General features: G+C 43.1%; 7 protein-coding genes across 11 annotated transcripts; all 7 read right to left on the bottom strand.

Moving 5' to 3' along the window:
- Positions 1 to 7,684: 7,684 nt before the first annotated feature.
- mmaa (metabolism of cobalamin associated A) lies at positions 7,685 to 16,088 on the bottom strand. Of its 3 annotated transcripts, none has more exons than XM_080838063.1 (7): positions 15,898 to 16,088; positions 14,803 to 15,214; positions 13,260 to 13,382; positions 12,984 to 13,154; positions 11,090 to 11,175; positions 9,982 to 10,131; positions 7,685 to 8,485 (listed from the first exon to the last, which is right to left on the bottom strand). In XM_080838063.1, exons 2-7 carry the CDS (start codon positions 15,185 to 15,187, stop codon positions 8,198 to 8,200), a joined length of 1,203 nt encoding a protein of 400 aa, XP_080694189.1. In that variant the 5' UTR covers positions 15,188 to 15,214; positions 15,898 to 16,088; the 3' UTR covers positions 7,685 to 8,197. The 3 variants fall into 3 exon arrangements, with proteins under 3 accessions (XP_080694189.1, XP_080694190.1, XP_080694191.1); XM_080838064.1 differs by having other exon boundaries at positions 15,912 to 16,088; XM_080838065.1 differs by having other exon boundaries at positions 16,004 to 16,060.
- An 8,372-nt stretch (positions 16,089 to 24,460) lies between these two features.
- abcf2a (ATP-binding cassette, sub-family F (GCN20), member 2a) lies at positions 24,461 to 32,245 on the bottom strand. The gene is made up of 15 exons (XM_080836491.1): positions 32,196 to 32,245; positions 30,902 to 31,063; positions 30,501 to 30,713; positions 29,672 to 29,854; positions 29,212 to 29,383; positions 28,681 to 28,776; positions 28,247 to 28,349; positions 28,044 to 28,139; positions 27,747 to 27,866; positions 27,199 to 27,288; positions 26,742 to 26,852; positions 26,212 to 26,274; positions 25,890 to 26,018; positions 25,145 to 25,348; positions 24,461 to 25,010 (listed from the first exon to the last, which is right to left on the bottom strand). Exons 2-15 carry the CDS (start codon positions 31,032 to 31,034, stop codon positions 24,894 to 24,896), a joined length of 1,830 nt encoding a protein of 609 aa, XP_080692617.1. The 5' UTR covers positions 31,035 to 31,063; positions 32,196 to 32,245; the 3' UTR covers positions 24,461 to 24,893.
- A 7,621-nt stretch (positions 32,246 to 39,866) lies between these two features.
- smarcd3a (SWI/SNF related BAF chromatin remodeling complex subunit D3a) lies at positions 39,867 to 56,625 on the bottom strand. 2 transcript variants are annotated; one of them, XM_080837443.1, is made up of 14 exons: positions 56,341 to 56,625; positions 53,739 to 53,941; positions 52,922 to 53,011; positions 51,644 to 51,686; positions 50,702 to 50,824; positions 50,345 to 50,467; positions 48,262 to 48,357; positions 45,218 to 45,319; positions 44,903 to 45,064; positions 44,551 to 44,648; positions 44,211 to 44,346; positions 43,530 to 43,652; positions 42,920 to 43,021; positions 39,867 to 42,777 (listed from the first exon to the last, which is right to left on the bottom strand). In XM_080837443.1, the coding sequence occupies exons 1-14, from the start codon at positions 56,410 to 56,412 to the stop codon at positions 42,724 to 42,726; spliced, it is 1,527 nt and encodes a 508-aa protein (XP_080693569.1). In that variant the 5' UTR covers positions 56,413 to 56,625; the 3' UTR covers positions 39,867 to 42,723. The 2 variants fall into 2 exon arrangements, with proteins under 2 accessions (XP_080693569.1, XP_080693570.1); XM_080837444.1 differs by lacking the exon at positions 52,922 to 53,011.
- Positions 56,626 to 64,120: 7,495 nt separating this feature from the next.
- Positions 64,121 to 67,670, bottom strand: tmub1 (transmembrane and ubiquitin-like domain containing 1). Its single transcript, XM_080837257.1, has 3 exons — positions 67,593 to 67,670; positions 65,977 to 66,564; positions 64,121 to 65,141 (listed from the first exon to the last, which is right to left on the bottom strand). Exons 2-3 carry the CDS (start codon positions 66,519 to 66,521, stop codon positions 64,790 to 64,792), a joined length of 897 nt encoding a protein of 298 aa, XP_080693383.1. The 5' UTR covers positions 66,522 to 66,564; positions 67,593 to 67,670; the 3' UTR covers positions 64,121 to 64,789.
- A 173-nt stretch (positions 67,671 to 67,843) lies between these two features.
- On the bottom strand, positions 67,844 to 79,928 carry fastk (Fas-activated serine/threonine kinase). Its single transcript, XM_080836631.1, has 10 exons — positions 79,057 to 79,928; positions 77,725 to 78,550; positions 76,914 to 77,390; positions 76,588 to 76,736; positions 76,032 to 76,248; positions 75,596 to 75,755; positions 71,118 to 71,209; positions 70,321 to 70,972; positions 69,908 to 70,022; positions 67,844 to 69,722 (listed from the first exon to the last, which is right to left on the bottom strand). The coding sequence occupies exons 2-10, from the start codon at positions 78,506 to 78,508 to the stop codon at positions 69,636 to 69,638; spliced, it is 2,733 nt and encodes a 910-aa protein (XP_080692757.1). The 5' UTR covers positions 78,509 to 78,550; positions 79,057 to 79,928; the 3' UTR covers positions 67,844 to 69,635.
- A 6,153-nt stretch (positions 79,929 to 86,081) lies between these two features.
- On the bottom strand, positions 86,082 to 108,495 carry LOC308363575 (SUN domain-containing ossification factor). The gene is made up of 24 exons (XM_080836378.1): positions 108,345 to 108,495; positions 105,169 to 105,295; positions 104,682 to 104,807; positions 103,975 to 104,222; positions 103,597 to 103,701; positions 103,346 to 103,472; positions 102,907 to 103,024; positions 102,290 to 102,417; positions 102,105 to 102,172; positions 101,647 to 101,754; positions 101,352 to 101,457; positions 100,770 to 100,790; positions 95,664 to 95,719; positions 94,151 to 94,233; positions 93,954 to 94,019; positions 93,674 to 93,733; positions 93,226 to 93,307; positions 91,552 to 93,009; positions 91,214 to 91,301; positions 90,809 to 90,913; positions 88,266 to 88,423; positions 87,767 to 87,858; positions 87,405 to 87,460; positions 86,082 to 87,263 (listed from the first exon to the last, which is right to left on the bottom strand). Exons 1-24 carry the CDS (start codon positions 108,443 to 108,445, stop codon positions 86,799 to 86,801), a joined length of 4,152 nt encoding a protein of 1,383 aa, XP_080692504.1. The 5' UTR covers positions 108,446 to 108,495; the 3' UTR covers positions 86,082 to 86,798.
- A 3,243-nt stretch (positions 108,496 to 111,738) lies between these two features.
- On the bottom strand, positions 111,739 to 130,993 carry dnm3b (dynamin 3b; the record flags this gene model as incomplete). 2 transcript variants are annotated; one of them, XM_080837076.1, is made up of 20 exons in its annotated part: positions 111,739 to 111,778; positions 112,376 to 112,558; positions 112,786 to 113,018; positions 113,511 to 113,684; positions 114,435 to 114,549; positions 115,048 to 115,157; positions 121,352 to 121,465; positions 123,734 to 123,788; positions 124,105 to 124,175; positions 124,518 to 124,604; positions 124,961 to 125,099; positions 125,507 to 125,574; positions 125,702 to 125,837; positions 126,927 to 127,069; positions 127,329 to 127,489; positions 127,661 to 127,759; positions 128,517 to 128,720; positions 129,008 to 129,157; positions 129,552 to 129,625; positions 130,833 to 130,993. In XM_080837076.1, the coding sequence occupies 20 exons, from the start codon at positions 130,991 to 130,993 to the stop codon at positions 111,739 to 111,741; spliced, it is 2,517 nt and encodes an 838-aa protein (XP_080693202.1). The 2 variants fall into 2 exon arrangements, with proteins under 2 accessions (XP_080693202.1, XP_080693203.1); XM_080837077.1 differs by having other exon boundaries at positions 114,438 to 114,549.
- Positions 130,994 to 144,179: the final 13,186 nt, after the last annotated feature.

Below are 144,179 nucleotides of genomic sequence, written 5' to 3'. Positions count from 1 at the left end.
AAGGTCACAAACGCAAAAGGCATGATGTATACTGTATGTGGCCAAAATCACAGTAATCGTTCCACAAAGGGCGGCGGATGGAATGATAATCTGCAGCATATCTATCTCATATACAGGGCATAAACAAGACAAGTAGGGACATGTATTTCCTGTCAGCCCTGACCCAGCTAACCTCAACCTCGTCAAAGCCCCCTGTGGCGCGATCCTCTACTGTAGATGAGGCTAGGATTATACCACCATGGCACAGCAGGGGGTGTGACAATTTGGAGGTGCAACAGAGGAGAGGGGCATGGGGCAGACGAAGACCGAAAGAAGGTTTGTTTTGATGTTAACAGAACGGCTTAACATCATAAACATATTGTAGCCCATCCAACCCGTGAGTGCATAAGTAATAGTGGATGTGAATGTGGATACGTGTGTGTGGCTACCTACAATCACAATTTAAAGCCTAGCCGTGCCTAAGATGGAAAAAGAAATCAATTGAGACACTGACAGTGAACCTCAGCATACTCGAGGGTTACCATGGCACCAAAGCCCACAAAGCAATCGTGGGGTCACTAGGTCTCCATGGATACGTAATCATCAGCTGAAGCATAATAACATCAATGCCCCATAGCTATGCACTGTAGAGACACTGACAGACAAACAAACCATTTATTTTCCTCTCAATCTTCTGTGCAGATGTTTGGATACGAAGTGTGTATTTAAGAGAATGATACAGGAGGACGAAAGGGAACATATTTAAAATGGAGATGATTTTTATCATGAAAACTACCAGTCAGCCACTCTTCCCCCTTGTCTCTTGATGATCTCAAACAGCAACATATGTTTCTTGTCCATCTGCGATTGGCTAGCCTTTCACTGTCCTCTGTATGGCAAGTGGTGTGAGGGTCAGATGGCATAAAGGGGATGTCTGGGGGGGGGGGGGGGATATCCAACACCTCCAGGTGGCAGCATTGTGCCTCTTTAAAGTTAATCTGCAAGGCTGACTGTGAAGGGGAAACAGTTATCTAGGTCAGGATTCAATGTGCTGAGTTACAAATTCCAAGCAAGTCTTTGCATTACACATCTGAAGATCTAAAAGAAATAATGATATTGTGCGGGCGTTTCATAACAACACATACCTTAAAGGCACCCAGTGCAACTTTCGAGGCTTAAAAATAAACATTCAATTTCTAGTCTTTTTTACACGTAGTAAGTTTCAATAACTCCATACCATTACATACCGACATTCAAGCAGCAAAGATGAGACGTCGTTGTGTGGTGAGAACTGATAGAAAATCGATAACAACAACAATCGCCGCCATTTTCTTTATTTTTTTTAACCTGCAATAAATAAAGCAGGCTTCCAGTCAATGGAAAAATGGCTTCTCCCCACCGGCGATTGTTGTTGTTTACGATTTTCTATCAGTTCTCACCACACAACGACGTCTCATCTTTGCTCCTTGAATGTCGATATGTAATGGTATGGCGTTATTGAAACTTACTACGTCTAAAAAATAGTAGAAATTGAATGTTTATTTTTCATTGAATGTTTACATAAAGTTGCACTGGGTGCCTTTAACCCATAACAGATTCATAACCTTCTCTAGCTAGAGGCGGCTAAATGGCCTTGGAAGAAGAATAAAGTAAACTAAAAATCTAGACTATTTTGAATACACCATGTGATTACAGGAATTGAAAGCCCTTCCAAAATCAATTAAGGCTCTCTTATACTCTTTAGCCTTCCTATTAAGATTCTGGGAATTCAGCCATCAATGCAGATTTTTAAGGGAGAACAGGTCAAACAAATGATCTATCCAGGAGTTCATTTCATCGCCTAGCACTCTCTGACTCTTTAAGTGATGCTGAGAAATCTGCCATGTAGCCAAATGTCATTCCGTGTCAATTTGTCCAAAAGGTTTTACACCTTACCATCTCAGATTTGTGTGATTTTTTTATGCTATAAATATAATTTGGCTATTTAGCACATTCTGAAAATATTAGATCAAAATGTCTGAAGTTTCACTGAAGAAATAGTAATTGAAGGGCATACAAGCGTAGGCTACATGTAAACAAGGACCGTGATAGCATTTGGTCTTAATGCTACTATGCTATGGATGTTGAAGGTTAACACATTTGTTGTAGATTCAGAGTTGTCCAAATAAATCTAACTGTAAGTTTTACCCCAGGTAGGCCCACATATAATTTAATTTCTGATTTCAAGTTTAAAAATGTAATGCTGACATTTCACTGCTGTGTTTACATGATCTTTACCTAGGGAAGAATTACACTTGAAAATTGTTAATGAGGTAAGTCCTGTAGAAACTGTTACTTTAAATTATCTGATGAACTGACACAGAATGACCCTAAAGTGAAATCTGACACCCGAAGTCACTAATAGAAACATGTAGCACAGACCGTAACAACATTTGTTTTGAACTGATACACAAAAAGATACAAGAAAAAGAAGTGCTGAGAATGGACAGACGAGAGCTTCCTGCCCTTTATGTGGTGAATACATCATGGAGGTGGATGAGATGGACCTCCATCTGTCTACTCAGTAGATCCACTCCAGACTGCACACGCTAGATCAATGAATGGATTCATAGAGGGATGAGACACACACTAGCATGTTTATTATACAGATGATTGTCCGTGTATACAGCTGCAGACACGTGAAGCAATCACATTGAGCCTGAATTAATCAGAGGGCAACTAAAAACCAAATAAAGGCATTCGGGATTGTACAAAAAACTTTAAATAAAGCTGTTTATAAAATAAATGTCTTGTGACTTTCCATTCACATATATAAGGGAGTTTTCTTACGTTGGCAAAAAAAGGTAATTTTATTCACTGCACTGGGCCCTGGAGTCATTCTAATAGGACATGCCACTGATCCCCACCTATGGCATATAAAAGGGAAACTCTAAGTGGTTTATTTTAATATTTGCACTCTCTTGCTTACATGCACACACCAAATACAGAATACATTTTTAAAAGCTTGAATGGGAAAATGGAAAACACCTGTCTCTATGGTAACATGCCAGAATCACTGTGGGCTAGGTTGTTGGCGCACATGCCGACCAGTGGTGCCGTGTGGTCAGCACAAGTTTACCCATCTGCCCAGACCAGTAGGAGTGCCCTCTCTCTCCACTTGTCCAGCAACAAACCAATGGGGGCTCCGGCTGAGCCCTGGCACTGCTCCCAGACATGTCAGCCTGGCGTGACAACACTGGCCTCTCCTCAGTGCTTACACTCTCCAGCCCCCGTCTGCAGTCATGACCTACATGCACACACCCACACCTGTCAGAGAGATCAGTCAGGCCATGTGCTTTCAGTCCAGGTACTGCAATCCAGCAGGGTCTGCTTGTTCAAGTCTAGATTCCTGTCTTAAACAGGAAGTGATAGATTGTCAGATGCCCTTCACTTAACATCACTTATTTTTCAAATGGTGGATCTGTGAATGTAATACTTAAATCAGTTATTAGTGTTTAGTTAAGTTATTAACTTCACTGTACAATGGTTACTCACAATATCAGCAAAATCTGAATCGTTATATCATAATAAAGTACTCTTTGCTACTATTTGTTTGTCGAGTGATTCAGGAAAGCTTGACAATTTCATGAACTGAAATGAGTAATTTTGATATTAATAAATCCTCCATTAAAAAAAAACGAGATTGGAACTTCAAATGTGGGCTTTCAAAAGCTCTCATAATAAAAGTCGCAATTAATAAGGCCATAGTGATGAAGCCCCTATCAGCCTGCATGTTCAAACTGCTCTTTCCCCGCAGCATGGGTTACATACAATTGCACATCAAATAATCTTATGCTCAAATTTTATTTTTCTACAAACAAATACAATTAACTGTAACCCAGACTGAGTATGATGAGAATTCCAACCTCCTTATTCACTCACTTACACTCATACAAGTATGCAAAACAAAACAGTTCAATTTTTCAGTGACGCCATCACCTTCTGTCCTCTCCTGATGGAGGGGGTGCCTTGACACCACTGCCATTTAACCAAGCCCCTAAAGCAGTCTGGATGTATGCTCTTTCATTCAACACCTGCTCCATGTATCCATGGATTATTTGTGACGTATTTAAGGTCAAACAGCAGATAACTCCAACCTCTAATAGCTCATGACAAACCTAACCGAAACAGCTTACCTTTGTGTTATTTAATTCACCAAGTTGAATAATGATAATGCTAATTATTTTAGCAATGGAGTAAAGACAACAGACAACTGTTCTGCAAAGTTGTGTAACATCAGTAAGGTACAGTTTATGCCGAGCCTGACCTGTGGTAGGACGACTGTTCTGCTCCTTCTTTTTCTTTGGGGCACAGGACAGCTATATCCAGATACTTGTTACTTTACTTTAAAGCACAGGACAGCTTTATCCAGATACTTGTTACTTTACTTAAAAGCACAGGACAGCTATATCCAGATACTTGTTACTTTACTCTGTTGATGCTCCAGTCATAGGCAGCATCTTCAACTGAAGCCTATGAAAGCCTGAACAGCTGAAATCATTCCTGAGCCTTGAGTACAGCACTGTGCAAGCACACAGTTGGATCATATTATACACCTATTATTACAGATAAATATGGAGAACACTAACCTTAAGCATGGCCAGTGATTTTGAAAGTTAGGGACAGGTTATTAGAAAGATTGCTTCCATCCACTAAGTTGCTCGTGGCGTATTTATCATCCCACAATGACTAAGTCACACCTGCCCCCATGAGACTGTGCTGCAGATAGCCTCAGCAGAGCAACAATGTATGAATGAACCAGAGACTAATACTTAGCATGAACAGCCAAGTAGGACACTAAGGCATTCATGATATTGGGTGCACATTTTTCACCTTGATAAATGTAGACATGACATTGATCACAATGTTTAGCAAATTAATTTTGGTACATACCTTAAGAGCAATATGTAACAATCAAATATATCCACCCTAGGTATCTATGTGTCTGATGGGCCTTTTTTTGGTAAGTTTTGTCAATACATTTTCATTTGAATAAAGCTTTACTTCTGTATCCAATATATCTTCTTTTACATTGTATGATACATAATATAATGCTATACAGGTTTTTTAGGTGTTTTAGAAGTAAGTAATTGTTTTAAAACATCCTCAAACTCACTATGATGGCATACAGGCATATGAGGAACAACAGGATACAACAGGATAACCCCCCCCCCACACACACGCACACACACACACTGGTTCACACTATAGCCACCCAGGCTATTCACACTCTAGTTTTGTGATCTGGGTCGGAAACCTGCTTCAATGCTACATTTTACAACAGCACATCGCCAAATATGACAGTTGGCAAGCTAGCTATCGCTCATCTCTGCCAACTGTGTTACTGGTTATTGCCAACTCTGTTAGTGGTGTTTGCAAGGATGTTTTGGACTCCTTATTGCTGCTATAATCCAGAGGACATGAAGACTGCAGGACCTGGAGCATCCACCTCTCTGACCGACCTGCTTCTCTCTGTGCTCCTTTGTTTTCAAGCTGACATTCTATCTATGTCAGCAAGATGTTGCCACAGACCTCATAGGAAAGAATTCCGGCCCTGAGGACACTGTGCAGCTGAATTCAGTTAGGTGGGCAGAGCCAGGGCAATTAGAGCCAGGATTAGAAGTGGTTGCCTTTTGTTAGCCTTGAGGGGCGCTTACTCGCCATCTTTGGGGGCTTTTTCAAAATAATGGATTTGTGCAGCAGTGGGGTGACATGGCAAGACATCATGTACTGGTCTGCGTCTGTGATTGAGCGAAACAGGCCTCATTATTATTGCACGAGTTGATTGGACAATGGTTATCAAGTGCCCAAAATAGCAACTTGGCCTGATCAAATCCCAATGTGAGACCAGATGGAATTCATTAAGAGCATGCTGTCAGCGCTTTCTCAGATGCCAATGAGTCACTTGGTGGGATTCATACTGCCTATGATATCATCTTCAAACCAGAACTACAAATAATAACTCGCACAAATCCATTACCAGAGGTCACTATAGCTCCCCTGCGCTCTTCTAACCCTCAATTAATACCACCAAGATTATCCTTTTATACTCTTTCAACTCTTAGGCTGGCCCTTTAAAGGAGGAAAATGGCATATCATATATCTGTTTGGATTTTCTATTTTCACATGTAGAATGATTAATTATTACACAATCAAACCTCTGCATATGCCAGAGTTACCTCGACAGCATGTCCATGGCATCTAGAGGTTGACTTCTTCAGCTGCATGAGAATCTTTCCCCACTCTCCTCACATTAACATGTCACTTACAGGAGCACTTCTGCGCTGCCAGTCTTGAAACAGAGCCCTGGAGGAAATGCTTTGCACTCATCTGTCAGCAATAGAGAGAGAGAACTGAGGCGTCACAGGCAAAGTGTGTGTGTGTGTGTATGTGTGTGTGTATGTGTGTGTGTGTGTGTGTGCGCGTGTGTGTGTGTGTAGGAAGACAAGCAGAACAAACACCGCAGGGAGAGGGGGCTTTGTCAGGCCACAGTGCGTGACCGGCCACCTCCTTCTGAACACACAGCTCACTGGCGAAGCGGGAGGGCTACAGTGACATTTCACTCAACACACACATGCAAAAAAAACTCAACACTCCGATCAATACGTTCTTCTGGCATGCTGCTTTTAGGACTAAAGTGAATCTCATGGCCGTGTATGTCTGCATATTACTCTGCCACTGCTCCTCCGCTACACTGCATTATCGCTGTGACTTGCTCTCTGTGTGATTGTTCCATATTGAGGCAAGCTGTGTGTGCGTGTGCATGCCTGTGCGTGCGTGTGTGTGTGTGTGTGTGTGTGAACCATAGCCATTTGTGCAATGTGGTGAAGAGTGTGTGTGAAGCAAAGGCAGTTTGCTGGAGAGGGAACAGAAGGAAATCACTGAAATTGCTCTGCCAAACACAAGAACCTCCCAGCCCCATCTAGAAAGACCTTGCCCTCACGTCGCTTCACTTATAAAACACGGATCACTCTAAATGCTAAACACATGTATATGAGGCCGTGGCCAGCTGAGACAACCAAGATTCGAGCCTAATCTTTTAAAAAGCAACCACAACTTTTCTGCTCGTACTAGGGCAAAAGGAGGATGATATGATTGTGGGGCACATGCTGAGAGCAGGGGTGGGTGGGTGTGTGTGTGTGTGTCTGTGTGTGTGTGTGTGGGTGCGTGTGTGTGTGTGTGCGCTCCCCACAATTGGAGATTGCGGTGAGTGTTTGAGTTTTAGTGTACTGCTTGAAGGGGGGGTGGGGGGGTGGGAGTCAAAAGCTGATGAATTCATCAGTATTCAGACAGCATCTTTGCCACCGGTGGTAGACAGAAGCAAACGACAAGGACTCAGAGCTTAGGGTCTCGGGAGGCAGGGCATAGATTTCCCTACTAACACTTACAGGCAGACAGTATTCAACGCACACCAGGGCAGCAGGACAGCCAGCAGAAGAACATGTGGACACAATAGAGCCGTGGCACAAACAGACAAGAGCCTTGAGACTTATCCTCCCTCGGACTTCACCGACCTGCATACACATCTCTCTCTCTCTAGCAAAACAGATTCTTTCAAGATGACTGTGACCTAAGAGGCGTTTTTTACATAAAGGATCATTCTTTTCTGTGACTTTGCTGCCCCCTAGTGTTTGGTGCACGACTTACAACACAGCGACACATTGAATTACAGTTGATATAACAAATGCTTTTATCCAAAGTGATTCACAGTACAGGAGAGAAATTTTACTTGTGAGTGGGATCCCTGGAAATCTACAGTATAAATGATTAAAAAAAAACTGTTTCAAATCTGTGTAGCAGACTGACAGTGATAGTCATCAGCAAGGATGAGAAATTCACCTCACAGTTCACCCCAAAGTTTGAGCAGCTGTTATCACACATGGCTCCACCTTTTGTTTTGATCAAAGACACACACACACACACACACACACACACACACACACACACACACACACACACACACACACATCACACGGAGAATGCCAGTCCCACTCCAACGACTCCAGCGCTCCCTGTCGTCCCATGGCAGAGCTTACCAACACCCAGCTAAGCTGCACAAGTGGAGCAGGGAGTGCTTCCAGTCAGTCACACATTAGTGCTTCCCAGGATCTCGCTAGACTGACTATACTTTTGAGGCATATCTCCTGGGAAGCGATTGTTTTTTGGCCCCTGCTCCTGTTCACGAGGTGGAGGTGTAAGCCTTGAGGAGGAGGTCTGCTGCCAGCCCAGGTGAGATCTCCCCCCGGGTCACCCTCTGCTCCAGCTGGGGCAGCGCAGAGCGCACGGTAGGGTGCTCCTGGAAGTGTCTCAAGGCGTTCTCCTGGATCAGGCTCCACATCCACACTCTCTGCTGGCTGCGTCTGCGGCTCAGTAGCTCTCCGCTCTGCAGACCTGCCACCTTGAACGCCAGCATGGTGTTCCACAGGTCAACCACGCCCTCTCCTGTTTCAGACGACACGCGGACCACCTGCACAGCGACACAGAGAGAACAGGGAGGGGTGAGGGGGAGAGATGACCTCTAATGGAGGGAAGAGTGCAAAGGAGCGAAGCTTACATCAGCACAACCCTTTAAATATAAACATGATATATAATATAAACTCAAATATACACTTAAAATAACAAATATCTTTTAAATAATAAGCATCCCTTTTGTGTCAACCCAGGTGAGGCCCTAGGCAAAATGGAGTGTGAAATGTGAATAGTCTTAAATGTTCCTTTTTTATATTTAAATATCTTAGACCAGACCTGGACAAAGGCATAGCTAATAAATTACAAACAACTAAAGAATGGAGCTGCGGGTTAAAATAAATCTTCTCCCTCAATCTGCCCAGAACATTCACCCTAAAGCTAAAAGGTAACAGCCACCCAAATAATTCCTCTTCATCTGTTTCCCGACTGGAAGTTTGGGAAGAGAGAAAAGGAGTGAAAATCAATACGGACGACAAACCATCCTTCAGTCAGAGGGAATGGATCGCCCAGCATTCAGCCAAGACGGGGCCAGAGGCTGTGCTCTGTGTGGGTGGCCCTCTAATCAGCTAAACGCATGACACAGCACTCTGCTCTGCCGGACAGCCATGTTGGCTCGCTGCCACAGCAAAACAGATGCAGTCAAGCGAGGAGTGAGCGTGAGGAAGCAAGAGAGAGAGAACCAAAAGAATAAAGACCTACTGATATAGAGATGACTAGTATGAGACTACTATTTGACCTCACAATTTCTCCACATCACATTCCTCCAGTTTGAATGAAATGACATGTTAACCAGTGGATGCTTTTGCTCAACTGTAATCTGTTCTTGCACAATAACAAGTATTTATAGGAAAGTCACCATTCACTAGCCATCTTAGAAACCCCTAAAGAAACCTATTTCAGGCATACAAGAGCAGCCCCTTAGCAACATGAATGGGTAGATGAAACTCCATATTGGATGCTACACGGACCTTAAAAGTACATAGCTGAAATCAGTGTTGAAATCTGACAAATCATGCATTAATGACTTTTCAGTGTTTGCTCAAGTCATGCTTGAAAAGGTATGAAAATCATAGATTTCGTGGATTATTTCACTCATTATCCATGTGCCAAATTTCACCACATGGCTATTTCTATGGTCATGGTGAAAATAAACAGAACATCCCACCAAGTTCAGGTCTGAGGTCAATCTATGAGGTGAAAACACAAATGCAACAGGATCACATTTAGTGAGTGTCTGAAGGATCAGATCTAAAAGAGTGTCAGATCTAAAAGAGTGTCTGTGGGATCCGATCTAAAAGAGTGTCTGAGGGATCTGATCTAAAAGAGTGTCTGTGGGATCTGATCTAAAGAGTGTCTGAGGGATCTGATCTAAAAGAGTGTCTGAGGGATATGATCTAAAGAGTGTCTGTGGGATCTGATCTAAAGAGTGTCTGTGGGATCAGATCTAATAGTGTCTGAGGGATCTGATCTAATGAGTGTCTGAGGGAATCGAACCTTTGGTCTCGAGGACTTGGACTTCTTCCTCAGCAGCTTCAGGGCACTGGTGTACTCTGCTTGTATCCTTCGAGCCGGAGCCACTAGGTCTCCATCAGACTTGGTCACTACCACCAAGTCTGCCATCTCAATAATTCCCCTCTTTATCCCCTGTAGAATGAATGAAGGGTAGGAACTGCATGAGTTTTGGAGGGTTTATCATAGAGAGACAGACAGGACTCTATCTTGGCTGCACAAACAATGGCAATAGAGAGCTAAGGATGGTGATTATTTGCACAATATTACTTTCATGAAAGTCCGAGCATAATGCATCAGTGGCCATTTCAGTGTCCTCTCACTCGCAAAATAATGCTCCTTAGAGAAGCACTTATTGCTGACCTGGCCTTAAAATGTGTCTCGTATCATTTTAACCTGACTACATTTGCATTTTAATGCCAGGTGTAAATAGCCCAAAAGATAATACTGAACATGGAGCTATCCAACTGTACATCTGGTATAACATTACATATCTTACTACTAATGTTGCTTGTGTATACGTTTTAGTAACACTCAAAAATGTGCATTCAACTATCAGAACGGACGTAAAGCAAGAACAATGACCTTATTCAAGGTTTGATAACTTTCAGAAGAAATATTTTAATTTAGAAAGTAAACCAGACATATTTGCCTCACAGCTGCACAATTTCTTCATTTAAGTTTAATATTTTGCCTATGCGGCTAGAGCTTTTGCTGCAAATAACATTTGGACATACATCATCCGTTTTGCCAATAAAAATAAATCATTCACTTGTTAAGTCAATCCCACTAATAACATCAGATAATCTTTCATAGTTTAAAAATTAAAGAATATTTTCCTAGGTCTGGCTTGCTGTCACATTAGCTTCCTGCTCCATGATACACTGCATTTAATGTTTCCGTTTCCTCATCATGCTTCACGAACAAAACGCTTCAAATGAAAGCCTACTAAAATACTACAAACTTTTCTTGACCAAATAAAAAAATGTGAACACCCATTTCACATCAAATAACACATTGTGCACTTTTAACCATAAAATGACACCACTTAACAAACTGCAGTCTACAGTTAGGAGGGAGAGAAGGTATTTACCTGCAGTTCATCGCCCCCTGCTGGTGGTATCAGTAACACAAACATGTCAACCATATCTGCCACTGCAAACTCAGATTGGCCAACACCTTAACAGAAGAAAACAATAACTGATCAGTTAGCATGAAACAAACCAATCTGATAAAAAAAATATAACTGCTATGCAAACATTAACAGGGAATATATTTTGGCAGAGTACCTTGTCAAATTAAATCAACCAAAAACAATTCACCTAACAAGACGTAGGGGATCATAAATTGATTCAGGACACCACTAAGATCTGGGCACGAGTGAAACCAGTTCCTTTGAACCCACTAAGAGCTTAAGGGTTCGAATACACATACGCGAGAAAATGCATTGATTCCTATGGTACGGCGCACTTTGCGTGTGCGCCCTTTCTCCACCACGTGTTGCGTCTTTGTAGCGTTTTTTAGGTGCGCTTAAATGTTGAACTATTCTCAACTTCCCAGCGCAAGGCAGGGAAGCGCACCGCTCATCAATGTCACACTCGGCCCAGGCAGCCAATCAGATCAAGCAACAGGCGGGCTTTACTACTTTATCACTTATTACCTGTTTTGATGCTGGAAGATGTGGTATGATTAAGCAATATAATACGAGTGGGAGAGGGAGTATCCCTTACCTACCCCACTCCCACGAGTAGTCTTTTTATAAAACAATTCTACAGTCAACAAATTTACATTTAAACACGAAAAATAGTTCCATTTCCAACGTCAGAATTTTGAATGAACGGTTTTCATCAATGCGCTTTCATCGCGGAGTGATTATTATTAGCTGTGAAAAGTCTGTTTTGGCCTCCGCACTTTGCCAAGGCGTTACTGAAGCGTCTGCGCCTGTAAAAAGACGCTTATGTGTATTCGAACCCTAAGGTGGTCCAAGACAAAAATGCTCTTTCTCCTGAAATACCTAAATATCACTTAATGATACAAGATTACAACTTAAAATGTCAAATCCCATCCTTTCTATGATCAGATGAAAATGTCTAATCCAAATTGTTTTAGAAGAAGAGGAACAAACGACAGAGCTTGAAGCTCCGTCCTCCCGGGGCATAAAAGAAAAGAGGACCATGTCCACAACACGAGTGAATTCAAATCTTTCTCTCCACATTTTTGGCATTTTCCTCTCCCAAAAACTGACTTTCAAAAACCGTTCTTCCAGATGTGTAAATCTGAAAATGCTGGTTTGGCATTTAAGTGTGAACAGGGAAACCGTAGCTTTAAGAATTGCTGTGTTATTGACCAAACAGACGACAGTAGCTGTTGAGTAGCGTTTCATAGTTTTCTGGAACTCTATAGTATAGTATTGTGTTTGGTATTCATTAGTCTTAAAAACAATTCAACTTCATCATCCATCCAGACAAAAACATCTGACTTGCTTTTCGCCCATTTGTATTTCCCAGCTTTAACTGAAAACTTTCGCTGTTCTCTGCTTGTTATAAACAATGTGTCCATGACAATCCCAATACTACTGTTATATTACTTTGCGCTGTTTTTTTGTGGCTAGCTCACCCCTGTCCTTCATGCATACCCTTAAGGAGGAGAGGCACTTGGCATTTGCAAATGTGATGTGGATGCATGCCTCTACTGTAAAATTCAACTATTGTTACATTTTTAACATTATTTTTGGCCACACTTGCATTGCAAATGAGGACATTATCTGTGACAATTACCTGTGCATTATGCCTAACCAAAAATAGTTAGACAAACAGTAGTTCTTTCGGAAAGAGAGGATGTATCAGGAGAAAGGAAAAGACATGTATTGCGTTAAAAGGATTTTACAAAGGTGCACTAGTACAAATATAGCATCAATATGACAGAGGGCAAGCGAGAGTGTGAGTGAGAAAATGAGGGTGTTCTTAAAATGATGAGGGTGTTCTTACCAACTGTTTCAACTAAAACCACATCATAACCTGATCCTTCACACAGCACAATGGCCTCATTGGTGGTCCTTGTGACCCCTCCAAGGTGTAGGGCTGTAGGGCTTGGGCGGATGAAGGCCTTCATATCTCTGGATAGTTCTGTCATACGCGTTTTGTCCCCCATCAATGACCCTAGTGTGAATAGAAAAAAGATTTAGCTTAAGTGCACATCAAACCTATTTTACATTATTCTGTGCCTCGTCCTTTATGTCTTAGATCCCCAGAGTGGAAGCTCACCTCCTGTTGTGCAAGAGGACGGGTCCACGGCAAGGACAGCCACTCTATGGTCTTGTGCTGTCAGCATCTTACCCAACACCTCGATGAAGGTGGATTTACCTGCACCAGGAGGACCTGACAGCCCTGCAGTACAACAGTGCACACACAATATTCATTTACACCCCCCAGTGATGAGAAAATACTTTTATCTTACTGGCTGGCAGGTGTCCCGATATTTCTGAATAACAGGAAATCTATGAAGTAGATCAGGTAAAAAAGTTGAATCATCATTCTATATGCTCTGCTACACTTTGAGGAATGAAAGATCAGATGAGATGCTGAAGTTACATCCGAGGCAGGAGAGACTGAGGTGTAGGCTCAGGGGGTAGCTGATTTGTTAATCAGTCTTAGAAAAAAAACACACTCTCCAAAAATGAACTGCTGGCTAGCATTAGCTTTTAGATAGAATATAGAGGCTATATCTCCATTTTCATATCCCTATGACCTTCCCAGTATCACTCCATACTCACTCTTTTATCTATCTCCCATTCTCTCCCCATCTCTCAATCTATCCATCTTTACACACCTCTCTCTCCTGTTTCTTTTTGCCTTTCTTCTCCTTTGTCTGCCTCTCTCTCTGTATGCACTCAATTGCATTAAATGTTCTAATCTTTTTCTTTATATATATTTTTTTTGATCGCCAAGCACTAGTATTTTCTTTATGAAATGCAAATCTAGTTTCACAAAAACTCCATATACAACTCATCATCACTATTTCCTAGAGGTGCACGATTCAGAAAATGTCACGATTCGATTTGATACCGATTTTTAGGCTCACCATTCAATTCAAAATCGATTTTGGATTCAAAATCGATTTTCGATTCAAAAATGATTCTCAATTAAAAAAAATTGATTCACAGTATGTAAATGTTAGTGCTGTCAAACGATTAAAATATTTAATCGCGATTAATCGCATTTTTGTCATAGTTAACTCAAAATTAATCGCGATTAATTAATCGCAAATTTTATTTTAATGCTCTTATCATGGAAAAGTGGATTGGCTTGCTTTATGCAATGTTTTATTTTATTGAAAAACAACATTGCCAAACAGGGCGGTACAAAATAAAATTATTAAGTGCACATTTCAGACTCAGCCTATAGTGCAGTTAAACCATGACTTCTGTTCAGCCAGCTGCCTGTTGACATTTTCAGACAACAGTGATGCTCGCTTCTTTTGCACAACACAACTTTTAAAGGTAAACTTTCTATTCAGAAGCTTTTTGTCAACCATTTCGCCGTATCGCGCTCACCATCACTCAAACCGTAACGTTAGCCTACTACACAGTTTGCGAAGTCAAAAAGAACGTTAATCTTAATCTTTTTTTTTTTTTTATATGAATCGATTTTTGGAATTCTATGAATCGATTCTGAATCGGACGCACTTGAATCGTGATACGAATGTGAATCGATTTTTTTGCACACCCCTACTATTTCCAATCTCAAACAACAGCCACTCAGCTACACAGAGTGAATGCTACGACCACAACAAAAGCATGCTACTGACCAATTCTGAAGGCCACAGGTTGGTTTCCATTGGCCATCTCCTGCTCCTGCCTATAGGCCAACACCCTCTGCAGCAGGACCTGAGCAAGCTCCTTCTTTCTTGGGTGCTGCGTCTCCACCAGGGTAATTGACTCTGCTAGTGCTGCCCTATGACTCGTCACAAGGCCATTGAAAAGCTTGTTCACAACTCCCTTCTCCCTTTCAGTCAAGTCTGCCACATGAAGACTGGGGGCTGTGGAAACGGATCTCTTTGAGGTGTAGGTCCTGAGGAAGACATTTGTGGTGAGGATGCCACTGTTCTTCCATCCCCATCTGCTTCCATTTCGTAGTGCTGACAGAAAAGGCAGTCGTTGGCATAGTTCTAAGAACCCACTGGGAACCCCCATAATTTGGCACGGTGTTGGCACAACCTTCTGAGAGAACAGACACAAAAATGTAAAAGACACCCGATGCTCACATTTAAAACGGTAGTTGGATTGCAGACTAGCAGAGCTACAGATGGAAAGATTTGTATTTTTATTATTCTAAATAATTTTGTACTTGTACTTCACAAAACTCACAGCCCACACAACAGGCGGCATACCTGTATATGCAACAACAAATATTTTTGAGGTTGAGAAACTACCCTTTGTACAATAACCAGCATCAAGTAGCACTTTGTAATATTCTACAACAAGGTAGCCAATATCCACACATTCAATGGAAACATTCAACGACTATTAAGATAAAGAAGACACTTGGCTGTTACATGCTTGTAGATGTGACTGCCGGTACATTAACCCTACCACAGGCACAAAGCAGAATAACTTGCGCCGGCAAGCTAACATAGCCGCCTGTGTTAACCAAGGTGAATAGTCTAAAGGGCAGTCCTCAAGTTTAGTTATCCAGAAGACATGCATCTCATTTAGAGGCTACACTCGGTCTGCTTGCTATATTTTGACGCATCTGTCGTGATTGTTGGCCGCCGTTTGTTAGCACAAACCTTACGAAACTGTCAGTTTATTAACTTTAAGGGTAGGCTATATTCCTACAACGTCAGTTGACTATCTAGCTATTTAGCTAACATGGAAAACAAAGTAACAGTCGGAACACATACATTTGCACTCCTACCGCGTGTTGACAGACACAGCTTCCAAATTCATGCAGTCCAAAACAAATATACCGGATAGTCTACATCTGAGATCTGCGTGGTTCATGTATACTTATGGTTGCTTTCCTTGCAGGTCTATAGAGCAGACATCATTCTTCCTACAGCTTTCCAGGTGCAAGCATGAAGCAGCGTGAAGATGGCCCAAATACCGAAATGAAACAGGAACTAGCGCTTTAGGCTAACAGTTAGCATTTTTCAAAATAAAGGTTTTCGGTTTTCAAGAAAGAATTAATAATAATAAAATAATCCGTTAGCTAAATTGTCGAACAATTAACACATATCACGTCTAAAGCACGTATAACAATATGTATCACAAAATCTAACAGAAAAAGTGTCATATCATTAAAACAATTAAAGATTAAGTAACCTAGGAGCCCAACTGAACTCACCTGCTGCCTTGAAGTTGTTTGGCTGAGAAAAATACAAATTGTCTCCCCTAATATGGGGCATAGATCTTTTCAGCAGAACCTCTTCTAACATATTATGAAATAAAAAGTGGGGAATTATTGGCTTTGCACCCTCCAGAACCTATAAATCGAACAGCCTTTTGACCTCCATAGGCCCAACTATAATACAGCTGCTGGATTAAAGTTGTTGGGCTGAGAAAAATACAAATTGTCTCCCCTAATATGGGGCATAGATCTTTTCAGCAGAACCTCTTCTAACATATTATGGAATAAAAAGTGGGGAATTATTGGCTTTGCACCCTCCAGAACCTATAAACCGAACAGCCTTTTGACCTCCATAGGCCCAACTATAATACAGCTGCTGCCTTGAAGTTGTTGGGCTGAGAAAAATACAAATTGTCTCCCCTAATATGGGGCATAGATCTTTTCAGCAGAACCCTTTCTAACATATTATGAAATAAAAAGTGGGGAATTATTGGCTTTGCACCCTCCAGAACCTATAAAACGAACAGCCTTTTGACCTCCATAGGCCCAACTATAATACAGCTGCTGGATTAAAGTTGTTGGGCTGAGAAAAATACAAATTGTCTCCCCTAATATGGGGCATAGATCGTTTCAGCAGAACCTCTTCTAACATATTATGAAATAAAAAGTGGGGAATTATCGGCTTTGCACCCTCCAGAACCTATAAACCTAACAGCCGTTTGACCTCCATAGGCCCAACTATAATACAGCTGCTGCCTTGAAGTTGTTGGGCTGAGAAAAATACAAATTGTCTCCCCTAATATGGGGCATAGATCTTTTCAGCAGAACCTCTTCTAACATATCATGAAATAAAAAGTGGGGAATTATTGGCTTTGCACCCTTGAACAGTCCGCGGTTGATGTTAGCTGAACAGTCCGCGGTTGTCGTGATCATCCAAACGGCACAAAACTAGAGAACTACTAATTTGATACCCTTTCACCCGTTTATCGCGGGAAACCGGAAGTAAACATCAGGTATGCTAAGCAGCGTTCTGTGAGCAACTATAGTCAAATGAGCTTGAGCAACTTCCGGTTACGATTTTTCAAAATAAAAGCGCCTTATTTACCCCCTGTTTCTTTAACTGTCAGAAATATTAATTTCATAGGAACATCAAAATTGGTTAAAAACGATTCACTGATGTTAAAAAATTATGATTTTCTTGTTTAAATATAAGGAACACTGACTAAACAGGACATTTTGCAATTATTATAGCAAGAAACAGTAAAACACACCACAATCTGCTGATAAAAGGATTATACCTCCATTAAAGTTGGTTGAACATGTTCAGTACACTGTAAAGAAAGGGTAAAATATGTTTAACAGTAATTATTCTGGTCATTCACTGTGAAAGAACACTTGACACACAGATCACAAAGGTGAAAAAGGAGTATCTCCAATGCCAGGGTATTGCCATGTGACACATGTCACACTATGCTGAAGAAACTAAAGATTGTGTCTCAATGAAAGGGGGGTGGAATATGTTCAGGACACTCCAAACATTAAATAAAATGTGTGATGAAGATGTGAATTGCGTCATTGAATGCGCCAGAATACTTTAAACATAGGCGATCACACAGGCGAAAATGCAGTATTTTCGATTGCAGGACCATATGACACATATCACACTATGCTGATGAAACTAAAGATTGTGTCTCAATGAAAGGGGGTTGGAATATGTTCAGGACACTCCAAACATTAAATAAAATGTGTGATGAAGATGTGAATTGCGTCATTGAATGCTCCAGAATACTTTAAACATAGGCCTACACACAGGCGAAAATGCAGTATTTTCGATTGCAGGACCATATGACACATATCACACTATGCTGATGAAACTAGAGATTGTGTCTCAATGAAAGTGGGGTGGAATATGTTCAGGATACTCCAAACATTAAATAAAATGTGCGATGAAGATGTGAATTGCGTCATTGAATGCTCCAGAATACTTTAAACATAGGCGATCACACAGGCGAAAATGCATTACTTTCAATTGCAGGACCATATGACACATTTCACACTATGCTGATGAAACTAGAGATTGTGTCTCAATGAAAGTGGGGTGGAATATGTTCAGGACACTCCAAACATTAAATAAAATGTGTGATGAAGATGTGAATTGCGTCCCTGAATGCTCCAGAATACTTTAAACATAGGCGATCAGACAGGCGAAAATGCACTATCTTTAATGGCAGGGCCATATGACACATATCACACTTTGCTGAAGAAACTAAAGATTGTGTCTCAATAAAAGTGGGGTGGAATATGTTTAGGACACTCCAAACATTAAATAAAATGTGTGAAGTAGTTGAGATTTACGTCCCTGAATGCTCCACAAAACTTTAACATAGGCCTACACACAGGCGAAAATGCATTATTTTCAATGGTAGGGCCATACGACACGTTTCATACTTTGCTGATGAAACTAAAGATTGTGTCTCAATAAAAGGGGGGTGGAATATGTTCAGGACATTCCAAACATTAAATAAAATGTGTGAAGTAGTTGAGATTTACGTCCCTGAATGCTCCACAATAATTTGCTGATGAAACTAAAGATTGTGAGGAAAGAGGTGTGTAAAGATGTGGACAAGGGGAAAGGTGCTGTGAGAATCATGTTCTTTGATATATCCAGTGCCTTTAACACCATCCAGCCCCTCCGACTGAGAGTGACAAGCTGGTGCAGACTGGTGTGAACTACCACCTGGTATCCTGGATCACTGACTACCTGACGGAGAGGCCACAGTTTATGAGACTGTGCTGTGCAGCACCGGCGCTCCGCAGGGGACTGTGCTCTCACCGCTCCTGTTCACCCTGTCCACATCGGACTTCACCTACAACACAGAGTCATGCCACATCCAGAAGTTCTCTGATGACTATGCTGTTGTGGGATGTATCAGGGATGGACAGGAGGGTGAGTACAGGAGCCTGGTGGACAACTTTATGCAGTGGTGCAGGCACTAAACACCACTAAGACCAAGGAGATGGTGGTGGACTGTAGGAGGTCTCAGCCTCCTCTGCTACCAGTCTCCATCGAGGGGGTCAGTGTGGAGGTGGCTAACACCTACAAATACTTAGGAGTGTATCTGGACAATAAACTGGACTGGTCAGCCAACGCTGATGCAATCTACAAGAAGGGTCAGAGTCGGCTCTGCTTCCTGTGGAGGTTGAGGTCCTTCAATGTCTGCAACAAACTCCTGCGCATGTTTTACCAGCCTGTTGTTGCCAGCGTCCTTTTTTATGCTGTGGTGTGCTAGGGTGGCAGCATAAAGAAGAGGGATGCAGGGCGACTGAACAGGCTGGTGAGGAAGGCGGTAGCTGTTGTTGGCACTGAACTGGACTGCCTCACAACAGTGTCGGCGAGAAGGACCCTGAGTAGGTTGCTGACCATTTTGGACAATGTCCACCAACCACTACACAGTACTCTCAACAGACAGAGGAGCATATTCAGTGGCAGACTCCTGTCAATGTCATTCTCATCGGACAGGCTGAGGAAGTCCTTTGTCATCAGGGGATAGCACTGCAATGTATTCTCTCTAGTAAAAGAAAGTGTTACATCCAATTTTCCCAGCTATTTATTGGCCCTATGAAAGACCAAAAGGTCACAGACGTAGTGTGAAGCTACTTAGAACAATTTGGAGATGTAATAGGGGTGATATACAACAGTTAGTGAAGAGTATACATATACTCAAAAAGAAAATAACACTAAGATTGATTTAACCACCACACATCAGGTATATAATCTGAGGCTGGTCAAAAGAAGACATGGAACCACTATTAATCCATAATTTCCTCTTGAATTTCAACAGAGACTTCATAATAGGTATAATTAGGCATAATTTGACTACATTGGACCTATACTGAATCCAAAATAGGAGAATATAAAAAATATAAGCCTACACTGTTAATACAAATAGCACCAATACAAATATAGACAGTTTGAGAGGGTGCATGTCTACAGAAGATATGATTTAAAGTGAAGTAAAACCTGTGCTTTCATGATGTAGTCCTGGTTATTAAAGGTTAGTTTTTTTTTCAATCTTAGGCCTGCCTAGTCAATGGTATCTTATAACCATTTTAAAGTAACTTCTAAACAGTACCAAATATGTATACTATATGCATTGTAATCCTGTTTTGCTCTTATAATGCAAGTGCATCAAATACATTATTTTTAATATAGTTTTCAGCTACAAGTATCCTGTACGTTTAAAAGTAATTTAATATATCTCACCTTGATTTAAAACAAGTTAATATAATGCACAGATAACACAATACTATTATAAACAATGATCTAGCAAGTAGTCAGACTCAGACTTTATACTGACAATTAGTCTACTATAGCTTTCAAACACGCTTTCAACTATTTTTCCGATAATTACGACAAATGCAACAAAAACTCGTTCCATAAAAAAGGTTTTTATATAACCCAGTCGATTTACAGGGCTGTTTGTTGTAAAAACCTTTCATTTGATACAAAAAACGTATTTTACTTCCTCGTTTCCTTTTACTTCCTGGGGTTATTGTGGGTTATCGTTGCTGAAAGAACGGAACTGGTATGGTATTCTTATTTGGGGGTATTTGGGCCATCTTCACGCTGCTAAGAAACACGGGGTTAATAAGGCGCTTTTATAAAATCGTAACCGTAAGTTGCTCGAGCTTATAGTTGCTCACAGAACGCGGCTGTAAGCAAATGTGACTACACATTTCAAAATAAAGGTCCCACAAAAGAACAACGATTTAAAGTTACATCATGTTACAATTTGACCTTACAGTTAAACGTGTTACTTACCTGGCATGTATGCATTCTTTCTGTTGGACTTGTCAGTAATAACTAGCTGTCTTGCTATGTCTTATGTTGTGCTTGCTTGATGTTGGGCTATGTTAGAAAGTTGTCAACTCACACCTGTCCTGTCTCAGGCTATCATCCAAATAAATTCATCTCATGTAAAAGTTTGATGAGTCTTTATCAATGTCATGTCAATAACCTTGGAAGTTTGCAACCTTGTAAAACGTAACACTCCTAGCTTGCAATAAATTAGACATGCAAAGTATATTAAGCATGTTGCCAACAAAATTGTATAGATAACACATTCAAACGCTTAGAAAATATGTATGTTGGCTGAAAACACAAGCAGTATTTCAGCAACATTTTAATTTAAAATAATTGTTTTGTTATTCTCTGGTTATTTTGGAGTTCATCTCCAATTTCACAATAAATTAAGCTATGCAGAGTCATATGTGTATAATCTTGTGATATTACTCTACCTGTCAGTCTTTGGCTCCTGCTGTTGTCTTGCCAGTTCCAAATATTTCAGCTTGTCAACAAATACACATGTACACTCTCCATCAGGGGGTCCCAAAGCGCAATTTGTATTTACAATAATGGTGTACATGTGAGCTACACTGCAACTTTAGAGGTAGCTCAGTAGCAAAAAAAATACCAATACTCAGGGGGAATGGGTATTTATAGGAAGAAACTGAGAATTATAAACAAAAACACTGATCAAACATTCCAATGGCTAATATTTCACAAATATAACATTTTATTATATGAGATTAATAATAAAATAGGTTAATATGGTGTGTTTTTGTTGTACAAAATGTTTAAGATACTTAATATGTGAACTGAATATTACAACAAAGATTTCTACCTTTAAGATAAATAAAAACAAAAACAATTGTTATTATTCGTTTTTGAGAAAATGTGAACATACTCATGGCTAATATGATTTTCCTATAAAAGACCACAACTTCAATATATCAAGTTATTTATAATAGGAGTCAAAAGACACTCACTAATAAAGTTCAGCTGGTTTAAGTAAGACAAAGTCTTGTGCCCTCTTAATAAGAGGGTAAAATATCATCCACATACCAGTTACTTAAAAAAAAAAAAAAAACCGCTTTTAGGGCATACAGTTACTTTTATGTAGTATGAGTAATGACCTAGGGTCCTGATATCTATTAGTGTTGCTAAGAAAAAACAAAACTTGTGCCTCCTAAATATCGTTGTCAAGTTAAATCCTCATAACATAGGCGGCAAAGGCCACATCGCTGTCAAGTCCCCATTTCTTAGTTTAGAATATTGTTAGGATCCTGCTACTAAAGAGATTTGGCCCCTATACTACGGGGTCTCAGTTAATAGTTCCAGCCTAACAACTTTTGTAATCTCAATGTGTATCAATTTAACCCATAGAGGTACATTTTCAGGGAGGACCCACTGTGCATTTGTGTGGCGGTAAAGGAACCATGGTGCACATCCTATCAGGGAACAAAACAGTATTTACCCAGGGGAGGTATAGGTGGTGCCATGACAAGGTGTTGGCACAGCTCAGACATCCTGGAGTAAGAGAGGAGAAAGAAACGTCCAGCCAAAACAATATTTACCCACTTTTTAGTTTATAATCCTGCTATGCAACTGCACAGATTTGGCTCCTGTATTGAGGGTCCACATTATCTAGTTTTGCAGTATCAGTACATGTCAATTCGGCACAGAGGTCGATAGGCCTCCCACTTGAAAAGCTATGGAGTGTACAAGGAAGACAACTCCCGACTTTCTTTCTTTGAATGTTGTTTTACAATTTCAACTCAGACATTTGAGCCCCATATTGAGCAAGCCAATTTTTTTTTTCCCCCCAGCATTACAACTTTTGCAGTATCGGTGTATATCAATTTGGCCTATAGGGCAAAAAGGCCTCACACTTTAAAGGCTTGCCACACCAATGACAATTCCCCACTACTTATTTTATAATCTTGTTATGCACCTTCACCACTTGACCGGTATGGTCCTGGTCCAAGACACAGAGTACAGAGGAAGAGACATATTGTATACAAGTAAATTTCACAAAATAAAACAGGATATCTGTTATAAATTGACTCTCATGTCTAATATTTACTAGAACAGATATAAACAGGTACTGCTTCACACCCTATCAGTGTACAGCGGCCATATCCACAAACTATAGTTCCTTACAATTTCACTCATATAAGGCATACACCAAATTTCTGTCTGTTTTTGCCAGAAACTTCAAGATAAAACACAGTTTCTGGTGTCGTTAGGGACAATCACTCTTAGGGCTATAGCCCTGAATATTTTAGGCATAGCCCTGAGTATTTAAACCCTGAATACAGAGGGGGGTGTAAGAGGAGGTAGAATTTGTAGTTTTCCAGCCTAACCACTTTTTAATTATTAGCGTATGGCAGTTCGGCCTGAAGAGGTCAATAGGCTGCAGACCTGAAAGGCTATGGATGCCAAGCGGACAGCAATTCTGGAATTATTTAACAATCTTGTTCCACACCTTCTTTCAAAGAAATCTGATCCCTATATTGAGGGTGTACAATTTATATTTACTTTTGCAATATCAGGGTCAGTTAGGTCCACTGAGGTTACACGGATAACAATTACATTTTTTGCTATTTGTTTAAAATGTATGGTTTAGGTATTTAGCAGATTCATTGAAACAACTGTTTGATTATAAATGTCTGATTCGACCACCTATATATTATGCATGATGCACACACACCTGGCAAATTAATCCACAGAATTAAATACAGCCAAAAATGTCTAGCATTGAAAAATTGCTTTCAAACTACTCATTTTCAATTAACGTTTTTCGACCACTTGTCATTTTTTCTGAAATGCTTTTACAACATATGTGTGTGTATTAATGGTGCAAGAAGAAAAATCAGCAAAAACGAAAGAGGAATTAGTAAACCTTCAGTTACATCCTTATAGGATTTGCAAGCAGGTCTGATGGGTTTCACTATATTACATTTACAAACTCTGCTGCTGGCTGTGTATAGCTAAATAAAATGAAGTGCTTTTTCAAGTTCTTAACTCATTCGATTCATCTCGTTCATCTACATTAATTCAACCCACTCAGAAAGTTTCTCTTGAAGGTTTTAGGCTTGCTTTGTTTAATAAATTCAGGTAGCAAGTGATTAATAAATCTGTATAATTTATATTGCAGTCATCGATGCTATGCCCTGTTTACATCCAAAGCAGGCAGACAGTTGATGCATTAGCACGACTGCTCAGTGGCAGGAGCATGCTTAAAGGAGGCTAACAGTTTACAGTCAATACGAAGTAGGTGATGAATCTTTTATTCCAGCCAAATGCATTATTGCAGATATACCGTTAAATAATACATAACATAATAAAAAGCTCTTTAAGAGCCTCAACGAATTTCATCTGTAGAATATCCACTTGCAACAGTTTAAACTTTTAAAAAAGTTCAGTGCACAGTAAATAAGGGTACTTATATTTATTATTTACTATTTCCATTATAATGTTTCCCGGGGGAAAAGACTGTAGGGGCTGTAAAGACAATTGCATAATTACTAGAAAATATGATGTTCTGCAGATGGCTACCAAGACCACCCCCCAGCCTCTCGGGGCTACCAGATTGACGAAGGAGGTGCCTGCGCTCTCTGAAGTAAACTTCAGCATGCATGGCTGGTGATGGAACGTGCTGTTGTTTCAGGGGGTGTGAACACAATCCCATCAGGGCTGTCTGCTCTCTAGATGTCATGCATTTGCTTGGCGATTTTGGATTTCAGGGTCTCCTTGTAGGCCAAGATGTCTCTGTTCCACTTGGTGATGGTCTGGTTCTCGCACACCCAGATCTCCTGAGCCACCTGGGGTAGGATAAGGATGAGACGAGGATAAGGATGAGACAGGGAGGTGTAAGTGCCTCACACTCAAAGTTTAAGTAAACATAATGATCTTCAAAAAGTGCTTATTGACAGTTTTGCCATTAAATATGCCATACCTGCGAGATTAGCCTGAAGTCGTGGCTAACTAGCATCATGCCGCCATCATACTCGTTGATGGCATCCCCCAGGGCATCGATGGTCTCGATGTCCAAATGATTGGTGGGCTCGTCAAGGAAAAGCAGATGTGGGTTCTGCCAGGCAAGCCAGGCAAAGCACACTCTGCACTTCTGCCCATCCGACAGGTTCCTAATAGGACTCACCTGTGGGGAACACAATCTACCATTACCTTCTGCAAACTGAACTTAATGACTGACAAGATGGAAGAAAAAAAATGCCCTTTGTTCTCTCCCTTTCTACTGAATTTCACCAAAACAGTCAGTCACCATCATTCACACCCTGACAAAAGAAACACAGAATGGAATCAGTGCAGGAGTTTCTGGTAGAAAGTACTGCTATATGAGATGGTCCCACAGGGGTGAGGCCAATAGGCACTCTAGATCAAATCAAAGCGTCTTTGTAGTTCTCATACCCCACGAATACAAGCCTATGAGACACTTGCTCACAGCTGGATCTCTAAAGCATCAACTTCCCCTGTGAACCAACATTGTGAAGTGTCCCCATCTCAGAGGTAGCAGACTGATACATATTCATGTAGTCTGGGTTACTGGGTGACACCCCTTTATGCTACGAAAAATACTTAAACCTGGACGCTTTCGATGTCTGACCAGAAGAGCTAAACGTGAATCTTTTGAGAGAAGCCCCCCTCTCTCACCTGATGCGCATCAGTCCCCCCAAGCTCACCTGCTGCTTCCCCGTCAGGCCGTAGCGCCCAATGATCTTTCTCATCTCCTCTTTCTCCTTGATGGCTGGGTAACATTTCATCATGTACTCCAGGGGTGACAAGTCCAGCTCAAGCTGCTCAGTCAAGTGCTGTGATGGAAGGGAGAGACAGTGGTCAAATGAAAGGACGGTGGACTCAAACAATTCAAATGAAAAGACTCCAACTAATGAATGTACAGATGTTCTGCTCTGAACTTGATTGTGTAGTTTCAGGTGATGTTCATACTCTGGTCAGCTTTAACTTAAGAATCTATGGCCTGTTCACATGCTTATTTTGCAGTACCTGGTGGTATCTGCCGATCTTCACGTGAGAGTTCTTCCTGATCATACCGTCTGAAGGGCGAAGCTGAGGGGGGAGAAAGAGAGGTGAGACTGGTGTGTGCAGACAGGTCGGGGTGGAGAGGGGTCAGACAGGTGAACAACATGCAGACAGGTCCTTTTTAATATGGGGGGGGGGGGGGGGGATGTTTCCTCTGTTGTTGGTCAGGAGATCAGATCAAACGCTTCAGCTAGTTTTTGTCAAAGCACCATCACATCAAGTGCTGTGTCTTAATGGGGCACTACAATTCGGCCTTTTGTTTACATCATTTCTCCCAACATCCACAGAACAACACTCTTTCCATAACGCAATACTTCTTTGTGCTCATCACACACTGTATATGATGGGTCTCATTACTGGCTGGGTTCATATTAAAAGCAAAAATGCCCCATCCTACACCCCGACAGACTTATTCCATGACTAGACATACACTCCTTCCGAACACTAAGGGGTGAATATACAAACAAATATAATATCAACATAAGAATCTGTACCTCTCCATACAACAGCTTCAGCAGTGTGGACTTTCCAGCTCCATTGGGCCCCACAAGGGCCACTCGGCTGTCCAGATCGATTCCAAACTCCAAGTTTTTGTAAATATACGGCTGCAATAAAAGAACAGAAGAGGTTGGTATGAGGGTCATTTAGGCTGAATGCACAGTAGCAGTGTAAAAGAACACAAATTCACACACAAGCCCAGCAGAGGAAGCAAGCGGTACTGGTTATCTAAAAGGGGGTCTATTAAGAGGAATGCACAATGCCAGGGTGGGGGCTTTAGGCTGTGGTGCCCAGCGCAACAGCCACTGTAGAAGGGTAGCTTTCAGTTTTTACAAACGTGCCTCAGGGCTACTACAACCCTCGCCTTACATGTGTTTTTAAATAAAAAAAAATAAAAAAAACATGTATGAGAAGACTGCATACGTTGTGCAAGAGAGAAACATGGAGACTTACTGTGTCATCAGAATACCTAAAGTTGACATTCTGCACCATGATGACAGGAGGGGGTATCTTCCCACAGGAAGGAAAATAAAATGACAGGGTCTGCAGAAAGAACAAATAAGGGATGAGTTCAGCCTTGTGATTAATGCAGTTCCTTTACACACAAGTAAAAAAAACCTGAGGGAACATTTGTGAAGGTTGCGCCATCTGATCAGTGAATCACTTCGGTCGGGTATTTGTCAAGGCACCTCCACACAGAGAACAAACTGCCAGGTGGAGATGCTACAATTCGGCCTTTTGTTTACATCATGTCATGGCAACAACCAAGACTAAGTGATTTTGCAAAACGGCTGAACTAACAAACTGGCTGTGCCGAAAGTCCTGATGGCCTTAACTCTTCCACTAGCTGAAATCCTTTAGCTGCATAACACATTTTCATAAAGTAATTGCTGCCAGAAAAAAACTCAATACAATCAATAAGACTTTTGCAATGAAAAAAATGCCCCAATCTTCATCTTTGGTGTGCTGTTCGAAAACATTTAATGAACATCTCTGCTCACCTTGTCATCCACAACTTTCTCAGTCAGACCTGAGGCCACCATCTTCTGCAGGGTTTTCTCTTTGCTCTGGGCTTGCCTGGCCAGTTTGGCAGAGCCGTGGCCGAACCGTGCGATATAGTTCTGGGGAGAAAAACAAATATCTTATAATGTCAACACATACAATAGAAAGACAAGATCGTTATAGTATAGACCGACGTGTTTCTCCTAATTATCATTGAAGAACATTATAACTTAGGACTGCATAGGGCTAAATGATAGGCCCACTTCAAAAGTTACACTATGGCGCTCATCACTTACCTTCATGTGTGTAATCTGGTCCTGCTCCCAGTTGAAGCGCTTCATCTGGTGCTCCTCCAGCTCCTGTCTGGTCTTCACATATTGGTCATAGTTACCCTGAACAATGAGGGAACCGCATGAGAGGGAGAAGTGGTATATGCATGCAATGCGTGTACTCTATTGGATAGATATGCCCAGGCAGACGAGTGAGGGTAAGGCCTTACGGTGTAGATTTTGAGCTTCCTCTGGTGCAAGTGCATAATGTTGGTGCACACGCCATTGAGGAAGTCTTGGGAATGCGAGATCAGGACCAGAATGCGTTTGAATCTGTCAAAGAAAAGGATAGAGGGGTCAGCACAGTCCTTTTTAAAGTGTGTGTGTGGGGGGTGGGGTGGGGGGGCGTTCTCTCTGTTATTGGTCAGGAGATCAGATCAAACGCTTCAGCTAGTTTTTGTCAAAGCACCATCACATTGAGTACTGTGTCTCAATGGGGCACTACAATTCGGCCTTTTGTTTACATCATTTCTCCCAACATCCACAGAACACTCCTTGCATAACGCACTACTTCTTTGTGCTCATCACACACTGTATATGATGGGTCTCATTACTTGCTGGGTTCAACATGAGAAACTTATTCCATTACTAGACAAATACTCACTGAGCAAGCTCCTCCTCCAGCCACACACAAGCCTCCAGGTCCAAGTGGTTTGTGGGCTCATCTAGCAACAGCATGAAGGGCTTCAGGTACAGTGCCCTAAAGGAAGTAAACAAGACATTTAAGAATGTTCCTTTTGAATTGGAACCCGAACCCCAAAACCAATCTGTGAACAGAGCTAAAATGGTACTCCACTGGGTGTAAACAGCCACCAGAACTGCATGGATCAGAAAAACGCTTCGGACAGTTTTTGTCATTGTGCAGATGCACTGTGAGCATATTGCTCGGCAAATGCACATTCATTCGGCCTTTTATTTCATCACTTCGTAGCAGTTCTAGGGATACGAGTGATTGCAAAACACAGTGGTTCATTTAAATAACTAATTTCATGACCCTCCAAATCAAAAATGCAAGAACTGAAGATAGTGGAGTTCAATTACAAACCCTATTGCCCATTTCTTCTAATCTCAGTAATTTAAGACAAGGGGGCAGAGGGCACTGTAGTGTCCTGAAGTATGGGGATTGCCGACCCACCTGGACAGAGCCACCCGCATCCTCCATCCTCCACTGAAGTCCTTCATCTGCTTCTGCATCATGGCGGGGGTAAAGCCCAGGCCGTGGAGGATTCGAGAGGCACGCACCTGAGCCTTGTCTGCGTCCAGCTCTTCCAGGCGCTCGTACAGGTCCATCAGCTTCTCACACTCAGCTAAGAGGGAGCACACACACAATGAATGAAAGGGGACGAGAGGATATCACTTTAATTGACTGTTTTGCTGCCTTTGTTTAAGAGGTTATGGTCATTCAGCATATATTCTGTACCTATTTTTGAAGCCCCATCACATGACGAGACAAGTGTGAGGAACACAATCAAAACGAGGTTAATATTTACTATGCCACGCCTAGGAAAGGAAACTGCCACAACAAACAGCTCCTATGAAAAACGTGGGGGTTTTTGTGTGTGTGTGTGTGTGTGCATGCGAGAGGGAGAACTCACAGTCCTCAGCAGCGAGCCTCTCTGCCTCCTTCTCCAGCTTGATCCTCTGCTCATCCACCTCCATCACGCACTGGAGTGCCGTCTTGTCACTAGGTGGCATCTCGCGGGTAAGATGGTATATGTCGATGTGTTCTGGAATGGGGATCTCTCTGTGGCCAATAGCTGACAGCAGCATGGACTTGCCTAGAGGAGAGGTTGCAGGAAGACAATGATTTGACTTCTACATGCATGGATGCCACTAGCTCTACTGAGAACAGTGCTCAGTACAGCGCAGTGCAGACACACTGATGAAATGTACTGTTAAGTAATTCTACTTAAAACAACAGCATGAATGGCTTCAGGTACAGTGCCCAAGATAAAGTAGACAAGACATTTAAGAAATGTAAAAATGTTGCGCGTTTAAATAGGAACCCGAATACCAAAACAATCTGCGAACATAGCTAAAATGGTAGTCCACTGAGTGGAAACAGCCACCAGAACGGCATGGATCAGAAAAACGCTTCGGACAGTTTTTGTCATTGTGCAGATGCACTGTGAGCATATTGCTCGGCAAATGCACATTCATTCGGCCTTTTATTTCATCATGTCACAGCCGTTCTAGGGATACGAGTGATTGCATAACACAGTGGGTTATCTAAATAACTAATATCATGACCCTTTAGTAGTTTTACTTAAAAGCATTCACTAAACAGTTTAACATCAAGAAAAGGTAATCCATGAGCAGCAGCCATCATCAACACATCCGAAAGAGCGAGAGAGAGATTGTGTTTCCTAACATTCCTTCTTATTACAAGCACCTGCTGCAGTCACTGTGCACCATTGAACGCACCTGTTCCATTGAGTCCAATAAGGCCATAGCGGCGGCCGGAGTTGAGCTCCAGACTGGTGTCGCTCAGCAGCTCCTGCCCATGGAAGGTTAGGGACAGACTGGCCACATGGACATCTGTGCTGTTTGGGTGGGAGGCCAGTACCCCTGTCACTGCCCGTGCATCATGCTTCTCCAGCTCGAACGCATCCATCTCCTTTGCCAGGTCATCCACCCCTGTCACATGAGAATACAAAATCAAGCTGAGGCAACTACACCTGATGTGGACAATACAACATAACGTTGATTGACGAGAAAGATATCTTAATACTGGCATAAAAAGGGGGTTGTATACAGGTAAACCTTACACACTCAAATGACAAGCCCAAGGAAGGTCCCTTTTCAATACAGTGCTGGACCCTTACCATTACTGGCCGCTCCGTTCTCTTGCCCTTCGGCAGCCTCCCCATTCACTTCATCGGGTTTCTTGGCACGACTGCGGGATTTTGCAGCCTCCTTCTTTTTCGCCGCTTTCTTCTTTGCTAAGTCGGACGGCATGGCAGCTGAAGACCCAGTCGAAAAAATACCTGAAGCAATCAACAAACAGAGACATTCAGCATCAACCGTTTCCGAGAAACACTTAACCAGCCATCCGATACCTTGGTACATAAGGTGATACTGGACGTATTAGTTTTTCAGGTGGCTGGGTGATCGGTCGTATTGTTCCAGAAGACACAAAATCGACATTATATGACTGGGAGAACCCGATTAACCTCATCCCATGACCATGCATCACGCTCATAACAAAGCGCGGCACAAAGCCAAGAACTTATCATATGCGAAATATCTTCTAAATCGCTATTAGCCTAAGCGTACGCCGTAATGGTGAAGGCCCATATTTCTTGAGCAGACTGGTCTAGTTCAATGAAATGTCTGTTACTCTAAAACATAATCTTACGTAAGTGCCATCTTACTCGCTTCCATCATCGTAGGCCTAACCACAGAGTAGGGGCCCTTAGGAATGATATCATAGCATCCTACTTTATACAAGAGCAGCCAGCTGATTTCGGCCGCTAGGTTAGCCAAAAAGTATCACGTGGTCGTCGGCGAACAGTGGAAGCCGTTTTAGACAGGTATTTGTAGGTAGATGCCCATATCGCGATAGACCGGCACATATTACATTTGAATGTAAAATACCCCAAAATGATCAAGTTTGAGATTTTTTTAGTAGTTCAGAATAGCGAAATTATGAACCGTACGAACACGGTCACCGGTAAAAGCATGAGGCCTAGAAGACCTCTGCCGGCATTAAACATGACGAGCATTAGCTAGCTTTCGATAGCCAGGTAGCTAGGACTATCCAATCGACAAAATTTAGTTAGGAATAAATTACCATATAAATAACAACCTAAGAAGATAACACACCGCCCAAACACCAAGCTCGTATCGATGATGCTACGTTAAGCGATCAGTAACCGACACGCTTTCGGCCCAGCTCGTGTGGTCCTGGTCTCAACAATGCATTTTCTTAGCTAACGGTATCCTAGCTAGATACGGGGCGTCATGCGGTAGGCCAATTCTCAGAACCCCAATACAGCAATAAGGAAACAGTAAACCAAAACACACTACTTGAGTTAAACACAAAGACGATATTGACTAAACTTACAATAACTTAGGCCAAATACTTCTGATTAGTGGCCTTTGGCCATGAAAACTCACCCTTTTCCTGCTCGCCGACACCGGTAAACCAGCCGGAATGAAGCGTAGAATCGCGCGTGTCCCCAATACCGGCTTGCTAACCAATGAGATTACAAACTCCGTGGTTAACTCCGCCCTCTAGCCGCAGATGGGTAGGAGTGAACACAGACATGTATAGGGGAGTGAAGGCTGAAAATCGTAAGCTACCCAAAAATGACGACGCAGTATCAGTAAAATGAATTGCATCATCGATTGTTCAGGTTAAGTCAGAAGCTGACTAATACGAGGTCCGGGTGAGGTTGTGATGTAATGGAATCGTACGTTATTGTTGTGTAACAACAAGTAGGCTGATGAAAAAAGTGAATGATTATAATATCTCACCGAACGCACCCAGAGGGCTCTCACGGAACAGTCAAATGGACTGTGGATCAACCAGGATTAGTAAAGGCCGTCTTGAGTAAGCCTGTTAGAAAATAGGCTACATCCAGGGATGTAAAAAAAAAAAAAAAATCTTACATGTAGCCGACTTTTATAAAAGATACAACATTCTGAAGTTGTAAAGGTTTCTATAAAAAAAAAGTCATGTAACGAAAGACACTCAGATTTTTTATATTTTACCTGCTCAGAGAGACACCTCAGTTACCAAGCTGGTTCTGTATTCCGATGCGTAGCACTATAACCCTCGGACATCACAGTCACATGCCATGAGTGAAGTGTTCTTCTTCACATTAAAAACTGTACCACTTTATAGGGTGTAGGGGAGTGGGTGGGTGTGTCTGAAGGTTAAAGTAGGTGGTATGAACATGCAAGGGTGTGACTGTGGGGGGGGGGGGGGGGGGGGGGTAATGTAAAGACTATGTAAATGCTAAATATGCCTGGCCCCGAACATCTCAGACAAGGGCATACTATCACTTCTAATCACTCAGGACAAAGGACAGGAATCCAGCTTGATGGCTCTCAACATAGACAATAGGCCAGGAATCAGACCTGATGGCTCTGGTCTGGTGTTATTCAAACTGAGAGTGGGGGTCCATTTGAGATATGGTCTGGTATGTGGAGTTATGGACTGATGAAATTCACCTTAATCTAACAGGAGACACAGAAACATACCAAAACCAAACAGTTTTACACAATTAAAGATTAACATTGAACACACAGAACTATGGGAACTACCTACATCACACACACACATACGGAAGCAACTGACAGTACACAATATTTCCAAGGCATGTCTTCATATTACAAACCTCAACTCGACATACTCATACTTGATCAATACAAAATATTTATTGCTGAAGAGGGAACATTACAAAATCGGTTTTGAGAAGCATTGTATCATAATGGGTGAGTATTCAAGCCAGCTTGGTGACGTGTCAAGAGGGCAAAAAAGAGATATCAAATGTCTTGCCATACAATCAGATACAGCAGCAAAAACATTCAATGCCTGCACCATTTCCAAACTTTACTTGCAGGTGACATGGTCTGTGCCGCCATTGCAGACACACATTTTAGTAACTTTTTTTCCCAGTTTTTGTTGAGCCCCAGTCGCCTACACTGTAAATTGGCCTTCACACTGAGTCAGAGTAGAAAAATGAAACATCAATCTTTCACTTGTCATGTGCCTTAAGCAATGTATGGGCAACCACTCAGCACACTGCTCTACTCTACTACCTAAAGGTATCTCCCTATCTGTTTCTGAATTTGATGTCTACTAACAAAAATGTTCTCTCTCCCTTATAGCATGTTTCAATTGCTGATGGAAGCGGAAACATTGCTCCTCACCCCCACCACTCCTCATCTACGCATATGGACAGCCCAACTCTACCCACTCACTCTGTTCCTTTTCTTTCCCTCCTAATCTAGACTATCTCCGCTATTGGAAGCTGCTGTAGTCTCTCCACCTGGTCTACCTGTAGAAACCCTCGGCCAATTGCACCCACCGCCACCGCATTGCCGTACACTTATCCTACCCCATACCCTATGCTAGCATTTATATACAATATACATTATTGCTGAAATTTTTCTCTGTCCCTACATCCCTTACCCCTGTAACAGAAACCCTATGAGCACAGTGTATACCCACTAAACTGGTCTTGCCTATATCATGTATTTACCACTGGATGTCTGTATATATACTACGTACATACAATGCTGGCTGTGTACAACCCCTGTTGTTTCCCTTCCCCTTCTGCCTCACAACCCTCCCCCTTCCTCCCTTCCTATCTCCACCTGGCCGACCTCAAGCAGATGGTTCCCCCCTTATGTGCTGTGGTTCTGCTTAAGGTTTCTTCCTGCCTAACAGGGAGTTTTTTCGTGCCCCTGTTGCCATTGTGCTTGCACTAAGGGGGTTCAGGCTCTGGGCTCTGTAAAGCACCTAGAGGCAATTGTATTGTTATGGCGCTATATACCCGAATTCCGGAAAAGTTTGGACGTTTTTTAAATTTGAATAAAATTAAAACTAAATTACTTTCAAATCACATGAGCCAATATTTTATTCACAATAGAACATAAATAAAAATTAGCTAATTTCAAATTTGATTCCTGCTTCAGGTTTCAAAATAGTTGGGATGTTTACCATGGTGTAACATCTCCTCTTCTTTTCAAAACAGTTTGAAGTCGTCTGGGCATCAAGGTTATGAGTGTCTGGAGTTTTGGTGTTGGAATTTGGTCCCATTCTTGCCTTTTATAGCTGCTGAAGTGTTCGTGGTCGTCTTTGACGTATTTTTCATTTAACGCCAAATGTTCTCTATAGGTGAAAGATCTGGACTTCAGGCAGGCCAATTCAGCACCCAGACTCTTCTACGACAAAGCCATGCTGTTGTTATAGCTGCAGCATGTGGTTTTGCATTGTCCTGCTGAAATACACAAGGCCTTCCCTGAAATAGACGTTGTCTGGAGGGGTGCATATGTTGCTGTAAAACCTTTATATACCTTTCAGCATTCATAGTGCCTTCCAAAACATGCAAGCTGCCCATACTGTAGGCACTTATGCACCCCCATACCATCAGACATGCTGGCTTTTGAACTGAACGCTGATAACACGATGGAAGGTCTCCCTCCTCTTTTGCCCGGATGACACGACGTCCGCGATTTCCAACAATAAAGTCAAATTTGGACTTGTCGGACCTTAGAACACTTTTCCACTTTTAAATGAGCCTTGGCCCACAGGACACAATGGCGCTTCTGGACCATGTTCACATATGGCTTCCTTTTTGCATGATAAAGCTTTAGTTGGCATCTGCAGATGGCATGGCGGATTGTGCACAGTGATATCTCCAGTTTCTCTGAATCTTTTGATGATGTTATGCACTGTAGATTATGAGATTTGCAAAGCCTTTGCAATTTGATGTTGACGAACATTGTTTTTAAAGTATTCCACAAACTTTTTACGCACTCTTTCACAGATTGGAGAGCCTCTGCCCAGCTTTACTTCTGAGAGACTCTGCCTCTCTAAAACATCATTTATAGCTAATCATATTACAGACCTGATCACAATTAACTAAATTAGTTGCAAGTTGTTCTTCCAGCTGAATCTTTTCCCAATTTCTTGCTTTTTCAGCCATTTGTTGCCCCCGTTTTTGAGACGTGTAGCAGGGATCAAATTTGAAAATGAGCTCATTTAGTGGATAAAAATGTAAAATGTTTCCGTTTAAACATTTGTTATGTTATACATGTTCTATTGTGAATAAAATATTGGCTCCTGGATTTGAAAGTCTTAAAGTTTCATTTTATTCAAAATATAAAAAAACTTCCCAACTTTTCCGGAATTCGGGATGTAAATAAAATGTAATTGAATTGAATCTAAGTTGCATGGTGTATACAGTTAAGGGTATTTTCTGTATATTTGAGGTCTGCCGTCGGGGTTAAAAATGCTGGGCCAATCATTTTGCACCCGTCCAGCCCTGGCCAGGGTGCCCTTGAAGTTTTAGTGTGGACAAAGGGATTGTCCAGGTAAACACGCAGCGGCTTGAACTACTTCACCATGAACTGCCAGAGCCCCTGGCCAATGGAAAGAGTGGTCTCTGGTCTGCTTCAAGGCCCTTGCAACTACTCTGGTACAGGTCCTAAGATAGCATGCTTGGTCTTGATCTTTGGGGACAGTGGGAGTGTGGAGGATCCCCATTGGCTAGCAGCGGCGGTGCAGTGGATCCCTGGGCTGGCAGCGGAGGTGTGGAGAACCCCTGGGCTGACAGGCCTTCTCTGCCAACAGCGTGGAGTGGCACAGCTTCTGCCCCCAGATAGAACATGGGTTTGGGCACATGCACTGTGCCTCCCACCTGGTCAGCAGTTCCAGTCTGGATCCAGGATGTTAAACAACCAGAACTGATGGTCAATGATGTGGCCAGCAACAGTTCTCTGCAGTGATCTTCTCCCTTGTATCTTCACACACTCACCACTGAGGCTTTCCAACCCCACGGTCTAGGGCTACCTGTCCAAGGGCAGTGTTCTGGGACAGACCGGCAAAATGGTGGACCTTGTGCCTGCATGGGGTGCCCTCCAGGTGGCAGACCAGATACAGCCTAGTCGGCCAAGCCACAGCTATGATAGTAAGGGAGGAAGAGCTGTTGTGCCCACCTGCCCTAGTTTAAAGGTGGCTGGGGTGCTGGGGTGTGTGGTGCTCGGCCCTCCACAGTGGCAACACCCTTCCGTAGGCTGTCCATCTGTGGCAGTGTAGTGGTGGCCTTGTGGGTTGCTTCCTCCCTGTCGCTCTCCTCCAGGTGAGCCTGGTGCACCTGGTGCCTCATGCCTTTGCAGGGTCCCTGGTGCGCTCACTCGGATGTGCACCTGGAGTCGCTGGACACCCCTGGACGATTATTAGCCTTTGGCTGTGCCCTTTCCCGCTGTAGCTGTGCAATTAACTCCTTAATCTTCCCCAGTGTTGTTATCTCCAGCACTTCTGACACCAGTGTGGCATCTTTGGGTTCATCTGAAGTGACGAGTCGGCAGCATTGCTTTCGGTTTGGCCAGAAGCCATTTATTTTGAGAACACGAGCAGGAAAATCACATACACAACAGAGTAAAATGAAAGGCAGGGCATACAGCGGCATACAGGGCTTTCACAGTGATGAAGACATTGGCGGTGGACAGATAACACTGAACTAGCACAAAAGACTAACACTGGCATTAAACAGCATAACAGACAGACAGAATGATAATAGTCACACACTAACATCAGACCCAAAAGGGAGAGCTGCATTATTCTAGAACAGAGCATTTACAAACTAGACGTAACGCAGAGCGTTACAAAATATGACCGCCGAACTGTTCAGTAGGTTTTGGCACAAAATGAGTCATGGTTGTCAGTGTGTTTGTGTGTTTTTATGTGTTTTGTGTGTGTAACTGGGTTTGTGTTTCATTTTTATGTATTAAAGGAATTATTTGTGCATGCGTACATATGTCTACTGTGTATGTGTGTGTATCTGTTGCAGTTTTGACCATGCATTATGGTGCAGTTTTGACCATGTCAGCCAGAGATACCTGCAATTACATCACCTCATGTTTGCTTTTTCATTTTTAAGAAGGTGGCGCTATACATTAAATGAGTGGTTATGGGATGGGTTGAAGTGGCCCCTTTAGACAAACATACAAAAAAAAAGGGGGCCCTCCTAAGCCCTACAGTTCTCGGGATATTCGTAGAAAACTGTGTCAGCCCACCTACAGGCCAGTTGGTGTACAGTCACATAAAAAAAAAATATTGTACGGCCCCCCATGGACAAAATTGCACGAAACTTGGCATGCATTCAGAGGGTCTCATAATGATCCACCACTTTCAATTTGGTGCACTTTCGACAATATATGCATAAGTTATAAGTGACTGGAGTTGTGAAGAGTGCATAGTTTGAGGATCTGCCACGCCCACACCCTTCAAACTTTGTAAAAGACTTTCATAACTTTAATTCCCCATTGCTGAAGAGTAACCTGACCACGTTTGAAGGCATTACCATTCAATCTGTAGGAGGAGTTCAATCACATGCGAGGTGTGGAAACAAAGTGAAGTTTCCAACCACCAAGGTGGCGCTATAGGTGATATCAGTCAGGCATATGTACGCGTTCGGGCCGGATCCAGCGTCCACCCTAAGACATTGTCTGTGGATCAAACAATGTACGTAACAGTTATAAGAGACTTTGTGTTTTGTGGCAAGCACTAACAAGTTGGCAAAGTTTGAGGGTCTGCCACGCCCACACCTTCCGACTAATGAGAAAATCCAATATAACTTTTAGTCGCCCATGGCTGAAGAGTAGCCGGACCACATTTCAAGGCATTACCATTAAAGCTGTCGAAGGAGTTCGATCAGATGCGAGGTGTGCAAACGCCGTCAAAACGCATCTTCCACTCAAAATGGCCGACTTCCTGTGGACCTGCCACCATGGCGTCGAGAGACTTTTTGGTGCGTCCAAGCATGATGAAGACGTGTACCGAATTCCGTCAAGCTACGCCAAAATAACCCCAACGCGCAGGGTTTTTTGCAATGTTCTAGGGGGCGCTACAGAGCCGTTTTGCTCCATCCATGGACAAAAACTCTACCGAAGATGGATGGTTACAGGCTTGATGTCCCTGGCAAATTTGGTAATTTTTCGAGCACTTTGACATATATTCGATTAAAACATCTAATTTTTGCTTTTAAATTTTTAACTAGGTGGCGCTATACATGTAATGACTGGTTATGGTATGGGTTGACATGGCCCTTGGCACAAACATACAAGAACAATTTGGCCATCCAAGGCCCTACGGTTCTCGGGATATTCGAAGAAAACTGTGTTGCGCCACCTACAGGCCAGTTGGTGTATAATCATATAAATCAATTTATTGCATGCCCCCCCGTGAACGGAATTCCACGGACTTAACGTGCAATAAGAAGGTGTCATAATGATTCCACACCTCCGATTTCGTGCAGTTCTGACCTTGTCAACTTACAATTAAAATGTTTTACAACACTCCATTTTTGCTTTTTCATTTGTAACTAGGCGGCGCTATACATGAAATAAGTGGTAGTGGAATGGTTGACGTGGCCTCTTAAGACCAACACACAAAAAAAATGTGGTCCTCCTAAGCCCTACGGTTTTCGACTTCTTCACAGAAAACTGAATCGCCCCACCCTCTTTAAAAGGGGTCCAGTCCGACGGGGGTGCTGTCGCACGGCGGTCATAATAACAAAATACTCCCAATCTGTTGCTCCAGTTTTACTATCCCAACGTGCTACAGTACTGAACACTGAACACTATGCTGCTTTGATACGAATGACATAACCATTTTGATAAGGCCTGTCAAAATACAAATTACAAAATGCTATTTTGTATTTCAAATACATATTTTAAATACATTTATCAGAACTGCTGCCCATCTCTGGCTATATATAGACCAGCTACAGTTATGACTCTGATAGACTGATAGATAGGTTCACTAATGTTCTGTATTTTTTTTCTTTTTAATAAAATAACTACATGGAACTCAGACAGCAACAAACATGTATAGAATGTACAGTAATATTACTGACTTTTTTCTTTCCTTTAACTTTACTTTAATTAGATATTAGATCATCATTTTAAGGTGATAAATGCATGCTAACAAATCCCACTGCATCACCGCACGAACACCATGACAGGAAAAAACTTAAAAAGCATTTTCAAAAGTTTAATCGATCAGTCCACACATTAAGTCAGTCTAATCTTTTCCATGTCTTAGATGAAAATATGACCATAGCTGCCATAGTCCAACAAAAGAATTTCAACTGCTCTGCTGATAGTTAGATTTGGTCTAAGGTAACATGAAACATGCATACTTTTTTTTTTTATGCACACTGTGAATTAGCATATCAGGTCCTGTTGTGGTCTGCTCAATGCATTAATAAGGCTCAGTAAATGACAGTTACAAAAAGGGACAAGGTGCTGAATAAGAAAAAGTGCAAACAACACTGTTTTTTTCCATCTCTAAAAAACTATTAAAAATGTACCAATCAGTTTTCATCAGATAAGAATTCATCCTTGATGGTACGTGTACGTACAGTATGCATAGGGGATAAGGTTATTTGAAAATTGACATGTCATGTTTTTCTTTAGTACAGAGTTCACTTAGGAAGTTACAAGAACACTTTAGGATACAAAGTATTGTACATTATCAGCCAGGATACTACCTCTATCAGATACTATAATTTTTAGTATACCATTGCAGACACAAAATCTTTTTCATTCTTTAGACAAGTGTCACCTTACCATCTTTGCCTCTACTACTGTTGCTTCTAGTGTCTAGTTTAACAGTCTCTTTTGAGTCTAATTCTGCTTCAGGCTAAATTGGCACACCAAATGCCAATTATATCCTCATAGTACATCTTTGTGTTTTTCAGATTCTGGTGGACAGTTAGGAAACCACGGCAAACAACACAAAACACTGACCAACATCTATTTCACCAGTCAGAATGTTTGCATTTTGGACTTTTAAAGACAAACAAACAAACAAAACAATGTATTTTAGTTGATTTCATCTGTGCTTTAGAGTCGGTTTTAACTTTTTTTTGGTCTGTGCCCTTGATTCACTCATTGCAAAACAGATAGTATGGGATATCACACCCTTGCGTGTCTCCTCTCCACTCCCCTCCTCTCCTATAATCTGTCGAACCACCTCTGAGGGCGAAGTGGAGCCGGGTGGAGAAGTGGCCGCTGGCTCGGCGGATGTTGTGCAAATTAGATTCAGTGCCTTCTTCTTTCTAGTTTAGTCCTCAGTCTTTTCAACGGGGCACAGAGCGAGATGGATAATTCCTTCTTCACTCTCTACCGTCGTGCAGCTCAGAACCTGCCCGGTGACTGCCCTGCTAATTGAAATTCAGGTGGTCTCGGACTACATTCTCTGCATATTTCAATGCAGTCCTCTCCCTAGGCAGAGGGACGTCCGCCACCGTCGCGGCTCAGCAGTTGCAAACAGAGGCATCCTGCCCAGACGTGAAGCTAAGCCCAGACCCAGTCTGCCTGGAACAAGCCTCTCCCTCCTGGACACTGCAGTGAGGAGGAAGAAGCTGAATTCTTCAAAGCTACGGCTTCAGTATGGAAAGGAGTCATTTCAACCTCATCCTCAGTACCACCCAAGAGTGCCATGAAAGCAGTGGTACTGCTGGGTTTGTCTCATATGAGGGCATTTCAGCGGTGGATTTGATCTCATCATCTCAGCACATCAAAACATCTCCACAGGAGATGGAGGTAAATGCAGCTTGTCTGATGGCGCTCTCAATGTGGAGGCAACACCAGTTACCGTACTCTGTGAAGGAGCACCCATAATCTTATTTTGAGAAGTGGTGACGACACACACTTCCACCAGAGGCTGGAGGAGAGGGGTGATATGTGAGGGCATGACCGTGAGGGATGAGTGGTCCCTATCTCAGAGCAGCTTCCATATAAACTATCTAGAGCCACTGACAGTTCTTTTAGCTCTAAAGCATTTTCTCCTGGCTCTGCTGTTCTGCCTTTGCCTGAGTGTGTGTGCTTATTCCACTAGAGGGATGGCAGCATCCTGGGCATTGTTCAGGGGTGTGTCAGTGGGGGAGGTACGTGTTATCGATCATGGGCGTCCTACTATACCTTTTTAACTTCTACTGCTTGGACATGGTGGCCCCATCAGTGGCTTTCTCCATCCTCCCTGCTGGACCGGTTGGGTACTAATATTCTGTTCGGCCTCAGCTGTGTGGGGAGTGGTCATATGTCCCATGCTATCTGTGTTGTACTGAGTGAATTGACTGGAAGGGAACGTCAGGTCATGCATATAACCACTGTTCCCTGAAGGAGAGGAATGAGGTTCAACAGTAGTTTGCCCTGCACAGCAGCTAGTGCTTGGTGAAGAGTGCTGAGTTGCACTCAGTAGACGGTAATGACCTGCGAGGGCGTGATCTGTGTTGTAGCTCGTTCCTCTCCTTCAGGAACGGTGGTTATATCATGTTATGCTGGTCCGCACTCAGGTGCAATTATGTCCTCTCCCCTGCCCCAGCTGGTCTCCTTTCACGTTACATTTTGTGTTTGCGTGAGATAATTTGGACCCATTTACGGTCTTAAATAGCGATTACTTCCAGGTTTTAAAGTAGGTAGCTTTAACTGAAGTTCCGTTTTCTAGAGGACTCGGGTACAGTCCCTTGGTGCACACCCGAGTTCAGCTTTCACATCAACGAAATGAATCAAACAAACGGCTCAAGCAGACCCCATTCCACACAAAACCTTTTAAAAGCACTCTTAAAGGGCCATCAAAATCAAAGCAGTCACTGGATGAATATTAAAAATGTTAAGTCAGATTACGTAAAACAGTCTCAACAGGTTTCTTTCCGGGAATGGCAAGTAAGATCAAATGGATAGTTCATACTGGAGATATCTTCTTTATTGTAGTTGTTGCTTTTCATGTAGACAACACTGTCTTTCTCTAAGGTGCCTGAAGTCTCATGTCACTAAGTTGCTGGAGAATTATAGATCAGTGGTTGGCTGATCCAAAAAGGCTAAGAATGGCGATGAATGGAGAACTCAATTGGTCATTTCCACAAACAAAATGATGCATGAGCAGTTTCCCATAGGGAACAGTTTAGGTGTTGCGCACTGCCAAAGACTGTTCAAGTTCTAATCTTCTTTGTTGAATCTGAAAACAAAAATAAGAATAAAACTTAAAAATGATCCACCAATTTTTGAATATTGTGTCTATTTCCCAAAAGAAATATACACTACATAATAACTAAATCTGACCTATCTGACAATGTCCTGCCTTTGACCTGAGCACTCACCTTGCTGTAGAAGTAACGACTGACAGCTTCCGGTGACCAAGGCTGGTTATAAAACTCTGCTTTTCTTTCCTCTTCTGGATTCCCAACCACATCCGTCATTAACTACACATTTGGGCAGAACACACAATATGCTGTATATGAGACATTACAAATGGTGACTACCAGTAAATCATAGGGGTACATTAACATATGAGGCCCCTCATAAGACAAAAACATATTTTACTGTTAGCAAGTGTTCCCAATTAAAGATAAAGACATTCTAGAAACATCTATAGGCCCAGACATCCTTGCATCTCTCTAGAAGATGAAAGATAATGAGAATACAAAGTACAAAACGAAATACTGGATGAGTGACTGGACATTTGAGGACATATTATAAGCTATACATCAGTCATTAGCTTCTTGTGCTTGGATCTGAAAACCCTATAGCTCTACTGTCTGTATTACAACTTGACTGGGACTGATCTTAATATCACTTGCATGTTCATATTATTTAAATGGTTTACATATCATGTAATGTTTATGTGTATGAAAATATGCCTACACAGGAAATGGTTTTATGTGGAAATACTACTAAAAACTGCAGTAACGGTTAATGCGGCCTTGTCACCTTCAGGTCGCGGTTTTGGGAGCAAATCCAGTCCTCAATGTAGCCTTTAGGGTCTTGGGAGAAGCTCAGCATGAAGTCTCTTTGGATCTTGAGCTGGTTGATGGACTCGATGGTCTCGTGAATCTATGGACATTACAGGTGAGAGGAAGAAGGTCAGAGAGGATCACTGGACACAGTGCTCTGAAAGGCAGCCCATCACACTCAAGTCCCCTTTCTCTATATGCTCAGGTCAGAGCATGCTACTATGTATCACAAGTATGTAGTGTCTTATGTAATTTCATTAACATCAGTCGATGGTTGAAAGGCCTTGGCTTGCCTTAGCAGAACTAGAGATAGCGAGCGGACCTTGTTGGCTTGCATTACCAGAACTAGAGATGGAGAGCGGACCTTGTTAGCTTCCCTTAGCAGAACTAGAGATAGTAAGCAGACCTTTTTGGCTTGCCTTAGCAGCACTAGAGATAGTGAGCAGACCTTGTTGGCTTGCATTACCAGAACTAGAGATGGAGAGTGGACCTTGTTGGCTTGCCTTAGCAGAACTAGAGATAGAGAGTGGACCTTGTTGGCTTGCCTTAGCAGAACTAGAGATAGGGAACGGACCTTGTTGGCTTGCCTTAGCAGAACTAGAGATAGGGAGCGGACCTTGTTGGCTTGCCTTAGCAGAACTAGAGATAGCGAGCTGACCTTATTGTCAAGCAGGGCGATCTCTTGCTGATTTGCCGTTGACAGCAGGAAGCCACTCATCTGGGTCTTCAGAGGGTCTTCCACTTCCACATCAATGTCATAACAAGCAGTCTTCTTCTGATCATTTGGATCCACACTATTGGAAAGAATATGCCTTATGTTATTATATCATGTAATTCTATCATGATAATATAAATTTGTTACATAACCTTACATATACATATGTTACAGAATTCGTTTTTATAATTGTTTCATGTTACAAATTAGTTAGTTGCCATACATTCTAACTGATTGAATCTATTCATATAGATGGCTAATTTGACAGAGCAGTCAATGGTACCTGATGATATGGTTTATGACTATGGGATCAGGGGGAAGCAGCAAGTTAGTGAGCCGCTGGGGTATCTCACTAAACTTCAAACGAGGACAGTCAAAAATCTGAGAAGAGAGAGAGAGAGAGAGAGAGAGAGAGAGAGAGAGAGAGAGAGAGAGAGAGAGAGAAAGACCAATAACAAGAGTGTGAGAATGAGATAAAAGAAAGAGAAGCAGAGAGAAAGTAAAATAATCTACATCAGCACCAACATCCACAACTGCCCAAATAACCCCTGATGACCAAGTCACTCCTGAAAAAGGCAGGTAATAATGTGCAGTGACTTCCAGGGTGGAATGGACGCAGGTAGAAGGTGTAGCACCTGCTGGAAGTATTTATCACAGTTGATGTACTCCTTTTCATGTGAGTCCTGCAACTTGTTGGTCTTGAAGTACTGCCACAGAGCCTGGATGATGCAGGAGCGCGTCTGAGTGTGGATGCCAAGGAGGCGAGCCAGCCGCGGGTCCAGTTTAAACTGGGGAGGCTGAAGGAACAGATTGAGACACAAGCAAATGCATTCAGTCAGTAGAAAGAATATGTAACTAAGTGTGGAATGTGTGTGAGAGCATAGGGGGATGTCGCTTGATAATCCAATGGGTTACATCACATCCATCTTGTAATCCAGTGTTAGGCTCACCTGGTAATCCAGCATTAGCAGCAATGTACAGCATACATTAACATCCCCGGGTCTCTTCACTTGGAAGCCATCAGTCTCCTGGGTGGTGGGGGTCCTATGCCACTGTTAGGATGCAAGCATATGCTCATATAATATGACCCTGACATGTCGTCCTACACTGACTAATACAGTGTGAATGTTCCCGGCAAACAGCGCAGTTACAATAATGACTATAACAAAGCTAAGTGAAAAAAATCATTTCAGTGCTTTTCAAGGTCTTTGCGAAGGCTTCAGTCATTTTGAGCCACACAATGAAAAAGGTTTATTAGTCTTTACTGTTATCTTGACCTGGCATTGGTCAAACTGCTACTCTCAATAAGGTATTCAAAAAGAAAAAAAAACTATGAACAATCACCAAGGACATTTCGACTAGAAGTGAAAAAGCTAAAATTGTGACAGCAAGCACCACTCGCTTCTGAAGAATATTGATTTTCTTTCATAGACTTTCTAAATAGCTGCAACTCATGTGAATGTATTTGCACCACGTCCATTAACATCCAAATGATCAGCCGGACCTTTTCTATCTGCAGACCTGCACACCTTTCATATCGAGGAAGACCCCATACTGTTCCCCTTCCTAACACACCCCGCTTCACACCCTTAACCAGACCCCCAGACACATTTCCTCCATATAACTGAAACCTCCCTATCTACCCTCATATAACTCAGTACGTTTACATAATGGCATAAACCCGATTTCGGCTAAAGCCGGGGTTCTCTATCCATGGGGGGTTAACTGCTTTATCTCACGGTACATGGCAGTGACAAATCCAGATCTTGGCCGCGTCAGTTCCAAATGTGGAATGTTTACAAGCGGGCATCTGCTACTGTTGATTATACAGTAAATAAGTTATGAAATGAAACAAAAACACATCACAGTTAAAGTTGTATTAGTATTGATTGATTTACATCGATATGAATGGATTACATGACTAACAAGTGGTGGAAAAGTAATCTGAAAATATTTGTTCAGTGAATTAGCGCGTTCTGTCCAAAACAGTCGCAGTCAACGTTTTTCTAATGTCAACACATTGGTATAGCCATGGCTACCACATATTTATCATCTGAAATATCACGGTATGTCGCAACAAACCTTTGATCTAAACAGAATATTCAGTATGGAATGGGAATAGATCAGAGATAGATAGGAGCCGTCAGAATAATTCGCTTTTCTGTTGGCCATTTCGTTTCAGTATTTTAAAGTGAATGAGATGTGGGAGCACAAGAACAGTGAGCGTCTACCAGCAATTATCATATCATAGACATATATGATGCATGTTTATATGTCTATGGATGGGATCTCAAGCATGCGATAAGACGTCATCTCCAGTTGTTATCTAGTTTCAGAAGTTACAAGCGCGTGTCGGCTGATTTCCAACCAAATCCGATCACTTATCTGGGGGTGTAAATCTGATTTCAGTCGGACACAGGAAATCTAGATTTGCAGAGTTACATGAAATGGATCTTCGATTGAAACCCGACAACGCCCGAAAACTGGACACATGTAACAGCACTGAGTGAAACCTCCCTATAACTGAAACCTCCCTATCTACCTCCATATAACTGAAATGTAACTTGTATGCTACACTCAGAACATCAGACGAAGATTATGCAGAAGACTTAGGTCATGCTGTGGGTTTGCTGAGTGGAGACACCGACCGCTACGTGTGGTGAGAGAACAGAGCAAGGAGTGGTGCTGGGACATTGAGGTAACATCGCTGCCTTTGAAGACAAAGGTTATCTGTTATCTTGACCTGGCATTGGTCAAACTGCTACTCTCAATAAGGTATTCAAAAAGAAAAAAAAAAACTATGAACAATCACCAAGGACATTTCGACTAGAAGTGAAAAAGCTAAAACTGTGACAGCAAGCACCACTCGCTTCTGAAGAATATTGATTTTCTTTCAAAGAAGAGACACTACACTAGGAAAATTTCTCCTAATCATCCCTCCTTCTCTCTCTACATCGTAGCGTGTTGTGTGTGCTTCAGATCTGTTGTGTAGTATATGCAGAATAAATCGACACCCTACCCATCAGACCATTCCATTCCATCGAGTAATTTGCTAAATCATGCAACCGCAACTAACTTCAGAGCCTAACTAGAGATCTGTTAAATTATAGTATAACAGTGGTGTTTTCACATGAAATCTTTCACTGCTCATCCTTTGACCTTAGCTCATAATTTTAGCTAAGACTGCTGAGTTTGGAAGCATGTTGCAAATGTCCTGATAATGTGCACTTGTATTGTTTTGAACTACTGAAGATTTTCCGCAATGTTTTATGTTCAACTGACTAAAAGCCATTTACTCAGTCCATCCATCCCTCCCTCACCTAAACCCATATTCCAGTTTGTACACCTTATTTTGAGTTTCATATACAGTAACAGAGAAAAAAGATATGTCTTATACGACTTACTTTTGCATGTTGAACTGTATCTTGTTCTTCATGAATGCGTTTCACAGACCCTTTTGCCATATGTATATTTTGGTCAATGTCAGAATGCTTTTTAGTCTAAGCTTTTTAACATTGTTACTATAGAAACCCATGAGCACCTTTTACATACAATACAATTGAATGCCCCCAATACAATCTCGATGCTAGACATTTCATTTCATTTTGGAAGTGCACTCCAAACATTGTGATTGCAGTCAATAGAGCAGCATCACTGTTAAGTCCTCGGTTTCTATGGTTATTGTCAACGCCAAACAATAGATCACAGAGGCAAGAATGAATGAATGAATGAGACTAAGCAGTCACATCTATGCTCTTAACAGGCATTCCTCTACTGCCTCATACACACTAATATGGTTTAGTTCTCAAACACACCACTTTTGCTATGTTGATGCCTGGTGTCCATACTACTCCAGAGTTGTGAGACTTTTGGAAACACTGTTGGCCCCATTTTAGTTTTGAAAACACCAGGGTTGTATTTTCAGGGTTGAGTATACATTGCATGTCCTTAAGAGAGGTGATACTATGAAACAAGAGAGACGAGTAAAACTGACCTCAACTAAATGATTGTCTGGACCATAAAGATCCTTGTCCAGCTCGATGACCAGGCTCTTGAAGAAGGAAGAAAACTTTCGCTTCTGCTTGGCAGGCTGAGGGAGTGCAAGGCATGATAGAGATTAAAAGGTGCTCTGCCCTGAGGCTCAGGGCCCACTCGAGCGAGTGTCCTCCCACACACCCATTCATGCACATTCTGGTGCTACAAAACAGGGCAGCGCATCTCAGAAATACTGCAAAAATACTGCTTGAATACTGCTAAAATACTGTAAACATACTGCAAAAAATAATGCAGAAATACTGCTGAAATAATGCAGAAATACTGCTGAAATAATGCAGAAATACTGCAGAAATACTACTGAAATACTGCAGAAATAATGGAGAAATACTGCAAAAATAATGCAGAAATACTGCAGGAATACTACTGAAATACTGCAGAAATAATGCAGAAATACTGCAGAAATACTACTGAAATACTGCAGAAATAATGGAGAAATACTGCAAAAATAATGCAGAAATACTGCAGGAATACTACTGAAATACTGCAAAAAATAATGCAGAAATACTACAAACATACTGCAGAAATACTACTGAAATACATGGACTACATCGTGCATGGCTCTGCTGTAAGCATTACTGTGTAAACATACAATGAAAAGACATTACAGTCGGAGGTGTGAAAATCAAGGGAGGGATCCTTTTAACAGCGAGAGAATCAGGGGCCGTATTCACAAAGCCTTTTATCTTACCACTAGGAGTGCTCCTAACTCGCGCTAAAATTTCTTAAAAGTAATTTCTTAAAAGTGATTCACAACGGCTTTGAGACCTACTCATACTAAGGATAATACCAACTCCTAAGCTTAAGATAAAAACTCCGTTGCTATGGATGACGTCGATTCTCATGCACGAGTTTAGAAGGGGTGAGGACGGTGATTGGTTGTTGACAGGCTCTCTCATTAAAAACTCATTCGTGACGTCCCTCTAACAATCCCACTATATCAACTGAAAATAAGAGAATAACCTAGGCTTCAAATTAAGTCATATTAAATAGTTATGGACAGTGCAGTTAGCAGAATGCACACGCATGATGACAAGTTTGTGCGTCCAACGGGAATGACACTTTGCACGATAGGATAAATAGAAAGCGATCAATATATAATATGGCAATTGCATGTAATCAAGGCAGTAATAATTAAAGCACCCAGCAAACTGTTAGGCTATTATATTTCCAGCCCTTGACCACTTCAAATATCAGCACATACGGCCCTTCAAGCCCTCCAATCTTAATTGATCAAAGCGAAACGAACGTGAACCGTAGCCTAGGCGAAAGCCTACTGGTCCCAGGACCAATAGCCACTGTCACCCCAGCGGCATCCAGCTGGTAAGTTCTCAAAAACCTGCGACCGCTCGCCGTTGAAATGCACGAGTCATCGGTACATCCAGGCCACGGTGGACGAATTATTGTAATGTGTGTCCCGTCACTGGATATTCCTGCGATCGCCATGGAATTTACTTTGATATTGTGTAATAGGCGATTGTCCAAAAGCAACTGGATAAACTGTTGGATGATGTGGGGTCTACAGTGCGTTGATAGTTTGATGAATTAAACGGCTGACTGATGATTCCCAGTGTCGTCATTTGCGTTTTCCGCGAAGCCAAATAGGCTATCTTTATGTTTCCAAACATTTCACTTCGGGACACATCGTTGTTTAAAGGCGTCGTTGCATCCCGCGCTAATTCTACGACAGTATTAATACCTTCACGGTTTGAGCAATGTCTTTTATCAATTCCAAGTCGGCTGCAGCCATCTTACGATTTTTTGTGAATAAGTCTTAATGACTTAGGAGTCCTCATGAGGAGTTTTAAGCTGTCTTAGACTTAGGTGCTACTTTTAGGGATAAAATACTTTGTGAATTGCTCTTAGTAAAAAAAAATTAGGAGTCCTACATTTAAGACTGACACGCCCATTATTTTTAGGAGTTTCTCCTAAATTAGCCACTTATGACCTACTTTTAGCCCTAAGATTCTTTGTGAATACGGCCCCAGATGTTTTGGTTTTGTTCAGAGATTAGGCCAACGTACGTCGTCCAGCAGCTTTCCCTCAACCCGCAGCTCCCAGGATGCAATGCTTCCCTCGGAGTCCTCAGCTTCGGATTTGGCAGGGTTGAAAGTGTTCGAGATGTAAAGTCTCAACTTGCGCTTTTGCTGTGCGGGTGAAGACAGATATTTTCAGCCACTAGAACGTAACTGTCATTTCTCACCAAATGTCCGGAAAATCCTTGAATTTGCGTGAATTTTGTGAAAATGCAAGATCCCCAAATCCTGGAGGGATTGATTTACAGATGTAAAATTACTCTGCTATGCTAACGGCATACAGTACATACCTTCACTGGTCTTTACAGACGTAATGTTACTCTGCTATGCCAACGGCATACATACCTTCATTGGTCTTTTAAGAGCCTCTTGGATATCCACTCTTTTTCTCATGATAGTTTGGTCCAGTTTGCGTTCAAAAGCCAGCAGGTCCATGTAGGCCTGGGATTCTGGGACAAGCTCACGGATCTGATCACATAATGGCAAACAAATCATACTTCATCCATTCATGTCTATATTTCTGTCAAAAAATGCATCTCAATCTCTAGTCATGTTAATACACTGAGAACTGACCACATTTTCATGTGAGTGATTCTCTTACACCTACACCATCTTAAAACTCCCTAAAGCAATAACTTTCTTTAGAAAAGATTAAAATGACAAACAAGTTCAAAAATGAAGATCAACAACTCTCAGTAGAGCACATTTTCAGCTCACCACAACACACCCCTACTGATTTGCTGGAGAGATTTAAGGACGATCATTGTCCTCTTGTGCTCTACTACACACTGACACCTACTGCTAAGAAGCATGCTTCATACAATATCACATTATAATATCTAAAGTATGCAACATTTAGCATTTCATATTGTGGAGAGGAGCACAACGCCTTATTCTACACTCTAGTGTGACATGAAGCATATCACCATATTAATGGCTGGTTCTCGTTCTCTCTCTTGTTCCATTCCCTCCTCTCTTGACTGCGGCATACTACAATGCACCACCACCACCTGAGTAATCAGCCTCCCTCCTCCAAAGCCACAGAAACAACCCAAAAATAATTTGGCGCTCCCTGCAACCACAGCCCCCACCTCTGCTCCCCTCACCTGCTCCATGATGTCTCTGCTCCTTACCTCTGTCCAGAGCATGCACACACACACACACACACACACACACACACACACACACACACACACACACACACACACACACACACACACACACACACACACACACACTCAGACACATACATGGCATGAATAAACAACGACTAGTGAAGCTGCTCACCCTCTGAGGGAGAATCTTGTCTGCAATTTTCCTTCTCTTGGCACTAGACATAGGGAAAGGGGAAGAGCAAAAGAAAAAGAGAGAAAAATCCATGTTACTATGGTGACTGATAACGCTACAGGCCATCTGCTGAGTAACTGGGACCCATTCAGCCATTCCAGATGTGGTGGTGTCTGTGTGTGTGTATGTGTGTGTGTGTGTGTGTGTATGAGAGAGACAGAATCAATGAATTATATAGAAATCAATGACTGTATAAGCATGCATTTACTATGTGTAAATCACAGCATTTCCAATGCAACACTTGTTATATCTCAAGAAGGAATTAAGGCGAAGCTAATTTATCCTCGCTGCTCCACAGAGCTTTAAAATGTGGATGTCTTTTCATACCATACTAGTAGTCCAGCGAGTGACTGTGTCATTGATATGTCTATGCGTGCAGTACACTACACAAGTCTCAATTCAAACTAACCCCCCCCCCCCACACACACACACACACACACGCACACAAGATTCTACAACCAGCTCTTCACCACTGACAGTTTCCAGACATGCCAAACTCTCAGCTCAACAATCTCTGACTGCTGAGATTTTGAAGTGCCCCCCCAGTTGTGGATAAACTTTCTCATGGTCAACTGTTTCCATCTCAAACCACATGGTTCCTCCGGGACTACGGGGGAGGGTACAGGAAGTGGGTGTGGGGTACGCTGACGATGAGACTGGACGATGACGATGAAGGAGTAGAACTTTTTTAAACATAGATATAAAGAGCGAGAGATAGAGAGAAGTGTTTGGAGCATGGCATGACAAACAGACACTCAGGAGATAAAGAAAACCTTGAGAGAGGTCTGAAAAAGAGGATGTGAGATAGAGAAAGGAACTGATAAAGAGAGAAAAAGAACAAGCAATGGACAAAATGAACGCGCAAAAGAGAAAAATGGAAAAAAGAGGAAGAGGAAAAATGGAGAGATAGACATAGGAGTTCATGCAAACTGCACACCCAGCGCAGCGCACAGTCCGTCAGCGCATGTTTCAGCAGACATGCACACTGGCATCATCATCCTCATCGTTGCAGCACTCAACACATCGGCTGCTATTCATTATTGAGAGGGGCTTGGCTGTTCCAGGGCATGCTGGCACTGAGTCCCCTCCTGTCATGTTGATGCACGCATGCAGAACGATCACAGGGACCGGTGGCATGTCAGGCTGCATGGCTGGGGGGCAGTTCTGACAGGCAGGCAGGCACGAATTAACTAACATGCAGCAGAAGAAACTGCATACTTGGATCCAATTGGAGGATCTGATTGGGCTTCTCGCATGTCGATCTGACTCGAGGCCATCTCATTGGCTGCTGGGAATCCCACCGGTTTCCTACGGATCAATAGGGTTTCAAGGGGTCCTAATTAAACAATGACTTGACAGGGGTGGAGCAGTCACAGACAGGTGTAGCCAGGTCTTCATCACAGATATACAATACAATATGTGCATGAGTTTGGGGGAAGAAAGTTGTGTGTTTCTCTGGTTCATGCAATATGTAAGTCAAGCTTGTCCATTATGCACAGTGGTTTATCCTTTAGGGCAGTAAGTCTCTCTTTCTCACACACACACACATTCACATAAAGAGGAAGATACAAGACGAGCAGTAATGCACATTTAACACGTTTAAAAAATGCCCTCCATTGTAAGTTATTATCTGTCATGTGAAACTGGCAACAGCTTAAGACTAGCAGTAATAAGGATCTCTTGTGTACTAGAATGGTGCTTTGGTCTTGTATACAGATCACACTAATAAAGATGGACTGGTGCCATCTGACTGGGAAGCCCAAGTCAGGGGGATATAGTGTTTCACCACTAGAGGTCGCTTCTCATGAACACAGCAGACATCAACACATTGCAGCAGAAATACAGATTGATAGCAATCATCACAGCGCATTAGTCAGACTTGTGGTGGAGTGCTCTAGGATGGACAAGCAGGTGTGTGGAGTAGAGACTTGTTTCTCTCAGTAGAGGCTCTGGAGGTTGCCTCAGAGCAAACATGTATGCATAAAATTCAAGATGGAGGATGGCCAATCACTGGTCAGCTGCTGGTCTCACTCACTTCCTGGGCCGGGACTGGGCGGCTGGCTGATGCTGCTGCTGCTGCTGGGCCTGCTGGGTGGGGGCTGGGCGCTTGCGGCTGAGGTCCAGTGCAGGGTTGGGGAGTCCAGGCCGTACAGAGGGCGTCCCTCCATATGGGGTTCCCGGTGGCCCCATTGGAGACCCCTGATGTGGCATCCGGGCTCCTGAAGTCATCCCAGGGCGCTTTGGGTAGAGAACATGAAGGCGCTGGTTTTAGTCACAACGACAGACAGTTCAATCTCTAAAGTGCACTTTCTGACATATTCATACACAAATCCATGCATATGTTCACACTCATGCACAGTATCTATAGACAATTAACATTTGATTGTATGAAAATCTAAAAAATAAGGATATATTCAAAGACTAAAGATTTTTTTTAAATGAACGAGGGCCTGATGCTGAATTGTGTACAATACTTTTTCCTCATGCTTCTGCCTTTTTGAAAACAATCACTTTAGGATTGTAGGCATATATAAATAAAGCGTGCGCAAATGTAATTTGGAGTTCAGACACACAACACCATCTGGTAGATTCCGTCTCTAGGGTGGCTGGAACACTCTGGTTCACTGTGCAACAGCGCTACTGTAAATGTGGGCCAGAGCCTCACTCTGGTCCACCTGTGCCTGTCCGTCCAGAGCCAACAGCTGCCTGGAATGCCATGTGACTGCATGGATAACCCCAGTGCTAAGCCACCAGAGCTCTGCAAACACTGGCCCACAGCCTCTCAGGGAAACAGCTCTCTGGAGCACCTGGTCTTTCAACCACAATGGACAATCGTCTCCACCACTGTCCCCCCCCAGTCCAGTCCAGGTCAAGGGGTGTAGAAGTTAGTCCCTCTCGACCCTGGCCCAAAGTAAGTCGAGCCACAGGGAGCCCTGGGTCAGAGGGGAGGCTCTGGATGAGAACATGTGGACACTGCAGTAACTGGGAACGGGGCACCGATACATCTCCCCACACCTGTCCGGCTATCTCTCACTCTCAAGGTCACAGCGGAGGAGTGGAGGGGCACAGAGGGAGGCCAAGGGAGGGCTGCGGCTGCAACAGCCTGCCGGCCCGCCATTTAGAGCAGGCAGCACAAATGCCCTACCAGTAAAACCCTAACGGTGCGGCTCACTTCTTTTGTTGAAGGTTATCGTTACTGTTGAAGGCAACACCTAGACTTACTCTCCACGGTCAAGAGAGAGAGGCATGTTACAGATTCTTTTCATTTTTATTTCCATTTCACCTGTGCAGTATGCGCACAGAAACTGCCTTTTTGTTTGTTTGCCACTGTGAGTAATCCTGGCACACCAGAGCAATAAGAGATGAGTACCGGGAGAGAATTCACAGAGCATTCAAAGAAACTCGTTATGTAACCACCTTCAAAATGCTTTATGACTCCTAACAACAGAGACAGAGGGAACATGCACACTTGACATTTATAAAGACAGTCGTACAATTGTCTACGCACTCATATTCTCACTTGTGCAAGGTGAGGGACTCCGTCAAGGTTTCTGGCACAATCAGAACTATTATGTTCTAAAAGGGGACTCTAAGAAATAAACCCATGGAAAAGTTTATATTCTGACCAGACTAAACAGTGGAGCTTGCAAGGGGAAATATGAAGCAACCTCCTGAAGCTCGCATTGGATAAGACTGGAACTTAAGACCATGACCTGTGGATCTGATTGGGTGAGTTTGGAAATTGGAACATGACAGTGATATTGAAGAAGCAGCCACTCTATAACTGCTGCAACTAGAAATGGGGGGGTCTTGTGTGAGCCTGAACATAATGCTGAGGAAGAACTGAAAGGATAGTGCAGCAAGATTTGAATATTGAATGTTCTGGAATTAAGTGACCGCTTCCCATCTACCAGACCACAGGCACTAGTCTAAACACTTGTGCATGTCATTCAGCTTCGATGGCATCTCAATAACATTTCAACTCATTTTAGCACCTCTTAGTTCCCCATCCAAGTCCTGGCGAACTAGAGTAGTTGGACTCGAACACGCCTTGAATACCTATAGACTCTCCTAATACAATATACAGACCCACTGTGAAACATGCACAGGCATTTTACATGTAGGGCACACAGCACATCCTCAGTATTCCCTCCCATTCCTCCACACGCTGCTTATTCTGCCAGCGCTGGCTCCTTTACTCCTCTCCTCCTCTCCTTTTCCAAGGCGGCAATATCCTCTTCTTTCCTCTCGTCTGCGCCTTCCCCCTTTCTCCTGCTGCTCCTTCTGTTCTTTTTAAAAATTCACAAAGAATACCAGCAGAAAGCCTCCCTCCTCTCATCCTCCTCGTGTTCTGGGTCTGGCTGCCGAGCAACACTGTGTCTCTGTGTGCCATACCCCTGGCTTCTTCCAAAATCTATAAACACACAGGCATGCTCTCTCTTTCGCTCTCTCCCACCCCTCTTTCTCTTTCATACATTCATACATACAAACACACACACACATAAACACAAGCACACAGGCTAGGGCATACACTCATACACACACACACACACACACACACACACACACACACACACACACACACACACACACACACACAAACAAACACAAGCACACAGGCTAGGTCATAGACTTACCACCCCATGGACCAGGAACTCAAAGAGTTTACTCTTGGTGGCTTTGCGGGCTCCACCAGCTGAATCCTCCATTTCAAATCAGAATAAGAAAAAAGCCACCTCTCCCAGATTTGACTCCTTTTTTCAGCTTCTCTCCCCCTCTTTCCCTCAGCCCTTGTACGGTCCTCTCTCAGTAACTCACTCTCCCCTGCCTCTAAAGAAGTGAGACCCCTCCGTGGCCCTCTCTTTGCGATACTCCCGTTCCCTCTCTCAGCTCTCCCTTCAAAAAACGAGTCAGCGTGTGGTCCAAGTCAAGTCTATGGCAGCGTATGCTCTCTCTCTCTCTCTCTCTCGCTGGCTCTCTCTCTCTCTCTCTCTCGCGCGCGCTTGCTCGCTCTCTCCCTCACACACTGCGAGTGAAGGGAGCAGTGGGTGGGGGTCCGAAAGGGGGGCTCCCGAAGGCCCACTCTGCAGGCAAACATGCATGCAGCTGTTTAACATGTAGAAGCATATCAGCCACAGCCTGCATGGTACAGACCAGTACAACAGCCTCTTACTGGTGCACAACAGGCATGTGAATGGTGTGATTTAACTAATTATTAAGTAAAATCCGTCTTAAGAATTTGTCTGTCTTTTCTTTATTAATTTGTAATAAAATCGAATTGAAAGCCAAAGCTTACAGGTAAGTCACCATGTTATAAATGAGGAGAGGACTTAACAGAATGTAAAAGTTGAATCAGAGCAGAAAAGGCAGACATATGCATTAAGCACTGTTGTATGTATGCATTAAGCACTGCTGTATGGACTGTTGTGAATGGGTAGGTTATTACTATATGAGCACTGGACAGAGCAATGGACCCAGGGATACGACACAGGAAGTTTGAGCTGAATGGTCGCCAAGTGTACGATCTGGGAAAGTTGTTAGCCTCCCAAATATGGGACAGTCACTTATGCCTGGGGATTTGTGGCCAAACCACCACACACCACACATGTGCCATGTCACAAACACAACTGAAAATATGTTTTGTACTGTTGACAGAATTCCCCACATTTCCCCCCCAGTCCTGAGTGTTTGCAACAAGGGGGTGGTCTATCGATACATTTTTGGATTTAGATTCACATCATACAAAGTGCTTAATCCGTGGAGTCAGGGAGCCGTTCGGAATGTTGAAGACCCCCTTAAGAACCCCAGTGTCTCTCATACGAAAAAAAGCCAATACTACGGAATTGCCCCATTGAAACGGAAGAAAAGGTGGGGGGAGTCAGAGCAGTGAAGCCTGCTTAAGAGCCCAAACCCACCCTTTCTAATCCTTTGATAGTAAAACCATTTATAGATCTGGTGCAGGAGTGTAACAATTTGTGGTCTACCTTGTGCTGTTACCTTTGTTTGATCATACTGTGTCTTCATGACAACCCAAATGTATTATGTTGCATGTAAATAATGTTCAATTATTTATTATCTCACATGTGGATGAGCCATGAATGGCTAGGTAGCTGTGAAGGCCATCATCTAAACCAGTGGTCCCCAAACTTTTTATGCCCAAGATCACCGACCTTTACCTTGGTGAAGGCAAGATCTACCTATTGAGGCGTTGAGAGAAAAAGACTGTCCAGACTCCAAACTGCACTTACAGCTTATCTTTGTATTGGGCCTAGTTGTAATTGAATTAAATCAAACACTTTGGTCCCGCTTTCAAATTGATGTGACCAACACATTTAACCAGGGGTTCTCAATTATATTAATTATCAATCCATCTCAAACTACAATTTTTCTAAATTATTTCCACATCCCATGTATAACGCTGAAACTATGTGTCAGATTTCATCTTCATATCCAATTTGAAATCTCTATCTGTCTGCAATACCGCGCGCGGCCACTACGCAACTTTGGCGCTCTCACACTTGCCATGCATACACAGTAGCCTAATAGAAAGCACACGCAGCATCTACTGTTTGGGCAAACTGGATACAGGGCTGTTAACGATGTGTTTTTCGCCTGGAAGTCTCTAGAAATCTGGCACCTTATTCAATATCTATCTATAAATCCAGGAATCTCTGTGTGTGGGTGTGTGTGTGTCAGTGTCAGTCTGTCTAGGGCGTATCTCCCTGACGGTAGATACGTTAGTTATGATATTTCGCATGTAGCTTACGCATGTCATGAACCTGTGCATCCTTGATTTTGAAGATTTTTGAATTCATAGTTCGCGAGATATTTGTATTTTACCGTTTGCGGTAGGCACTGTAGTGAGGCACTATGTAGCGGACCCGCGCAACGTGAATGATGTCATAGTCATAGAACAGTCCTTGTCATAGATGTTACCCCAGCTGATGCGTATGGGCCTGGCATGTAACCAACTCTCACTACCATGTTAAGTAGTATATTGTAGTTTGACTTTGATGTATTTGTATAAGAGTTAGCTTTCTATTCAATGTTGATGGTAAGCCTAGACCAGTGACCATGCGTTCATGCATCTACTGACGCAATGAGAGAGGTTTTCAGATGTGTCCCGATGTATCTGTTGTAATTCGTGTGTAGACTTTGTTTTCTCATTATTGCAATATTATAAACCTCAGTCTGCATTTACGCTGGCTGGGAGAGGCTGTCATTCAGAAGATACTGTGTGTGATCGCCTTTGCTCTGTGTTCATTAAACCTGTCAGAGTGTATGAATAAACGGCTGGGTGCCAATCAAAATCACAACGCAAGAGTGGCCGCTACAAATATAGCTTATATTGATAAGCCTCGGAGGCTTTCAGATTGTACATTGCTTTCCCATCTGTGGCTATGGAGTTCACGAAATACGCACAATTCTCGCTGTAAGTTATGTCGGGCCACGTCGTCATGTTATCCTCCCAGTTCTGCACTGAACAACAGCTAGCCTACACCTACGTCTGCTAACACTACAGAATGCATAATTCCTACGGGCACGGGCACTTTATTTGTTGGTATATCTCCAAAAAGGCTAACATTAAAACATTTCTTAATTAAAAGGAAACATGCATCACAATAATACTTCAGTGTAACCTGTACCTATGTGGAGTGCAAATATGTCTTGCTATTACACTACCCAACAGCTGCACCTACGTCTGCTAACACTACAGAATGCATGATTCCTACGGGCACTGCGCTAGTCAAGTTTAATTTAAGAATCCTTCTGAGAAAACTTCAGCTGTGTTCAGAGATATTTTCTGACTTTGGTCACCCGAAATCCGTAAGAAAACGAAAATGTCTCTTTCCTGTTGTTAGGCTCAATATCTCCCCCTCATTGGGAGAGTCTACATTGACAACAACCGAGTAAGTGATACATTTGAAACACTCCAAATAATGATAATCCCCTGAAATGTTGTTAGGTACGCAAACAGGGAGAACAAACTGTCTCCAGGTGAATGACCAAAAGTATTCCAGCACACCATAGAGGTAGATTATTATGCTGTGACCTTAATCGGACAGGCATATTCATTCAGGAAGCTGAATCTTATGGAAGCCCTAAACCATGTGATAAAAAAGTATTTTTATGAGACTTCATCTCTTTATTTCAAGATATTAAGTCATAATTGCAAGATCTCAAATGAGGAGATATTAAGTTTTAATTTCAAGATAGCTTCTCATTATTTCAAGATGTGAAGTCGAAAGATACCATCTAGATAGGCTATTTCAAGATAGATTGTAATCTAGATCTCTATAGCCTAGGTAGAAGCCAATCTCGTTATTTCAAGATATTAAATCGTATTATCTAAAAGGTGTTATCTTAAAATTACGACTGAATATCTTGAAATAACGACTTAATGTCTTCCAATAACCTATAGCCTACAATCTCAAAATGAGTTAGGTTCTAAGTAGGCTATTTTTCTTGATCACATATGGTTCAGGGTCTGTGTTATGAACATTTGTCATTAAAGAAAATGTAGTTCAAATATCCAAAGTTTAGATTTTTTTCTATTTGGGATGACAAATAGTTTTTTTTTCAGAAGATCAGCGTAGTGCTATCCGATGCTGCACTCATCTACAGTAGCCCTACATCACGTCAGCACTAGATGATTTCTAGAGGATTTAGACTATTGCACCTGTTTAGACTATGACGGTGCACCTGTGAACGGGAGGAGGATGACCGATGTGTCGAAATGTTGTATTTTGAGATGTTTGTCCTGTCAGTCCTAAATTCGTTATCAATCCATCTCAAACTACAATTTTTCTAAATTATTTCCACATCCCATGTATAACGCTGAAACTATGTGTCAGATTTCATCTTCATATCCAATTTGAAATCTCTATCTGTCTGCAATACCGCGCGCGGCCACTACGCAACTTTGGCGCTCTCACACTTGCCATGCATACACAGTAGCCTAATAGAAAGCACACGCAGCATCTACTGTTTGGGCAAACTGGATACAGGGCTGTTAACGATGTGTTTTTCGCCTGGAAGTCTCTAGAAATCTGGCACCTTATTCAATATCTATCTATAAATCCAGGAATCTCTGTGTGTGGGTGTGTGTGTGTCAGTGTCAGTCTGTCTAGGGCGTATCTCCCTGACGGTAGATACGTTAGTTATGATATTTCGCATGTAGCTTACGCATGTCATGAACCTGTGCATCCTTGATTTTGAAGATTTTTGAATTCATAGTTCGCGAGATATTTGTATTTTACCGTTTGCGGTAGGCACTGTAGTGAGGCACTATGTAGCGGACCCGCGCAACGTGAATGATGTCATAGTCATAGAACAGTCCTTGTCATAGATGTTACCCCAGCTGATGCGTATGGGCCTGGCATGTAACCAACTCTCACTACCATGTTAAGTAGTATATTGTAGTTTGACTTTGATGTATTTGTATAAGAGTTAGCTTTCTATTCAATGTTGATGGTAAGCCTAGACCAGTGACCATGCGTTCATGCATCTACTGACGCAATGAGAGAGGTTTTCAGATGTGTCCCGATGTATCTGTTGTAATTCGTGTGTAGACTTTGTTTTCTCATTATTGCAATATTATAAACCTCAGTCTGCATTTACGCTGGCTGGGAGAGGCTGTCATTCAGAAGATACTGTGTGTGATCGCCTTTGCTCTGTGTTCATTAAACCTGTCAGAGTGTATGAATAAACGGCTGGGTGCCAATCAAAATCACAACGCAAGAGTGGCCGCTACAAATATAGCTTATATTGATAAGCCTCGGAGGCTTTCAGATTGTACATTGCTTTCCCATCTGTGGCTATGGAGTTCACGAAATACGCACAATTCTCGCTGTAAGTTATGTCGGGCCACGTCGTCATGTTATCCTCCCAGTTCTGCACTGAACAACAGCTAGCCTACACCTACGTCTGCTAACACTACAGAATGCATAATTCCTACGGGCACGGGCACTTTATTTGTTGGTATATCTCCAAAAAGGCTAACATTAAAACATTTCTTAATTAAAAGGAAACATGCATCACAATAATACTTCAGTGTAACCTGTACCTATGTGGAGTGCAAATATGTCTTGCTATTACACTACCCAACAGCTGCACCTACGTCTGCTAACACTACAGAATGCATGATTCCTACGGGCACTGCGCTAGTCAAGTTTAATTTAAGAATCCTTCTGAGAAAACTTCAGCTGTGTTCAGAGATATTTTCTGACTTTGGTCACCCGAAATCCGTAAGAAAACGAAAATGTCTCTTTCCTGTTGTTAGGCTCAATATCTCCCCCTCATTGGGAGAGTCTACATTGACAACAACCGAGTAAGTGATACATTTGAAACACTCCAAATAATGATAATCCCCTGAAATGTTGTTAGGTACGCAAACAGGGAGAACAAACTGTCTCCAGGTGAATGACCAAAAGTATTCCAGCACACCATAGAGGTAGATTATTATGCTGTGACCTTAATCGGACAGGCATATTCATTCAGGAAGCTGAATCTTATGGAAGCCCTAAACCATGTGATAAAAAAGTATTTTTATGAGACTTCATCTCTTTATTTCAAGATATTAAGTCATAATTGCAAGATCTCAAATGAGGAGATATTAAGTTTTAATTTCAAGATAGCTTCTCATTATTTCAAGATGTGAAGTCGAAAGATACCATCTAGATAGGCTATTTCAAGATAGATTGTAATCTAGATCTCTATAGCCTAGGTAGAAGCCAATCTCGTTATTTCAAGATATTAAATCGTATTATCTAAAAGGTGTTATCTTAAAATTACGACTGAATATCTTGAAATAACGACTTAATGTCTTCCAATAACCTATAGCCTACAATCTCAAAATGAGTTAGGTTCTAAGTAGGCTATTTTTCTTGATCACATATGGTTCAGGGTCTGTGTTATGAACATTTGTCATTAAAGAAAATGTAGTTCAAATATCCAAAGTTTAGATTTTTTTCTATTTGGGATGACAAATAGTTTTTTTTTCAGAAGATCAGCGTAGTGCTATCCGATGCTGCACTCATCTACAGTAGCCCTACATCACGTCAGCACTAGATGATTTCTAGAGGATTTAGACTATTGCACCTGTTTAGACTATGACGGTGCACCTGTGAACGGGAGGAGGATGACCGATGTGTCGAAATGTTGTATTTTGAGATGTTTGTCCTGTCAGTCCTAAATTCGTCTAACTTGGTTACTAGCTGCAATGTGACTCATGAGCTGTTTGATTACAAATCTTAAAGACAGTCTCAGGAATAACAGAAATGGTTAATTATCCCACATTTTAACTTGCCAATGCTAAAACTTAATATCAAAACCATACTATGTCTATACTCAATATCCTGTTTATCCTAATGTTAATTTGTGATTAGTATTGAACTGATAGCGTTACACGGACTCGATATGATACAACAGTGATGGGTCTTCTGTCAACTATGCCATTGACATATAGAGAAAAGTCTACACTACGATTTCCTGACCCATATCTCAGTGCCTGAAATTAAATGTTGACATTACTGAAAATAAGAAGGCTATTCATGATATGAAACAGCGTAGGCTACATCTGAACCAGTTTGATTAAGGCAGCATTATATCTCTCTATGTGAAATACGTCACTTTGTTAAGGTATCGTGACAGTTACGAAGATGAGGACAGTTAATTTGGCTTATCCTCCTTCAGAGATGCTAGAATGACTCGCCCAGGTGCGCTCTGACCGCACGCATTCCAGCAACCCTTTTGCTTATGGAGAGGAAATCATAAGGAAACGGTTGATGACGCGTTAACTGTTGCGGTGGCGTTATAGGCCTACTCCTACCTTTCTTTCCATTCCTGTTTGTCTACCGCGAGATGAAAGCTGCTGTGACAAAAAAAACTGAACAGCACTTTATGTCCGATACTCAGAACTTCTTCGCAGTTTCAGAGAGACTCTCTGACTCCCCCCTCCCCTAGGAATTGAACCGGGATGGACTGATGCTGGCCACGAAGGGCCCGTGTCTGCATAAGCAGCAGGTTTTGACCAGCAGTCCCGTCAGCGCACGCGCAAACTCTGCCTGAGGATTGATTTAGTCAGTTTAAAGGGAAAGTCGACACGTTTGCTAGTTACACTGCAAAGCCAGAAAACGTGTAGACGTGGAACACTGTTCAAACAAACTATACAGAGGACCTCCAAAACATTAAAAGTTCCAGATTTGAAAACTCTTTAACCTAAGAGTGATAATCTGATATCATTAAAGCACTAGGAACTACATGATGGTGATCGTTAACTTCTGTCCTGGAGACCTAAAGCCCGGTTAGTCTGAAAAAAGAGCCAAACTTAACGAATCAAAATAAATGTTATTCATTCACCTTATGAACACAATCATTTAACAATCAACCGAAATATATTCAAGATAACCTGGGTAAATAAAAGAATGATTTAATAGATTTTGTCTTTGTTTCAAAAGCCATATTTTACACAAATTATTCTTACTGTCCTGACATATAACAGAAGTGCTGCCTGCACTGCTCTATCACCCAGTGTGAGACAGACAGGCAGATGGACATGCCAGCAGCTTGGACAGTCACAAGACCAGCCATCTTCCCCACTTCCACCTACAGCAGGGGAAAGCTTCAGCTCCTCACCGAGTGCTTGCGTGTGTGTGACAAGAGAGCAATAAGGATAGGCACGATGAGCATCTCTTTACATATAAAAAAAAGGAAAGAAAAAAACAATAATTCTAAGAAATTACACTACGTTTTGTGACAGGTAAAAATGTGCTGTATGTCTAGGTAATGGATACACAAAATGTGCTAAGCCAAACAAATGACAAAAAATGACATACAAACACACATACAGAAAACACACAGACAAAAAAAAAAAAAAAATCAGATACTTAATCAAATATCTGGTCTCTCAGCCGGGAACAACGTCAAGAGTTCAGAGATCCATCTCAAAAGTCCATGTGTAGGCTGTAGTGGGTATGTGGGTACACGTGTGAATATGTGTATGTATGTGTGTGTGTGTGTGTATGTATGTGAATATATATATTTAAGTGGCGTGCATCAAGGGATCACTAACGGACCGGGCGCCACTCAACGGCGATACATCCCGAATGCCACAAAGCTGAAGAAGATGGTGATGCCCACGAGGGAGGCAGTGGCAGGGGCCGTAAAGAACTGGCGGTACTGGATCTGGAAGTACCAGAGCACAGACAGCATCAGCACAAACAGCGGCAGCATCAGGCTTCCCAGGTTCAGCGCCACGTGCACCTGGTCGGCTGCCCTCGCCCCGGCCGGCATCGCTCGCGTTGCATTCTGGGAGATGTGGCAGTGCAGGACGCAGTTGTCAGCCAGGTTGAGGGCGGAGAGCGTCTGGGTGTCGTCCTGCAGAAGCTGGCCCTGGTAGATCAGACGCACCTGGTGCTCCTGCCCTGCAAAGTACGTCCTGCGGGGAACCAACAAGAGTTAGGCTGCGACGGAAGGCAAGAGTCTGACATCAGTGGGTCACATTACCTATGACCTAAATTTCCTTCGGAATTAATAAAGTATCTATCTATCTATCTATCTATCTATCTATCTATCTATCATTAAGACACATTTTCAGGTATATGCAAGACAGTCACATCTCAAAATGTCATTGCCTCATAGTATGACTTGTTCCTTTACTTTCTACAGGGCAAATGTACACAAGTGGTACAAATACTGACACAAGCAACATACCTGCAAAGCTAACGTGTAAGATAAAGTGTAAACATATCTGGGGCAAAATTGCAGCTGCTCTACTCTCATGTATCTAAAGGCACACAGATCACAAAACATGAAAGTTAAACAAAAGGGGACAAAGTGAACTGATATGCACAAATAGAAGTGAGCATAACCTTGCTGAGGATGACAGAGCAAACATGACAAAACTCTACCCGCAAAGGTTTGCCTTATGTAAGCATATGCGATTATGAAGTTCATAACCTAGGAACAGAACGCCGTCCTGACATATCAACCATAGCAAGGGTTTACCATTCGAAACGTATCAGCAAAGGACACACAACCCTCTCGCAGGAAAAGGACCACTTTTAAATTCTAACCCCAGTATACACAGCCTGGGATCGTCCAAGAGACCAAACATATACATTACTTTGATTCATGGCATAATGTAAGAGCAGATGTGCTCAGGATTACAAAACATTTTCCAAACTATAATGACTGACTTCCACAAATAAAGTAACTGGGTTGTGTCCGCTGTTTCAGAGTGTGCTTCAGTGCAAACATCTAATTCCCATTACCTTTTAATATAGCCAATAGTGTCATCGGGGTGTACTTGGGCAGTCCTCTCTGTGTCATTAAGGAACTTGAGCCTTAGAACCATATTTCTTTGGGCGTGATTGTTCGGGGTGTTGGCTGGAGGCGGCGGCGGGCCAGGGGCGGAGGCACTTGCAGTCGTTGGCGTAGTGGAGGAAGGGGTGGAGGCCACGGCCTCTCTGTGCCTCAGCCCGTCTCTCCCGGGTCCGCCCTCATCCAGTAGACTGGTTTCTCCACCTCCCTGTTCTCCGGTGTTGCTGGATGTCTGCCCCTCGGCCCCGGCCTGTAGCCCTGGCTCTGGCTTCCCCTCTTCCCTCAGGCTGCTGGGTGTAGGGGTGATGTCACTGGGCGGGAGGGGTTCCTGTCTCTCTGTCTCTCTGGGGGAGGTGCTCCCGGGGCCAGGTGGGAGCAGGTGCTCAGGGGGGTCCGCCGTGTGCGTGGACACCCAAGCCAGGACCAGTACCAGCACCACGAACACCACCCCAAAGAGCAGGGTGACCTCGTCCCCCACACCCTCAATCAGAGCCATGCTTGGCTGCGTCCCCCGACTAAGGCAACGCTATGCTAGGCACCTGTAGAGCAGAGCAGAAAATGACTGAGAATAAGAATGTCAGGTGATAGGCAACTGCTCATGTTTTTCAAGATATTTGCCAAATATCCCAGAAGTATTCTTCAATTTATCTGATACCCTATAAATAAACGGAACAAGTATTAAAGTGTGGGTTCTGTTGAAAAACTTTGCCTCCAAGGGACTTTTTCTCTCTCATTTTCTCAACTCAACATCTAGGTCAGCATAAATCGTCTAGTTAATCTTCTGTGATGCAAATAGTCAACCTTTGTACAGAAAACACAGACACACACGACATTTCGGGAACATACTCTATCGGTCTCTTTTAATAACAATCTAATGATACAGACACAAATGTTTATAGAAACGACATTAATGCCATGAAAACGTAGACTTACATCTAAAACTTAAATGACAATTTAAAATTGAATGGAAAGCCAACCAGACTCAGCTTGTTAGCGAAGGACACATCATGCGAAACAGCGTCATGGCAGGTGTACTGACACTGAAGCTGGCCATTTGTAAATAATAAGTCTGACCTTCAGCAGTCTAGAGAAAACTCAAACGCTAAGTAAATGATGTTGCTACACATTGAACACTTCTGGTAAGGAAGTCTGGAATTGTTGAACGCAATAACCAACTAAGGTTTACAACGAACACACCATTAGCCGGGTAACGTTACAGGCACATATCATAGATGTATTTCTGTTATCATAAGTGTTGTATGTGCTTTATATTCCGACAGAAGACGCAAGACGAAAGGCAAATGATATGGTTAACGTTCTATCATGATGGAGTGCTTTGCGTTGGAAAGCACCGGAACACCTAGCTAACAAGCAAACTAGCTAGCAGGCTAGCTAACGTTATGCAGTCGAACAGTTTTCCTAAAATAAAAAAAGCTCACTGCTGCACCCCAAAGCCGTATTTTTCAGCGGTAAAAACACCCTCTTTCAAGTCAACGGTTGGCTTACACAGGGATCGAGCTAGTTTACTTGCAAAAATCATATAGTATTAAAAAATGACGGAACTTACTGTTGACACATCAAACCGCTTCATAGTAAATAAAATTCTCACTCCGCTCTACTTTTAGTCTCACTTCCTGACTATTGCCAGGCCGGAAGTGACTCAAGAATAGTGTAGCTGGGAAACGTGGTTCTTACTGTAGTGTTATTGGAATAAACATGTCATGTAAACCTGCCTGTCATTTATAACAGCCTCAGTATTTCTTTCAGTATAACTGAACTTCGACATGAAATGAATGAGAATTTGAAGACAAATTAGTCGTTTACATTTTTTTTATAATGTCTTTTTACATAGCCATTGTATATGCATATATAAACAAACTGTCCCACCCTTCCCCCTAACCTCATACCAACACATACACCCACTCCATACATATGACCTCCATACATTCAAAAGAACACCATCCTCAATAAATAATCTCTTCCCGAAGAACATCTGCGTAGAATGATCCTTTTAACAAAGCAAAGCAAACACAGCAACAATGGCAGGAGGAGGTTTCCTTCTCTTCTAAAGTCTTAAAACCGACTCACATAAGATAATATTTTATCTTCAAAGTACACAAAAAGGCAAGAGTGACTCTAATTGTATGATTTTGAATGATGATAAAACATGAAGACCGGATCGGTGTCCATTGGTTTTCACCAAGGATGCAAGTATACATATTGTGTTCACTCCGGTAATACCTTCCTCATGGATAACACAATCATGCACTACAAAGTAAAACGAAGTCAGATTAAACCCACTGTTTTCCTAGCATTTGTAAAATTGATACAAAACAAAGTCTGGACTTCCTATTTAATAAGCTACCGAGTTGAATTTCTAAGGTCTGTATATGTACTGTGCTTCAAGTCATTATGGCCACACATCGTAGTGTGAAGATTTATAGACTTTAGATTCCTTGATTACAAAAACCCTAGAAATAAAAGGAATATGCTTAAAATCAATGCAGCTACCGCTAACTGAGAATGCTGGATGAGTGGTCAGTCCCACAATCCATTGGGTGATTTGCTATGTCTTGCTTTAAAGGACACCAGAGTTCACAAAGCATTTTTGAGGAAAAAATATAAATATTATCCATGTCTTTTTTTTTGTTAAACACAAGAGTGGCACATTGCATTAATATCATACAACACATTCCCAAACTCTCTCCAACATGTCCCAGTCTCGTTATTCCCAAACTCTCTCCGACCTGTCCCAGTCTTGTTATTCCAGATCTCTCTGACAGTCTCTCAGAAATCCCATTAATTTTTATGTAGAAAGATCCCATTTCACCCCATTCACTAAATAATGTTTGGTTATAAAGCCAGTCTTGGTGTCAAACGGATACCTCTGTGGACCAGTAGACTGAACAGTTTAGTATAAGGGACTGCAACTGAGACGATGTCTGTGGTGCCCTGACGCAGAACTCCCTTTAGCCTAACAAAAAGCAGCAAACTGTCTCTCCCCGTCGCCCTGCTGTCCAGAGGTAAGGACAAAAGTAAAAAAAAACTAAAAACAAACAAAAAAAAAGCACCACCAGAAGGGGACTACAAATTGATGCCCACACTCTCTCCTTCCCCATCGCTAAGGTATGTTATAACAGTACCTTGTCTGAGACGAATCTAAAACAAATGGCAAAAGTGTCAAAGATTGCTTTGTTTCTTAGAAAGTTGCCACTGGCTCTTAAGCGGACTTGGCATCATAACCTCTGCACAGCGATAGACAGTTACTGTAAAAATGAGAGACTTCATAGAAATACAACATTTCAAGGCTTGCTTTATACCCACTCTTAATAAACACCAAGACCCTCGCCCTCCCTTTACCTAGTGTATCGGCAAGTTAGTGCCCTGGCACCAAATCATTTAATGGCCGTGTTCAGGACCATTCTTCAAACTCTCTCAAACACAAACACACACCGCTACATACACATCACACTTTCATCCCAAATTCTACATTAATATAACCCAAGAGAAACTCTTCCCAAACCACAACTCCACACAAATGCGCGTGCACACACACACACACACACACACACACACACACACACACACAGAGGCATCTGAATCTCCACTGTCATAAGGGGACCTCCAGCAGCTTTTTGTGAAGATACTGCTTCACCTCTTCAATGCCATTCAGCTTCTCCAGTTCCAAATACGGCAACTGCAAAGAAGAGGGAGAAAGCAGAGGTGTGGGAAAAACACCAGTGTCAGATACCAAATACATTTCCTGTGTGCACTGCACAGCCTCATACATGTCCGCTGTTCAAAACTATGAATACTTCCTTCCTACCAGCACAGTCATACCCAGCAGCACGTGCTTGTACACAGTATGTAGGTCATGCCCACCTGAAGAATGATGTAGCCCAAAAGCTGCAGATGGCGGTCTCTCATGGCCCTAGAGCCCACCAGCACGTCGGAGTTGTGACAGTAATGCCACTTGTCATTCACAGACATGATGACCCTAATGCCCCATGAAGAAGAACAGGGAGAATAATAAATAAACATTCATTCATATCATACATACCTGAATGCTCTCTCTCCATCTTATCCACTATCAATTTGATACGCACACTGTATATACCTTTTTGTGTTGGTATGTGTCCTTTACATTTACCACATGTATGCTAGCACGCTTATCCTGATTGGTGTACGAATTCATCCGTCACGTTTCTGAATCTCTACACACATTTGAGCGCTAATCAAAGTGGACTTTGTGAGGTGGTCAAATGTGCTTTAGCTGCAGCTGCTGCCCAACTGACCTCTTGACCTGTGGGTCTGTGGAGCCCCTCTGTGCATCAGGGCGGTCTGTGGGATGAAGCTGAGGCGGAGAGGTGCGCCCCATCTCCCCTTCACCCCCCTCGGGGTACGAGACACCCTCGTAAAAGGCTGGCAGCTCACAGTCTGGGCCCGAGGCAGCTCCCGCGGGGACGGGTGCACCACTCTCGTCGTCCAGGATCTTTCCGATGGAGAACTGGAAGAGGGAGTCCGAGCCACCGGCTGCCCCGGTGCTAGCAGGCCCAGCCTGGGCGAGACAGTCTGAAGGGCTGCTGAGCGTGGAGCTGTCCTGGCTTTCCAGAGAGTGCTCCTTGGCCAGGCTGGAGTAGTAATCTGTGGGGGGATAGTAAGCGCTGTAGTCGAGTGGAACCCCTCCGTTGGGGCCTGCGCGCTGGCCTGTGGGTGGGGGCGGGGGGCGCATGTGCGCGGGCAGATACGCCGACTCGTCACCTGGCTGTGTGTCGCCCCCATCCTCCAGTGGCGGAGCGAAAGGGGAGAACTTCTGGAAGTCAGAGGTCAGCGCCCCCACCGGACCGGAGCCCTCGGCGGGCTTGAAAGACAAGCCCACAGACACGCCCCCAGACGATGTCTTTATTGGAAGAACACGACCCGAGCCGTCAATCAACATGAGGAAATCTGCAGTGACACAGGAAAGACATTCAAGTTTAAATAATCGGATAAGACAAAGACCCCATGCTGCAATAAGGTGCCTTTATCTCACAAGGCAAATATGTATTTCATGCCCTTTTCAGGCGTAATAATGAGCCGGTTGTTTTGCTACCTGTGTAATATCCAGGGGCCAACACTTCGTCCTGCTTGTAGCCATGTTCTCCAACCAACTGTCTAAGTGCCTCAGCCACTAGACCCTTGTAGCTGGAATAAATGGAGTCAAAGCTCTGTTACCTCACAAGAAAAGGACAAGCCTACAAAGTCAGCTTACAATACAAAACTAGAAAATGCATTTCCTGAAGGAAATACCAGTGCATGAAATGCAAAAGTTAGGAAAGGAAGAAGAAAAGAAAGAAGAGTGAAAGAAGGAAATAAGAAAGGAAAGAAGAGTGAAGAAAGGAGAGAAGAGAGGATGAAGGAAAAGAGTGAAAGAAGGAAAGAAGAGTGAAGAAAGGAAAGAAGAGTGGAAGAGGAAAAGAAACAAGAGTGAAGAAAGGAAAGAAGAGTGAAAGAAGGAAATAATAGTTGAAGAAGGAAAGAAGAGTGAAGAAAGGAGAGAAGAGAGGATGAAGGAAAAGAGTGAAAGAAGGAAAGAAGAGTGAAGAAAGGAAAGAAGAGTGGAAGAGGAAAAGAAACAAGAGTGAAGAAAGGAAAGAAGAGTGAAAGAAGGAAATAATAGTTGAAGAAGGAAAGAAGAGTGAAAGAAGGAAAGAAGAAAGGAGAGTGAAGAAAGGAAAGAAAAGTGAAAGAAGGAAAGAAGAGTGGAAGAAGGAAAGAAGAGTGGAAGAGAAAAAGAGAGTGTTTTGAATAGAGAGAGAATATTGAAAAAAGGAGATAAAAATGGAGTGAAGAAGAGAGATTGAGTGTGAGAGAAAGTAGACTGAGAGGGATAGAGAGAAAGATGGAGAGATGGAGAGAAAAAAAAGTAGAGAATGGAAGGTGTCTTAATGTTCCTAGTTACAGTTAAATTGAGTGGGACAGAGAAGAGGTTCCTTTGATTTGGTGCAGCTGTCAGTGAAGCACAGGTGCAAGCCAGTTTAAAGACCCTATTATGAGGTCATAATGGCCCAATGTAAGTCAATGGGAAAATTTAGATTAGTTTTTATTTAATATCTTAAAAAGTATAAAGTTTAGAAAAGTGAAAAATACATAGCATAAGTGTCCTTTACAAGACCTACGTGACAAAGTTTGAATGAAGTTTCTACGTTAAGCGGTTCGGGCTGAATTAATCGCAGAAAGAGGTAACAAGAACTAGAAAATGCATTTCCTGAAGGAAATACCAGTGCATGAAATGCAAAAGTTAGGAAAGGAAGAAGAAAAGAAAGAAGAAAGGAAAGAAGAGTGGAAGAAGGAAAGAAGAAAGGATAGAAGAGTGAAGAAAGGAGAGAAGAGAGGATGAAGGAAAGAAGAGTGAAAGAAGGAAAGAAGAAAAGAAAGAAGAGTGAAGAAAGGAAAGAAGAGTGGAAGAAGAAAAGAAAGAAGAGTGAAAGAAGGAAATAATAGTTGAAGAAGGAAAGAAGAAAAGGAAAGAAGAGTGAAAGAAGAAAGGAGAGTGAAGAAAGGAAAGAAAAGTGAAAGAAGAGTGGAAGAAGGAAAGATGAGTGGAAGAAGGAAAGAAGAGTGAAAGAGAAAAAGAGAGTGAAAATATTGAAAAAAGGAGATACAAATGGAGTGAAGAAGAGAGATTGAGTGTGAGAGAAAGTAGACTGAGAGGGATAGAGAGAAAGATGGAGAGATGGAGAGAAAAAAAGTAGAGAATGGAAGGTGTCTTAATGTTCCTAGTTACAGTTAAATTGAGAGGGACAGAGGAGAGGTTCCTTTGATTTGGCGCAGCTGTCAGTGAAGCACAGGTGCAAGCCAGTTTAAAGACCCTATTATGATGTCATAATGGCCCAATGTAAGTCAATGGGAAAATTTCGATTCGTTTTTATTTAATATCTTAAAAAGTATAAAGTTTAGAAACGTGAAAAATACATAGCATAAGTGTCCTTTACAAGACCTACGCGACAAAGTTTGAATGAAGTTTCTACGTTAAGCGGTTCGGGCTGAATTAATCGCAGAAAAAGGTAACAAGAATAAGAAGAAGAAGAAGAAGAAGAAGAAGAAGAAGCCTAGGAATGACAATACAGGGCATTTCATGCACTGTAATAAGAAGAAGAAGAAGCCTAGGAATAACAATACAGGGCATTTCATGCACTGTAATAATCAGCCATCAGCATCTCATCTCAGCCACTTATATTACCCTCACTATACAGCGACAGCAGTATAGTTGGTGGAGAGATTCTGGAAACTTCTTTGTGAACTACCCACACAGATGATCTGATAACACTGCCACTATCTATTCCAAGTGAGACCTACACATCTAAAGTGTTAGTCACTAGCCCCTTATACATGCGTCAATGTAAAGCCGTTACATCGCGTCTACCACGATAGAAACTCGCGAACGTGTTACAATTGCCTCATGTATAAGGGGTCTAGATGTAAACCGTTAGTTTTTCCGCCAATCGTCTGAAGCTTTCGAGAGAGGTGGTTTACCACGTTCGTTCGGCTTAGAAAAGGGCGTGTCAAATCAGGCCGATGTGTCATGGGGGAGGCTGTGCGTGACTGGGGGGAGACGTGACAGGAGGCTAGAAAGTTAGAGGCTAGAAAGTTCACTCCATCATCTCTTTGAAATTCCTTATTCCATGAATGGTAGGCTACAATGTGACTGGCTGTTTTAAAATATAACTAATAGCCTAACGAAACAAAATAACCCAGGAAGTTTCATCTTCGAGACGTTAAGGCTTCTTCCAATACTGACAGCTGACTCATAGCTTGCAGGTTTGCGGGAGACGCGACATTTGAGGGATGTCACTTAATTTAAACCTTTTTTGCTTCCGTTAGTGTGTGTGTGTGTGTGTGTGTGTGTGATAGAGACAGAGAGGACTCAGTAAAACATCGGAAAACACCGTGTCTCGTAAGCCTTAAGCTATCAATCACCCCCACAATGAAATATGCCATTACAGTCGCGACAAACTTCTTGGCATTGTGGTGCGCCCAAAACGCAAGCTATAAACGTAGCCATCCTAATGTAACCAAAATATACCTCTGCTGATATGCCTAACCTTCGTTCTATTTAGAATGTGTATTAGCACTATGCAGGAATAAAATAGCATCTACAGTGTCAGGATTCAGGCGAGAGCGCCTGGCTTCTATAACGCGCCCTGCTGCACTGAAGGAGCGCTCACTCGCAGCACCTGTTGCTGGAACGCATATAATTCGTTTTGCAAGGTGCTGTAGTCGTGGGAACGACTGGCCTGGTTTCTCCCAAAAGGAAAGTAGATTTTCCTCTGCTGATCCCGCGTCTATATGGAAGTTTGTAGAGAGATTGCCGGGGAGTAAAATGCTCCCTTTCCTTTACGTCTGCTGCTGGCTAGTAATACAGACAGCCGGAAAGGTTAATAAACGGAATGAAATAGCTACACATTATACACGCTATGTTTTAATAAAAGCCACGTTACTCACATACTGGTTAACACTGTTTGTTACAGCACATAAATGTTTGTCGCTACATCCAAACTGCGTCACCGTTGTCCCTTCCTGTGCTCCAGCCGCACCATTTTGCTTGCAATGTGAACCATTTAATTTAAATATGCTTATTGGCATTTGTTGCACCTTAATCATTTTCTACAAACATGATATGCTATGTATGGTGTAGTAGACTGAGACTCTATTCACTACTGCACAAAAACTAGACACGTTTGAAAAACTAGACGTTTGCAATGAAGTAGGTTAAACAACTTTCGCAAATATCTCCGTAAGGGAGATGGGTTATGTGCTCAAATTTCCTGGGATCAAAGAAGACGTTAGTATTCATGTGCAAACTAAAAATCACGTCTCAGGATTGCTGCGCATGCAAGTTATTTCGGGTGTCTCAACTGTAACTAATACCACTGTCATATAATTATGAGTCCAGTAAAAGACGGAGCAAACACAGTTTTCTACCGTTGTTGAAACACATCCACGCGTAGACTCGTTTTCTTTCCATCCGAGAGTGGTTATTCAAAGAAAATATTAAGAACTATATGCTGATAGAAAGAAGGGAACTTTAAGCCACTACACTGCCTGTGCCCGATGCGGATCACTTTGATGTTGTTAGTAAACAAACCAGGTGGGAGCACATCTCCGTGGTCTTTGCGCATGCCCGAGGCAATGTAACAGCTTCACATTTTGCACATGTATACAGGTAACGACAAGAGCCGTTTCCCTTGAAAATCTTCACACCTACACGCGAATACGATACGATAAACTGATCTGATCTCAGTGGCACATGTATAAGGCCCTACTGTTTCCTCTAGGATTCATTTTTTCAACATCGGGGGTGAAAGGTTTTGTTGCTCCTAGGTGGTGCGCGCATGTAGTAGTGTATATCATTAGTTAATTAATACAAATCAAATATGACACTTGACTGCAAAAAATACTTTATATCATACGGTCACCGCTGCAAATGCATATAAGGAAAATACTGTTATTACAATTACCCTGAACATTTTAGCAACTGTTGTGCCGTTGCCACTGAACATCCTGTAGATGCAGGGTAGTTCCACTGACCTGTATTTGCGGTTCACCTCATCTGCTGTTAAAGCGTGGTCAAACATGAGCACTTTGTGCATGTCCTGTAGTCGTGGGCCAGTGTAGTCCCTGTACTCCAGCTCAACAGCAGCATCCAGTAAGGACAGGTAACGCCGCACGATAAGTGCATAAGGACTGTCTGCATAAAGAGGGTCAAAACATGTAATGGTCCAACAGTAATTTTGAAATTACATGAATAATTTGCCCAACTTCATGGCAAGATTAGTTATCCTATGGATATGCAGTCATAATCAAAAACTAAAAAACTAAAATCCATAATCAGTTCAATGTATAATGCAATGACCTTATGCAGCCAGCAGGGGTCACTGTGAGTCATTCTTCTAGTTAAATTCAAAAGAAATGCCCATGCGACTGTGACAACAACAGGTCAGTAGGGTTGTGCTAAGTGTCTCACTTGTGACGTTGCTGATGAATGATGAGGAGAAGACGCGGTGCAACACAAGCCCTGGGAAGTGGCCCAGCTGGAAGAGAGACATGAGGATGTTGACGGTAGCTAGCGGAGAGCTCAGGGCCTTCAGCTCCAGTACCGTCTCCAGCTTGGAGAAGAACTGGCTCTCATTTGCAGGCCGGTAACTCATGCGGCTAAATGGGAACACCAGTTTCTGGATGACCTGAATGGAGAAAACAGGAGTCAAATGTTGGGGAGTTAAACAAAGGATAAGTGATTATTACACCAGCTCGCTGGCAGAAACCGATTTATTCAGGGGTTTGATGCAATCTGATTCATTAAATGTGGCTTTTACAGAAAGAAACTTGAGCACAGGAAGTGATCTTAAGCACAGGAAAAGCAAAGATTCAATATGTATGTAAACTCCTAGGAACTGTCCCTATGACCCTAGTGTTACTATAATCGTGTTCCACTGGTTGAACAGAAACTCCACACTATGAGATACAATCCACTCCTTTGTTCAGAACCCCATCGAACAAAAAAAAAACCTGACTTCACTGACCTTGCTGTCCAGGTACTCGCCCTTCTTCACAAGGAAATCAGCTATCGTGTCAAGGAGGCGGGTCTCTCTAAGTCGGTGACGGGCAATGTATTTGGAAATGAGTGCCATGGTGTAAGGGGTTATGCTGTCCGCTTTTTTGGGAAGTTCCTCTGATGGAGAATAGAAGGATGGAATCAGAAAGTATTCACTCAGTTTATACTTCACAGCCATGCAGGATTATTAGCTAGATGGAAAAAAAATATACCGGTATGTAAAGACAAACATAAAGCAGAAAACAAACCATGAACAGAGAACTTCTGACCCGAAGGGGACCTGCCGGCACTCACCCGCAAGGCTGATGATGAACTTCTCCTGCCTGTTCTGGTAGAACAAGTGGGAGCTGAAGATGAGCTCCAGGCTCTTGTTGCTGGCCTCGCGCGCACAGGCCGATAGCATCTCGTCCAGCAGGGCCATCTCGTGGTCGCGCACGCTGCTCACGCTGCTCAGCGTGTGCTTGACCAGCCGCAGAATCTTGCGGTTGAGCAGCAGCTGCTCCGGCGGGGGCGTCCCCGCCGACACCTGCAGGGCCCGCCACTTGGTGCGGTAGTAGGAGAGCAGCAGGAAGAGCGTCTGCGGGTGGCGCTCGCGCTCAATGTTCTTCTCCAGGCCAGCCAGGCAGGCCTCGATCAGCGGGTGCTGGCTGGAGGGGTGCAGCTTCATGCTGCTGCTGAACACCATGGAGATGTCCTTCTGGTTGAACTGGGACAGGCGGCCCTGTGACTCACCCTCTAGGACCTGTACTATCTGAGAGTCGCTGGGCAGACCTGGACAAACATCAGAGGGGTTGGGCGGTTGCGGTGTGGTGTCAGATCTATCTTACAGCTTCTATGAAGAGATGAGCTGTCACACTACTTTAATAGATCAGTAAGTTAGAACAGTAAGTAAGACAGTAAGTTGATGTTTTTGGTTGCCCAAGTGTTGTTATGAATCAGCTGATGCTTTTTTCTTAAACAGAAAGGAGACATTTAACAATCTTTAAAAAAGGTTACAGTGAATGATCTCAACAGTTCAACCCTCCCACACCCCACTGCCCAAAATCCATTCACCAAGGACAGCAACAGAGCCAGTAGTATCCAGCCTGATAAAGTGCTGACTTACCTAGTGCAGCGACTGCATAAAGGCAGTTGACAATGCTGAAATTGTCAAACTTGGAGCAGTCATTCACGATAGCATTACAGAGTGTCTGGAAGTCAGGGTTCTCCAGAACCTGCCGGCAGGGGTTTTCTCCACCTGATCCCCCAGGAGAGGTCCCCAGGGCTCCCTCCACCGGCCCGGCGCCCACCGGCCCGGCTCCTGAGCCCCCACCCTGCTGCAGCAGCAGCAACTGGCCAATCTTCTGCAGAGCAATGGGGTAGTGGTTGTGCGAGATTTTGCCGGGGTTCTGGGTGACCCATCGGAGCACCTCGTCCACGCCGCGCGAGCGGTCTATCAGCCGCTTCATGGTGAAGAAGGTGTCATAGCTCATCTTCTCATGAATGAAGTTCCAGGTCTTCTTCTTGCCATGGTGGTGATGGGCGTTCTGCTGGTAGTGTTGAGAGGCCAGGTGTGAGGCCTGGGCGTGCGTGTGGTAGTGCTGTTGGAGAGGCTGGTAGTGAGGTCGGTGCCCGTCTAGACGGCCCTGGTAGATGGGAGGGAAGTTCTGAGGGGGTGGGACCTGTGGGTGATGGGGGAGCGGATGGTGGTGGTGGTGGTGATGGTTCTCCAGCATGGGCGGCCCTGCCCCAACAATGCCCACCCGCCGCCCAGGCTTGCCGCCACTACCACTGTACAAGCGTGTAGTGTACATGCTGGACAAGAGACTTGCAGCCAGAGAAGTAGGCTGTCGAAGATCCTGGAATTTGCCAAGCGTTAGGCAGCCAAATCGAAAGGGCAGCCAACGCATGGTACGTAGGGTGGTCCAACACTGAGCCACAAGACATCACACCTGCAAAGAAAACAAGCAATTTGATTCATGTAAATGTGTGAGTCCAGGTGTTTCCGCACGTCACAGTAGTTTGCAACGGGCAGATTTAATTTTCTTACTCCAGCAGGAAACAGTAACTGAAACCAAGTCAAAAACACATAATCCAGATGTAATACAAAGTGTGCTGCATCTTGTGAGGATAAAGCACAACATTAAGTACACTGACAGGTGAAGACAGACCAATCATTTGTGAGGAAGGTTAAAGCCCCTCTGATGACAACTGGGGAAGAAGAAAAAACTTCATAATTCCATCTGATAACCTAAACGTTGTCTTAGGATGTGTACAGTCAGGATACCAGGTTGTAATGTTTTCTGTCAAGGTCAATTAGTGATATTAGATAAATCACAATATTAGATACTTAGTATTGCAATCTAATCGTACAGCGACATAAGCACTCAAAATTCACAATAGAGTAGCCAACATATATGGTAAATGAGTTGCCTAAAGTAAGGTTGTTCGTACTTACATCTTTGATCAGAACTTTGAAGAAAGTCCAGGGATGATGAATACCTCCCAAATATGACTGAGCAAGGTAACTACAGCATTATCATAGAAAGCTAACTGGCTAGCTATGCAGGTAAATTGACGAAGAGGGCGTTTGGCCAACTAGGTCCAGCTTCTCATACAATGATCAAACAAATCAGGCACGCAATGTGTATGCGACACACAGGACTACAATATCACTCTGGCCTGTCATTATCAACGTTAGAACGTTGTCATTATATTTGAGGCCTGGAAAAGGTTCCAAACTAGCATGCTAAGAAATGTTGACCCAACTTAGCCAGAATGCTATCCAGAGTAAACAGCCTTAGGAATAGCATGCTAGGCTATGTAGCTAGCCAACTGGATTACTACTTTAACAGCTTTGCTGGCTAATGTTAGCAGAGTTAAATGTCATCAATTCAGAAGAAAATTTGCAAAAAGGGGAAACTACACATGCACGGTATTACGTTACTTTATCAATCACAGATAAACACACTAACGCACCACAGTGTGTTTCGGTGACTGTTAAGAGTGTGCTTGTGTAAGAGCACGCAAAAGGTGCGGTTGCATGTTTAAAACATGTCACGGCATTTTAAAATATAACGTTAGCTAGAGACTATTAACAATTCGCGTTAACCAGTGCTAACTGCCAAGCGGTGAAGCGCAATTGTTGAGTGACAGACGTTTCTGTCGTTATGTCTGAGTAAAACCACTTTTAGCAAGCTGGATATAGCAAGATCTCCACCCCAAAAAAGTTGACATTAAACGCATGTGCCCTCATAACCTGCGATCCTCAGCGGATTTCTGCGAACGACGATTCACCGCACTTCACTTGGAACCACCGGTGTCGGCCATCTTCCCGGCAGGCAACACCACAGAGGGCGTGTCATCTGAAATTTCACGTAATGCCAAGCAGTCCAGTTCACACAAAACAGATAGACGTGTGACTTAGCAAATGTTAAGCCCATGACTGTGTTCTATGAAAACGTTTATTTAAACGGAAACGGCGGTGCCTTGACCATAGAGAAGGCCAAAGTTTAATTACGTGTTTCATTTTTTTCATATTGTTATTCTCATCTTGCATCTGTGAAGGACTTTAATTGGATCCATTGAGCACACTCCCTTTTTAATACAGTCACTGCTGATTAACACCTCTGACACAACCACAAAACGAGAAATGTTTGTACCAAAATGTACCGTTTACCTTTTTTTTTGTCAGCACCGTCAGCCATAAAAAATACAAATACAGTTTCACTGACATGTTTCAAACATATCTTGTCAGGAGATTTGCATTTTACTTATGTGGTACAATTTTTAGTAAAATTCCTCCTGACACATGGCGACAAAAGCCTGCTCTACCCTCCTTCTCCTCCAACCTACCAACCTCACTGCCGATGCCTTCCTTTTTCACAGAAAGTGGCAGCTATCAGTAACCAATTCTCCCAACTGTCTCATCCATCTAAGGGCACAACCGATACTCTAACATGTAGCTGTCCCACTACTTGTTCCTCCATGTCTCCCCCGGTTAAGGGCGCAACACAATACCCAACATGCAGCTGTCCTACTGCATATGGTCAATCCCACTGCAGATGGTCAGTCTTCCCCGGGTTAATGGCTCATTGTTTCCTTTCACCCCTCTCACAGAGTGAGGTTTCCAAACTCCTAATGTGTAGACGTCCTACTACATGCCTGTTGGATCCTATCCCATCCTACCTCCTTCAAGCCATATCGACTACCTACCCTCTGTCTATACTGTCAAGTACTACTATGGGCATTTCTGGCAGGGCACTATCCTGGTTTGAATCTTACCTCACTGGGTGCTCGTTCAACGTGTCATGGCAAGGACAGCTGTCTGTACCTCACCACCTCACCACAGGGGTGCCCAAAGGCTCGGTGTTGGGACCAATTCTCTTTGTACACCACCTCGTTGGGCTTGCATGGTCTTTCATATCACTGCTATGCAGATGATGCCAAACTGTATTTGTCTTTCCCGCCTTATGACACCACTGTCTCGGCGGGATCTCGGATTGTCTCTCTGATATATCCACATGGATGAAGGATCACCATCTTCATCTTAATCTGGCTAAAATGAAAATGTTGCTGATGTGTTCGTCTAATCAAAGTCAAAGTCAGTTTGTTATGGTCACACACGACACACAACAACACACACGTGCATTTTTTGGGTGGTGACACAGGACACACACACATGCATGCTGAAGAGGTCGCAGTTAAATTTGTCCTCTGCATTTATCCCATCCTGGGCTGTCCTTCCTCCAGGATCCAGTGGTATTAAAGTCGGTTTAGATAGGCTTCCATAGTTTCTAAGAAGCATTACGACACCAGAAGGGACCAGAAGGTAGCTAGTTACAACCAGATGCCAACAATGACAAGCCTCTCTCTCAAGGGCTCAAGGGCTCTCTCTCTCTCTTGTGCTCATAGATTATAGATGTGTGCCAAGTAGTGTGGAGTAGATCTGCTGCTTAAAAGTATGCTTGTGTTTTTGATCAAAGATATCATAATCGCATTTGAGGGCTTGAATGCATGACCAGAACGTTTTTCATCAGAAAGCCACCTGTAGGAAACCTCAAGTTATCTATTTGTAAGGTCACTTAAATGGCACCACATCCATTAGGAAACTTCCCCACATTCTCAAACATGCGCATACATACATACATACATACATACAGCACTGCTCACCTGTACCCTATACAGCACTGCTCACCTGTACCCTATACAGCACTGCTCACCTGTACCCTATACAGCACTGCTCACCTGTATGAGGGCCCTATACAGCACTGCTCACCTGTATGAGGGCCCTATACAGCACTGCTGACCTGTACCCTATACAGCACTGCTCACCTGTATGAGGGCCCTATACAGCACTGCTGACCTGTACCCTATACAGCACTGCTCACCTGTATGAGGGCCCTATACAGCACTGCTGACTGTACCCTATACAGCACTGCTCACCTGTATGAGGGCCCTATACAGCACTGCTGACCTGTACCCTATACAGCACTGCTCACCTGTGCTCACTGGAAAGGGCCCCCTTTGGGACGCTGTCATGCAGGGGCAGCATAAAGGGCACCTCATATCTGCACCCCTTTCTATTGGAAGGGCACCCATAGGGATCATGAAGTTTGCATCATTATAAGAGCACCTTACAGGGCACTGCATCACGTTTTCTCCACTAGAAGGGCACTCATTAAAACACATTGCCCTGCTCTAGAGGGCATATTGTCATCATTTATTGCGTGAAGGGATACCCTAGAGGGCACCAAATCACTTTGTTTTCATTATGAAGGGCAGCCAACAGGGCACTTTAGCGCTGCTTCTTCAACCACAGGGTGCGCCAGTGGCTGAGCTTCATGAAACCAGACAGTTATGTAGCACAGATTTAAACACAACTGGAGGAAGTGTGGTGAGAGCGGACAGCCATGTCTGACTTTGTGATTTAAGATAAATCTATGAGAGGTTCCTGCATACAGTTTAACTGAACAGTTTGCATTCTTGTACATTACATTCTTGTTTTATTAACAACTGCACAAAAGTAAGGACCAAAGCCAAATTTCTTCAAGGCCTGAAATACACAGTTGTGTTTTACTGTGTCAAATACCTTGCAGATATCTAAAAAACCAAAATATTTCTAACGTCATCATAGTAAAAAAAAAAGTCTAGCACAAGACTGGTGTTATTGTGTCTATGCCTCATAAAAAAAACTATTTGGGTTTCATGAATAATTTGGTCCAAAACAGCTTTTATTCTTTGGGCAAAAATCTGAGCTAGGATCATTATTAAGATGTCAAATTGACTGCCAGTTGTCAGTGCAAAGCAGATCTTTCTTAAGCTTTGGAATTAGGGTTAAAAATCCTTGAGATTAGGTGGGAGGGAGAGATTGATTTCCAATGCTTCCTGTAGAAACACCATGGGGGAAGGGGGCAAAACAAGAAGGAAATGTGGTTCAACCCGTTTTCAGATTGAATGCAACCCTGCTTACCTGGAACATATCATTTATAGCTTATTGCTTATGATATTATAAAATGCTTATCATTGCGTATTGCATTGTCCACTGTTGTCACTCAGTGTTCCATCATCCTTCTCTTGCCATTCTTATGTACGTACTGTATATGTCATTGATATTTTCTGCCACCATGTCAATCAATTCAACACCCCCCAAAAAAACATGATTCATATGAACTTGTAAGAATCAACAGTGCCAACTCTACCCTCTCTAGTGCTTCCAACTGCAGACTAGGATAATACTAAGTGCAATCATGGTCGAAATTCTACAGTAGTCTCCTGTGGAAATGTGGTGGTGATTGGTTTTGTATCCAGATTTGCTACTGATGACAGCCTACAAGCCTTTTAAGGTCATGACAGCTGTCACAATGACATTTGTGATTTGCTGGTTTGCTTTTCTTTCTACCAAGTCTACCATGTATTATATTCTCAGGCCTTGTTAAAGATAGGGATTTTAATAACTGTCACCAAAGCCTGAGCCGAGTTTCATGAACCTAATTTTGAATTCGTTCATGGGTTATGAATTCAGAAATAAATGCCTGTCTGAAATAAAAGTCTGTTCTTGTAAGGATGGAAAGGGCTTTGCAGGAGTATGCAAAAATATGCCCCTGTTAAAGTTTCTGACATAGTGATGGTAGAAGTGAAAAAAGTGGCTCTAAGAATCAGATTCTATTGCACCATTTCTTAAGTACAGCCAATGAGACAGCCAAAACCTCTCAATGCTACATGTGTCTATCAAAGGCAAGTGTAAGCTTCACAAGAGGACTCATTAATTGCTAATCCGTTTGCAATGCACAATTTTCTCCACAGAATAAAAAAAAAAACTTTTGTTTTGCAACTTGTTTTATTGTCAGTATTCTTATAATTCATATTCATTACAGAAGACACATTAAACCTTGGAAGTTTGAATTGTAAAATCTGTCTGTTGCATGTGTTATAACATCATCTGCCTCCACAGTATTGACAAACGTTTAGCAACTTGTTTTGTTGTTAGCTGAACCCTAGGTTGTCCGCAGGAGGTGAAATAACTATAAGGAAACTTATAATTGGGAGACCAGGGATAATTGAAAACCTTTGTTCACATTCTACACTGAAATGTAAATGTAGTTTCTCTGTATCAACTTACTGTAACTCTAAACAAATTGAAACTATTTCCGCAAGGATATTTACTGGCAAACATGCCTCCTTGAAGGACAGTGGCTCTTGCTACACTGCATATTCACTCTGGCTGTTGTGTAGGTTTGTAGGGAGCAGAGAGCATTATCTCTGTTAATGGATGCAGGTCTAGAAGGACCACCGTACTATTTCTGGTACCACAGGGTTCAATTCTTGGACCTGTTTTGGTAATTATTTACATGAATGGTCTTTTGAGTCTTTGGTCTTCTTTGGTAGTTTACATTACAATCACTATGGTTAGCACTGTGGCAAACACTCACACTCTCCCTCTTCCCATATTAGGAAGAAGTTGTGAAAAGTAAATGTACATAATTTGTGTGTGGGCAATCACATTTCCCCATATTCTCATACCATCATGAACCCTTAGAGTATCTCAGACTTCTTTAAAGTTCACTGTAAACTTGCAAAACAGTGTGGCACCTCTTTGTCTGCTAGGCAAGGCCACAACGCTAGTCGGTCATTATGGCTGTGGTGGTCTAGCCGTCATTACAGCAAAACTCTACATGTACTAGGATCTCCCTGTCAGCACTCAGCAACAGTACTTAGCAACCAGGCAACAAACACTACGGTTTATATGGTATATTAAGGATTTTCATTTTACAAGATGGTGACGTTAAGTGCAACTGCATTTCCTTCACTGCATTTGCTGTCAAATAAACAGAAACCGAAGATAAAGCAGCACCTGTAATACCAAAGGCAGCTGTCTTAAATTGATTAATTCATTAATTAAAACAGTTGACAGTCTTTGTTTTTTTTGTTAAAGATGTTGCGATTAATGCATAATTTGTTATTACAGCCATAATGCACTGACATTTTAGTTATCACAGCCCTTGAATCTCAGATTACATATTTTGGTGGTGGTAGCCAAGGGCTGTGAAATCACGAAATTTCAGTGCATTATGGCTGTTTTAGCTCATGAAAGAGAAGGCCAACTCTACCATCCAGATCTTTGTAGATCTACACAACACATAATGAGAGGGTAGCTAATGAAGTGCTGAAAGTGATTGAGGTATGACATAAGTGTTAATCATGACTTCCTAAAAAAAAAAAAAATGACTCAATGTGTGGACTTCAGTCTTGCCAGAGCCAAGAAGAGCTAACAGGTGTTAATGACATACTTTCACATATTTTCACAATGGTTATGTATGGCTTTTAGCTCTCCTAACCAAGACTTTAGGTTTGCCCTTCTAGCCTGGCTCAGGCAGGGGCCACAGCACAGGAAGGCCGACCTGAGAGAGCAGAAGCATGAAGGCTGTAGTGGAGCAGAAAGTCACCTCAAGGGAGGACAACCTGACAACTACGGTCACAGCAAGGTCAATGCAGCCTGTAGCACTATTACTTACATTTTTACTTCAAGCTTTTACTTGATAGAACTTTTACTTCCTGTACACATTTCATACATCTTGAATATTTACTAAACTGCTTAAAATGACTTTGGATAATACAAATAATTATGGCAATAAATGACCTCTCGGGTTGCTGTTCTCTTAAAATGATGACATGTACGTGGTGCTGATGGTTCTATATCATGGAGACATTATGTCTTTTTCATGGATGACCCTGCTCGGTAAGCGTGCTGTGTGTAAGCATGGCCCCTAAAATCACATTTCACTGCAAATATAGTGTCTCAAAGGCTCTACTTTGGCACTTTTTATATTTTTGTGGAATTACTTACATACTGATAAGATTTTGTTTAGAAGAACAAAATGAATTAGATTGTGTGTCAGGTACCTTTCAGGTGTCCAGTTTTAATACAGTGAATGATCACAAAATGTTTACAAAACCATGGAAGAATAGGTTATCTGGAAAAAGTTTACCTCTGGCAAAATAGGATTTTTACAAATAAATAAATAGAAACAAACAATAAAAAGCTTTATGGTTCAGCGAGTTGCACACCAAGCCTTGGGGCTTTATGCTTTACAGCAATCTATTTATTCACTCTATTCAACATGAATCTGATTAAAGGCATGAGCGGTAACCTAGCGACTGAAAGCCCAAAGTGATTGTTCTTTTTTACATTGTACACCTACAATGACAACTGATAGCTACTTATTACAACTTGATGAATGAAAACGAAGGCGTCTGTTATTGTCACATTGGCAGCTGATTTGTGACAAGAGCAGCAGCTATTTCAATCCACAGAGTTCTTCAAAATTCCCCAGTCTCCATACTAGCAAAAATTACACTCAAAGTGTCTACACCTGAACATGCCTCTAGAGACTGACAGGTCACACCTGGTGTACTATTCTCCGACATTTGCCAGGAAATGGAAAACACTCCATTAATATTAGCCCTATAACATCTAAACCAGGACTCGGGCGAGTAAGGTGCATTTTTCTTTTTTTTACAATTACAAGGGGGTAGGATAGTGGAAGTGGAAGTGAGGTCCCATTAGAGGTGCTTTGAGCAGGAGTCACCTCACCACCTCTCTACTACTACTGAGACAAAACCCCAAAGGAGTGGGTTTCACAAGGCCTCTGTCCAGCTCCCAGTGCACAGGCACTGATGGCACACCGGCGTGAGCGGTTGTCAAGGCGGCCCAGAAATGGCTGTGGCCCCCAGGGTCCCCGCGCTCATCTCCTGCTTGCCCTTCATCAGGTCCTGCAGGGAGGGGAGGGGCCCCCCGCTGCCTGAGAGCACGGGGTCGCTCCTCCTCCGCGGGGCCTGCAGCATCTCTACCACGCTGCCGCAGCTCGGTTTGGACCGTCGGCGCTTGTAGGCGCGCCTTTCGGCCCGGGTGCGACCCTCCGCTGGCAGACTGTCGCACAGGCGCCTGCAGGTGGCCACGCCACAGAAGGACGGCTCGTCGGAGTGCGACGAGCCATCTGAAGTTCCCTCGAGGGACGGGGAGTCCAGGTGCAGGACCGGGGGCCGGACGCCGCAGCTGGGGCCGCCGCTACAGCACGTCGGTCCACCGTTAGCCAGAGGCAGGTTTGGGAGCACAGTGGCCTGGAGCGTCTCTACCTTCTTCTGCTTTACTTTACAGCGCCTCTTCTGCAGGGAGGAGGAGGAGGAGGGGGATGGGGAGGAGAGGGCAAGAGAGATGGTGTGAGGAGTGTGAGTGACTGCAGAGGTACACAGGGAACAGCTCTGGGCAAAAACACAACAAGCAGAATGTCGGATGTGCAACCGTACCTTTTTATTCAACAGTGGATTTCTGGAAGTTTCCACATTGTAAGCCTCAGCTGGACCTAGACCAGCAGAGCAAAGCAGAGTTTAAGTGATCGCATCTTTGAAACCACTGTTCTTTGTTTTACATGCAAAAGTAAACATTTAGTATGCAAAAGTAAACATTGAGTATGCAATTAATTTAGTATGCACTGTATAACTGAGTATATCTGCATACAAGGCAAGTAATGGCAGGCTGACCTACTATTGTCACTTCCCAAAGTAAGTGAGTGAGAGAAATGAGCTTAAGCTACTATTATAACCCAGTAACACTGCTTAAGTCTGAGCAGTTTGATACACATTCAACAGCTTTGAAACGCTCCACTTGCCTTCTGTAGTGGGAATCTGGAAGGCAGACTGGAGGAGAGGGTAGGACGCACTCCTCTTCAGACCCAGCTCATCATCACAGCCAGCCAGAGACCTATGAGAAGCGAGACCACATCATCATCACAACCAGCCAGAGACCTATGAGAAGCGAGACCACATCATCATCACAACCAGCCAGAGACCTACGAGAAGCAAGACCACATCATCATCACAACCAGCCATAGACCTACGAGACGAAGACCACATCATCATCACAACCAGCCATAGACCTACGAGACGCAGGACCACAGCAGCCAGATCACAAACAGGGGGGTAATGGGCCATGGCACTGCCTGGAAAATGCTGAGTCACCAATATACATACAACACATAGGACACTTCACAATGGGCCAGAACACACAGAATTGTTTGGTATGCTATTTTGTTGTCTTGCAAGAGACCACACAGACCATGCTGAAGGCATGTGAGGTTTCAGGGTGTGTGACATGTGGGCGTGGCTCACCCTTCGGGAAAGCAGTAGGTGTAGTTGCTGGTGTGGGCGGAGCCAGGCTCGGCGGTGGGTGGGGCGGAGGAGGGGCAGCAGTGGTTGATGCAGAGGACGATGCCCAGCAGCAGACACAGCACCAGACACAGCAGCAGGTAGCTCTGCCTGTCTGACACCTGGACACAACACAACACAACACACACTGGTCACAAGACTGGAGATACCACAACACGCACGCACGCACGCACACACACACACACACACACACACACACACACACACACACACACACACACACACACACACACACACACAGACACACAGACACACACACACAGACACAGACACAGACACACAGACACAGACACAGACACACAGACACACAGACACACACACACCAGGGTACCCCCAGGATTTTTCATCTCAAATTTAAGACTTTTTAAGACCTTTTCAAGACCACTTTAGATGAAATTTAAGACCAACATCGCACCTTTCCTGATATGCATACGAATAAAATTAAAAAATGTAATCATAAGACAGAACCATTTAAAACAATAACTGTGAGGGGTGGACGTGTGAGTGTGTGTTTGTGTACATGATGTGTGTGTGTGTGTGCATTGCGTGTCTGGATACGTCTGTTGGTGAACCTGTGTGCGGTTGTAATACAACAGATCCTACAGCCTTTGGCAGCAATCTGTTCATCCAGTATGATGAGTTCAGCCAACTTATTATAGCGGGAGCTTTTCCATAAAAGTTGCTGTGTTTTTGAGGTGTTTGTTGCAATTAAATTGCGGGAGCAAGTGGAAGTTGTGATAGAGATGCGAATTTCCCTCTTTGTAATTATAATTGAGTTATTTGTTAAAAATAAGTTATTAATAAACAAACATTCATTAAATAACAAAACCATTGAGAAATGGTCCTCTAAAATAATAACCTCACCAACATGCCAAATAAAAGAGGTAGCAAAAATGTAGCAAAATAGGCTGTTAAATGTATATTACTTGTATTGTTGTTATGGAAACAAACACCGTTTAGTATTGGACTTTTACTTTGACATCATTCAAATGCTCCTCTCGTGGAAATGGCAACAGCTGTTATCAAGAAACATAGTTATGCGATGTAATGCTAAACACGTAGTGAGAACAGTACATAGGCAACAACGAAGTGCACCTGTTGGTATTACAAAAGGACCACCAGTAAGACTGAATAAAGTGTTAAGAATATCTCAGCCTTCACATATAATGGGGAAAAAACTACCTGTGTCACTGTGATCTGACGTCCTGTCCAGCACGCCTTTCTGCCGTTATCAATCGGTTTTGCTATCCTTGTTAACTTATTTCATCTGTATAGGGGTTTATGTTGTTCAATCTCATATATTAATTTAAGGTTGTCCAATTTCAACTAAAAAAAATGTTAGACGTTTCAATTTCTTTAATCACCCAAAAGCCCCGCTCCACTGTTGCCTGTGATAGCAGAAGCTTATTAACTAGCATTACCCTGTCCCTGACAGGGCAGTGTCCTAGTTAACTGTCTAGCTAGCTAGCGCAGCGAGTGAATAGCTAACGTTAGCTAGTTTTATCCTTTATATCGTGTCAGCATCTCAGCCAGTTCAGAGTCATATACAGGTTGCGTATTGTTGGATGCGACGTTTGGGTGTAGCCTACTAAGATTCGTTGTCACAACGAACAATAAACAAATGTGGACTTGATGAAGGAAATTTAAGACCTGTTGACGAAATTTAAGACCGGTTGACAAAATATAATACCTTTTCAAGGCCTTAAATTATGAATACTAAATTTAAGACTTTTTCAAGTTTTTAAGACCTCGCGGGTACCCTGACACACACACACACACACACAGCACCAGACACACACGCACACGCACACTCACACAAATGCACACACGCACCCGCACACGCACACGCACACACACACACACGGTCTCTTAACAAAGTCAAAAGACAAAGCAAACCATTCTCTTTGGAAACAGCACTACAGCACTCATACAGTAGACTAGCAAAATCTCTGAAGTGCTTTGCACTAAATGCTGTTCATCTCTGTAAATGCGAAGATCACATCTCGGGTCACACTCTTGGTCATCAAGATAGACATGTGATTTGGTCATTACGTGGTGTCACTTGAAACCCGTCAATGTCTTGCATTAAAGCAGCATTACGGAGTTTTGGTATAAAACTAGCAAGCTACCAACCTAAAAAGCATGCAAGGACCTGGCAGATCACCAATTGCCCAGTTGGCAGTGATAAAAGCTCACCAACAGGCAAAATTGTTGGCAAAGTGCTTTGAAGGCTTTTCTTACATGTCCCTTACAACCCAAACAACACAACTATATAGTGCATATCCTGGATGGAAACGACAAGTGTGTATATCTGTCCTTCACATGGCCATATACCATCAAAATCCATTTGAAGAGGATACCAAAAGTAGTTTCTTATGAAAACATACCTAAAAACTATTTTAACATAGTGTTCCTTTAACTGCTAATAGAAACGTTAGATTGTCATATCCTGCAGTGTGAGATGCAGTGGGAGCAGCAGTGGTCACCTCTCTCTGCAGCTGGCTGACCCTGATGGACAGGTTGAGCACCAGCTGAGTGATGTTCTCCAACTGGCCCTGGAGGAGCAGGATGGACTCGGTCTGCCTCTGGTCCTGAGGGGGAGAACACACACATCAGGAAACACTATTGACATGCTCAATGCTACATGCACATCAAAAAGCGCAAAGCTTCGATTATTTGGGTTGTGTCCTCCTTTTCGCTGTAAAAAACACACACATACACACACACACACCAGCAGGAGAGGTACTTAACGGGCACAGTAACACCATGGATTGGTCCAAACCAAACCGAACTGAACTGAACTGAACTGAAAAGGTTAATTGGTTCACTGAACAGATGAAACACTTTTATATTCTTATACATTTCTCCTTCTCTGGCGTGAGGCGACTCACCTGCTCCTCTGCGATCCTGGAGGTGTTTTGAAGGGCGATGATGGTCTTGTTGAAGGCCTTCTGCATCTCCTCCATTTGCTTGCGATACCTGGACAGCAGACGGTGACGTGAAGTCAGGGAAAAAGGTATTTCAAATTTGAAATGACCAAGAAAAATGGCTTGGACACAGAGATTATTTTGTAACTGCTTGGACACAGATAATGTCCTTTTAATATATGAAAACCTTTTTATTGTCAGAAAGAGAGTCTGAGTCTGTGTGTGTGTGTGTGTGTGTGTGTGTGTGTGCGTGTGCGTGTGCGTGTGCGTGTGCGTGTAGGTGTGTGTGGAGAGAGATGTACCTCTGGCTAAGCTGCTCTAGGTATCGTCCGCTGAGGGACATGTTCATCTCCAGGGCTTTGATGCGGTTGTTGAGCCGCATGAACACCGACTCCTTCTGGCCCGAGCTGTGCCCCTGGCCGCCGCCACCCCCGCCGGCCACCTCCGTGGCATTCGCCATCTCCGAAAAGATGTCCTGTGCTGAGGAGGAGGAGGAGGTAAAACCCGAGACAGACGATGCAGAGGAAGAGGAGAGACTGATCTGGCTGATCGCCTCCTCAATGAGGTCCTCCAGCTTGGGCTCTTCGGTGGCCGTGAGCCCATCGGTGGTCTCCCTGGAGAGGGGTGAGGGCGGGGGTGAGAGCGGGGGTGAGAGCGGGGGCACCTCTGCTCCCCTGGGCCTGTCCTCAGGGCCTGGTGGGTGGGCAGGTGGCTCCGTGAGGGAGGAGGAGGGAGGAGCAGATGGAGGGGCGGTCTGCTCCGTCACGCTGGCGCTGAGGACAGGAGTCGAACCCTCTGGCTCCACGCTGGGCTGCTCTACCTCTGTGAGCGTGGGTCTCTCCTCACCGGTGCTGCTGGCGCCCTCTCGGGCAGTGGTGGCGGTGGAGGTGGAGGGGGGTAAGGAGACAGTGGATGAGGGGGTGGGGGTGTTCCTCCTCTGGGCCTCGGTTTCCTTGCTGCCCTCTGCTTGTGCGTCTGAGACCGAAGACTCACTAAGGTCCATGGCGGGGGTGGATTTGTGGGAGGGTGGGTCTGAAGAGAAGGTTTCGGACAGCAGGGGGGTCAGGCTGGGAGCCAGATCCAGAGGGTCAGCCAAGGGGTGGATGACTGAGACGGGCGGAAGTTCTTTAGGAAGGGAGGAGCCCTGAGTTGAGGGAGACGCGAGGTCTCTGGTGGACCTGGATTCCTCCTGAAGGGTTGGAGACATGGGCGAGATACGCTGCGGCTCGGAGGAGACTGGAGATGATGATGAGGATGAGGAGGAGGAGGAGGAGGAGGAGGAGGAGGAGGAGGAGGAGGAGGAGGAGGAGGAGGAGGAAGTGACATTAGAGGGTCTCCCCAGAGACCTCTTGCGTCTCCGCTGTAGGGCCAGCAGCGCCGAGCAGTGCTGAAGGAGGTGCTCCTGCAGGGAGGCCATACAGGAGGAGGAGGAGGAGGAGGAGAAGGATGAAGGAAGCTCTTCACAGTAGACAGAGCTCTCTTGCAGGCGTGCATCGGTGAGCTCCTCAAACGTGGTTTCCCTCAACACTCCACTGCCTTCTGCGTCTGCATCTGGAGTTCCTGCTGAGTCGCTGTCGTCTGCTGGCAGCAGGATCACTATCTGGTGGACCTCAGAGGACGCTGGCGTGGGATCAACCGCAGTGGAGGGCATAGGGGCTTCGGTGGCCTCTGGTGTGGGGGTCTCTTCTGTGGGGGTCTTTTGAGTGGAGGTTGAGGGGAGCGCTTTCATGTCCGCTTGACTGACCCCAGTGCTCTCAATTCTGAGTGGAAGAGATTAGAAAAACAGAGACTGTCAGTGTGTCGCTTATTTATCATGCAAAGCTACAGATCTGAGCTCACATTCACTTGACTGTGGATTTCAAAACTAGAAATCTTTTACAAGGCAAGCAAGCTCTCAGCGCTTACTGTGCCAAACGGTGCCAGCTGACAAGACGAGCTAAGGGAGCACACATCTACGCCACAATACAAACGCTTACTGCAGAGTGGGGGTGGCAGCAGGGGAGGTCTGGGCTGCTGCGGATGAATCAGAGGCGTTCCCAGCTGATGCAGTGCCATTACCTGAAACAAAAGAAAACCAACAGCCTCAGAGTAGAAATCTACCCCATCTCCACACTGCTGCCAACCACTGAGTCACAGCTTTATAGAAAGTCACATTGACTAACACTGGATGCTACCTAAGGAAAGTCTCATTGACTAACACTGGATGCTTTCTAAGTAAAGTCACATTGACTAACACTGGATGCTATCTAAGTAAAGTCACATTGACTAACACTGGATACTATCTAAGTAAGGTCACATTGACTTACACTGGATGCTATCTAACACTGGATGCTATCTAAGGAATGTCACATTGACTTACACTGGATGCTATCTAAGGAAAGTCACATTGACTAACACTGGATGCTATCTAAGGAAGATAAATACCCTCTGGACTGCCCCCTAGCACGTTGGCAGCGATATTGTTGACCATGTTCAGGATGACGTCTGTGAGGAAGAGGATGATATTAGGATTTCCCAAATGACATTCTTCATTAAAACTAGGTGTCACAAAGAAACTGATTTTACAAGAATGTTTTACATATCAATGGCATCTTACAGTGCCCGAACCTCTGCCTGTGTATAGCAAGAATAAGGCTGTAATTTGTCACTGTTGTTATGGAAACCGTTCATATAACCTTTGAACTTGTCTGTGTTGGCAGCTTACCCTTTGCCGATCCAATAAGGTTATTGGAAGGTGTGGCCTCCGATGCTACATGACCAAGGGGATAATCTGTAGAGGGAACCGGGACAATTTATACAGTTACCAGGCCATCACCAAAGGTCCACACACACACACACACACACACACACACAAAGTTACACATCATTTCAGTTATTGTGCCCAATGTGCTGAGTTCCTACCATCATCATCGTCCACGGTGTCGGTTCTTTCTAACGGATCCGAGATCTCCTCATACTCCTCCACCATGCTGGTGCCAAAGACCCTAAAAGAGGATCAACAGGTTCAATCAGCACCACTCCTCAGTGCTCAGTTTACTAGAAACCCAACAGCAGGAGGTTCACTGAGCAGTGGCCTGCGTTGGACTGCAGGTGGCACTGGCGGACTGAATAACAGATGCTAGGATAAGGATCACTATGGACACAATTGCAAAGGTGACATTACAGGGCTTGGACACCAGGGGGCACACACACTATCAAACAGACACAGCTAGTTCTAGTTTTCCTCATCTGACAGACATAGCGAGTCAGGCAGAAGAAACAGACACGCTGACACAGGGGCACTACTGCTACCAACTTATCAGGATCTGACACACCCAGTTACAGTACAGGTCAGTGCTTCATTGTTTCAAAAGAAATAAAAATAACAACAACAGACTCATCTAAAGTTCCTTTATACGCCATGAGCTATACACTCTATTATGATTAGGACATTAATGGCACCTAAAATACTACGTCAGTGGGCACTGAACAACATGTTTCTGTAATTTCACACACACACACACACACACGCACACACACACACACACACACAATTTATAATGTGTTACAAGAAAAACCATCAGTAGCATGGTGAAAAAGAGGGTGTGCTGGGTCTTAAGAACACCATGTCCTGAACTCAGTGTACCCCTTCAGCTCTTCCAATAGACCAGTTGTTTCAATAGAAAAGAGGCGTTCCCTCATTGAAGCATGCCCAATGTAAAAGTTCAGTGTGTACCCCCAATGTTCTACGGACATGAAGAGTACGGAGTGTGCAAGCATACCCTTTGAGAGTACACATTATGTTTTCCTCCCATTGTCCAGGATAGCCATCAAACTGGACATGGATGCATGCTATGAGTGAAGTACTTTACAGTGAACCAAGCTCCACTGGACTGAGACCCATCCTCAGACAGAATCTGATTTGAGAATGAGAGTTGAACTAAATGTTTTTTTAAGAGTTCTTCCACATAAAACCTGAGCATATATCTGCAATCAAGATTTTATCATGGAGTTCTAAGGCAAGCGCAAAGACAGGGTTGACCTAATTCCTATGGAAACCAACATGTATTAAAGAACGCACTAAATTATAGCGCCCACTATTAGTGGTTTAAGTCTTTGTTCTGTTCCAGTTCATACATGCAACATTGTTGTTATCAGGTGGCAAAGACAGAAATAATTTCAAGATGACTTGTACGAAAGAAATGTACGAGCCTTAAAATCAGGACCAGATTTTTTTTGTTGCTTCAGAAGTGGCCTTTTGAGAGCTACTTTTAGCCTTAGGATTGGTTTTGTCAATACAGGAACAGCGTGTTGTTGTATTGTTTTGTGTTGTATTAGCCCAGTGTTTTAGAGAGCAGATCCTAAAAGAACAGCAGTTAAGTCTGCGAAAGAGAGGAATAGAGATAGAGAGAGATCGAAGATGAGATTAGAATACCTGATGAGGCTGAGAGGACAGAAGTGCTCTGAGCCGAAGTGAGACAGCAGCTCCACCTGCAGACGACGACAACACACACACACACACACACACACACACACACACACACATCAGGAAACACTATTGACATGCTCAATGCTACATGCACATGACAAAGCGCAAAGCTTCAATCAGTGGCTGTAATCAAAGAACAGATCGCAAATGAATGGACTGCATAATACAGTACTGTTTCTTAAAGAACAAAGCTAGTCACAGGGGGAGACTTGGCTTGTGTCCTCCTTTCGCTGTAAAAATAAACTTAAAGTAAACAACAAAATATTTCACAATGCAAAAGGGTTTCGATCTTAGCAAGATTTTTAAGCCTGGCAGCGGTTAATTGTCAAAAGCTAGCTCACACAGAACGCTACATTAAGCCACAAAAGTCAAGCCACCATAAATGACATAACTTGGAAAACAAAGTGTATCACGGTAACTTGTTAGTGAGTGTGTTCCGACCCTACACTTTGCACTAACCCCTGTAATACAGGGACCTGTAGTACAGGGCCCTGACATCTACAGTGCACTCCTCATCGCTCAGGGGGTGCTTTATCAAATAGAAGCACCTGGTGGAAGTGACGGACGCAAATCTGCTCGCGATTCCCGGGAAAACTAAATAGCCAGCTATCTTGCATAACTGCCATGCAATTCTAATGGTAATGCTACCTAACTTGGTATGCTAACTGTCGGTAGCCTATACATCGTGAAATCAACCAAAACACTGATGTCACTGGCTTTAATGTTAGTAGTACATTTAATGTCAGTACAGTTGTTTAACACTGTCCAATGACTGACATAGCCATCTGTCGTTTATTTAGATGCACCTTTTTTCGGACTAGCCACAGGCATAGACATGTATACGTAGACGCCGCCTCCACTGCCCGTTGCCTCGGCGAAACGCGTCGCCGCCATATTGTTACAGGAGCGTTCTTACGCCAGAGGTCTGTCAAACGTGTTAAACAACCGCAAGTTGCCAGGAGCTGCGGTTTGTCTGGATACAAATCACGATAACCTTTTACATTTCGCAACCAATTTCATGGAGTATTCAAGGGTTTATGCTCTACGTGAAGTGTGTGAAAAAGATTTGCCTCTACATTACTTTGAATCTCGCTAGTTAAATCGCCAGTCATTCATGTGCATGGGTCTATGATAAACGCGCACCTGTCTTGCACAGCTCGTGCACTTTGAAAATACTGAGAAGCTCTATAAACTATCGAAATAGTGCTTCTTTAGTTACTACGTATTGACCATCATTAAGAGAAAGAGCATACATCAAATAGTGAAATACTGGCAGTCAGTGTGTTTTTCATAGTTTAATAGTTCCTTTTCAAGTATGTGCATTAAGAAATGAATGACTGTGCATTAAGAAATGTGCAATGGAATAACATATATATGATATATATAATATGTGATACAATATAATATAATATATTTTAAGTATAGGTATATATTCATATTCCACAAAATCAGGCTGCACCACATTGCAAAACTGAGCACGCTGCAATTAGACTGGCAACAGTCGAAAAAATACGATACTTTTTAAAGGGTTCTAGCCTAGATTAAATTATTATATTATATCATATATTGTGTGTGCATACATAAATGAGTAGAAAGCATTGGAAATACTTGGGGATTAAAAAAACAATTACAAAAAAATGTGTAAATAAATAGAAAAATAAAAGGAGGAAGAAATGTATTTGGGAATAAATGTAAGCGTAAATAAATGTAACAGTAAATAAAAAGGACTACTTTTCCATTTCCATTCACATAACTGCATGACATATTTTTTCTAATGCTTTTCTTTGGTGCATTTTTAGTCATTTTATTTATTTATGACTCACATTTTTACATATGTATTTATTTTTAATTATGTCATTTTTGGCTTTCCATATGGAATAACATATGATATATATAATATGTGATACAATATAATATAATGTAATATATTTTAAGTATAGGTATATATTCATATTATATAATATATATATATATATATATATATATATATATATATATATATATATATATATATATATATATATATATATATATATTTGTACATTTGTACAATTTGACATATACAATCATGCTCATAACATTTTCAGATCTATGCAGTGCAATTGACACAATATAGAATTTCACACAATATATGACACATTTTTTACCGTACTATTTCCCGTACCGTATTTATTTCTTCTCGCGCCTTTTTACATTTCTTTCTCCTACATTTACATTTCTGGCTGCATTTATTTCTGGCTGCATTTATTTCCGTATTCATTCTTGTCTCAGTATGCAAATGAGGTGGGCTATCATTGGCCAGCGCACCGTTTCGCTCATTGGTCTCGCTAGGCCTCTGGCCTAAGTGTTGGTGAGAACTGAGAAGCTGTATGGAGAGATCGGAAGAGATTGAAAGCTATTTTGATGCAATTTGAATCACAATTTTTTTGTAATGAATCCACCGATCACTTGGAGTATGGTGGCGAGGGAGCTTCGAGGCTTCGCAGAGATGGTTGAGCGTAATAGGATGTCTATTTGGCTGAGACCTTGACTCCAGATTTCTTACCCTGCTCGCTCGCTACAATACGCCATACTCAAACGAAGATCCCCGCTACCTGTTGTGCAGATAGCAACAAAATAGGGGACGCAAACGTCTCATTTTATAGCTTTGGTGTATAGTACTTTCATTGTAGATGCACGACAGTTCATTTCCACGAGGGATCAATAAAGAGACTATCTATCAACTTTTTGAGAAAGTTAAAGAGCTGCACACATTGCCTTAGAGTTATTACAATCCTCACGTTATGTGTGGCCTGATTTCATGGGTTTGGGTGACAAATCCAGCGATTTTTTTCTCACTTGTCATTAGGGGGGATATTGTGTTGACAAAGCTCTGCAAAAGCTATGTATCACGTCCTGCAGTTCACGTTACAACCGAGCTGACGAGAGCGGACAAGGATCTCAACTGCTGATGTGCACTGGTTGTGGTTAACTTGCTTAGCTTCTGTTAGCTAAACTAACGGTGCACTGTTTAACTTGGTTAGCTTCCGTTAGCTAAACTAACTGTGCACTGCTTAGCTTCCGTTAGCTAAACTAACTGAACCATGGCAAGCAAAACGATAAACCTCATACGTTAAGGTTGACAGCTTGGGTATGATCAGTGTGTGTGAAGGTGATATGTGTGTGTGAAGGTGACTAACGTGAGTTAGCTGGTTAGCTTGCATAGCTTTGGTTATAAGAATACAGAGCTAGGGGAGAGTGGGGTAAGCAGCTCGACCAATGAGAGAGACGGTGCGCTGGCCAATGATAGCCCACCTCATTTGCATACCGAGACAAGAATGAATACAGAAATAAATGCAGCCAGAAATAAATACAGCCAGAAATGTAAATGTAGGAGAAAGAAATGTAAAAAGGCGCGAGAAGAAATAAATACGGTACGGGAAATAGTACGGTAAAAAATGTGTAAATAAATAGAAAAATAAAAGGAGGAAGAAATATATTTGGGAATTAATGTAAGCGTAAATAAATGTAACAGTAAATAAAAAGGACTCATTTTCCATTTCCATTCACATAACTGCATGATATATTTTTTCTAATGCTTTTCTTTGGTGCATTTTTAGTCATTTTATTTATTTATGACTCACATTTTTACATATGTATTTATTTTTAATTATGTCATTTTTGGCTTTCCATAATTCCATTGCACATTATACTGAGTCATTATATTATATTGTATTATATATATGCTATGTTATTTATATTACATTTCAACTATTGAGATGTGTATGTATATATTGAGATGTGTATATTTTTACTGCTATAGAAATATATAGCTTTTTTTGTAATGTTGATTTGTGAAATAACTGTGTATTGCCAATTGCACTGTTCAATGTTTCTTAATGCACATACTTGAAAAGGAACTATTAAACTATGAAAAACACACTGACTGCCAGTTTCTCACTATTTGATGTATGCTCTTTCTCTTAATGATGGTCAATACCTAGTAACTAAAGAAGCACTATTTCGATAGTTTATAGATCTTCTCAGTATTTTCAAAGTGCACGAGCTGTGCAAGACAGGTGCGCGTTTATCATAGACCCATGCACATGAATGACTGGCGATTTAACTAGCGAGATTCAAAGTAATGTAGAGGCAAATCTTTTTCACACACTTCACGTAGAGCATAAACCCTTGAATACTCCATGAAATTGGTTGCGAAATGTAAAAGGTTATCGTGATTTGTATCCAGACAAACCGCAGCTCCTGGCAACTTGCGGTTGTTTGACACGTTTGACAGACCTCTGACGTCAGAGAGCTCCTGTAACAATATGGCGGCGACGCGTTTCGCCGAGAAGCAGTGGAGGCGGCGTCTACGTATACATGTCTATGGCCACAGGCACTGGGTGGGGGAATAGCCCGATAGCTTAGCATATCTGCAATGCAATTCTAATGGTAATGCTACCTAGCTCGGTATGCTAACTGTCGGTAGCCTATACATCGTGAAATCAACCAAAATACTGATGTCACTGGCTTTAATTTGATAATGGCATGTTAGTAGTACATTTAATATCAGTACAGTTGTTTAATTACTACATTTACGGTCTGTAGCCTGGTGATCTACAGCCTCTGCCACCTTAGCCACCGCTAACCATCATGTCCGCCATTGTTTTCGTTATAAAATGAAAAGCTAGCTTTGGCTCCTCCTCTTCCGTATGTAGCCAAGATGATGGCCGTTGGGGCGAGTAGTGACCATCAAATAACACTACATAAATCGACCGAATTCAGGGTATGATACGGGCATTTTCAGTGCCCTGCATTCTGCTGATTTTGTCAGTGTGGCCCCCTAACCCCTGAAAGTCGGGGCTCGAAGGGCTCAAGGGGTCGACATGGAACACACTCAGTATCTCAGTTTAGCATTGTTATCTATTCTACTGACATTGCTAAGGTGCTAATCATCAAAATGATAAGTGCCTAATTTTAATTAGCCTAGTGCTAAGCGTTAGCCACCAACACCACCTGGCATTCCATATTACCCATTTATCCGTGAGCATCTAAGAGAGAAGAAAGGCTAACCTTTATGTACTTGGTGAACATCTGAAGCAGGAAAGAAAACAAATACACAGGAGAAGAGCCGGTTAAAAGCTGTGAATATGTTTGAGTACATGTAGGCCGAGTGCAAATAACCGTTTCTTATCTTTCATTAAAGCTGGAAATGTTAGGCACTTTCACACGTTGAGATGGACCTGGTTTGAAGTGCAGTGTTTATGTGTAGTACTATAAAGTCCAAAATGCTGAAAAGCATCACTTGAGAAATTGGTTAAAGTTGGTTAAAAATAAACTGAGAAACAACATATGCAGTCAGCCTCTGAGGGGAATTATGAGGGTTTTAACCCCAGAACAATACAAAGGATAGGATAAAGAAAACAGAGGGAAGGATAAAAACACTGAGGATAGGATACCGAATACTGAGGATAGGATAGGATATTGAATACTGAGGATAGGATAGGATATTGAATACTGAGGATAGGATAAGAGTACTGTGGACAGGATAAGAGTACTGAGGATAGGATAGGAGTACTGGGGATAGGATAAGAGTACTGAGGAAAGAATAAGAGTACTGAGAATAGTAGGACTGTAGCACTATATCAAATGTACCTTGACATATTTGGCAAAGAGATGCTCATCTAGTGGAAAGCTCTGGACAGTGCGTTCATCACGGGCATGAAATGTACCCAGCTTGACCCACTTATTCGTTGGGTACCTGAAAAACAGCCATTTCACTAAGCAAATGTTTTTTTTTGTTTTTGGATGGAGGTTGAAGAGCTCCATTTGAACATGTAAATCCCTTTTCCTTGATGATACCACCACATTATTTTAATTGAATCATCCCCAAATCATCCCTTAGTATAGCTACTATCCCTAACCAAGGGTCAACATAAACAATGCAGACCTGTCACTAATGGACACCAGGAAGTCCTTGGGTGTGGAGGAGAAGAGTTCGAAGTTGGCGATGTCCACCTTCTTCACCTGAATGGGCTCACAGAGCTCAATCACAAACCTGTGGGGTGGAGGAGCAAAGGGGAAAAGTGTGTTGGGTCGTGTAAGAGAAGAGAAGAGTGAATTTACTGGCATGGCCCAGTGAAACCGGCTCTCTACTGAAGCCCATTTTGAGCTCCTGTTTCACGTCCTGCTCAACTTCAAAAGCATGAGTCAGTGAGACAGGCGCAGAAGCACTACAATATGGCATAATAACTCACGCCTTCTTTTCATCGCTTTAACAGTTATACTATGGATAGTGATGGTAATATTTACAACCAACCACATATGTGGCACTAGTGATAAGATGATTTGGTTGAAGCCATTCTTTGGGGCAGAGCCCAGAGAGCCACTCAAAGACACGCTCATTACCAGATCTTGTTGCTGCATGGGTTCAGCATATACAGGTCCATGTTCTCCATTAAAATGGCAGATGTACTCTAAGAAGCAAAAACACAAGAAAAAAAAAAGATACATGGTTAAGCACACCTTCAACTTTTTGTTTTTGAAACTTTTTGAGTCTTCCCAGCTCATTGCTTCATAAGGTCCACACACACCTTTGCTTCAGGGTTTGAGGATAAGATCTTGGCCCCACACTCTACAGATGCGTAGTTGTTCTGTAAGTTCTTCTGTGCCTTCTTGGCCACATGGTTGCCCCCATTGGCAGACGTGTGTGTGATCTGACCTGGGAGGAGGACAGTACAGCTTAGCTGGAGCGCTAGAGGAGTCACACTAGACCAGGTTCATTTGATTTGTGCTGAAAATGTAATGATGAGTTATGTGTCTCAAGGCACTCTGTGTAAGCAAACTGATAGAGATGCCCAAGGCACTCTGTGTAAGAGAGGGTGGCCAGGCAAAAACTCTCTCCAGAAATATTGTAAGCATAACCAAGCTCAAGTTCAAAAGTGAAAAATAAATAAACTGCATCAATAATTGAGGGCAAGGCCGTAAAACAGTTAACCTCCCTAGGGACTACAAAGTGACACGTACCAGTATAGAAAAACTGGCAGCAGTGCTAAGACATCGCGGTTACATAACCAACACGCAGTATGGAGAAAAGTGTGAAAAGCATGACCGTAACCAGACAGCTAACAACTTCATGGTGAATAAGACAGCAAAACCCAATACACTGAAGAGGCTTCAGAATGACAAGGCACAGTCCACACTGCCTCACTTTTCTCTATCTCTACTTCCAGCATTTTCTTCTTCCATTCATCAAAAGTAGGGATGTCCTCTTGGTCCTTAGTTGGTGCCGAAGAGTCCACCTCCTTGGCAATTTGGGTGCTAATACCCTGTAAATAAAATCACATGCAACGGTTATACACAAGTTGGTATGGTCAAGACATACAAAAGCAGAAAAAACACAAACGCACACACACACACATTCCTAGCTACACATTCCTGGCTGCAAATTCCTAGCGGCACATTCCTAGCAACACGAATACTGAGGATAGGATAAACGAAAGCTGAGGAAAGGACAGGATAAACGAAAGCTGAGGAAAGGACAGGATAACGAATATTGAGGATAGGATAATGAATACTGAGGATAGTAGGACTGTATCACTACATCAAATGAACCTAGCTACACATTCCTAGATACACATGCTGCTCACCTTGTCTTTCTGCATGCTGGACGAGGCGTTGCTGCCCTGGCCTGACTGCGCAGCTGGGGAATCCATGTCTGTACTGGTCCCCTTCCCTCCTCCTGATGCATTGGTGTTCTCTAGCACTGCTGGTAGACTGAGACAAACAGAATGGTAGAGGGGTGAGAGCTAACTACAGCGAAACACGCATTCCAGATTGGACTACTTGTAGCCGAGGCCAGACAGACAGGGAGGCAGGGCAAGAGACAGAGGAAACTCACTCTTTAAGCACAGTGCTATAGCCTTCAACCTCACAGTCAGCTGGGGAGGAATCCGTGCTGGGTGCTGGAGGTGCAGAGTGGTCGGCTACTAAGGACTCTGGGGCACTGGGTGAGGAGAGAGACATCAGGGGTGGTGGAAGAACACAGACAGACAGACAGACAGACAGACAGACAGACAGACAGACAGACAGACAGACAGACAGACAGACAGACACAGCCACACACAGACACATGCAAACACAGACACACGTATACACAGACACACGTATACACAGACACACGCACACACAGACACACTGCTAAGTCTGGCATGGGATTTGGAAGATGAGGGCTGCCTTGGGGTAACCCCAGGTTCCAGCAAGAGACCTCTGGGCTTACCCTTCGACAGCTGACTCCAATGAGGTAGGTGCGCTGGTAGATGCTCTGCTATCCAGGCTGGTGGTGTCTGCAGTGCTGGGAGAGGCTGGCAAGGCCACCGCAGGCTCAGTGATGCCTGTGGAGGGCTGCTGGACAGGGCCCTCCTGGGGCTCAGGTACAGGAGGCTCTGGGTCCTGGTCGGCATCAGTCGCCACCTCCATCTCCAGCACTGGTTCTTCTGCCCTCATTATCACTTCTGTTCCTGGGGCCTGTGCAAAGAAACATATCTTAGCACAGAATGAACCTCAACTGACATCTCATTAATGATGAGAAATTATAGACAACTGACATATGCAGTCCATTTTGAATGGTGAACAAAGAGGGAATTCAATCAAGCATTTCATTTGGTACATGACAAGGCCACCCAATCATTTGACAGCTACATTTCAGTGTGAACCTACCAAAATAAACTTCACATATCCTATACATTCATAAACTGTATACTTAGTGCATTCACTTTTTATAAAATGTTTTATAAACCTTCCACATCAGCAGTAGGAAAATGCTTTACAAAACCATAATGCTCACATATATCTTTAAAAAGAACTGGACGTGCAGCTCCATAGTACGACAGAGAGTAATAGATCACTTGAACTGCAAGGTAAATCCTATTTGTTGCCTAACCGCTTGGTCAGTGACTACGTTCTCTACGTGATACTGTGCAGTACCTGCTCTTGTTCTCCAGTGTCTGCAGGGCCCAGAGACCATGTCTCCTCTTCAACAGGGCTGCCTTCTGTCGGCACGCTGGTTTCAGACGGAGGTCCCGCCTCTTGGGCCTCTGACAACTCATCATTCTGTTCAGCGGGAGATACAGATGACAGAAAAAGTCAGCACGCTTTGTCTTAAGTCATCAAAACACTCAACACGCCATACAGATAATGGAGCTAAATCTAATTCCATAAACTACATACAGTTATCTGTTCCTGGCTATAGACGTTGTTTGACAATGTTATACTTTAAGCTAAAACACTGTTAAACATTGTGTTAAATTACATGTAGCTATAAAACATGCTGGTCAGTGGCCATTGACAGAGCAGCTACAAAGAGCAATGTTTGTACCGGTCACATTTCATTGCAAGACATATATATACACACAACACTGAATGGAATAAGTGCTGCTGGTAACATGAGCCTCAGCTAGTGCTGCAGGCATACCTGTCCTGCGTCTGCCTCCTGTGAGGGATCCTGCAGCAGACTGGTGTCCTGTGTGGGCTGGGTCTGGGCCTGGGCCTGGGAGGCAGCCAGTCTTTGCTCAGAGCAACACACATGTCCAACTGGGTGCCTGGTAAACAGGGATGGCACAGGGTCTGTTATAAAACCATTACATAACAACACTTCCCGTAGAGAGAATGGGCGGAGGGGCAGATTGCATTATGGTAGCAGTGATACTTCAGCAGAGTGCTAAAGAGGCACTGTAGCAAACGCCATGGTCACCCCCCCCCCCCCCCCCCCCCACAAGTGCTGGAAAAAAACTGGGTCATGTTCACATACACTGCATCATAGTAATGAAATCAAATGGTGTGCAATGTGAGATAGTAACAGAAAGATAATCCTTTATGAAAAGATACAAAAATAATAATACTATATGAAAACGGGAAAGGACTTTCAGCTGATACTGGATAATCTTTCCCGCACCTAAACAATAATCATGTTAGAGCAATCCTGGACCAGACTAACATTATTCTGTAGTGCAGAAAGTACAAGCTAAATGCAGTTACACATGTGCTATTAGCATGAAATCACTAAGCATAAAGACTCAACCTTACACATAATCTCACTGACTTTTCCTCTTAAACCCACTGTGGACATCTTTATCGTGAGAGCATATGGGCCATATTTCTATTACTAAAATGTAGGACACCAGCACTAGAGAGAGCCATAAACGCTTTGGGCCCCGTGGGTCCTATGAAGGCTTACTATGGAATAAAACAAATGTTCTAAGGCTGGGATGCTGGGGGTTACCTACATACAAAAACAAACCCTTAAAAACTGTGAACACCTATTATCTTAACCTAAAAAGGGTGATTTAAAAAATAAATAGAGTATCTTAATAGGGGGTGTCAGCCGTCATTAGATTGCCCTATTAGATTACATACCTAGAGAAGTCAGTGTAAAGCCCTGCATGCTATGCTCAGAATGTCAAATACTCAATAGCTAAGCTTCTTAAATCCAGACCAACAAAAAACACTTGAATGTTTACCGGTCTGGACTACAAAAATTTGAAAAAAAGAACAGAAAAGGGAAACTTTGAAGAACAGAAAAAAGGTAACTTTGAATTACAGAAAAAAGGCAACTTTGAAGAACAGAAAACGGGCAACTTTCACAAGAAATCATGCTAAGGTCAGGCTAATGCCATGAGGTGCACAACAAAAGAGTAGACAGAGCAGCCCTTTGAGCGATGAGGAGTTTTTCAGTGTCGTTGTATCAGACCGAGGGCCAGCCAAAATCTCACACCGGGCAGTCAGGTCGGGTGAAAGGACTGCCAGAGAATGGGACACCTCAATGTCACAGCTGTCTCTTCTCAAACACCCCTCCACCAAAAACAAAAGTTTAAAACCAAAAGGGTAAAATAGCTGCAATGATTATGATACTTTCCCACTGTTTCATGCGCCAAGGAAAGAAAACCTGGGGATGTTGTTACTGAAACAGGAAGAGCTTCTTGTTGAAGGCCGTTTGACAGTGCTGATGTAAGCCAATTATGATCTTGATGTACATCTTTCCACAGATTAGTCCCTTTTTATCAGCATAACTACTGTACTGATGCCTCAGGATGACAGAGTAGGAAACTGAAAAATAACCTACAGAACAAAATCCAAAGGGCTTGCCAACATGGCTCAGACTATTTACGACACCAAGGGAGCAATAGTAATTAATTTGGCCTCATCTGAACATTACACACCAGTACTAAAAATATGAAGACATATCTAGGACAGGTAATCCCAGGACAGGTGTTCGAGAACAAGGTTCACGTCACGTCAACCCGGATGTCACATAATTGCTCCGGGTTGTATTAAATTACAATATCAGTAGATGACATGTGCCCTGAGTGGCTTGATAAGACAACGATGTTTTTAAATGGGTGTTCAGTTCACAATAACAATAATGAACTGTCAAAACACCTTTGAAAAAGAAAACATTTAGGGATAACAAAACACTCTACTCTAACTAACACTATACTTAATCTACTTGGTTATCTTATGAGGAGGAAGTGGGAGTGGCGTTTACACGAGATATACAAAAATGACTCATCTCCTATGTTATTGTGACGTATCAGATTTCAAGATTAGGGTAGATGAACATTCGTATCAAAGTTTGTTTTTAGCACTTTACACTAAAAGGTCAAACAAAGTTGCCGTTGCCAACAGATGCCCCCAAGAGGACGCAACATGACGAGAGGCAGGGAAACGTCATAACAACCTTGGGACAGGAAACTGTTACATCAGCAATTGCTGTATAGATCAGGACACTTATCCCCCCTCACAACGCACACACACACACACACACTTGACCGGCATGTAATCAACTTTTAACATGGAATGGGACCTCAACATCAAAGTTGGCATATTAGCCACGGCACTGTCATTGAAGTGATCTGGGCTAGCTTCGCATTGACAGCAATGCTCACATTGCTAGTCACTAAGCACAGATCCGTTGTTATGTATCGCAGAGTAACAATAAAGCTATCTAACAAATAGCATAACAAATGCTATGAACACATTAGACACCAAAAAAACGCTGAATACGTAGGTAGCTAGATGCCGATAGCCACGGATTCCTGCATAACCACACATGAAGTGACATGCTTGTGGTTGGCACCGAAGCTTCAGGGGCCACGTCGCGTGTAACCATCAACCAACGTCAGTTCAAAGCTTGCTATCTATAAAGCTAGCTTGCCAAATCCCAAATCATTTAGCGTTAGCAATGTCATCCCATCTTACCACCAAACTCCCCTTAACTAAGGCCAAAATTTATCGATAAATATGCATATTCTACCAGGGACTGTAACAAAGAATTGCATGGTAGGTTATACAAGCCCTCTGATCTCTATTTTACAACAATCTAGCACCTGCCACCTTCGTTACTTCGGCAGTTCAGGCATGTTGATGCTTTCAACTGACGTTACGGCATGTTTGGTTAATGTTACCTCCGCAGCTAGCATTGCTAGCTTGCCTAAGGTTCAGGTAGGTTGTTCTACAGTTCAAACCTTAAAGACTTTGCCAAAACAATAAAACTACTGCTCGGTTACGTGCCAAGTAATGACAACACAGAGTGCAGTAACTAACGTTAAGTGAAACAACACTTTAGATGACCAACTAGCTCATTCAACTTACCAACAGAATACTGCAACGACCGCACATATCAATACAGTCCAGCGCTTCATTATCCTATGGTGACCAACATCCTTTCGGTTTATGCACACTCTTTCACTCATTCAGTTGATACACCTCTGAGTTACAATACCAAATCAACTCTGCTGGTCAGGAGCTCTGGTCAGGAGTAGTTCCTGTCATGCAGTGGGTGTTCAGCAGTTCGTTCCCTCCTGTGTTCAAGTTGTGGGACGAAACAACAGTCGGTAAGCGGCTACTTACTGCCGCTGTCCAATGAGAGGGCAGGAGTACTGTTGCGCAGTTTGAATGAACCCGATTTAGTTTCTTTTGGAGTTACTAGTGTACAGCATTAGCTTATGCCTTATATACATTAAATGTCTGGTGGAGACAAGCAGTTACACATAGAACACAATTGAGGCACATTCCTACAGATCTTGGTAGACTCTTGGTAAAACTCTGTTCAGTTCAGTCCTTCAGTGAAACTCTGCATTGGTGTTTCCATAACAATTCAAAACCACATTTAGACCTACATTGTTACACAGATAATTTGATTCTGTTTCTACTGACTATTATTTAAAAAAGTAACTGGATGCGTAGCAGGCTCAGTCTTCATAATGTACAGACACATATTTCACCGTAAGTTGCTGGCTCCCTCTGCTGGAGACCTATGGGGTTTCATGTATGAAACGGGCTGTACAGTATGTTGTCCTGACCTGTGTCTGCTTATGAAGTGTGTCTGCATGATAGTAGAAATAACATCAGACATGTGCTCAGGGAGCTTTTCTGTGATTTTAATATAGTTTAGATGCAGTGGCCCAAGAAGTAGGCCATAGGTTTTTATTGCACCTTTACGCATACAATAAATATAGCCTATGATATGCTAATGGAGAAAGCAAAAAGATGTTTCAGTGTATCCCATGCATCTTAACGCTTTGGAAAATATAATCCTAAGGATGAGCACCATTTGTTTTTCCACAAATTTGTTCACGTTTTTTTTATGTGAGGAGTGACCTAAATCACATTTTACATAAACAATCTAAGCCTAAGGCTTGAATAAAGTGATTTGATTTTTTCAAATGACTTGTGGTCAAAAGAATCACAGGCAATTGGGCGAGTGAGAAGGACATGTTTATTGGAGATCAAGAGAGATACAGAAAGAATGTAGCCCCTCACACGGCTCCCAAATAAATACATTTACAAAGGGGAGATAAATGTGTTCCGCAGAAGACAATAATATTCTGATACATATGTGTGTAACACTGTCTATGTAATATTCTATTGCATATTATATTCATGTTCATACTATTAGCTTTGGCAATACAGATGTGTTACCCATGCCAGTAAAGCAATTCCACTCTCAGTTCAGAGTAAAAGACAAACACCGTTACAGACAGTGAGCGCGAGATAGAGGGGTTATGTGTACGCCCTTGTGGAATGAATAAATTTACCTATTTGGCAATATCTATATTTGGCAGAACACCACTTCACTACAGGACAGACCCACAGAAACAAGACTTTACACTGGGCACTTAATAGCAAAACTAACTTCTGCTCTGACATATCACAGGGGTCATTTAAAGACTTATCATAGAGAAACCGAGTGTGACAGCTGGTCAGGTCGTCACCGCAGATTACATGCTTTAGAGATGTAGGAGGTTGACAAACTCACAGAAGAACATACGGAAACTCATAGGGTGTGGCATGATAAGAAATTGACAGATCATCAGTTGCCATTGCTGAGGGGAGTCCTCTTCCTACATGGTATTCAGCACGGATGCTAGTGGCATTCTGAACACATCCAAGGAGACACATGTATTGCCTTCACAAAGAGCATCGCCCCTTCTATCATTGTCTGATATGAATGTCAAGTATCTGGCGGAATAAATAATGTATTAAAAGCTATTTCCCTATAGCTAGCTTATCAACTCTTGTGTTCATATACTGTGTCACATTTGTGCCAATCACACTCTAATTGCACCAATCACACTCTAATTGCACCAATCACTCTACACACCCTAAAGAGAAAAAAAGTGATGATGTTCAACTATGTTAACTGGTTTAAAGATACGACAACACCCCCTCTGGTATTGAGGGCGTGCCAGTGATACTCGTGACAAAGACTGATGCCCTTTGCCATAGTAGGATAAGGGGTATGTGCTGCCAGAGGTCGAGCACACGAGCAGACACAGTCAGCATAGTGAAGTGCACATTTAGGCAGTTGGTTATAACAGGTTATAACAGGTTATAACCCCTGTGAGTGTGCCCCAGCCTGAGCCTCAGCCTCCTGGAGCGGTGGGCATGGCAGTTACAACACAGGCACAGAGTCACAAACCTTTACTTGGTCACCGGCAGGGTCACGTTTGGAGTAGCAACAAAGAGAAGCACAAACACACACACACACACACACATGCATGCATGCACGCACGCACACGCGTGCACACACACATACACACACCACACACACACACATACATACAGTCGCACACAGAGACCATGAAAACAAACACAAAACATGGAACTACAGCCTCAAACGAACATGCAGACACACGAAAAAACCTAAAACAAACATATACACCACTTGTCACGCAACACGCAATCTTACTCTCTAAATATGTATTTATAATCTCACGCAAACAACATTGACACACACACACACGCAGAGGCGCATTCGCACACACACACACACACACATATATACATTAAATTGTACTATCCATGTTTTGCAGCTATACCATTTCCAACTCCACATTCGTATACACACGCCATCCACACACACACACACACACACACACACACACACACACACACACACACACACACACACACACACACACACACACACACACACACACACACACACACACACACACACACACACACACACACACACACTGTACAGCACAGCACAGCACAGCACAACACACCCACAAACATGCACAACAAGAAGCCTCATGGTCCAGCTGCATTGGGAACATTCATGATAAATGTCCAATGCGGTGTCTCTGCTGAGAATGTCTAGTGAGGAGCAACAGTGACAGTGCAGTCAGGGGAGAGACACTGACAGCCTGGTCAAGGGAGAGAGACAAGGGGTTGCTGCTGAGAGAAAATCTAAGAACCACACAGTCAGCACGGCCACAGAGATACAACACAAAAACAAGCACCACTAGAAGGGACACTATCACTGGGGGGGGGGGGGGGGGGGGGGAAGAGTAGTGGGTCTTGGACGGAGCAGCGCAGGGTTGAGAGTTAGCGCTAGGGAGAAGGACTTGGGACATGCAGGGGCTAACAGGACTGCATTGAGAGGGGTGGTGGTACCATCAAGGTGCCAGTCAGATGTTAGGAGGGTGGGAAGGTGGGGGGGGAGTGAGTGCTTCATCCACACAGAAGCGGTCGCCTTTCATGGGGCCTGCCTGGTTGGGGAGGGAGGGGGGCGCCGACTGCAGGATAGATATGGGAATGGGAATGGAATGATAGATATGGGAATGGGAATGGAAGGATAGATATGGGAAAAGGAGTGGAAGGATATATATGTGAATGGGAATGGAAGTGGAAGGATAAATATGGGAATGGAAGGATAGAAATGGGATTAGAAGTGGAAGGATAGATATGGGAATGGAAGTGGAAGGGGGTGGGAAGGATAAGTTGACATAATGACAGGCCATGGTATTGTGAAGAGAAGAAAGAGAGAGAAAGAGACACATTTAGTGAATGTTAGTTGCAAAAGATCAATACAGCACAGTTGGTTAAAGGAAGTTAATTGTTTAAAGGTATGGAAAGCATATTGGCAAACCGCCCCACAAAGGTTGAACAGACTGCATTACAGTTACTGGTAAACAGAGAGACGGTACAGACAGATAGAGGAAGAGAGAAGGAGATGAGATAGAGAGAAGAAGCTGGGCAGGGGAAGTTTAAGTGAGATTAAGTGTGATTCCAACAAACTGATCTGTAGTAGTCAACTCCAAGTCCCTGTTTCATGTCCTTTGTCATGAGGCATTTAGGGTCAATGTGAGGGGCATACCTGTGGCCTGACTCACCTGGGAATGCTGGGAGGAGCCCGGTTGGGGCGGCTGGGGACCTGAGGGGAGTCTGCGCTGTTGTTCAGGGGCCCCAGAGCCTGGGGGCCTGGGCGGGAGGGAGGCGGAGGGGCCCCCCGGCCAGGAGCGGGCCTCTGTCCAGACGACATCCGCCTGGACCCAGTGGGACTGCCTGGAGGGGACCTGAGGCGCAAGAAGAAAGGCGGAAGAGGAGAGATTGAACCTATTGTACTCTATAATTAACACTATATACCTGAACAAACATGCATTTTCTCAAAAACTGCTCAACTTCTGCGAAACCCAAAGATATTAATTCAAGTTTATTCTTGCACACTGGTAACTAGCTAATTTACTTCACACCAACTGTACCACAACAATGAAACAATGCCAAACGTGTCCCCCCAGGGTACCTGCGAGATCCCCCTGCTCCCTGCCAGGAGCTGTCCACTGGAGGGGGCATTGGAGTAGTGATGGTGGTGGTGGAGATGTCTCCGATGATGGCCAGGGCCTCTTTGAGGGCATGGTGGGTGCGCAGCACTTCTTCCCTCCTCTGGGCCAGCTCAGGGGACTCGTCCATCAGCGCGTTCTGGTCCCCGGCTGAGTACAGCTGAGCCAGCAGGTCTGCGTTGATGAAGTCTTTCACCTTCAGTCGGACGGAGAAAAAATGGGGAGATCTTCACTAAAAGTTTCTTGTGCCTTTATCCAGTTCTCTGTCTCTTTCTTTTTCCTTTCACTTTTTTCATTTTCTTTCTTGTTTTAATCTCTGTTCATTTTTACGTTATAATGCTTTTCACAATCTTTGACATCAGTCATTTTAATTAACTGACTGATGTTATATTGAGCCCTTCATTCCTCTTCCTGTAGTCTGTAAATATATTATATTTATTTATTTTATTTATCTCTCTGTCCTGTAGTTTTGAACATGCTTAAGTCTGGAATAAGCGTTACAAATATTTTGAATTTGGAAATGAGAGACCGCGAGTAATATTTATTCCAAAGTCACACAAAAGCTGTGAGGTTCTAGCTATGAAGGAAATTGACAAGGGTGCATATGCCCAAATGCACAAAGTGACCTCACATCCACTGCAATCTCTCATCATGTGAGGATGACCACCTGCATGGGATGCAAACTTACGTTGGTTATCATCAGATGCATTATGCTCTTGGGCATGAGGTCCCGAATGCACTTGTTGACAATGGCCATGTAGGAGTCCACCAGATTACGGATGGTCTCCACCTTCCTCTCGAGCTGTGGGTCCATGGAGAAGTTCTCAGCAGGACCGGAGCCGCCCCCCTCACCACCCTCGATCTAGGAGAACACAAACATGAATGGGCCAATCATCAGTGTGTGGTGTCCTCTTCACACATGGACACAAACATGAAGGGCCAATCATCAGTGTGTGGTGTCTTCACACATGGACACAAACATGAAGGGCCAGTCATCAGTGTGTGGTGTCTTCACACATGGACACAAACATGAAGGGCCAATCATCAGTGTGTGGTGTCCTCTTCACACATGGACACAAACATGAAGGGCCAATCATCAGTGTGTGGTGTCTTCACACATGGACACAAACATGAAGGGCCAATCATCAGTATGTGGTGTCTTCACACATGGACACAAACATGAAGGGCCAATCATCAGTGTGCGGTGTCTTCACACACGGGCGGTCTACAGTATATAGGGGCAGCCGTGGCCTACTGGTTAGGGTTTCAGGCCGGAAACCATAGGGTGGCCGGTTCGATCCCCGACCAGTAGGAAAAATGTGGGCGGGGGAAGTGGTAGACCATGCCCACATACCATGCCCACATCCCATGCCCACATCCACGGCTGAAGTGCCCTTGAGCAAGGCACCTAACCCCAATCACTGCTCCCCGGGCGCCGCCAAAGACAGCTCACTGCTCCGGTTTAGTGTGTAACCTCACTTCACTGTGTGTGTGTCACTTCCCTGGCTTGGTTAAATGCAGAGGTGGATTTCAGAGTGTGTGTGTCTACACCACCTCTGCCATAGAGAGGACTTTCACTTTTCACTTTTTTATAGGACAGGTAGATGCTCACCACAGTATTTTTGTCTGGGTACACCCCGGCACGCAGGAGAGAAGACTTCCAGCTGTCCACCTCCTCCTGGGTGTCGCAGGCCAGCTCCAGGGTGCGATTGTCCTTGTACACGTTCCTAAGGACACAAAACCAACATGCACTTAGAGGCAAACAATCAAAGTATGTCATGACACGGTAAAATTTCACGTCAAACCTTCAACTGTATCAAATGTCTCAAGATGAATTCCATTGCAAGCCTAAAATCAGGACTGTTCGGCAGAGGGGGGAAATTCCCTGGCACCAAGAGTGGTGGAGACCCTCTCCAGTTTTCTGTACCAAACCATCTGTTGATTAGAATTAACTCTAGAGGGGGAGGCAGGGTCTGTGAGTGAAAACATCTGGCTCAGCACAATGCTGCAGTGAAAACATGGTGCCACTTTTGTTTCCGACAAAACGTCCTCATCTCCACTCTTGGGAGGCTCGAGTGTAATTTAGGGCCAAGGGCAGAGGCCGTGAGGCAACGTTAGGCTTCACCTAATTCTTCCTTTCACAGCCGCCACCCGTCCAAATAAACACAGCACAAAGGTCTCCCTGGACAAAGAGCGCGTGTCCTGACCCCGGGAGGCAGACTGACCTCTGCTCAGTGTTGAAGATGGAGAATATGTGCTTGCTGGACATGAAGCTCTTCTCCACGTCACGGACCTTCAGGTTGTCCAGGGGCAGCATGTACTTCTTCTCTTTCTCCTAATCAATTAAGCAGGCAGACAGACAGGGTTTAAAGCAGGCAGGCAGAAAGGGTTTAAAGCAGGCAGGCAGACAGGGTCAGACAGGGCAGACAGGGCAGCAGAACTTTACAACAGTACGGGTTCATTAGTTTGGGGATTACAACCACAGAAAGGCCAAGACTATGGCCACCAATATCAAACCTCGATTCGTTTTTCAATGATGTACATAAAGAACACAGGAGGACAGTAGCAGAGTAGCGAGCAACAGCCTTTTTCATGTGCAAAATCCAAGATTCAAAACGGCTAAACCACAATGGTGGTGTTCACGCACACATTTTCCACCACTAGATGGTATCCTCAGAAACTTCACTGAAAAATTTGAGAGGATGGGGGGGGGGGGGGGGGATGACGACAGACAGACAGAATGGAATAAATAAAACGAGTGAGACAGGAAAGAAATGCAGAAAGAGAGCAATCATGAAATGGGGTGCAGAACATCAACCAAAAGAGGGGGAGGGAGGACGGAGCCGCGACGCACAGCGGGAAGCGAGGGAGAGCACCCACATGTGGAAGCCATTACCAGACGCTGCGATTGAGAAACAGTTGTTTCCCCTCCTCCTCCTCCCTCTCACACACACACACACACACACACACACACACACACACACACACACACACACACACACACACACACACGCAAATTTATCTCAGTTGTTTCCCCTCCTCCCTCTGCCACATGGGGGGAGTTCCAGTCTCAAGACACATTTGAAGGCCTTGCAGTGGTTAAGAGGTAAGAAAATACACAACTGGGATATGTGAACAACACAAACACAAAGGCAACCCTGTCGGCACTGTATTAATGCATGATGAGGCTCACTGGCCCAGCTGTAGGGAAGACAGGGGAGGAACACTTAGTGGACATGATGACGGTCTGGACTATGTGTGCCTTGCACAATATGCTGTCCCCTTTAGGATCAATATGTAATTGATCAATATCTTACTGATCTATAGCTTATAGATCTTTCCTTCTCTTTCTCCATCACGCAATCGCTCTTTCTCTCGCTTTTCTTTCTTTCTTAAATACTTTCCCCTCCATTCCAGAGGGGCCCACTTCCTGTTCGGAGTTTTTAGTGGGGAGAAAGAGAGAGAGAGAGAGAAAGAGAGAGAGAGAGAGAGAGAGAGAGGGAGAGATTAAATGACAGCCTGGCGTTAAGTCTCAACATCTGGTAACGCTTAGCAGCACAAGGGAAGGAAAGCAAGGAGGAGAGTCGATGAGGAGGCGGAGTGAGAGAGCGGGAGAGGGAAAGAGAAGGGGTAAAAGGAGAGAGAGAAGGAGTGCTAAAAGTGAAGAGGGAGAGCCAGGAAGAGAAGGTAAAGCGGGATGAACACAGGAGGGCAGAGAGAAGAAAGACACCACAAGAACTGACCAGGAAAGACTAGAAAGGAGGCAAAAAAAAAGAAGGGATGGTTGAGAAAAGAGAGGACTGCGTTTGATGGTTGGCGTTAGCAACCAGAACCCAAATATGGTTGCGAGGGTCCCTCCCTCACCACCCACTCTCTCTCGCTCTCTCTCTCTCCCCCTCTTCTCTCTGCCTCTTTTTTGTGCTATCCCTTCCTTGAAAGCACGCCCAGATTCCCTGGGTCGTCGGAGTGAATGTGCCACGTCAAGGCTGGATATTCCACTTGGCCTGTACGGTGACAGGGGGACAGCAGCGGGAGCAAGTCCGTTAAAAAAAAAAAAAAAAAAGGCAAAACAAACTAACAAGCAAATGGGAGAGTACACAAAGGACAAGACCTGGATAGGGGACAGATTTCCTCCCGAGAGAAAAAAAAATTGGAATACTTTCGCCCTCACTGAAGTCGAAAGCGAGCGAGCAAGAGGGGGGGGGGGGGGGTCTTGGGGGTGCCGAGAAGTTCTGAAGTGCTTTCTTCTCTCTGGAAATAGACCCACACCCCCCACACGGTACCTGTTTGTAATCGCGTTCCGTCTACCCAGTGTTCAGACTACCTGTTCATGGATATGTTGGTGTACAGTAGTCTGCACATTGGTTAGACTGGGCGAAGGAGAACGTCGATCCGACTCCGGGTGAAATGGAGGCTGCGAGGCTAGGAGGCTGGGAGGCCTGCTTTCATCTCGCCTTTGTCATCTCCTCTGTCTCACGCTCTTGCTCGCTCGTTCTCGCTGACGAGTCCTCGAGACGTCCAGAACACACACAAGAATTGTGTTTGGTTAACTATGGCGCTCTCTCATCCATCGCTCAGACCCCTGGGAGTTTGAGCTGACCGAGCGAGGCTCCAGTGGAAGTGTGTTGAGGCAGAAATAAACATCATCTAATGGTAATCCCGAGACTGAGATAAGGCCAGTGAGGCCACTATGGCTGAATAGCAACCGCAAACCGCAAATAAACACTGCAGGCAGCGTATAGCTATATATATGTGTGTGTGTGTGTCATACAAACACGCACCTACACACACACACACACAAACACGCAGACATACACACACACCATAGTGCCCAATAGCTATCAGGTGTCAGAAAGGAAATGTTGTATGTTGAAGGGTGGAGAAGAATGCCTGCAGATTTTGTGCAGTTACGTATATTTGGGTTTAGCTTTAACCTCATTTAAGTTGGTATAGTTACATAGAGGCAATACAAAACATACACACACACACACACACACACAACAGATCCACACACCCAAACTGGAGACGATTACCAATTTAATATGTGGTCCTGAGGAATTTAAGAAATATTTGCTTCTAAAAATAAATCTTTTAATAATTTTCACAATAACTGAAATACATGAATATTATATTAGTTCCCAAAATACCCCAAATACATTTTTAATTATTTCATAGTGGCACAGCTAATCATTTCCTGTAACTCATTTCTCAGACAGTCTGCATATTTATCGGCTTATTTGCCTGAGACTTTTTGCATCAATATCAAATTCTTTCTTTAGTAAGATTATTTGGACAAATGCCCAATGCTCTTTGTATGAGGTTTACCAGAGTTAGCAAGCAAGGCTGCGTAACAGTGGACAATTTCATAGTAATAAAATTACATTTCATAGTGTAATCTTATTCTTGTAGATAGTTATCTGTAAAATGTTGCTTTTGTACATAAAATGATACAAAATATTGATCAGAATCAACCTAATCAGTCATCACCATAGAGGTATAAAGACTCTTTGATCTCAGCGGATATTCCTTATGACACATGAAGCACTAATGTTTGTTTAAAATTAATCATAATTTTTTTGCTGAAGGAAAAAGCCAGTTACAGCAATTTAAGTCTCCAGCGCTAATAATAATGCAGATTTATGGGTGTAGTCGTGGGGGGATTACTAGGTCAGCGAGTGCCTGAGCCACGGGGCTGACAGTGAGGGAGCTATTTGGGGTCCTGGGGTTATTTATGGGGAGGTAAGTAGCTAAGTCTGTTAAGTCTCGTGCTTTGTGGTGGTAACAGTGACTGCACTTCTATTAGACCAAGCAACAGCATGCCCACACAACAAATGATATACTGTCATGTACAGGGCGGGGTGTGGGGGGGGGGGTCCACGTCAAACACAACAGAACCACTGGAATAATTAACAGATTGTATAACTATAACTGATTAATTCGACATCTGTATAGTCACAAGGCGATGCATTTCAGATGTAAGGGTGAGAGGTCGTAATGTTGATCTGATCTGATGTGATCTTTGGTGGTTAATCAGAGGACAGAGGCTGGGCTGGAGAAAGAGAGAGAGAGAAAGAGAGAGAGAGAGGAGTAAAGAGGCAGAGGCAGAGAGAGAGAGAGAGAAAGAGAGAAGAAAGAGGCAGAAAGAGAGAGAGAGAGAGAGAGAGAGAGAGGGAAAGACAGAGAGAGAGAAAGATAGAGGAAAGAGGCAGACAAAGAGAGCGAGAGAGGGAAAGACAGAGGGAGAGAGAGAGAGAGAGAGAAAGAAAGAGAGAGAGAGAGAGAGAGAGAGAGAGAGAGAGAGAGAGAGCGAGAGCGAGAGAGAGAGAGAAAAGGGTGTTGCTGCTGTGTGCCTCTTTGGGAAAGTGGGGGTGGCTGAGTTGTATAGAATTCTCTTCTCCACATCTCATTGGCTGCTCGTGTTTTGTCAGAAAACTCACAATTTGGCCAGACCTGACCGCCAAAAAACTTCAGTGAGTCTATAACTGAGTATTTTGTGTATTCATGCCTGCAAGCATGCCTGTGTATATATTTGCATGGGTATGGCTTTTAGTCTGTATGTGTGTGTGTGTTTGTGTGTTTGCATAAGTGAATATAAGTATATATTACGAGGATAAGGATTAAGTGTGTGTTTAAGTGTGTGTTTAAGTGTGTGTGTGTGTTTGTGTGTGTGTGTGTGTGTGTGTGTGTGTGTGTGTGTGTGTGTGTGTGTGTCGTGTGTGTGTGTAGTGTGTACAGGTGTGGGTGGATGTGTTTTAATCTTTGTGGAGGAGTGAAGGAGAAAGTGTAACAAAAGGCTAAGGGGAGTCAGATGAGAAGAGAGAGAGCATGGACACTACTCTACATCCTACGTGTGTCTTCTAGTCATTGCATAATAACGGCATAATTGCTTGATATTTTGAAACAAAACAGCCCTTCATATCACTGTTTTGTCTTAGACTGTACCTCTTTTTGATGCCGTCCCATGCATATGCGTATGCGTGTGTGTGTGTGTGTGTGTGTGTGTGCGTTTGGGTGTGGGTGTGGTTGTGGGTGTGGGTGTGGGTGTGGGTGTTGAAGTGTGTGTGTGTGTGTGTGTGTGTGTGTGTGTGTGTGTGTGTGTGTGTGTGTGTGTGTGTGTGTGTGTGTGTGTGTGTGTGTGTGTGTGTGTGTGTGTGTCTGTTGATTTGTTGAGTCAGAGAGAGAGAGAGGGGTGTGAGAGAGAGAGAGAGAGAGAGGGAGAGGAAAAGGGAGAGAGAGAAAGAGTCAGAGAGAGAGAGGGGTGGGAGAGAGAGTGAGATAAAGCAAGAGAGAGAGGGAGAGGGAGAGGGAGAGAGAGAGAGAGAGAGAGAGAAAGAGTCAGAGGGAGAGAGATAGAGAGGGAGAACATGTGTAGGACTTAATTAAAGTAAAAGGCAGTGTGGGGAGTGGAAAGAAAGAGAGCCTTACAGCCCTGTGCCAGTTGTGCTGCGCTATCTGCCATCATCTCAACCAAACACCCTGAAGCTCACAGCACCCACCTAACCTCAGCTGCTCCTCTTTGATCACACGTATCGAAACTTAACGTTACCATGATTGTACGTACGTGTGTGTGTGTGTGTGTGTGTGTCTCTGTGCGTGAGTGTATGAGGGCGCACATGTACAAGATTAAACCCTTAATGAAAGGGAAGACATGCACTATATAGTGGTCAATTCCATCGTGTCACAACTGGATTACACTGCCATCCACTGTGTATGCTGAACTAATAATGGGTTTACAGAGCTTTGGATCCCATCCATGCCTTTTGAATGAGAGTTCCTCTCTGATCAGGACTGCCCTTGTGGCCATGAGCCCTGAGGCTGGCGGACTAGAGGAGCGGATGTGCCCTGACGTGGGCGGACTAGAGGAGTAGAGGAGCCCTGAGGCTGGCAGACTAGAAGAGTGGATGAGCCCTGAGGCCGGTGGACTAGAGGAATGGAGGTGCCCTGACGCTGGCGGACTAGAGGAGGTGTTGTGTGTCTGCCTGTCTACACTTGCTGTGCAGAATATCCTGGAGCCTGTACAGCAGGCACAGACAGGCAGATACACAGCAGCACACCAGGCACACACCAAGACTACAGCTGCCCACCGAGGAGGAGAGCCAGCCAAACACACACACACACACACACACACACACACACACACACACACACACACACACACACATACACACACACACACACACACACACACACACACACACACACACACACACACAGTCACACACACACACACACACACACACACACACACATACACATACACACATACACACAGTCACACACAGTCACACACAGTCACACACACACTCTCATAGTTTCTTTGTCTGTCTGTCTGTCTCTCTTTCTGTCAAATACCCTCATTCGCACAAACACATACACACACACACACTTACTCTCTCTCTCTCTCTCTCTCTCACTTACGCAAACACTCAATTTGACATTTGGTAACAGATGCCCAGATCAATCTAGAAGGTCTATTCCAGCACAGCCACACTGAGTCCCTCTGACTGCCCGTGGCCTACAGCCTCTCACCTCGTCATCCTTGAACCAGGCGAGGCACTCCGCTGTCAGCACGAACCAGTACTCCTTGGCACCGCCCTTGATGATGCTGATGTTGTTGATAGTCAGCCAGCCCTTCCGAATGACCTGTGGAGGGGGGGGTAATGGTGAGAGGTCAAAGTTCAAGGGTCGAATGTGTCAGTGTCTGGGGCCTGAGCCATGGGTGCACATCCCCACAGGCATCACACACACACTCTTGGTTCGAAGCTTGCAATTCCACACAATGCAGGTTAGTCAGTGTAAAATAAACCAAACAAAAAAAGAAAACGGTGTGTTTGACTTCATTCTTCATATATAAAGCATGTGATACTAAAGTCTTTGTGCAAAGGTGAGGTTCACCAATCAAAACTAAAACATAAAGTTTGCAGGGATGAGTGGCATCGGTGTGTGTCGTGAGTCATGACCGTTAGAAACGTGTTCAGTGGCTCGTCTGCACCCTCTCAAAGCCCTGGTGGTAGTAGGGTGCACGAGAGGTCCCCTGTGAGGTGAATGTTAAAAGCCCTGGTGGTAGGTGCTAGGGTGCACTAGAGGTTCCCTGTCAGGTGCATGTTTAAAGCCCTGGTGGTAGGTGCTAGGGTGCACTAGAGGTTCCCTGTCAGGTGCATGTTTAAAGCCCTGGTGGTAAGTGCTAGGGTGCACTAGACTGAGGTTCCCTGTGAGGTGCATGTTTAAAGCCCTGGTGGTAGGTGCTAGGGTGCACTAAAGGTTCCCTGTGACTGTGAGGTGCATGTTTAAAGCCCTGGTGGTAGGTGCTAGGGTGCACTAAAGGTTCCCTGTGACTGTGAGGTGAATGTTAAAAGCCCTCGTGGTATGTGCTAGGGTGCACTAGAGGTTCCCTCCAAGGTGCATGTTTGAAGTGAAAACCATTTGCATTTCAAAAAGAAGACATCATGTGTTTTCTAATGGAGAGGAACCTCTTTAGTGTCTCTAAAAGGAGGCAGTCATTCAGACTCTTACAATGATGCCAGAGGCAGGCGGAGAAGTGGCCTAAAATCAGGAGAACAGAGGGAGGGGAGAGGAGGGGAGAGGAGGGGAGGGGTTGAGAACGAGGGCATTAAAACAGCTGGCGGTATCAGCTGGCTAACATTCACAGACAGCACAGTGGGCATTAGTGGTGGCGGGGGCACCAGCGGGTCAACTGGTGCATGACCCAACAGCTGCACATCTGGGTGTGCAAGGGAGAGAGGAACTCTACTGTAGACTAGGATGCTGCATAGAATTTAACATAGAGAATGAACATGATAGAATGTTTCAAAGTGCGTTAAAAATAAAATTAATTATTATTATTATAATGTTATCATGACCTTTCAGAAGTGCAGACCTCGTGGGACATTTCCACTACATCTAAGCCTTATCCCAAACAATGGGATTAATAGTAATCATTTTAATAGTGATGCACTACACTATGCACAAAACCAAAACTGTTTTGGACTGTTTTAGCAAAGACACTTTCAATGATGTGCCTGAACATGCCCATAACCCCAGGGGACAAGGGACCAAATTCCTAAAAGCACCTCTATTGTTTCATGAATCAAATACACACAAGGGCACGGCACGATGATGCTGTTAGGAGATGGGTCCCCTATCACAGGGATAACTACGCAGCATCCTAAATGCACCACTAGAGGGCGTATTCACACATTCTCCAACATTGTGGGACAAGAGGCCTTGGACGTCCTTACCTGGTTGCCCGCGCTGGCCTGGTGGAGAGGAAAAGCTGTTCAGAGGTTGTGGATGGCATGCATGCGGGCGGGCGGGCAGGCAGCGTGGTGACACACAGAGGGATGTTTAAAAATATGTCTGAACACATGCTGGTCACAGCCAACGCCAAAAACATACGATAAAAATCTAAATATAAAAAACCCTCCACCATCTCAATGAGAACAGACTGCAAATCAAACTGGAGAAGATGAGTTAAAGCCAAAGGAAACAAAAGGAGGAGATGGAAATTCAAAATGTATCAAACATGCCTCAAAGAAATAAAGTCTTCATGGTGAACACAGTCAAATAATAACAGATGGCTACATGTGGTATTAATTATATGCCACAATAACAGCATATACAATACATGATGACCACAATCATCACTGCTGATGAGTATGTAGTTCAGACATTGAGAATAAGGTCCCATGTGAAATGCAGGGTGGAGTTGGCGCCGGGAGCAGATTTTGAACTCCCAATCACGCTCTTAATCCGTACGAAAGCAAATCCTCAACTGATCCTTGCTCATATAACCATCCCCAGATTTGTCGATTCAGCCAACTTTTAAGAGTCTCTTTATTCTAAACCTTGTATGCATTCAACCAATACAGGACACATGTGCTTCCTGCTAAACTAGCATCCACAGACGTTTACCTGGTTTCCTGCCTGGCTCTGTTTGCCTGCAGCCTGGTTACTCCGCTGTTGGGCACTGAGAGAAGGAGGGAGGGCAAACGAGAAGAGGAACAGTGTTACTCTTTGAGAGAAAGAGGGGGAGCAGAGAAGAAGAACAGTGTGATTCTCTGACTGGTCACCCAGAGACAGCCAGGCTTTTTAAGTTTCTGTTAACCCAAAATCAATGCCAATTAGTAACACACTGCGGTTCCAATTTGTGTCATATGTATAATGGTTATCAAAACGGCACTACTTTATCCATGTTTATAACATTATCAAAGATGTACATACATGTAATTAGTTAGAGTCCAGCATTTTAGACATTTGACAGGAAACGCTGAAATGACACCTACTTGGCAAACCCGATGAAATCCTCGTGATTTGTATTGATGTAAGCAAGCTGAATATCAATAAGCAGCAAAACCTGAAAGAAAGTCAGGTAGAGAGATTATTCTCTTCACTGAATGTATGAAATGTATTGACAGAACGTCTGACTATTGTGTACCTTGCAAATGACTGAGGTCTGCGGATTGTGGAATTGTGTGTGTGTGTGTGTGTGTGTGTGTGTGTGTGTGTGTGTGTGTGTGTGTGTGTGTGTGTGTGTGTGTGTGTGTGCGTGTGTGTGTGTGTGTGTGCTTGTGTGTGTGTGTGTGTGTGTGTGTGTGTGTGTGTGTGTGTGTGTGTGTGTGTGTGTGTGTGTGTGTGTGTGTGTGTGTGTGTGTGTGTGTGTGTGTGTGTGTGTGTGTGTTTGTGTGCTGTGTCCTACCTGCTCCTTGGCTTGGTTCTCTCTGTCACGGATATGTGTCGTGACGATCCTCTCCGTCTCCTCCCTAAGCCTTGGGAACGTGTCCAACTGAGAGGGAGAGGAGGCACACAGATGTGACCCCACTGGGAATGTTATTTACATGAACCGCAGCATGCCTCAAGAATCCATTTTTTTTTTAAATATATATTTATATTCATTTTTTTTCGTAAGAAGGTAACAGAAAATATGATAGGGTACCAAAATGTACATTAGTCACAAATCATTTAAGTAAGCATTCAGTTTTACAAACAAAACCATAATTTTCACCTAAATTCGAATATGTAATTCATAATCAATTCTTAACCTCACGAATGACAGATATTACATAAATACTGAATGTATGGAACATTTATATCAGATTATCCCTCATACCAGAGCAGTAGTAGACCGGAAGACATAGTTACCCTATTGCTGCACTGGCGCACAGTGTTAATGAGCTCTTGGATGACCAGGTCAATGCACTTAATGCAAGGCTCCTTTAGTTTCACAATCTGCTTCTTCACAATGGCCTCAAAGGCCATGTCTGGAGTAAACAATCCTGTCCTAGAATGGGAGATTAACAGTCAGAGAGAGAGAGAGAGAGAGAGAGAGAGAGAGAGAGAGAGAGAGAGAGAGAGAGAGAAAGATTGGAGTGGGGAACAGGAAAAAGGCAAAGAAACAATTGTAAAAAGAACTAGGAAAAAGTACACCTTGAAACCAAGAAATCTTTGCATTAGCCAATGCTCTCCCTCAATGCCAATAACACACACACACCTGATACACTAGCCAATCCTCTCCTTTAATGCCAATAACACACACACACCTGATCCTTCAATGTCAATAACACACACACCTGATACATCATTTAATACTCTCCCTCAATGCCAATAACACCTGATTAATCAGCCAATATTCTCCTTCAATGCCAATAACACACACACCTGATCCTTTAATGTCAATAACACACACACCTGATTCCGTGAATGTTCTTAATGGCGTAGCTGATCTCACGACGCATGTCTTTGTCATCACTTTCCATCTAAAGACCAGAAACAGACACAAAATGTCAGCTATTGGCAAATGGAACAAATGACGATAGACAGCAATGGAACTAGTCAAATCAATGGCTGAGCACTTGTACTCTGCCCCAGGCAGACACTACCCACCTTGACCAGCTCGAAGGGGAAGCGCTCATGGAATATGCGATTGATCTTGGCTCCACCAGACAACTCCACAGTGTCCACCTGGTCCCCTGAGCCCTCGATGCGTTTGTCAAAGTCCACAGAGAACTGCTGCACCATCCTGCAAAGCCACAAAAGATGGTCCCAGTGAGCATTTTTAGTGGCTATTGGTGGACATTGAGTCTTGGTTGTCATTTAAGATCATTGACCATTCAAGAGGTAAGCAGGGAGAGCACAACCAAGCTGGCAAAGAGACTTTTACAACAAATAACAACAGTATTGGTATGATCTGGGGCGTGCCTCTCTACATTTAAGAAGCTCTTGAAACCCCAACTCTTCAGAGAGCACCTAACTTGCACTTAGTTTGCACTTACAGCAGTTACATTCCTGCACTTCTTTTCTATTTTTTACATAAAATAGGATTTTTTTTACACTATGTCTTTTTTACCATCCCTTGTACGTCTCTTTGGACAAAAGCTAAATGTAAATCTGGGTAAATTTGGGAACTATGCCTTCAATGGGGCTAGGGAAAAACACACTGTACAGAATCAGAGTTATGATGATAATTGCCCACAAAATGATCACAGTAAACTGGCTCAAGCCCCACCCACCTACCGTGGACCAGTGGGCCCAGAGGCTCCATGCTGTGAATTGTATGGAAAGTTTAACTGCAAGTTTACGACTCCGAATGGACATTTATTTAGCAAGATGGACACCTGTTACAATGTATCTGTTAAAATCAACATTCTGTTGACATTTTACTGGACAAGCTGGATTGATTATGAAACTATGTGAACGCATTGGGATAACTGTTTTGCCATTTGTGTTTTCTTTTTTATTTGGTATAGACTTGTAATATATATTGTTATTATAATTATATATAATATTGTATGCCATTCTGTGTGAGACTCACTGTCAAGGTACTTGTTCTAATACAAGTTAAACATTTTTAAAAAAACCTAGACATACATGCAAAACAAAAAAATCACAAGCAATCGATTCAACCTATCCGCTTAAGCAGAGCGTGGCTGAGCACCTGAGGGCCTTGGTCTTGCGTGAGGGGTCGTCAGGTTAGGGTTTGGGTTAAAGTTCATTATTATTATTTGTATTATTATTACTCACTGCAGCAGGGCCTGGTCTTGCGTGAGGGGTCGTCGGGTTAGGTTTAGGGTTAAAGTTCATTATTATTATTTGTATTATTATTACTCACTGCAGAAGGGCCTTGGTCTTGCGTGAGGGGTCGTCGGGGCGAAAGTGGCGGTACTCTTCAGCCTCCTTATCCAGAGACAGCAGCTGGGTCTGCAGCTTACTGCGGAACGCTGGGAGCGTGTCTCGGATGTGATTGGTGAGTTGCTAAATTTAAAAAAAAGGAGGAAAGTGTGTTCATACCTGTAGTTTAGACAGCTCTTGTTGGCATCACCAGCTAAGGTACCATTGGATAATGGGTCATAAATAATAGCAGAGTAATCATAGCAGGACTGTAAGCTGCATGAGAACTTGTACAATTCAGTAGCTGTTTACTTTTTAATTTATACAGCTTAATTTGATTCACAGTCAAGGCTTAACCCAGATAGAAGAACAGCCATTAAAGAGGTCTTCCTTTTGGCTTTACCTGATTGAGAGCTTTCTGCAGGTACGCGGTGCCCATGCTGTTGGCCATGTGTCTGTATGAGGAGTGGGTCAGGAAGAACTTCCTCTCAGCATCCAGGGCAGCTTTGATGTCCTTCTTGCCGTCAATGTCCTTCTGACTGCGGTTGACCACTCCAATGTAGCCTGGGGGATGGTGAGAAGGGCACAGGGACCGCACAGACAGAGACATGTGAACATCCCAATTAAAACACAAGAACAATCTCAATGAAAAACAAACACACCTGCAGATTTAACGAACGAAGAAAACTAAAAGGGAGCTTCAGGAGACAGGGGACAAGAGAGAGCAGGCCTCACCTCTCCTCAGAGGTAGCAGCTTGTTCTCCAGCACGTCCCTGGCGTCTGTGCCCTCGTCCATCAAATCCAGTTTGGTGATCACGCCAACGGTGCGAAGACCTGCAGATTCAGTGAGAATAAGTGATGATTCACAGCGTGCTGCGGGTCCAACATAGCCGCCAATCACAACATCTGGCTATACACAAAATGCAAAATGAGTATTTCTCAATCTGGCTTCTCAAAACTAAAGCAGTTTACAGACACAGCACTATTCCTCAATGACAAAGGAAAGATTTACCAGACATCCACCACCATATGGCTACAATAGGCTGTATTATCTGAAGGAGTTGCAAATCAGGATTAAAGACCAGAATTAATAATGATTGACAATAATCCAGTCAATCTCATATTACAGTAATTCATATTTTTTGCCTCTTAATTAGACTTAGGTTAGAATGTAAGGGTGTGCAAGAGAGGTGTGAGGCCATAGGTGTCTTTACACCACCTCTCCTCTCAGGTCATATCAAAAGGTCACTGTATTCCTTTCCCTTGATGCGCATCATTGCAAGAAGAAAGCCTGTTTTCTGATTGATCAAAGATGAGTTTCCACCAATCTTTGGTATTAGAATAATGACCAACATATCTAGAACTGTAGTATAGGCTTTTGGTTTAGACCAACATATCTAGAACTGTAGTATAGGCCTTTGGCTAAGTATGTATTCATGATAATAATGACCAACATATCTAGAACTGTAGTATAGGCCTTTGGCTAAGTATGTATTCATAATAATAATGACCAACATATCTAGAAATGTAGTATAGGCCTTTGGCTAAGTATGGTTTCTTTTTCCCCCGGTGGAGGAAGTTGGCCCCTCACCCTGTGGGTCCACGTCTTTGGCCAGTTTGAGGGCGTCTGAGTTGGCAAGGTCGCTGTTGGCAGGTGTGACAGCCAGGATGAGGCAGCTGTCCCTGCAGATGAACTGCATGATCATGTCCCTGATCTGTGCCTCGATGTCCGCGGGCTGGTCCCCCACCGGAACCTTGGTGATGCCGGGCAAGTCGATCAGAGTCAGGTTAAGCACTGGGGAAGAAAGAGAGAGAGACATTAGCGTTAGCGGTTTTGGTCAATTTAGCATTATTGTAGCGAAGAGAGAGCGTAGTCACCCCACCCACCCGGATTAAAACCCGGGGTTACAGGGCACCCCCACTCTGACCGCAACGCCAAAGAGCCAGCCTCGATGGCATAGCAGTCAGAGCACATACTCGTCATCTGTAGTGACTATCACATCATCGCAATGATACTATCTTGCTTTGCATTGCATGCCAATGAGAAGTGAAGCTGAGAAGGGAAAGGGGAGAGGGGCTCACCATGAGGGGAGTACACCCGCAGGTTGATGGGGACGGGTGAGATGCCCCTGTTGGCTCCGGTGACTCGATCGGTCTCAGCCTCGATTTCCTGACGCACCTCATCAAAATCGGTGAACTTTTTTCCTTTGGCGTGGAGAAATTCAGCAAACTCTGCACAAAAAGAGAAATCAGAGGATGTGTTCAGTAATATGATACAGGTCATTTTATCAGTGTGTGTGTGTGTGTGTGTGTGTGTGTGTGTGTGTGTGTGTGTGTGTGTGTGAGAAAGAGAGAGAGAGAGAGAGAGAGAGAGAGAGAGAGAGAGAGAGCAATAAACAGAGAGTTTGTGTGCATGGCTATTACAAAGGTAAAAACTGTGGCAGTACCTTTGAACCAGGATGTCCATGTCCAAATATTTGTTTCCCCCCATATACTTTGCAACGTGTTGGGCTGGGACGACCATTCAATTACTATTTGATACACTTTGATAGAACTGCCCTTGGCCCAGTGTGTGTGTACCTGTAGGCCCAGTGTGTGTGTATCTGTAGGCCCAGTGTGTGTGTACCTGTAGGGGCACTGATGAGCTGCAGGACTAGGGGTCGGCGAGTGACAATCCCAGAGCCACGAGGCAGGAAATCCCTGGGGTAATTGATGAAAACAATAAGTTAGAGAAGAGCTTACAGTATATTTCACGGTCACACGCTAGATGTGAGTACTAAACTATATAAGACACAGGCAGATGTTCATATTTGGTCTTCATCTAATACTTTACAGGATCATGAAGTCTGGGCATAATTAATCTAAGTTATTCATCTAATCAGAAAATGAGGCTCAGGACAGAATTATCCAACATTATCAACATTCTACCTCCTTAGTTTACACATTTGTTTTTCTTTAATGTAAAAGGGTGATTACCATTGACACTTGTTTATTTATTCACACTCCCTAACTAGCAGACAATAGTGCTTATGGGGGCAAAGGTGTCCATGAGTATCTCATTCGATCAGCAAACCGTATTGATCACATTGCCTCTATTCGTCTGCAAGCAGAATCATGCACAGGTAAGCAGAATGAGAAATGCCATGGCGAGCCTGCGGACTACCAAGGGAAACAGTGACTAACTAGAGCTTAGGGCGACCCGGGCCTGCTAAAACGTCTCTAAGCCGGGTCGTAAGGCTGATAACAATATTAAGCCCACACCGAGTAATTTACTTCTGTGGTCTTACTTGCAGTTTAACGTAAACATCGTATTATAAACACATTGTCTGTGTGACAAGCTAATGGAAGGGGCATTAAAATGGCACTCTGCAATGCAATTTAACAGTCAACTGCATAATTTTCTTCATAGTAAGGTCAAAGCAGAAAATCGTTGAGAGAACACGGTGCCATTGGACGTTTAGGTTTGTTTCATTTGCTCGTTCAAGAATTATGTCTAAGAATAGGTAGCCTATCATGCATTTTGTGCAGCAGTCTTTCCATTGAGCTTTGTCTGTCCGTAGCGCCATCAGAAACTCTCCTGACAGCCCTGCTAATGAAGTTGATTAAGTTGATAGCGCGACGAGGGTGGTGTAACCCACATACTGACTCCCTTGGTATATCCATGTAGTGAAGTAGCAGGTTAAAAATAAGATGTTGTAAGGAACTCTGAACAGAACAGTCTGCTTGCCGCGACTTAGCAAGGAGACAGTTCAGAGAAGACCGTTTTCTATTGGATTAATTGAAAGGGCCCGAGGGCAGATCCTCACGCAAGTGGCTCTGCTAGCCTTCGGATTACCAACCTACACCAGTCACCTCGCTGTCATACACTGGAAATCATGCGTAATCAGAATGCTTAATTGGCCCTTACTTTCCAACGAAGTTTTCCAGTACGGAGCTCTTTCCGGCGCTCTGGCCTCCGACCACGGCAATTTGTGGAAGGTCAAGATTGCAAGCCTGGCCGATGGTACTGAAGGCATCTTGGAGTTTATTGACCAGCGGGATCATGTCCTCCATCCCTTGGTTACCCATCGTGCTGGTCGTGTGATAACGCGAGGTGCGTGGGCAGAAATAAAGGATGCTGTGTTATCTTGGTCCAGGCTATCGAGGTTGTTGGTGTGTAGTCATCTAGGCGCACATTGCCCCAAGCCGAGGGTTGATATAGCTGAGGACAGATGCAGAGAATATTGCGCAGTTGCTCGCCACCGCGACATTACAATATTTTCAAGGACATCGGGAGCTTTGGAGTTACATAGCTTATAATGCGCTTGGACATGGCAACGCATAATACACTCTAAGCAATATGGCTTAGTCTAGTTTAATATGTAAGAGGGAAAAAAACGAATTGTTCTACACATGAATTTATTCGGATATAGGATGATGCGGCCATGTCACACCTCTCTAGAAAGCTGTGTCACCTTCGTCATATATTGAAGATGCCAGGCCTGAAAGAAAATAGCCTTACCGTTGCCTCTGTCCTCTTGACCCGTTCCGATTCTCCTCTGCAGTGTTGGGCGACGAAACAACAGGCAGGTTTACCAAGTGGCTTATCCGATCTGCTTTTTGCAGAGGATATTTCGTACCATCACCTGACTATTCGGTGTTCCTCTATCTTGAATGAATGGCCTGTTGCTAGAATCGTATTTTCTTCGATTCGGGTGGCTACATCAGGACTTCAACCTAGAGCCATTTACACCAATGACAGATTAATCTTCCTTTAACGCAGCCGCACTAATTACAATGTAACGCTACACAGCGTGACAGGACTGACGGATTATGTAACCAATGTCAGGAGAGCTGTCATGATGAGGCGGACGAAGAGGCACCCTATAGGCAGAGCACACAACATAACAAACCCGCCTCCTCCTGTTTACACCGTGCAGTCTCAATCGTGAATCATGATGCTGTACGTTTAACCGTACACCACAGAGCAGCAAGAACTTCCTTTAGGTGTTAGTATTGTTGACTTAACCTGTTTTCCCCTGGGCTACGTATTCCCTGCCTTGTCATTCGACATCAAGTAGCCTGTTGGTCCCAACGCTGACGACAGATTTCGTGGGACCACAATGTCTACAGGTACTTCACACCATCTCGTCATTTAGAAGTCACTAGGTGGCAGTGTTAACAATGAGATTGGATTGGGCAGTGCTGACATGTCTCGGTGTTGATACCTTTTTGAGTCCCATGAAAGAGTTTTCTTCACCTCAAAATTACCAAAAAATGAAATGCCCTATCATCTCAAAATGAAAAAAAGAAAACCCCTATAAGCATCGCAAAATGATTCAATAATAATATTTACTTCAGGACACACCATCAGTGGTCAGTCAGAGTATGTACTGTGCATGTATTCATATATATACGTATGTGTGCATGTATTCATATACGTATATATGTGTGTGTGTGTGTGTGTGTGTGTGTGTGTGTGTGTGTGTGTGTGTGTGTGTGTGTGTGTGTGTGTGTGTGTGTGTGTGTGTGTGCGTGCGCGTGTGAGTGTGTGTATGTATTCAGCCATAATGCCTCAACCTCTCCTTTCAAGGTAAACAGAAGAATTATTCAGGGAAATGGCTTCTGTGACATGAATGAGTCACTGGAGATATTCGAGTACCTAATGTATGATGTCACGGTCCTTGTGTCCAGAGGCTTCTGAGTCAAAGAATGTATGTTTGTGAGTAAACGTCAATGAGGTAAACATTAGGTTGTGCCTTGTTTCAGAGTAGTCATACTAGTCTAGGCTGCCTCTCATGAAGATCAAGGGACTTGCAACCTTATTTGACAGTTCTTTTTGTCACAAAATATTAACTTCCTGTCTCTTAAGATCTCTTTATGAATCACATTAAATTACAAAGTGTTACTCTAGTCCCTTCTCTCCCCCCTAGTTTAGATTTTAGCGTGGTCAATCTGTTTACGTCGGATGTGCAGGGTAAATCTTGGATGCATACATTTACTGTTATTAACATGGTAGTAGAGGTAGTTAACACAACCCCTGCAGCAAGCAGACATTAAACATTCCTTCAAATGTAAAAGCAATGTCAATTTTTATTTTATGACCTTTAAAAAGATAAATATATAACAGGAAATTGTGGTATGTGCAAATTGAAATGGGTGATTCTGCCAAATCACCTAAAATCTGAAAAATGTCCCTCATGACCCCTTCCGTTTTTTCTCCACATTTTTGTCATAAATACCTGTCCTTCAGATATGGAGGCCACATTTTAGAGCCCAACACCAACAGTTAACAGTTGCTCTAGAATTTCCAGACACGGATATCTTCAACACTTGGAAATAAAAAATAATATTATCAAGCCACAAAGTTGAATTATGGATATAATAAAGATGTGTATATAAACTAAATTCGACCACATTTTCAGCCTCCTAGGTAATAACCAACATTGATATTTCACTGTTGGTATTTACAAAAGCCTTGTGGCATTTCATTTCTTGCAGAATTTTAGACCTTCACTTAAGCTCTAAATTCCAATAGATTTGTCCTTTTGCTTTTTTAAAACCATGTAGGTACTTAAAGGCGCATTAAGGATTAATAGCTATTCGCTAAAGGTATGCTAGCAGCTAAAACTAACGAAATCTCTTGAAATGTGCTGACTTTGACATTATGACAAACTAGTTACTCAACGACTGTCCTTACACAGTCAAACATCAATCAAGTGCAACACAAGACTAAGCAAGACGGCAAATAAGCTACTTACTAGATCGGCAGAAGGTAATCAAAGTCAGGTCGGCGGGCTGCGGCAGGCAAAACTACAGAATGCAGTTATATGCCTATCGACCCTGCTATGCCATTGGCACGGACGCAATTCTCCATATTAAAAGTCATTGTAGCGCCCCAATTTTTTTAAAGCTGTTATTTTAAGGTTAAACTGCTTATCCTAACCCTAATCCTGAAGCATAATTGTTGCATATTGCACCTTTAATACAATGCAGACCCATATTTATTTCCAGTGGAAGAAAGTCCTACTACAATGGTACATTGAAATCTAAAAAACAAAACAAATTCAGATTGCATGGATCAGTCACAGTAGACAATTTTATCCTGATATCCTCAATGGTAGCGGCGCTCATTTTCTTATCTTTTTGTGCTGGGCTCTGAAACTTTGCCTGTGCCCATATCTGGAGTACAGGTACACTAACACTTACCCTAGAAACACTGAGGGGTCATGTATGGACCTCTAGGTGAGTTGCCATGGAATAATCCAAATTAAATCTCTTTTTAAAAGAGAAAACAGTAGGCCCTAATACATGTGCCAATGTGATCAGAACAGTTTATCGTATCGTATTCATTTTCAAGGGAAACGGCTCTTGTCGTTACGTGTTTACATGTGCAAAATGTAAAGCGTTTACACTGCCTCGGGCATGCGCAAAGACCACGGAGATGTGCTCCCACCTGGTTTGTTTACTAACAACATCAACGTGGATCCGCATCGTGCACAGGCAGTGTAGTGGCTTAAAGTTCCCTTCTTTCTATCAGCATATAGTTCTTAATATTTTCTTTGAATAACCACTCTCAGATGGAAAGAAAACGAGTCTATGCGTGGATGTGTTTCAACAACGGTAGAAAACTGTGTTTGCTCCGTCTTTTACTGAACTCATAATTATATGACAGTGGTAGGCTATTAGTTACAGTTGAGACACCCGAAATAACTTGCATGCGCAGCAATCCTGAGACGTGATTTTTAGTTTGCACATGAATACTAACGTCTTCTTTGATCCCAGGAAATTTGAGCACACAACCCATCTCCCTTATATAACAAGTTGTTTTACCTACTTCATTGCAAACGTCTAGTTTTGCAAACGTGTCTAGTTTTTGTGCAGTAGTGAATAGAGTCTCAGTCTACTACACCATACATAGCATATCATGTTTGTAGAAAATTATTAAGGTGCAACAAATGGCAATAAGCATATTTAAATTAAATGATTCACATTGCAAGTAAAATGTTGCGGCTGGAGCAGATACAGGGAGAGACAACGGTGACGCAGTTTGGATGTAGCGACAAACGTTTATGTGCTGTAACAAACACTAGTGTTAACCAGTAGGCCTATGTGAGTAACGTGGGTTTTATTAAAACATAGCGTGTGTAATGTGTAGCTGTTTCATTCCGTTTATTAACCTTTCCGGCTGTCTGTATGTATTTACTAGACAGCAGTAGACGTAAAGGAAAGGGAATCAACCCCGTCAGCGGAGCATTTTGCGGAGCATTTTACTCCCCCGCATTCTCTCTACAAACTTCCATAGACGCGGGATCAGCAGAGGAAAATCTTTGTTTCGTTAGGCTATTAGTTATATTTGAAAACAGCCAGTCATTGTAGCCTACCACTCGTGGAATAAGGAATTTCAAAGAGATGATGGAGTGATTTGACTCAGAAGTGACATTGGGCATTGGCAGCGCGATATGTTCAGAACAACTTAAACTTCTAGCTCAGTAACATCAACAGCTAAGAAAGAAGGTAAGAAAAATAGTCGGAAAACTTTGATTTGCAAGGGAAGCAGGCAAGTGTTGGGGTTGTTACAGTATATAGCCTACAATGTGGTGAAATTTTGGAATTAATAGGCTCGAGTGGCGTTTCCTAAATATGCTTTCTTTCATTTTGCAAAAAACAGTAGGCTATATTACCATATTAAAATGGTGTACCAAATTGCGTTTTATTACTGATAAAAAATTGTAGCCCTACTAGCCTATTGGACCAGTCTCCTTTCAAGAACAGGCAAGAACTTTCTAGCCTCGAACTTTCTAGCCTCCTGTCACCGTCTCCCCCCAGTCACGCACCGACTCCCCCATGACACATCGGCCTGATTTGACACGCCCTTTTCTGAGCCGAACGATCGTAACACGTTCGCGAGTTTCTATCGGTGCAGACGCGATGTAACAGCTTTACATTGACGCATGTATAAGGGGCTAGTGTGTACCTGCAAAGTTGTCTCAAAAATGTTCATATAATAATCCAAATGAGAAGAAATACGAATGAATTCCGTAGTCCAGAAGCCTCAGCTTCTCTTTTAGATGAAATGGACACTTCAAAACCTTTGGTGGTAATTCCAAGGGCTTGCACTGGCTTTGTCGCTAGGATTTTTTTACGTTGTTGAGAGCGTGTGTCTCAGAGCATGTAAAGGTCCCCCCGACTGCTCTATCGATCCACGTGAAGACACATGACATTTTACATATTACATAACCCATGACATTTTACAGCTGCAGGGTGCACAGACATATTCTCCTGCTTAACTGTCAACTTTGGATTTTTTGTTTTTCTAAACATAAGGTGAATGTTGTTAGTGCTTACCCAGGGCCGGATTAAGACATTTTGAGGCCTGGGGCTAATTACCAGGATGAGGCCCCTATATCGCCCCGACGCACATCGTGACACGCACACAAACCCACGCCAGGTGCACTGTCACATCAGTGTTTTAAAGTCCACAGAACCACTCTATAAATATGATCAGTTTAAAGCCAAGGATAAAATGTATGTATGTAGTAGACTACACTGTAGACAATAATAAACCAATAATGCAAATGTATACATATTTCCATTCATTCAAAAGCAAAAACAAGGCTAAATAGCCAGGGAATGAAATAACGAATTGATTAAGCATATGCCTATTAGTGAAGCAACAGCTTGGCTCCGCGCCCACGTTTCTATGCGAGAGCACCGACGTGCGGTCAGGGGAGGCAGAGCTTCACCTGTCATCATTAAAGTAAAAAAACAAATAACGATCATAGGAAATAAATATTTTCTACTGGTCTGTGATATAAATGTATTTTCTGCATGATTCCAATCATTTCGAGCAGTTTTATAATCAAAATCGCTGAATTTGCGCATGTCCTGTTCAAACAGACAGGAGACAGCAAGACGATGAGGCAACGACGAGCTGTGCTTCATCTCAGATTGCGCAATACCTCACAAACTGGACTGAGTGTAGAACCTATTTAGTCCTGCTGATCTGACAAAAAACCTCAGTGAAAACCTCTACACTAATATTTGACCATGACTGCGAAAATGGAAGATTCTATAGCTAAGCTAAAACATTTCACTTAGCTATGTCCAACTGGCTTGAACATAATTTGTCTATAATTTTCAATGAATTAGCCTAATCTGCAGCGATATGCGTGAGGATAAGAACTCATACATCTTCAATTGCTGAAAGAATTTACGTTTTATTAGGCCTATTTAGATGGAACCGGGAAGCCTGGCTTGTTACCTGCATCATCGTATTTGAAAGCGCGCTATTAAAAGCGTTTATCCCTGTCTTAATGATGTGGTGCGAACCAAAGCAAAGTTTAGAAATGTGAATTAATCTTCTTCAGTCTTACTTTGCACTTGAGGGCTTTTGCGATTAGAAGGTCACGGTCCACGGACCAGTCCTTTGGCCCCACTCTCGTGCTTTCTTTGACCGGACATTTTCGCGCATTATAATTTGTTTCACTCTGAATGTTTCTAATGTTATGCGCTGTGCGGTGCCGTTTAGTTGACTCACTCGACATCGAGCGACCTGAGGCCCCCCTGGTGGCGACACGGCCCTGTGCTTACCAGGTTATTTTTAAAGGTTCCATCCATTGTAGAGAGCTCTGTTCTCAGGAAGGGTATAGAAGAAGGTGCCCAAGTAACAGCATGGGTTCTTACGCAAAATCAGAAATAGACATTAGCAGTCAGTGAATGTGATGGCAAACCTTATGTTATGTCATGCCCAGCTGGAGTAGTTGGCCTTCTTGTGATGTGAATTTTGGTTTATTTTCACATGTGCATTTGTGAATGAGCTTGGTTTTACGTTTAAGTTTGTGTACTTACCGTTCCAGTACCAATTTTCACGGACATAATGTGTATGAAACGTGTGTACCGTATGCATGTGTTTGTATGTATGTAACGTGTGTTTGTGTGTACAGAATGTATATGTTTGTGTGTACAGTATATGTTTGTATGAATGTAACGTGTGTTATGTTCTTGTATAATATATGTTTTTGATGTAGTTCTTATTCTCATGTGTCATGCATGTCATGCTTATACCATTCGTCTGTGCACCATGTCAGATTATCGTGTGTGGTGTGGGAGCTCCCTTCACGTGTTTTTGTTGCATGATTCATTGTCACGTGGTAGAGACAAATTGCAGAGCATCACAATGTAAACACCAAGGTATTTTCTGGTGGGGGGTGGGGGAGGCTCTGCATCCTGAATGGTCCAGTCTGGTCTGGTTGTATTGCTTTGTAAGTCTCCAGAGAAGACTCCACAGTCTCCTCTTCAACCAGCGCATCCTGTCCGAATCGGCAGAGCAGACTGCAGTTCTCATCAGAGACTTCACCCCTGTAAAGACACCAGCACGGCCATTTCACAGTCCATCAAACCAGCCCCCTGGGGGCAGAAGAACCCTCACAAACACATGCCAAACTCACTGCACGCACACACAAATATTATTCTGCCTCGGCTCAAGGGAGGGGATATGGGCCCACCACATGTGGTTGACACTTGACAGAATTGATTTTTGTGAATTATTTATTTGGTAGATTATGACTTACGTCAATGGTTGATTTTTGTGTTTTATATGTTTGTGTTCTCTGTATGCCTCACTTTAATTAATGGTGGAACACTGAGTGTCAGTTTTTTGAAGTCATATTCCTTTCCCCAGTACTGGGGCCAAGGACAGAAGTATAGATGTCCCCTCTCCTTATTTCTTCTGTAGTTGACAGTTATGTTGTTTAGCTGAGAGGGTCAGGTCTGTGCTAGAGGTAGGGCCAAGGATAGCTCACTCTGTTCTTGTAAACTCTGTCATGCAGAGACAGACTAGCTAGCTGGGATGATTGGGGAATAAGAATCTTAAAGCCTTAAAACCTTGTCCCTCTGGTGACTGAATAAGTAATTTTTCAGGACTTTTAAACGTATGTGTCAATTAATTTAGTTTCACTTGATGGCAAGTTGTTACCTCATGGAACGCCAAAGGATCAATATGATCTAGTTCCAGTGGATATGCTGAACGGTTTGATAAAAATTCAGCCATATTCTCAACTGGCTAAGTGAAAGAAAAAAGGTTTCATGCAATGTGAGTATTATAGGCAATGTCAAATTTTTGTCAAATAGCATCATGGGATTTCAACAGAAAGAGAGAGTGTGAGACTGGAGGGGATTTCAACATCGGAAGCAAGAAGAGCTTGTTGTTGAACACTTCAAGATGAATAAAACAGTTGGACATTACATAACCGGCAAAGCTCTCCACCCTGTTCTTGCCTGGAACTATAAATGTGACATTGATACTCTGCCCTGATTCAGCCAAGGAACAAAGTTTGGACATGGACTATGAGCAGACACACGCAAATTCTTATAAAAGTCAATACGGAGTCAATACATATGGAAGTTTATTAGACTCTTTATTCAAATGGCAATGCATTTGTCAAATGGCAATTCAATGTGCAAAGTGACAATGCAATCCGCAATTCAAATGGCAAACCAGTTGTCAAATGGCAATTCAATGTGCAAATGACAATGCAATCCGCAATTCAGTTTGTATTATTTTGAATAAAAATTTGAATGAACGCTTTTTGCATTGCATTTCATATTGACACGTTTTTTTCGACTCTTTATTCAAATGAAAATGCATTTGTCAAATGGCAATTCAATGCGCAAAGTGACAATGCAATCCGCAATTCAAATGGAAAAGCAGTTGTCAAATGGCAATTCAATTTGCAAATGACAATGCAATCCGCAATCCAGTTTGTATTATTTTGAATAACAATTTGAATGAGAACTTATTGCATTGCATTTCATATTGACACGGTCTTTTCGACTCTTTATTCAAATGGTAATTCAATGTAGTAGCTAAACAGCACCCCCAGTGTATTGCATTAGCATTTACTTGTCATTACGCTCGTTCTGTTGCAAAATTCAAATGAAAATGCAATCTGTCAGTCGCCCCATCAAGGCGGGTCCCTACCTCAACTGAGGGGAAGAAAACCGCCACCAGCACACAGCTGAATACAGGTGTTTACACGACTTTTATATGTCTACATCGACTCGGTTTGTTGTTTATATACTATACGAACACTGTCAGGGCAAACTGAATATTGTAGGTCTTAAATTAAGCTCTCAACCGTAGCATGTAGCGAGTGTCAAGTAGCAAGTTTGGCTGCAGTGCAGCGCTAATAGCATTTTAGCAGCTACCTTTTACGTTTGAATTGAAGTGTTAGCAGCAAGCTAACCATAACGGTCGAGAGCTTAATTTAAGACCTACAATATTCTGTTTGCCCTGACAGTGTTCGTATATATTAACAACAAACCGAGTCGATGTAGACATATAAAAGTGGTGTAAACACCTTTATTTGCATACAAATATTTCCAGTTAAACAGTCTCCCGAGACCTATGATTAGCAGCTAGCTTCTACATGGATCTTCAATTAAAGCGTTAGCACCCAGCTAACAACAACGGTCGAGAGCTTAATTTAAGACCTACAATATTCAGTTTGCCCTGACAGTGTTCGTGTAGTATATAAGAAACAAACCGAGTCGATGTAGACATATAAAAGTCGTGTAAACACCTGTATTCAGCTTTATTCATATCAAATATTTTCCAATAACAGACACGAGAGGCTCGGCCATCTTGTTTGACATTATTTGAATTCACCGGGCTCCTGCACTACGTCGAGCTTCACTTCTGACACACGCCGCGCTGATTGGTTATAGGGGTAGGGACCCGCGCTGATTGGTTATAGGGGTAGGGACCCGCCTTGATGGGGCGACTGACAGATTGCATTTTCATTTGAATTTTGCAACAGAAAGAGCGTGATGACAAGTAAATGCTAATGCAATACACTGGGGGTGCTGTTTAGCTACTACATTGAATTACCATTTGAATAAAGAGTCGAAAAGACCGTGTCAATATGAAATGCAATGCAATAAGTTCTCATTCAAATTGTTATTCAAAATAATACAAACTGGATTGCGGATTGCATTGTCATTTGCAAATTGAATTGCCATTTGACAACTGCTTTTCCATTTGAATTGCGGATTGCATTGTCACTTTGCGCATTGAATTGCCATTTGACAAATGCATTTTCATTTGAATAAAGAGTCGAAAAAACCGTGTCAATATGAAATGCAATGCAATAAGCGTTCATTCAAATTTTTATTCAAAATAATACAAACTGAATTGCGGATTGCATTGTCATTTGCACATTGAATTGCCATTTGACAACTGGTTTGCCATTTGAATTGCGGATTGCATTGTCACTTTGCACATTGAATTGCCATTTGACAAATGCATTGCCATTTGAATAAAGAGTCTAATAAACTTCCATAAATACACCCCTGCATCTACATAAATACTGACTTGTATAAATGGTTTTGCAGCAACTCTACGTTTCTATTTGGGAAGTTCTTGACTGTAATGGAGTAATAAGGAATTGAAGAGCCTGTCTTTGCATACTGTACTGTTATAGTTAGAAAGTCCAGGGCCTGTCCTTACAGAGCCACCTTCCCACAGGCATTATTACTGGTATTATGTTTAACTGAAATTCCATATATTTAATGTGGATGCCTACTGCAGAAGATGCTCGGCTGCAACACAAGAGAAAAAATGTAAAAGAGGAGTTGGCCAGACAGAACGAGACACAAACAGCTGAATTGGTTTTGTGCATGTCCTAATCATGTCTCCATGGCGATTACTTCCACACCCCCATAAGTGCGTTCAACAAAAACCTTTGCCATTCAGTTAACAGCAGCACTGTATCAGTAGGAATAACAACGTTCCAGAAACCCTGTTTATTTCCTTGATTATATACCTGGTTGAAGTATACTCTAGACAGCCTGTAATTCATGAAGAAAGAGCAATACAAACACCCCCACGATCCTGACAGACCATAAAACAACCTGCTGTTGGGCTGCCACTCTCACCTGCATATGTTAGTCCACCTCTGGCTTTCAGAATGTCCTGTGGTGCCTGAGGTAGGACGCAAATAGGCAGTTTGAGTTAAAAAGAGCACTTTCAATAGAAAAAATAACAAAAAGCACCATCTGAAATGAATAACCATTGTGTTTTTTAGACCCATTAGCATTCCAAACTCATAAGCACAGCCATTTCTATAATGAGCACGTGTAAGGAGGAATGATGGTCTGAGAAAGAGGCCCTTCATGAAGGTATTGTCAAAGCTATAATACTGTAAATCAGGCCAGTACCACATTAACTGATGTCCTATGTAACATTTTGTGAAAAATGACTGCATTTGTATAAGCACTAGTTACACACCTGTGTGCTCTGAATGTTAAAGGAACATTGTTTAACATGTGTTTCAGACATGTTTTTGTATGGAACTGTTTTTTTGAAGGACAAATAAACTCACCTTTCGTTCCCATTAACTGCCTATGCCCTTTACTATGCTGTTTTTGTTTTTACAGCACATCACTAAACACAGTATACAACAGAAGTGTGAACACCCCTGTGCAACAACACTTCAAGGTCAAATGATTAAAAATCGTATCAGCTTACAGTAGTTGCATTACTTCTGAGTTGAACAGTACGGTATTTGCGCTTGTGAAGTAAAGTAAAATCAAAAGCTTAAAATCAGGCCCCACAGTAGGAACTTGTGATAACTTAGTTCTCAGTCATAGATGATTCACTCCAGATGATCATGTTCAGTATTTAATATAAGAAATCACAGAGGTTGTAGATAGCACATACATTACTCAGGTTATCGCTACTTGATCTGGTATCAATGTCTTGACCTCAAGGTTAACTATGTCCTCCTGATGGAGTGGGGTGGTATTGCAATAGTATTTATATGAACCAGATAATCAGGATACCACAGAACTCAAAGCAACAAAAGTCAGTACACCTTTTATTATTGAGATTAAAATCGTTTTATTTTTTCAATACTTCGTATGTCCAGCTTTATTTTTGATGACAGACTCCGTGTCATTCTTAGCCGAATCATAGTTTTTCCTTTTTTGTCTTTAGAAACTTTTGTTTAATTTTGCCAGTGTGCTTTGGATTGTTATCATTCTGATATATTCCTCTTCTTCTCTCCTGGAGACAGCAACTCATGCAGCTTCATGACATCACCCTCCCACCTCTGCATCTTCAGAACATCACCCTCCCACCTCTGCATCTTCATAACATCACCCTCCCACCTCTGCAGCTTCATGACATCACCCTCCCACCTCTGCATCTTCATAACATCACCCTCCCACCTCTGCAGCTTCATGACATCACCCTCCCACCTCTGCATCTTCATAACATCACCCTCCCACCTCTGCATCTTCATAACATCACCCTCCCACCTCTGCATCTTCATGTCATCACCCTCCCACCTCTGCATCTTCAGAACATCACCCTCCCACCTCTGCATCTTCAGAACACCACCCTCCCACCTCTTCATCTTCATGTCATCACCCTCCCACCTCTGCATCTTCATAACATCACCCTCCCACCTCTGCATCTTCATAACATCACCCTCCCACCTCTGCAGCTTCATGACATCACCCTCCCACCTCTGCATCTTCATAACATCACCCTCCCACCTCTGCATCTTCAGAACATCACCCTCCCACCTCTGCATCTTCAGAACATCACCCTCCCACCTCTGCATCTTCATAACATCACCCTCCCACCTCTGCAGCTTCATGACATCACCCTCCCACCTCTGCATCTTCATAACATCACCCTCCCACCTCTGCATCTTCAGAACATCACCCTCCCACCTCTGCATCTTCAGAACACCACCCTCCCACCTCTTCATCTTCAGAACACCACCCTCCCACCTCTTCATCTTCATGTCATCACCCTCCCACCTCTGCATCTTCATAACATCACCCTCTCACCTCTTCATCTTCAGAACATCACCCTCCCACCTCTGCATCTTCATAACATCACCCTCTCACCTCTTCATCTTCAGAACATCACCCTCTCACCTCTACACCTTCATAACATCACCCTCTCACCTCTACACCTTCATAACATCACCCTCCCACCTCTTCATCTTCAGAACATCACCCTCTCACCTCTACACCTTCATAACATCACCCTCTTTATAACAATGCTCGTGCAGTTAATTGGAAATCAGAGGTGCGTTCACTTTTGGTGCACTGAGTTTCCAATATTAGGCTTGTAGTTCAAAGTATTTTTGATTGTTTATAAGAGAAAATGTTCTACTAGTCAACTAAGGTGATACAATTTTAAGTCATTTGATATCGAAGTGATATTGCACAGGTGTGCGGTCACTTGTGTAGTATACTG

The sequence above is a fragment of the Sprattus sprattus genome (assembly GCF_963457725.1).
Source record: "Sprattus sprattus genome assembly, chromosome: 4".
Lineage (NCBI taxonomy): Eukaryota > Metazoa > Chordata > Actinopteri > Clupeiformes > Clupeidae > Sprattus > Sprattus sprattus.
Note: the sequence above shows the minus strand (reverse complement) of the source record. Positions and strands in the feature narration are given on the sequence as shown.

Coding starts and splice junctions, on each gene's coding strand:
- tmub1 (XM_080837257.1), bottom strand. CDS start 66,521: ATGGCTCTGATTGAGGGTGTGGGGGACGAGGTCACCCTGCTCTTTGGG. Junction 65,142..65,976: donor ACTATTGGCTATATTAAAAG/GTAATGGGAATT, acceptor GGTTCCCCGCAG/GACGTACTTTGCAGGGCAGG.
- fastk (XM_080836631.1), bottom strand. CDS start 78,508: ATGCGTTGGCTGCCCTTTCGATTTGGCTGCCTAACGCTTGGCAAATTC. Junction 71,210..75,595: donor GAGGTGAACCGCAAATACAG/GTCAGTGGAACT, acceptor CATTTATTCCAG/CTACAAGGGTCTAGTGGCTG. Junction 70,023..70,320: donor ACAGACCCACAGGTCAAGAG/GTCAGTTGGGCA, acceptor ATGGGGCATTAG/GGTCATCATGTCTGTGAATG.
- abcf2a (XM_080836491.1), bottom strand. CDS start 31,034: ATGCCGTCCGACTTAGCAAAGAAGAAAGCGGCGAAAAAGAAGGAGGCT. Junction 26,019..26,211: donor AGATCGGCAGATACCACCAG/GTACTGCAAAAT, acceptor CTTCCATCACAG/CACTTGACTGAGCAGCTTGA. Junction 25,011..25,144: donor ACTTCAGGCTAATCTCGCAG/GTATGGCATATT, acceptor ATCCTACCCCAG/GTGGCTCAGGAGATCTGGGT.
- mmaa (XM_080838063.1), bottom strand. CDS start 15,187: ATGGGGGTTCCCAGTGGGTTCTTAGAACTATGCCAACGACTGCCTTTT. Junction 13,383..14,802: donor ACCTGTGGCCTTCAGAATTG/GTCAGTAGCATG, acceptor GTTGTACTGCAG/GGCTGTCAGGTCCTCCTGGT. Junction 8,486..9,981: donor CCAAGTCCTCGAGACCAAAG/GTTCGATTCCCT, acceptor GTCGCTGTGCAG/GTGGTCCGCGTGTCGTCTGA.
- smarcd3a (XM_080837443.1), bottom strand. CDS start 56,412: ATGGAGGATTCAGCTGGTGGAGCCCGCAAAGCCACCAAGAGTAAACTC. Junction 45,065..45,217: donor TGCTAATGCTGGATTACCAG/GTGAGCCTAACA, acceptor CTGTTCCTTCAG/CCTCCCCAGTTTAAACTGGA. Junction 43,022..43,529: donor CCCAAAACCGCGACCTGAAG/GTGACAAGGCCG, acceptor CCAAATGTGTAG/TTAATGACGGATGTGGTTGG.
- LOC308363575 (XM_080836378.1), bottom strand. CDS start 108,445: ATGAGTGAAAGAGTGTGCATAAACCGAAAGGATGTTGGTCACCATAGG. Junction 104,223..104,681: donor ACACTGGAGAACAAGAGCAG/GTACTGCACAGT, acceptor TTCTTTGCACAG/GCCCCAGGAACAGAAGTGAT. Junction 90,914..91,213: donor CCAGGATCGCAGAGGAGCAG/GTGAGTCGCCTC, acceptor TCTCCCCCTCAG/GACCAGAGGCAGACCGAGTC.